General features: G+C 38.2%; 2 protein-coding genes across 2 annotated transcripts; one reads left to right on the top strand and one right to left on the bottom strand.

Moving 5' to 3' along the window:
- Positions 1-22,449: 22,449 nt before the first annotated feature.
- LOC139948756 (unconventional myosin-Id-like) lies at positions 22,450-66,399 on the bottom strand. The gene is made up of 20 exons (XM_071947069.1): positions 66,199-66,399; positions 56,313-56,521; positions 55,116-55,209; positions 53,371-53,536; positions 46,651-46,797; positions 46,106-46,225; positions 44,975-45,181; positions 42,285-42,427; positions 40,460-40,685; positions 39,260-39,390; positions 37,896-38,025; positions 36,699-36,776; positions 35,541-35,707; positions 34,690-34,897; positions 33,941-34,164; positions 32,941-33,085; positions 31,456-31,557; positions 29,949-30,065; positions 28,663-28,811; positions 22,450-27,326 (listed from the first exon to the last, which is right to left on the bottom strand). Exons 1-20 carry the CDS (start codon positions 66,294-66,296, stop codon positions 27,167-27,169), a joined length of 3,021 nt encoding a protein of 1,006 aa, XP_071803170.1. The 5' UTR covers positions 66,297-66,399; the 3' UTR covers positions 22,450-27,166.
- Positions 66,400-67,945: 1,546 nt separating this feature from the next.
- LOC139949077 (ATP-binding cassette sub-family B member 6-like) lies at positions 67,946-91,024 on the top strand. Its single transcript, XM_071947481.1, has 21 exons — positions 67,946-68,117; positions 70,240-70,565; positions 71,521-71,906; positions 72,397-72,592; positions 73,542-73,643; positions 74,403-74,505; positions 75,122-75,211; positions 76,076-76,197; positions 76,977-77,086; positions 78,135-78,200; positions 78,333-78,458; positions 79,048-79,124; positions 79,830-79,893; positions 82,357-82,442; positions 84,484-84,541; positions 84,863-84,967; positions 85,482-85,555; positions 86,143-86,243; positions 87,934-88,046; positions 88,616-88,779; positions 89,279-91,024. The coding sequence occupies exons 2-21, from the start codon at positions 70,289-70,291 to the stop codon at positions 89,403-89,405; spliced, it is 2,547 nt and encodes an 848-aa protein (XP_071803582.1). The 5' UTR covers positions 67,946-68,117; positions 70,240-70,288; the 3' UTR covers positions 89,406-91,024.
- The last annotated feature ends 19,341 nt before the right edge of the window (positions 91,025-110,365 follow it).

Consider the following 110,365-nt stretch of genomic DNA (forward strand, 5'->3'; position numbering starts at 1 on the left):
ATTTGAAAACTAACACCCAATCATGTTTATTAGCACTGTATGGTTACTGGGCAACAGTACTTTCCTGAACTCTGTGAACAAATCAAATGCATATTACTCGGTTTGGATGCGAACCCACGTCATTTGTAATCTAGAGCAGTGTCTCACAACGGCGTAAACCAACATTAATATATTTTATCCCCGATGCAAATTTCATTCTGTTCATAACATCCAATCACTGTAGGAATAAATGCCTTATTTGTAATTTGTTTCATTCTTACACCGATGATTGTGTAAGCGCTGCAAGTCATACCTTTCCCGAGTTATGTGGGGAAAACAAATCCACAGACACAAGGGTGGCATTGGAATCCACGACATTTGCATTGCCAGAGCAGATGTCTTACCACTAGTGTAACAATATATATATTTAAATAGTTGTGGTAATCTTACATGAAAAACCAGTTTGAGACAAGATACTACAATATTATTACAACCAAACATGACATGTTTATTGATATCAGTCTGATTTTCACTATTTTGTTGATATTTATCCTGATTTTGCCAAAAACATTTTTACGAGTTAATGAGAATTTAATAAAGTGTAAGTTCTCTTTAAAGGTTAATTGTTTAGACGGCTGTGTTCTATATCAGGAATTTTGTGAGCCTTCTTTCGAATTCAACAATAATGTATTATTGTTTGGCAAACTGTAGTTGTACCAAACAAACCAAACATCTAGACTGTTCAATTCTGTTCGATTCCTTCATGCGCGATCTTTCCATATATTTTCCACAATTTAATTTAAAAAAAAGGTGAGTTTATGAGATTTTAAATCAAGGTGTATGTTCTCTTTAAAGGCAAATTGCTCATCAGACGGCGACCTGCGAAGTGCCCGAGCGGGGTGCCGTTACACACTCCTACCGAGATAATTAAATTTGAGGTCGGCGTTTATTTTTTGCTTGTCCGCTAGAGTGCCTTGGAGTAGTGTAGATTCAGTCTTTGATTAAAGCTGTAATGTATTTCAACCAAGGTCTCTTTTCCATTTGGATCCTTGTACGGCGGCAGTTATGTTAGACTTGTGGACAAGTCGTTTATGGTCACACGTGGTGAGATAGTCGAGTTGCAGCGGTGCTCTCCGCGCGAACTGCTTGTTGCGCGACTACAGCATTTAGGTTTTACAAGTCGTTAATGGGGAGTAGAAGTCGGCAACCTGCAGTTCGCGCGATCCGAGAACAGTGACAACTCAACTGTCTCACCGCGTGGGACCATTAACGACTTGTCCACAAGTCTATAGTTATGTAGGCTAATGTATATATGCAGGCTAGCTACGTGCCTAGACTCGGGCTTGGAAACGTATAGAGCAATAAACAGGTGTTTTATGTGTGGTGTTTTTTTCACATCTGTCATCGTCTCTATAGATGAAGACAACATGATACGCGGATTGAAACGTCGCGTAAAGGCACAATCCCTGACAAACATGTTATAGCTTAAATGTTTCTGCATTATGCACAATATACAATTATTAATACTATTATTATATTATTATTATTGTTATTTGATTGGCTATGATTTCCCTACTTTTCCTGGATCCATTTGCTCCTCTTTTTCTATAAAATGAATATGTATTTGTTTGTACAATTGTTTATGCCTCTGAAGAAGGTCCGGTTTGGATCGAAAGCTAAGGCCATCTATTCTACTCGTCAATGGATCAATATGTTTCCAGACTTCATCAGGATTATGCGTTAATGGTAAAAAATGTACCAGCCAGTGCAAACTCTTTGTATTTACAGCGCCCAGTAAGGCCCTGTATCACAAGGTACTTGTTATTTCTGCTCCATTCAACCCGGTGTAAGGAAAATGATTAAGGCTGTGTCCAACTTTTAGGACGCTTGGTGGCAGCAGACCTACCAGGTAAAATCCATTGTTCTCGATAATGTGCGCACGCTCAGAACTACGTAAACAATGGACTTTTACTTGGTAAGTCTGCTGCCACCAAGCGCCTCAAAGTCTCCCATTGGACAATGACTTTACAATATTAGAATATGTTTCATATTCATGGGTACAGCCAGCTGCCGATAACCAACAATGTACAAACAAGCTATTTAAAATCTGGTACCGTACTACAAGAATATGACGAAGATGTGAATTTCGAAAAGTAGCCAGAAAAGTAGCCATTTGCATCAAAATTTGTTGGATATGCAAATGATCCAATACCAAATTGAGAGAACGGTCAACCTTATAACCGCTCGACCCCTTGGGACGAGGTTGTCGCTAGGGGAGTTAATAAGGACTTCATTATGGGTGCGTTCGATAAGCTTCCCTGGGTCGACCCCGCATGTGCTCACTCGGGTGAGCCCTAAAAAGAACTGATCTAACGACCACACTCGCCCTCTCGTGGTGACGGCATGCACATTAGGTCACCCCAAGTGACTCACTCCACAAGCAGGGCACTGGGGGCTGACCTGGGCGAGCCCCGTCAAAGCTATTCGAACAAACCGGGGCAGACCAGGGTCGACCCAGGAAAGCTAAACGAACGCACCCAATAATACTTCACCACATTATGACGCGGCAATGCAGCCGTAGTCATGTAACCAGCCGCCAATTCGGACACGTCCGAAGGCGGGAAAGACAAAAATAGTCTGGTTCCGTTTTAAAAATATTCAAGTATAGTCTTTATTATTATAATGTACACAGAGGACCTGACCAAAAAAAGTCGATGCTATGAATATCTAATCCTATCTCTCGTTTATAATCTTGTGCTTAGGGATTTACAGAAAGCCGAAGTACAGCTCAGATGATGTGTCTTGGGAAATTTATCACGTTCTTATACTGCTTAATTTTAAGACACCACAGAACCATGGTCGAGCATACATGCATATCGTAATAAGCTACATTGAATGTATGCGCATTCATGATAACGGGGCACGAACATTAACATGCATATATAATTGTGATGATATACTTGTTTGGTTTTGTAGCTATTTTTGATATATTTATTTATTTATTTATTTATTTTTATTTATTTTAAATCTTTAGACATACACAATAGTTGCAAGTTGTACAGGGGCTGTCAAGGCTAAAACAAAAGTATAAAACTGTCATCAAAAGATGTGTAAAACCAGACCAATATATATATATTTGTATATATATATATTTGTTATGCAAGTTCGCATAGTTTTTTGTAGCTATTTTTGATATATATATATTTTTTTTTGCAAGTTCGCATAGTTTTTTGTAGCTATTTTTGATATATTTGTTATGCAAGTTCGCATAGTTTTTTGTAGCTATTTTTGATATACTTGTTATGCAAGTTCGCATAGTTTTTTGTAGCTATTTTTGATATATTTGTTATGCAAGTTCGCATAGTTTTTTGTAGCTATTTTTGATATATTTGTTATGCAAGTTCGCATAGTTTTTTGTAGCTATTTTTGATAATATATTTGTTATGCAAGTCCGTAGTTTTTTGTAGCTATGTTTGATAATATATTTGTTATGCAAGTTCGCATAGTTTTTTGTAGCTATATTTGATATATTTGTTATGCAAGTTCGCATAGTTTTTTGTAGCTATTTTTGATATATTTGTTATGCAAGTTCCACTAGTTTTTTGTAGCTATTTTTGATATATTTATTATGCAAGTTTCCAACACATGTTGTTTTCTAACAAGGCTAAAAGCGACTCTTTGTATGGGGCTACAAGAATATTTTTAGTAGTATACTAAATAGTATATTTTCAATTTGTCTTTTATTTTATTTTATAAGCCAGCAACAAAGGAAACAAAGGCCCCCAGGCCACAGTAATTAGGTTAACTTTTGTATTTCATGTAATGTGTTGCTGGCTTTATTGAATGTTTCCGTGGTTTTTTTTTTTCATTATTGTCTTGCTCTGTATTGTTTGATTGTATTGTTTTCTGAATAACGGAAAAAAATCATAATAAAAGTAATAATAACAAAAATAATAATAATAGAAGACAAATTATTTACAGTAACAAGAACTCAGGGAGCAGAAGGTAGGAATTGATATTCCTCTTGAAAACAGTCTAAATTATGATGGAGGGAAACATGCCCTTAGATATTGTAAATAAGAGTAATTTTTGCGTTTATTTATGCAAACCCATCCATGTAAAAATATTGGGGTCGGGCTGGCGTAGTGGTTTCTTTCCTCACCGTCCACCTCCAGGACCCCGGTTCGAGTCACACCGTGGTACTGTATGTGTATTGGGATGAATGCGTGGGTTTTTCCTGGAATAATTCTCCCGCATCTAAAAATGGAAACTTCATTCCTTGTCTTCTCTCCATTGGTTTCATGTCTAGTACACTGATTGAGTTCGCTTTTCTGAGAGTCCTTGGCTTCACAACCAGATTAAATGAAATGGGGGAGCATGTGTAGTTTAAACATGGAGCGAGCAGTCTCGATTATGTTTGATCAATTTAACGAACATTGCTTGGGAGACATTAAGATGTGGACTGTGAGTTTAGAATTTTTGATTTGCATACTTTCCAAGAATGAGGTACTTGTTAAAAAAGAATGATGGTAATTACGGCTTCTTGCTTTTAGTTCTTTAGTTCTCTATTTTTCGTTTGGACAGAACATTTGTGGCTTGATATGTGGTATGGTGTCAACCCCCCCCCCGCCCCCATTGGTCATACGCTCCTCATGTTTTCATTCTGAGTTTAACATCAGCACATTCATCAACAGAACACAACTATCAATATATCAATATGCACAGAGGCATGCAGGTATCTACGTAGATCACACCATGCTGGGGACTACATATATAAAAGCACCAGTCAAGGGCAAGGTCTGTTTACTTAGCAACTCATATCAAAATATAATGCTGTGATATCACCAATTTTATTTTGTAATTAAAACCCGTTTCGTATGACTGCCTAAATGACGCCAATAGGCCTACTGCCCTAAATGCAGCAAATCACGCTTAAAACATACATCAATGTCCCAGATATTTCGCTTCAAGGCAAAGAATCCTTTTGACTTTTTGGAACCATTTCATTACTTTAATTCTATAATGTGGATGTTAACAATCAAAATAATAGCTAAAATGTTAACTTTTAATGTTGGTCGCGTTTTTTTTTTAGATATCGCCGAAAATCCGGAGCGACTATGTCAATACAGTGAATAATTCTGAAAATGAGAGACTTTCCAACGCTAGGTGGCAGCAGACTTAACAGGTAAATTTCTTTTGTGTACGTAGTTCTGAACTTGCGCATAAGTCCGAAGAGAATGAATTTACCCGGTAAGTCTGCTGCCACCTATCGTCCCAGAAAGTCTCCTACTATATCACACGTTAATGGGAAACACAATCTGAGAAGCTTTACTGCACTAATAGTTTGCTACAGTTGTTCCCTTTTTCTCATTTAAGTGTGCTTGGTTAACCGTGCAATTATTTTCTTAAATTAAATTCGTTGGTCCAAGCCAATGTTTATTTTATTTTTAGTAATATTTTATTTTGTATTCCTTTATTTTCTTTAACTCTGTATTTTAAACACAATTCAGCCTTTGGCTGCGAAGTTTAAATGTTTTAAATAAACCAACAACAATAGTCATTAATAAAAATGACAACTGTCGACTTGAAGTATCAACCCCAACACAAATTTCCAGTAAGACTAGTCTCCTAATAAATAAAAAAAGCATCATTGGCTTCGACCAACATGCCAATCAAGAAATTTCCAAGGAAGTGTGACATCACCTTGAAAGTAAGGCAAGGACAACATCAACAAGGTCGCCGAACATCAGGGGAGGGGCGTGGCTATACCAGAGGGGGAACTCTGCAAGAAAACGGGTTAGATCTTCTCTTACACTTCGCAGTCTTCATCTTGTCTTGATCTTGAAATGTCAACTTGCGTTATCCGACCTCCACTATTATTCGCTGTCAATAATCTAACTTTATGTGTTATTTTTTGGTCAGAGTCAATGATAAACTCTTTGTTTAAATTTTGTTTTTAGCAAATGTTCCATTAACTACAAATTATTCATGTAGCTATTATTACAACTCGTAAGAGTGAGAATTGTGGAACTTAAAATTAACTAATTTTATGTATTCATCATGTAAAAACACATGAAATTTGTTTGCAACATCACACAGTACAAATTGCATATTAAGTTTAATCGCAGCCTGTAGTGGATTTCACAAAGAGTTAAGACAGTCTTCTCGATGACTAGCCTTAAGTTTTTGATAACTCCTTAAGAGTCCTGGGAAATAGTCCTAAGTTACGACTATCTTTGAGAAGTTGAACCCAGATCAGATTATATTAGCTACCAGTTGATCGAAAATAAAAGAAAAGAATCTTTTAAAAAAATCAACCTTTCATTGTCAAGAAGCTGAATCACATAAAATAGTGGAGGTCGGATGTTGCCAAGCTTTCCTTACCTGAATCCGGCGATGACTCAAATAATATTCGTCCACAAACCACATATCAATAGATCTCAAACTTCCATCTTGTCACGGTCTCTTGGGAGCTCTAAGCACAAAGATGTTCCGTCTTCCTTTAATATAGTGAAACAGTCCCATTATTGTCTCTTTAATATTTATTTATATATTTTAAATCTTCGGACATTGTCTAGGGTAAGGCACAACAAGTTTAACAAAGCAATGAGCCCTCCCAGGCCCCAGCATCACATGGCATTAAGGTTCAATGTATATACAAATAGAGAAACACAAGCAGGGGAAAAAGGGGAAAAGTTACCGTATTCTGCCACAATTTTTTTCAATCAGTATGAACTAAAATAGTATGTAATTTACTCAAATGATATACGTATTTTGGTAAATATTAATGAAACGGTGGTGGCAGGTTACGGAAAGTTTTCCATCTTCTGTTCTAAGCACACAGTGTCCCAAATCCTATTTAGTTTTGTAGCTTAAATTAATTCATTTGTATGAATGAACCTGTATTCATCATTGATTGATTGATTAATTGATTGATTGATTGACTGACAGATTGTTATGTAATGCTCCCAAGACTCACCTCAACAAGATTTCGATCACTGTAATGGTCTGTTTTGCTTCGGTCATGACACTTTCATGAGTCCAAGGCGACTTGATGGGTTTCTGTACCATGTTGGGAGTGTACACAAATATGTGACACTGACTGGTGCCAACAGATCGTATAACGAGGGTCACATAGGCTACCAGTGGGCCTGCATACATTTTGTAAAGGGTCATTTGAATGTACATTTTCCCCATAGGGATTCGAACCCGTGGCAAGCCAGTTCAGTTACGTAATTGGAGTGCTCTGTGCTCCAGTCATTGTGAGCTCAACACAGGATTAAACATTCTTGCCAGGGTGCAATGAATGCCAAGCGGTATTCAACACAATTAAATAAATCCTTCGAATTCAGCGCAAAACACTTTATTTGCATAAACAGTCCAGAGCATGCTCTGCTGAATTTGTTGACACATCTTAATCCCGGACGACTTAAATTAATGTATCCAGGGCGGGACAAAAAAGGTAGAAGAAGGCATGAAATTAAAAATATGAGTTAGGAATCAAAATGCAGCTCAGAAATGCTTTTTATGTGGACGGGTTTGTGTATTTACCCGCTGTTTAATTGTTGTTTGTTGGGGCGGTTGTTCCAGCAAATAATGGCTGCTGCGCCGGACAAGGTCTATCATAAACACAAATTAAATTTAAACAATAAGGATTGACAAAATCTGATTAATTTTTCTTCAGATCTTTTTCCTACACTTTTTCCTATTACAAAGGCAAGTTTTTCAACAAACACATACTCCCAAGGTAACCCCACGCAAATTATTCTTTAAAGGCAGTGGACACTATTGGTAATTACTCAAAATAATTGCTTGCATAAAACCTCTCTTGGTAACGAGTAATAGGGAGAGGTTGGTAGTATAAAACATTGTGAGAAACGGCTCCCTCTGAAGTGGAGTAGTTTTCGAAAAAGTAATTTTCCACGAATTTGATTTCGAGAACTCAAGTTTAGAATTTGAGGTCTCGAAATCAAGCATCTGAAAGCACACAACTTCGTGTGACAAGGGTATTTTTCTTTCAGTATTATCTCGCAACTTCGATGACCAATTGAGCTCAAATTTTCACAGGCTTGTTATTTTATGCATATGTTGAGATACAGCGAGTGAGAAGACTGGTCTTTGACAAATTACTAATAGTGTCCAGGGGTCGATTTCACAAAGTGTTAGGACTCGTCTTATCTCGAGTTAGGACGAGTAACTCGTCTTAACTTAGGATTAATCTTAAGGTCTGCATGCTACAGTGCAGGGTTGGGACTCGTCCCAAGTCCTAAGATTAGTCTTAAGTTAGGAAGAGTTTAGCCCCAAACTCTAGGGACCAGCGATTCACTCAACTTTTTACACTTTCCCACAGTTGTTTCCGCTTTATAATTTCCTGTCACATGTTTCCTCATACGATCGATCCATAGAATATTAACAAATAAATGATATTCAACACCCACTGACTGCCTAAGATTCCCTCCAGTTGCTCTAGAGGTCTTTAGAGTCTCATACTTAAAGACACTGGACACGTTTGGTATTTGTCAAAGACAAGTCTTCTCACTTGGTGTGTCTCAACATATGCGTAACAAAACAAACCTGGTAATGTTTGAGCTCAATCGGTCGTCGAAGTTGCGAGATAATAATGAAAGAAAAAACAACCTTTTCACACGAAGTTGTTTGCTTTCAGATGCTTGGTTTGGAAACCTCAAATTCTTAATAAGGTCTCGAAATCAAATTCATGGTAAATTACTTTTCCCTCGAAAAGTACGTTACTTTAGAGGGAGCCGTTTCTCGCAATGTTTTATACACTATCAACAGCTCTCCGTTGCTCGTTACCAAGTACGTTTTTATGCTAACAATTAGATTGAGTAATTAGTACTAATGTCCAGTGCCTTTATAACGCCCTAGGGAGTTGTCGACGTCCTGTTGAAAATTGATCTGTATGAATAAACTATTCAATTCATATGAGACAGGAGTGTCAACATCGCAGCTTGACGGTGACTTTCGATTTCATATTCACTACCTTATGGAGACTGAAAACAAAATATCCAATAGGGGATTTCTAAAGGCTGAGGGACCCCATAAGGAAATTAGTAGAAACTGCTAATTAAGTGTATAGGGACAAAGGAAAGAACACGAAATTGCTATAATTAGTGCGTTTTAAGAATGTTCGTCATCTTCCGTGCTTTCGTATTATATAACCATGCTTTCTTGCGTTTTTACAACCATACATAGAATTTGAGTGATTTCTTGGAAACGGACGTACTCGTGCTGTCCTGCATATAATTTAGAAGATGATGTCATAAATTGTCTATGAACCACAGTAATTATTTTGCTTTTGTTTCTCCTAGCCCATCTGAAAGTATTTTTGTATTGTCATGCATTGTTGAAATGGCTGAATAAGTAATGATAAAAATAATACAAATTGTCCCGTGTTATCACTCACATAAGCTTGTGGATATCATATTTATTGTGACGAGTGAGCTCTGTTTTTTCTCAAGACATGCCAAAATTCATAGCGCTGCTTAAGCACCAGTCGCATTGTACATGTAAAATGCTATTTGGCTGGTAACTTTATTCTGGTAAGCTTAATTTGATTTTGGTTAGCAACTTTGTGTGCTTAAAAGCAGCTTCATGAAATTGGGCCCTGGTATTTAAGTAAAAATTAAAATAGACTCTACTTTCAGACAGCCAATAATAAAGTTGTGGAGTGTAATATTAAAGTGACACTATTTGGTGGAAACCTTGGAAACCTTGACTTGGACATTGTTTTGGTTTAATATTCGTAAGATTCGACTCAACTTATCGTATTCCATCACCCACTGTACAAACTGAAGAGCACATTTGTTGTGAGTGTTGTTCTTCTTAAGACCTAGTTATTTAAATTAAAATTAAAATGGACATTATATATAGGGCTACTGTCAGAGCAGCGTTATATTAAACTGACACATATTTGGTGTGAGTAGCCGAGCCTTCGCCATTGAACGCTACACATATAACAAATCTGGTCGTTGATGAAGGAGTTATCAACATTTCAATGGTTGGGAACCTTGACTTGGACATTGTTTTGGTTTAATATTCGTAAGATTCGACTCAACTTATCGCATTTTATCACCCACTGTACACATTGAAGAGCACATTGATTGTGAGTGTTTTTTTTATCTAAAGACCTAGTAAATTAAAAAAAGGGAAAATAGGCCCTACTTTCAGACAGCTAGTAATAGAGCTGTGCAGCGTTATATTAAACTGACACATATTTGGTGTGAGTAGCCGAGCCTTCGCCATTGAACGCTCCACATATTAAAATCTGGTCGTTGATGAAGGAGTTATCAACATTTGAATGGTTGGAAACCTTGACTTGGACATTATCTTGTCTGCGAGAAAAAGACCTAACGATAATCACATCGGCGTCTGGATGTCTGATGCCACAGAATGTCAAGGGAGCCGCCAATGTAACACGTGACATTACACACGCAATCTTACCTGGCCTTCTATCCTTTTCAATTTTCCACAAAAGTGGTTTCTAAATTTGCCCGGGAGTTGCCTTAGCAACGAGCCTTTATTGCCGTTGTAAATTAGAGGACATTATGTCCGACGAGTGTTGCCTCCATTGCGCGGGTAAACAAGCCTTTGACATTGACTTTTCAAAAAATAAATGCTTCAGTTTGCTACTACAATTGCTTTTATTACGGTGGTAATTTCTGTGGAAACTGCACACAAGAGAGACGTAGTTTTTCGATTATTATTAAACGGGCTGATAAAGATGATGTATTTTTAGGCACTGCGTGATTTTTCCTTAATTATTAGAGCATCGGTGTATACTTACATTTTTTTTATCGGAATGATATGTTGAGAAAAAACAAATCTAAGTCTATTCAGCAGAAGGGAAATATGTTTTAAAAGGGAAAGTTTTCTCCCCCAAACCAGTCACTTGCCCTATATAGCCCTAACACTGGCTGCCAATCCATATGCTAAGCCGCTGGACTACCAATACGCGTACAAAGCCACTTTGAAACATCCTTTTTTGTGCAAAAATGCTTTAACGTGTGATGAACAAAAGTTGTCAAAAAATAGAGAAATAAACCATATTCTTATATTCTTTTACATGACACTGTTCTACCGTTAGCCATCTAGACTGGGACATATTTTAAACATTAACTACACCGTTGTTCATTGAAAACCATTATTCATGATAAGTTAATGCAGGGAACGTGACCAAAGTGACTGGAGTTAAATGTCAAATTCATTTTACGTGTCCACAGCATCATCTGCTCGTTCACACCTATCTCTTACCTTTTTAGAGAAACCTTAATGGTGCCGCTTAATAATGCATTATGGCACGGCACACAATGCAAATGGAGTTCGTCTGACGCCTTCGACAAAAGATGAGTGGGTTTTGCCTTTCATATCAATCATAGGTCTAATCAAATTATTGTGGAAAGATAGAGAGGATGACGTCAAAGCTCAAAGAAATGATGGTTTGAAGAAATATTAGGCGGACTCAGTACCTTTTCGAAACCACGGCTTCGGCCGAGGATTTGGCTTCAGGCCACGTCCTCTCGTCTGAAGCCCTGGGGTCGATTTCACAAAGAGTTACGACTAGTCCTAACTTAGGACTAGTCCTAGGAGATATACAAATTGCATGGATAGTCCTAAGTTAGGACGAGTAACTGGTCCTAACTTGAGATAAGACTAGTCCTAACTCTTTGTGAAATCCACCCTTGAGGCGCATATATACGCAAAGCATCAAACCATGGAGGAAGCATGGTCAAACCAAAAGCGGGGTCAAGCATGGAAGATTCTGAGCCTGAGCCAAGCTGAAACCGTGGTTTCAAAAAGGGCCAAAGTGTTGCCAGATTTGAATTTGGTAACTCAAACTCCCGTCATCACAACATGTAACAGCAAAAGACTCAAACTCAGACTAGGACTCGACAATAATAACTCCCCCTCAACTTTGAGGACTCGTTACGCGGACACTTATCTTCTATTTTAGATTCAAATTGATTCAAAATACGTTCCTCTAAACCATGCAACTTACTTCAAATACATTCTTAATGATTACTTTTGCCACTGTATTCCTAATTCGTATACAAATCGAATAAGTCAGTTAACTGGGGGAATAAGTGTCCGGTTTAGTCTTTGGTGACATACATAGAAATGGTAACGTCCAAGACTGCCATCTAGCGACAAAAATATGCCATACATTTTCTTCATTCCACAAATATATTTCCATACACGTTTTTAATAGATCGTCTTCAAATTTCTTGAAGCCAGTTTGCAAACAAAACCTTAGGAGTAGTCCCCATACCAATAAAGTTTAAAACGCCTATATAGGTTTTGCGTGTCAACCTGCCATAAAAGTTCACAAGGGTCTTAGCTTAGTATTAAAAGGGCAAAAACATTCGAAGATTTAGAAAAGGAATACCTCTAATTCCTTCTTGTGTTCCCTTACTCCTCTTCCGATTACAATCCCCACTTAATGGAGTCAAATGAACATACAAAGTACAGAATTTATCAAATCTCACGTCTTGTTGACAGACAGACTACGTATTAAATCTCTAGTGTAGAGTTCTTTGGCTGGGATGTTGTTTGTTGAGACGCTGCAGCGCGGGATTAAGCAAATAGCTTGGATTTGCAGTTGAATTGCTAGACTGTATATTTGATTCTTTCAGGCGTGCTAAGTATAGCCCACTACACGGCAAACACAAATAGTAACTTGACGGTGATTTCACATAAGTTAACGTAAACATTGCAGGGCCCAATTGCATAGCTTTGCTTAACGGTATATAAGCACATTTTCTTGTTTATTGTAGCAGACAAATTTGCAAGGTGTAAGCGTGTTTCAAAGGTTAGCAAGAAACTTAGGCAGCCATCTTGCATGTCCACTATGGATTTGCATTTATGTGACGTCACTCATTTTCGTGCAGTAAACACCGGAAGTTTATAGCATGCTTTTTCGTGTGCTTACGGTTTTAGCAGCGCTAAGAAATGGAAATTGCACATTACAGTAAGCACAAAATCGGCCGTTAAGCAGCTCCATGAAATTGGGCCAAAGTGTCGTTATATTTTGAGAGAGACTCTGCTATGGGTCGAAAGGTCTGGCTATTATAACGATTTTGTGTGTGTGCATATACCAAAGGGCCCTTTTGTTGGTAAGGAGTTTGCAATAGGCCTAGCTAATATTATTATTTCCACACAGGTATATTCCCTGACATTAATCAAGTTTAGTCTGCCATATCACTGCTTATTTCTTGGTTGTAAAAATTACTGTACCCGTAAATTTCACGATAGCACACACAATGCTCTAAAGTGGTTTTGTTCTAATAACATTTGGCTAAGTGTGGCAGCAGTCTTAGGGTTCAACCTTTCCATATTCCTTATTTTCTGCAAAGACAAAACCACTTGTTATCGTCGACAATCGCATGATTTAGCCCTGCATTAAATTTGACAGTTAAAAGTATATCAATGGATATTCTTGCCATTACAAATCAGATTAAAACCCTTTCCTAGAATCTGTCCTAATCCCCTATCTTTCCTCTGGTTGACCAAGGGAGTGTTTCTGGGAAAGGTACGGGTACACCTCGAGAGTATCTCCAACCCTGAATTGTACCCCCTTCTTCGTCTTCGTCCCCGTCGCTCTCCTCCCCAAGACCCACGACGGCCTCCCGTCCACCTTCCATGTCCCCCTCATCCCCTTCTCCTCAAGTCCTCTATCTGAATTCGTAAAGAGTAGATCCTCTCCAGCTTTACAAGCTCCCATGTCTCTTTCCAACCTCACCAAGTCAACCCCTTGGCAGTCCTCCTCCTTACGAACAACAAACGAATTTCTATTCTGCTTCAAGAAGCATCGTCCACTTACAAACCCCTTTAAGTACATGACTTGTGTTTTGAGTCGGCTGAAGCCACGGTCAGATCTCTGAATTCAACGCGTCCTGCATTTTAATTGCACCTGTAACCTTTCGAATATACATCCCTTCGCCCCTGAGTGCCCTGTACACTGCCCCACTCAAGGAACCTTATTCATGAATTGTTTTTAACTGCCGTTGCGCTAGCTGCCGGTATCAAAAGTCCATTTTGTTGTCGCTCTCTTTTTTCAGTTTGGACCTGTCCTCCCCTTTCCCCCTCCCGAACCCGGCCCCTTAAAGGCACTGGACACCTCTGTTTGTCCAACGGGGTTTTTGTGCACAGAGAACTGTCAAAGAGACCAGCACAAATTATAGGTAAATTTAACCCTAGACTAATGCCCAACCTGAACAAGTTTACTACCATCTGATAGCCATTTTTGAGGGCTTCCATCTCGTACACATTTTAATGCTATGGCGATTTTCGAGGCAGGGCCAGTGAACAGAAAGTAACCTACTCCCAACCAAAAATTAATACACTTGGCGTATGTATGGGGGCAATACTGAAGTACTAGAAATAATACAAAAGCCCGCGAAAAATAATTATAATGGTTTGAAAATAAATCTGAGCCGAACTCTTCAATAACTTCTAGACCTAAGCATGCTAGAGAGACGCAGTTCGTGCGATTTTCTAAGCGGGCCAGTGGCCATCTTTCTTCTTTCATTTGCCCCTGTCCCCTCTTTTTCTTTCACGAACCCCCACCCCATTAGGAGGTGCTGATCACCTGTTCCATCTACCCAACTCACTTGCAATGTGTTGCATTTTAAATATTTTTATGTGTACAGTGTGTAATTTTATATGTTATAATTTGTTTCATTTTATTACCTTGTGTTCCTTCTGCCAGTGAAAAGAATACTTAAAATTAATAAATAATTCAATTGATTGTTAGTTTTTGGTGACTTGTTTCACGATGCTTGATTTTATTTGATATCATGAATTAAATAGCAGCATTCCAAACCCAAGTGCACCATGGCCTGTTTTTCACAAAATGTGTTTGTTTAGGCCTTTTATAAACTGCGTCTCTGTCTTGGATTCTTGCTTCAGCCTCCGTTCGTTTGTTTCGAGCACCGTACCGAAAGCGCACGTTTAGAAAATACTGGCAGAGCCTGTAGCTCGAGGCCCAAGCAAGACCGTGGTTTCGACAAGGGTTGGTGAAGCGATGACTCATCTCGATGACGATTCTGTGCTACGGTGTCCCGAAAACGCTATCAAAAAGATTCCATTTCCGCTTAGGGGATGTATACTACCTTTCGCCACTCTATCCAATTATATTCCGAGTTTGCGCCAATCTTTTAAATTTATAGTCAAGAAATTGTTTCTTATGGTTCGCAAAGCAAACTAAAGGTTGTTAAATCTGGACTGATGGAAAAGGCCTTATTTTTTTTATAGAGGTACATGTACATGAAAACATGCACTGCAAAATAGTTGTGCTTAAAATAGTCTGCAGTTGCGTAAGCGTTCTCTGTCACTTATGTAACTACACAAGCTTGCCCTAACCCATGAAACAGCCACTGTTTCAACAGCAGGGAATTCAAATTGAAGCAGTAAGTTGTACTTATAACTGGACATTTTTCAACTTGCTAAACTCACATGTGCAGGAACACACAAGATGGCCGACCATGATATGACGGTAATGCATGTGCGTTAATATACTTCGCGTTGGTAGACCAGAGTTACCGAATCAAACATTATACAGACCTGTCCTTGTAGAGAAAACAATTAGATGTCAATTAGGCCCCGGTAATCTTTTTTTGGACCAGTCCACTCAGCAAATCGCATGGATCTCCATGCAAAATGAAATGCATTATGAAATAATATGACAATCAAATCTGCAGGAAGGTATGAAATAATTTCAAGATAATATGCCAAAGGCATGGATTTTCGCTATATGCAGCAGGCTGAGGGATTGTCTACTAAGTAATGAAGCACGGTCATTTTCTACGTATAGAGAGTCATGTTAGTAAAAATGTGTATACGAAAGTTCTGCTCACGACACTCAGGATAATCATGGATAGGTTTAAAGGCAGTGGACACCTTAGGTATATGTCAAAGACCAGTATTCTCACGTGGTGTATCCCAACATTATGCGTAAAATAACAAATCTGTGAACATTTGGACTCCATTTTGGTCGTCGAATTTGTGAGAGAATAATGGAAGGAAAACACTCTTGTCGCACAACTTGTGTGCTTTAAGATGGCTTGACTTCGATACCTCAGCAGAGGTTTCTTATATTCAATTCAAATATTTCAGTGAAGAATTACCTCTTTCTCAAAGACTACGTTACTTCAGAGGGAGCCGTTTCTCAAAATGTTGTATACTATCAACAGTTAGCCATTGCTCGTTATGGAGTAAGTTTTTATGCTAACAATTTTTTCGAGTATTTAGTAAAAGTGTCCAGTGCCTTTCCTTCCAATTTTAATATATATACACAAAAATCGATGTGGAAAATGTTGTTCTGAGCCGTCAACTGAAATTAAAGAAACCTTATTCTTATGATACTGGTAGGCTATGCCACCACGGTCGGTGTTGACGTGCATCTTTTCTTTTAACAAGTGAAGTAATAATAATAATAATAACAATAGTAGGTATTTGTAATGCGCCAAATCAATCTTTACAGATGTTCAAGGCGCAAACAGAGACAATGTAAACACAAAATACATGTACATATCCAGTGAATGCTAAACAAACAATAATAATAACACCATTTAAAACAACAACAATGGGAAGAAATCAGAGGAGGGAAACCACAACCAGACCTGCAGCATTGAAGTGCAATTAAATGCACCCGGACACTATTGGTAATTACTCAAACAAATTGCGAACATAAAAACTTACTTGGTATGAGCAATGGAGAACTGTTGATAATAATGTAAAACAAAAACAATGCGAGAAACGGCTCCCTCTGAAGTAACGTAGTTTTTGAGAAGGGGGTTTCCTCACTCGAATATAATAAGACTTCAGCTGAAGCCTTTTATGATGCATCTGAGACACACAAAGTTATGCAACAAGGATGTATTTTACTTTCAATATTCTCCTTCAAATAATTCGATGACAAATTGAGCCCAAGTTTTCACAGGTTTGTTGATATGCATATGTTGGGATACACCAAGTGAGAAGACTGGTCCTTGACAATTTACCAATTGTGTCCAGTGCCTTTAAAGAGACTAGCAAGATTCTGTTTCCTAAACCTGGTTGCCCCGGGCGGTATTTTGTTTTGCCCAAACGACATTGCAATGATTTGGTAAAAGAGCAGGCCAATTTCATGATGACGTAATCTGACGGAAAGAGCCAATCACAGCGGCAGGGGAAAAAACAAATCTTGCAATGTCGTTTGAAAAAAAAAAAATCGCGCCCGGGGCAGTCTAAAACCTAAATAGTGACTGAATACTTATGCCACATTGGTGGAGGTTGCCTCAAGCTCGGGCCAGACGTGTGTTCTGTCTGTCTCGTCTGCTTTGCATATTGTCTGCTTGCCGCTTCAAATGCTTAAACCGTTCAAGTGCCATGAAAACACGTCCCATGCACAAGGCCCAGGAAGACATTCTAAATATTTCCGGGTCACAATTGACCCGAGAGTCCGGGTCCCGTGGGGCATGTACATATTTCTGGGTCAGGATAATCCGGAATCTGTGTCAAAATAACACAGAAATTGATCAAAATTACCCAAAGAATCCCGTGGCTTTAAAGGGAAAATCCCGTGGCTTTATAATGGCCGAAGCCTTCTAGTGCGACAGCCCGACCCGGAAGTTGGTCAGGCCCCGGAATAAAGAGTGACAGCAAAGTCAGCTGAAGAAGGGGTGTCATTGCGCAGGGTTTTAAGATGTCTGTCTGGGGACTAGACCATATACAAGGACGCCATCTGGAGTTGATGTAGCTGCATTATCGTTTGCATTATGATCGTAAAAGTACAACACTTCAGAAAGATGTCTCTTTCTGGTTTTGGCACAGGAAAAGTCACACTAATTACACAAGTTTTATGTTTTTATTTTAACTTGAAAAACTTGACTGAATGGTGGAGCTTCCATTTGTTTGGGTTACTCATTAATGCCGAGAGTGCTATACGCTTCGGTCACCTGTTGTATTTTGGTCAGTAAACCTTTACAGGCTTAAGTAGTCTAAATAAATTACTAATGTACGGCACCCGAACATTGTATTACCATTTGGTTGATCTTGCAAGCAATATTTTTGTTCGACCCACGAACCTAATTCAAAGAAAAACTCACAGTTTGTAATTGTTTCATTCCTAGAGTTTCCCTGATGTTTGTCATTTAGAGCAGCAGAGCAAGAATGAACCAGAGATGATGTTGCAGCATGGCATAAATGGTAGAAGCAACAGCAACACGGTACACATATAGAGCGCCCGCTAGCGTCAAAAGTCCACACGAGGCCCACTCCCAATTAATTTGTTCTTTTGGAGCCGGTGTCAGATGCAATTGTGTCCGCCATGCAATACTGTCCGCTCCGGACACTTTTGCATATGCAATTGTGTCCGGGTGTATGCATAAACCGTCTGGCGGACATATACATGACTGTACGTGTATGTGCGCGCGTAAGCGCGACGTGCATGCACTTGAAGCTGTGTATATGCAGCATGAATATTCACGCAAATTATGATTGCAGCGAATACCCAACGGGCGACCATTTCCCATGTCATTCATGACATGCACTCAGCTTGTAACAAAAACGGCGAACGTTTTCCGTCGACCAAGGGCGTTTAATTCACGGCAAGGACGGTTTTGCACAGGGGCAGACACAACTGCATATGAAAATGTGTCCGGTCGGACACAATTGCATCATGCAGCAGCGTCCGCGCGGACACGATTGCATAATATGCAAAACCGTCCGGCGGACATAATTGCATACGCAATATGTTATCCGGATAGTATTGCATAGAGGACATCATTGCATGCGACACCGGAACCGATTTAATACCCCTTCATCATTTCTCATGCGTTCTGCGTCCCCATTCCTACATACACCCTGACCCCTGCTGAATGGGTGGGTGTCTGGTGAATAGACCTTATGCACATGACGTCATTTCAGTAGGGCGCCCTCACCTAGAGGTCAAAAGGAGGTTGTTCATTGGCCAATCCTGTGCGCCGCGCATACAAATCTGTGCGTTTCGATTGTTTCGTCACTGTTTTTCCACTAAGATGGCCGCTGGATGACGTCCATGCATAAGGTCTATTAGTATAGGCCTATAGACGATGTGACCAGTGACATCACTTGTTTACAAAAGAGACACAGAGCCTGGACTTCCTACAGGCATGATTTGTACACAGCTCAATGGAAGAAAACATAAAATCTTATATTTGATGGAGATTGCACTGTCTAATAATTCTTATCAACTTTTGATATGATGAAAGGGGGCACATCTCAAAACTTGTCCAGCTTTTACTTTCATAACTCTTGGTTTTAGGAGGTAATTATGACACAAAATTTCAACTTTCCCATAGGACCAGTGTAGTATCTTGCCTGCCAGAATACTCAAAGAATATACAAGGTCACACTTATTGTAAACAAGGTTCACATGGTCTATACATTATTTTGTTTGTCAAACAACAACTTTATCCCCCCCCCCCCGCCGTTCTAGTTTTACCATTGGACGCTTTCGTAATAACAGATTTTCACAGTTCACAGATTTACAAATAACTTACAGGGTTTACAGAAGGTAATGGTTAAAGACTTCTCTTGAAATATTATTCCATGAGATGCTTTACTCTTTGAGAAAACATTAAAACAATATCAATTTTCTTTTATTATTTTAAACTCATGTCATGGCACGGGGAAACGTGCGGAAACAAGGATAGGTTTTTCCGTTATTTTCTCCTGACTCCGATAACCAATTGAGCCTAAATGTTCACAGGTTTTTTATTTTATATATAAGTTGTGTTACACGAAGTGTGGGCCTTGGACAATACTGTTTACCGAAAGTGTCCAATGGCTTTATTTGTGGCTGAGAAGCCAAAGATTCTCAAAAAGTGAAATCAATCACAAGCTAGAAGAACTCCATGGAGAGAGGAAAGGGAAGGAAATAACAGGTTTAGACGTGGGAGGATAAAACCCCAGAGATCATGGGGAAACCACGCAACCAGGAAGAGGCTGAAACCACAATCCACACAGTGTCTCAGGTGGGATTCGGACCGCTTACTATCGAAGTGAAAGGCGTTTGTTTTGTTGTTACAAATGTTGAAGAAAAAAAAAACCGTCTAAACTCAAGGCGAGGAAAGATGCCACTTCACCAACCCGACGTCACGAAATAAAACTTACAAGCTCAAATCATTAACTCAATTAGTTTACTTCACTGAGAGTAGATACAAAAAATGTATTATACCCTTTCGCAACTGTTACATTCCACGTAAACACGTCAAGAGAGTAACACTACTGGTAATTGTCAAAGACCAGTCTTCTCACTTGGTGCATATCACATTATGCACAAAATAATACACCTGTGAAAATTTGATCTCGATTGGTCGTCGGAGTTGCGAGATAACTATGAAAGAAAAAATAAAATAAACTTGAGGTCTCGTAATCAAATTCTCGTAATACACAATGACACAAGACAACTAAAAGTTGCCTTGGATCGGACGAGTTGGTCTATTAAAAGCGTTTGAAACCGTTTGTTATAAATATGCATATGGTTAGAAAGATGTTTTAAAAGTCGAATATAATGATCCACACAAGTATCACTCGAAACTGCACGGTTTTCCTTTTACGTCGCGAACTATCACGGTCGGCCATTTATGGGAGTCAAAATTTTGACTCCCATAAATGGCCGACCGTGTTAGTCGACAGAGTAAAAAGAAAACCACGCAATTTCGAGGCATATATGTGTAGATCATTGTATTCTACTTTTACAATATCTTTCTAACCATATAAATTTTACAACAAACGGTTACAGAACGATTTTCAAAGACCAACTCGACCGATCCAAGGCAGCGTGTTCCTTTAATTATTATTACATTTTTAAATAAATGCATTCGGACTCCGTACACGTACATTTTAGGCACTTATGTCAGATTTATTGTTTTAGAAACTATTTTGACGAAAACTAACCTCTCTTTTTTTCACTTAAATTATATATAAAGAATATTATTAGTATAGTTGTACCTCACATGAGTACTATTATTATTACATATCAAGTTATCTTATAGTAAAATATACCAAATATTTGGCGGTTTAAAAAATACTTTTGGATTTTAAATTATACGAACAAGATAAATACTGCCTTTAATCATCATAGCATAAATTAAATAGAAAAACAAATTAATTGTAATCATAATTATTATGGTTGATTATAATCAGTCCTAGATGATATATTTAGAGCAAACAAAAATAATAATAATATCAATTTATTTTAAAGCCACAACCATTTATTGCGTCATCCTTTTTCAACAGAAATGTAAGAGATAGAAAATCGGGAAAAACTACTTTTTACTCTAAAGAACCATAACCATGAAAAATAGAGACATATTACGCAGTAAGTACGTCACATTAAAGTCTGGTGCCCAGGCAACAAAATGTAACATCCAGTAAGGTCATGCATTACATCAAAGGTACCAGCCAAAACCATACATGCACATGTTATACTGATAAAGGACGCAACAATTTCATACCAATGTTTCTTTCAACGAAGGTTTTAAAGTTTAAATTGCATCATTAAGGTTTTAAAGACACTGAACACTATTTGTCAAAGACTGAGTATTCTCGCTCGGTGTATCTCAACATATGCATAAAGAAACAAACCTGTGAAAAAAAATTGAGCTTTAATTGGTCGTCGAAGTTGCGAGATAATAATGAAAGAAAAAACACCCTTGTCACACGAAGTTGTGTGCTCTCGATCAGATTGCTTGATTTCGAGACCTCAAATTATAATTCTAGGGTCTCGAATTCAAATTCGTGGACAATTACTTCTTTCTCGAAAACTAGAGCCTTTCCTCACAATGTTTTATACTATCAACCTCTCTCCACTATTCGTTAACAAGTGAGGCTTTATGCTAATAATTATTTTTGAGTAATTACCAATAGTGTCCACTGCCTTAAAGGTTTAAAGAAAGACGCCCTTTCTAGTGTACGCTATAAGTTCAGCATACAACTCTCTCAAACAAAATACGCTGTGCATAATTTATCAAGGAAAAGGCTACATGTTGCTTAACAGCCCCGGTCTTAAATATCTACATATTGGGAGGGAAAAAGCGCTATAGGCCTATATAAGAAAGGGAAAATAATAATAATAATAATAATAATAATAATAATAATAATAATAATAATAATAATAATAATAATAATAATAATAATAATAATAATAATAATAATAATAATAATAATAATAATAATAATAATAATAATAATAATAATAATAATAATAATAATAATAATAATAATAATAATAATAATAATAATAATAATAATAATAATAATAATAATAATAATAATAATAATAATAATATTATTAATAATAATAATAATAATAATAATAATAATAATAATAATAATAATAATAATAATAATAATAATAATAATAATAATAATAATAATAATAATAATAATAATAATAATAATAATAATAATAATAATAATAATAATAATAATAATAATAATAATAATAACTAGATTATTACATATTATTACATATCCTAATTTCAGTAGAAGAGTAAATTCTGGCATAAAGAAAAAAAACACAAACAAAAACACAAACAGAAAACATGATTTTTTTACAAAGTACATCGTATCTGTTTGCTAAAAATGAGATCTTACCACGAGTAGATGCTTATTCAAATGCAAATGAAAATTGAAATAAACGATAACAGAGAAAAGAGAACTAGCTGTTGCAAACTGCTTAACAGCCCAAAGGTCCTATGGTATAGATGCGTAAAAAACAGTTAGAGGCCTGCCGTTTCGTTCCTATGGCAGAGTATTTTTCGAACGCTTAAAGACACAAACAGGTATTAGTGTTTAGGCAGTTTTTTTTTGCAAAATGATAGAAGAAAGTGTCTGAAAATTGGTGTTGACAAAAGGTCAGAAATTGCCATAACGAAATGTAGCAACTTTTTAAAGTTAGATTGCTTATAATTTATTGCTTGAAATACATAAATAGCGGTAGTTGTGGGTTAACAAAATTCGGATCAAGATGTGTATTGTATGATACTGGGAAAAAGAAAATAATTTATCAGTTACATTTGGTAATTTATTAGTTTATCTGACATGTATTCTGGCCTCCAAATGGCAAGTTAAGATCAACAATTTAGTATAATCATATAAATATCATCACAAAAAATTGTAAGACTTTGATGAGAATAATTACTCTATGACATTACTGGTAATTAAAAGTTTCATTTAAAGTGAAATATGCTAATTTTCAATGTCCACATAAATATTCATAGCTTATCAAATAGTCTGGCTACCAGGCCTCACTGATTGATAAGCATCGTGCAAACTGACATCGACCAATCAAAATCACTAATAAGTAAGCCAGCACACAAATAACCTCATAATGACAAGAAAGACTGTCTGTGGTTGGTTAGCTTTAGTTTAAAACCCAGGCTAAACCAATCGAAGCTATAAATTGCAAGAAATATGACATTTTCACAAAATGTTCAGGAAAAAAAAGAAGACAAATTCCACAAACAAATTATGAAATTAAAATGTTCAGTGTAAAACAGTACTTTGCAAAATTGTTTTGGGGTAACTTCGCTCAAAAAAACACACACATGGATCCTTCCACTTTTTCATTTTAAATAATACAGGTTTCCTGACTTCAAATACACAAACAAATTAAAACAAAACACACACTGTCAAAATACTTACAAGGCACCAGCCTTTTGCAACCAAAAGCTTAGAGATTGAATATTTTCAAAATCCACTCAAAACATTTATACAGAAGTTTCAGGAAAGAATCTTTCAGAAGTACTGCTTGGGAATGATAAAGGGAAATGATGGTATGCAAATTCATACAGTAAGCAAAATACAAAACCTGAAGACTTTGACAGAAGCAAGGTTGTATGAAGAAGTTTAAACAATGATACCTTTTAGTGAAATTTATACAACCATTATTGTATACTACCTCCAGCCAATAAAGATATCCGTGTTTGCATATACCTGATTTGTAAATATCATCTTTATAATAATAATAATGGGTTTTTATACAGCACTTTATACACCAGGTCTCAAAGCGTTTCCAATATTATTCCCCCTGATCACTTGGACTTTTCCTCAAACCGTCTCAGCTTCCTGGGGAGTATACAGCCCGTGCCGCCAAATATGTAGCGCACTAAGCTATTCAATCACAAGAACTATATCTACCCCCACAGGTACCCATTTACCCCTGGGTGGAGAGAAGCAATTATAGTTAAGTGACTTGCTCAAGGACACAAGTGTCACGACTGGGATTCAAACTCACACTCTGCTGAACAGAAACAGCAGAACATGAGTTGGGTGCTCTCAACCGCTCGGCCCGACACCACATCTTTAATTAGTCTTCATTCACTTCAAAGATTTTTCAAGATTGTTCAAGATAACTAAAGCAATAATAGAATCTAAAAAATATCTAAATATACTCGATAAGAAGCACACAAAGAAACTAGACCAGCTATCGATTGCAAATTTAGGTAAAGTCAAAGTTAGTCAAAATCAAATGCATGTTAAACCTCCATGACTATTTACAAGTACTTAGTTTGTGCATGATTTCAGAACCTACTTAATGTTCTGCAAGATATTTCAAAAGCTTTTAGTACTAATTTATTTTATTTATCTCTATACTAGGCCTACTGTAAGCTAAACAGTAAAGTCCGTAGAGCAAGATACAGCAATTCAACGGATAGTTGATGTGTAACCACAGTTATAACACACCTCTTGCTTGTTCTGTATTCTGGTTGGCTAAAACCAGTCACGTGGGATGAACTAATGAAGGCTAGTGATCGCGCACGCATGTTTTGCGGGAATAGTACCAGAGCGGGCACTAGTCTTTGCAAATAGTGCCCGCGGGTAACAGCGCCCTATCTTGACTTGAACAGGGAACAAACTACAAAATTCCTTTTTCTGTTCTTATTTGACATTTTAAGACCGAGCTGTGTAATAAAACACATACTGACTGGCATAATTTGGTAACTAGTGTATGTCTATTCCCCCTCGGGCCTGTGAGTGACCGGAAGAGGGGCCTTTTTCCCCCGGCCTTCGTCCCTCGTGGGAATAGACGTATACTACGTGTAGATACCTCGTTGCCAGTCAATATTTGTATACTATGTTTGGCAAAATTTAGCATGATTTTCAATGTCTTGGCTTAATGTGATACATGGACAATTTCTTAGTCAGTAGAATTTCTTAGTCAGTAGAGTACTACACAGTATTGAAAATGTGATGGTTTTCACAACGTTTGGCAGTTTCTATCTTTACATTCAGTTTGCATAGAACATTACAACACAGACACTAGTATACACACTAATAAAATCTAAAACATTCTTTCATTCGAACAATTAAGTAGTCTAGTATGAATATGCAGTCAAACTCCTAATTAGGTAGATTTCTAATCGGGAGTAATTCCAAATTGGTAAACTTGGTTTACCAATTGCGACACAAGATCCACACTTGGACAGTATGGTAAACAAATCATCATTAAGCCTCATCAGTTGACACCAAATAGAAAATTAATACAAATCAAATAATTTCTAAACCTTATTTATAGCCTCATAAAATTATCCCATTTTCTTTATTACAGTTATTATATTGCAAGGTAGTCCTTTTAGTATAAAATTAATGTTATTTTTACTTTTACCTTATTAGCACAAGTACTTCATTATTGGACAGTTAACTCTTTATTAGAAAAAAAAGTACATCCTTAGACATTTTAATTCCACAAAGTGGACATACTGGACAAAATAAAAGTTTTGTCTATAGGCAGTTTGATTTTCCAGATTTTTGTGGGGAACAAAGAGTCAACTATTAGTTCCTTTAAATAGACTAGTTTAGGTTTTTTTTAAGCAAAAGCTGCATCAGGCAAGAGTTTTCCTTTTTTGAAAAGAGGACGGTGAAGATAACAAATCATCATAAAAAATATATTGGCGCAGCTGGCACATATCATAGAGTACTATAAGTACTATTATAAGTTATCACACAAGCGCGAGTGGAGGCCGAAGGCCGAGTTGGGTATGGGATGCAGACGCGCTATGTCGTATGTTACGAGCGCGCGTGTGATAACGAATTTATCTTCCAGTCCCACTTGCAACCTGCAAAATTTGAAATTTCAGAGCGTTATTTAACGCGCACAAAGTTTAGAATGTAATTTTTGCACCGTCCGTATACGGAGCGTGACAAAATGACATTTCACAATTCGCACTGTGTAATAAAAACAGAGGAAGTACATGTAGGACATAAAACAGAGCTCGTACTAGTAGTTCGAGCTTCTGATTGTTGGATTAGCGCGTAGTGGAAGATAAAATTATTTAACCTTTGCTTGGGAAACTGAAAGGTTGAGCTGGTTTTAAAAAGATACAAACTTTATGAAAAGTGGCCAATCAGTAGGCGGGAAAATTGTTACCAAGTACAATTCAGCACTAATATTTTGAAACCTGTGCCCAATTCCCATAAAGCTGCTTAAGCACAAATCAGTAGCTAAGCACAACAAAATTGTGGTTAACAGCCAAAATACCTTGTCACGTGTTGAAAATGTGAATGGTTTCCTGCTTAGTTTTGCTAAGCAGAATTTCTTTTAAGCAGCTCTATTAAATCGGGCAAATAAAGCTGCTAAAGCAGAACAAATCACTTTAAAATGTTCTAAACAGAAGAAAGCAGGAAATGTTAAGGAGTTGCTAAGTCAGTCTTCGAGCTTGTCTTAAAAAATCACCTCCCTTCGGGAAATAGTTCCTCCCTGGCTCATACAATGGAACAGTCCATCTCATTGGTAGACCTAGAGCAAGTTCATGCATTAACCACTGACAAGCAACAGACATGCGGATTGGCGCACTCCAAAGTCTAGTCAACCGTCGGTACCACCGTTTCAACACTTCCATTGCCTTCGGCATTAGTTTCACTGTTTCCCTTCTGCGCTTTACACATATTGGCAAATAACAGGCTTTCAGGACCACGGAAGAAACACTGGTCATGAGGCCGGTTCCAAATGTTGACCACAGTAGTCCACCAATGGTCGACCACCCTGGGTTTAAGTCAAAATAGTCAACCACGGAGCGTACTCGAACATGCTCATTGCGCTCCCTTAAAACAAACTCTCATGCCTACCAAGAATTATTTCTTGCCCCCCCCCCCCCAACACAAAAACCTCTTTCTGTATCTATCCAGTTTAACCATGGATTGGTTATGCCTCCATTGGCCATAGAAGAACTAAATTCTGACCTTCTTTCTTGAAGAGGGGTCGATCAGCCGATACTTTCTGAACGCTGACTGTCTTTTTGTGTTTTCCGAGCTGGCAGTGGATGGTTGGCATGACAATTATACGCAAATCTCGTTTCTTGGCCCTTTACATAAACAAAAAAGACAACACACATTATTTTGTGTTTATTTCATTTATTCATAGCTTAAAGACACTGGACACCTTCGGTAATTGTCGTAGACCAGTCTTCTCACTTGGTATATCTCAACATATGCAAAAAATAACAAACCTGTGAAAATTTGAACTCAATTGGACATCAAAGTTGCGAGAGAATAATGGATTGAAAACACAAAATCTAATTCTGAGGTCTCAAAATCAAATTCAAATATTTTAAGTGAGAAATATCTTCTTTCTTGAAAAACATCTCACAATGTTTTATACTACCAACAGCTCGCCATTGCTTGTTACCAAGCAAGTATTTATGCTAAGAATTATTCTAAAATCAACAACCAAGATGTGAACCCCAGACCTACAACCCTCAAGCCCTGTTCTCAAGCTGAACTTTCCTGGTTCAAATCTTGAGTACCAAAAGTATTACTACATTATTGTTATGTTGTTTTTACCCTTTAAAGCCATTGGACCCTTTCGGTAAACAGTGTTGTCCAAGGCCCACACTTTGTGTACCACAACTTCTATATCAAATAACAAACCTGTGAAAATTTAGGCTCAATCGGTCATCGGAGTCGGGAGAAAACAACGGAAAAACCCACCCTTGTTTCCGTGCGTTTCGCCGTGTCATGACATGTGTTTAAAATAAATCCGTAATTCTCGTTAACGAGAATTTATATTGTTTTGCTGTTTTCTCAAAAAGTAAAGCATTTCATGGAATAATATTTCAAGAGAAGTCTTTCACCATTGCCTTCTGTAAACCCTGTAAGTTATTTGTAAATCTGTTTTCTGAACCGAAAGGGTCCAATGGCTTTAAAGGTAGGGTCATAGGGTATATTCTCCAAAAAAAATTAATGAACATAAAAGCTTACTTGGTGAGAAGCACTGTAGCTAACTATATTTTGTGTGCGGTAACACCAAGTGTATATCTACTTTCCAGGTAGAGTTTATTCTTAGAGAACTGTCTTTCTTTATTTGGGTGTTCGGGTGTTCAGGAGACTTCTCAGTTCTGAAAAGAACTGTCCTGCTTATTAACTATTGCCCTGTAGCTGTTGATAGTATTATCTTTTTTTGAAAAGGATTCCCTTTTTAGTAATATGGCTTGAATATTTTTCACCCAACATCATTTGAATCTGAGAATGTGCAGTTACACATGTACTGTTTAATTAAATTCAATTCAATTCAAATACACATTTATTTCCATAATTTCATTAAAAACATTGACAAGTACATACAACTACTCATTTATATGAACTAACTCATTTGTGACAATCGCAGAGAACAAGAAGTTTCAAATAGCTTTGTATACTTACACCTTCCATTGCCTACACAGCACACCAATCAACTCAGCTACTCTGTTCTCTCCCCTGGTATTGGTCAAACCAACTACGATGTCATTGTCACCTGACAGGTGCAAGATTGCCAATTGGTCAGAGCCAGGTGTGATGCTGATGCCGGTCACCTGTAAAAGGAAATGATTGATTGATAAAAACAAGTGCTTAAGACAAACAAATAAACAAGACTGGCTCGCCAAACCTGTAGTATAAAATTCATCTTTGCAGGAAATGGCTGTGACCAATCGTAGTGATAACAATAAGAAATCATAAGAAAGCATGTATACTTTCTAATGATTTCTTATTGTTCTATAGAACAAAACATTTATACACTTAAAGGCAGTGGACACTATTGGTAATTACTCAAAATAATTATTAGCATAAAACCTTTCTTGGTGACGAGTAATAGGGAGAGGTTGATGGTATAAAACATTGTGAAAAACGGCTCCCTGTGAAGTGCACGAGAAAGAGGTAATTGTCCACAAATTTGATTTCGAGACCTCAGATTTAGAACTTGAGGTCTCGTAATCAACCATCTAAACGCACACAACTTCGTGTGACAAGGGTGTTTTTTTCTTTCATTATTATCTCGCAAGTTCATTGACCGATTGAGCTCAAATTTTCACAGGTTAGTTATTTTATGCATATGTTGAGATACACCAACTGTGAAGGCTAGTCTTTGACAATTACCAATAGTGTCCACTACCTTTAAAGCCTTTGGACCCTTTCGGTTCAGAAAGAAAAAAAAGTTCACAGATTTACAAACAACTTAAAGGGTTTACAGAAGGCAATGGTGAAAGACTTCTCTTGAAATATTATTCCATGAAATGCTTCACTTTTTGAGAAAACAGCAAAACAATATAAATTCTCGTTAACGAGAATGTCAGATTTATTTCAAACACATGTTATGACACGGTGAAACGCGCGGAAACAAGGGTGGGGTTTTCTGTTGTTTTCTCCCGACTCCGATGACCGATTGAGCCTAAATTTTCACAGGTTTGTTATTTGATATAGAAGTTGTGATACACAAAGTGTGGGCCTTAGACAACACTGTTTACCGAAAGGGTCCAATGGCTTTAAGAGACCATGTAAGTTGCTCCTCTTAATCAGTACCTACATTGATACAACCCTATGTGATGATTCATGTATGAGCTTGAGAGACAATAACTTGAGAGGCATTATTTGGCATATCCTAGGTGCACATACTCCAAAGAGAGACACAGGATTCACAGGTTGGTCCATCTTATTTTACAATTTCCTTTTACCTCTGATAAATGCGTGCCGATCCTCATAGGTTTGAAAGCTTTCTTGGGGTCTAGCTTATAGATGAACTTGTCAGTAACCAAGATCGCTCGTTCTGCACACTTATTGTGCTTATTGATCTGGAATGAAAAAACAGTTACCAAATTTAAAAGACCATTTTAGTAAGCACGCAATTTGATGTTAGAATTGTCAATATGGTAAGAACTACAAATACTAGTCTGGCACTACACAAATTTAAATACATATAAAGGGGATTTGTCATAGGTCATAAGGGAACTAGACCATAATAACATTACCTTATGGCTCTGGTTAATTTGTAAACCTCTCTTTCCAAATAGACCATGGCTCAATTTCTTAAAGCCTGTAAGCACAAAAATTTGCTTAGCACAGAAAAATCCTGCCCTAAGTGTACATTTAATAGATGTTAAATTTGCATCGGGGATAAAGAATATTAATTTTGGTTTTTACCCATACACCGATGTGTGTTAGCACTGTATACTCAGTGACCCACTCACTTTTTCCTTTGCATTTTTTTCTGTTTCACAGCTTTACATAAATGGGCACAAATCTCATTTGGATGTAGCAGTTATCTACGTTTTCATGTACGCTTGTCCATGTGCCTCAAAGTGAGGCTAGTGTCTCAAGTAGCCTGGCGCCCTCTAAGTGATAGCTGACTAGACTGGGCCCCTGTCGTTAGAAAGGTTCCTTCTTGCAGATACAGTGATTCCATTGGATACAACGATATCATATAAACGTGCAGTGACAAGACTTTTCCATATGCCCAAACAGTACACTGCTGTCACGTCCGCAATAGAATTTGACTGCGTGTGTGAAATGACTGAGGTCAAAATTGAAAACACACGCCTGTCTGGAGGCAGGTCTCTGGCGTCATTCCGTGCCTTGAAGTGTGACGTCAGATGTTCAGGCTAATTGGTGACTAGCAGTCGAGGATCTAGGCTGAACATCTGACTTCACACGTTGAGGCTTGTGAATAACGCTAGATACCAGCCTGATGACCGGATGTTTGGATCCTTACCTTTGACCTTCCATTTAATTCACATGGAGATTCACAGTTAATTCACACGTAAAAGTACACACACATGTATTACATAGTGTATAAAACAACACTACATGATGTACAACATTATGCACACATACGCTGCATGCAGACAGTCGTAGGTGCAAGCTGACACTACATCCCTCGGACCAATCATAACACAGATATGGAAAGTTTACGTTCTATGGGCCTCAAATGCCCGTGGACGAGCGGTTAAGAGCACCGAATTCAAACTCTGGTGTTTCTGATCAGCAGAGTGTGGATTCGAATCCCCAGCTGTGACACTTGCATCCTTTAGCAAGACACTTAACCATTGCTTCACCCTTTGGATGGGACGTAAATCCGTTAGTCCCATGTGTTGTGTAACGCATGTAAAAGAACAGTGCATGTCTTTATATTGGCGGATAAAGACAGGGGACCAGCCATGGAGGATCCATTTTACCTGAACGTACCTTTACTACAGAAGAGGAGAACAAGATACTTTCAAAGTGATCTTTGTTCTTGAGTTGGCCGCACATTGCAACGAAGGGTGCGGTTTGGTTGTTCTCAGACATCTGATGAAGGAAAAAAAAAAAAAAAATTATCTTTCAAAAAAAATTGATTGTCTCACCTGGTTTTTTTTCTTTTTCTAATGGTAGGCCTAATTATCTTGACAGAGAAAATTTTTGATGAATTGTTATCATAGTAATTATTATACTACATTTATATTTCACCTAATCTGTTTTTGTTAGGGCCTGGGCCGTTACTAAAAGCTACATTAAAGTTCACAGATATATTAAAACTCACAGGTATATTAAGATGATTTACATAAGCATAGAAATGTACACAAGAATAAAAACATCAAACATTTACAATTAATTGACGAATAACTAAATACAGACAATAACATAAACATGTACAACAATCAAAATTGAAAGGTATTTAGCCTAAAGCTAAGAAGAAATTCAGAAATACAGTAATGTAGAAACAGCAAAAGGAAAAAACAAACTATAAACTCAAATATTTGATTGAAAAGATGACTTCTTAAGGTTTTCTTCATTTTGGGTTAAAGAAACAGATGATTTTACTTGTGCTTATGCTGGCAATTTGTTCGGGGTGCAATTTGTCCTGGGTGCAATTTGTTCTGGGAGCGTTCTTATGGGCATACGCCCATACAGGAGTGTCTTATGGGCGTACGCCCATACAGGAGTGTCTTATGGGCGTACGCCCATACAGGAGTGTCTTATGGGTGTACCCAATAAGAACGTTCCTATATGCACCCAGAACATGCCGGACGTTTGAGACTCTCCTGAGACCAATGACATTGAATCATTCATTCATTCATTTATGGTTCATTCTTTAACAACAAATTTCCCATAGCGTCCAAGGGTCATATTAAAGGAAAATATACGGAGAGTACACAATATAAAAAGAAGACAAAATTTCACAATTACAAAATAGAGACATCAAAATTGGAATGAGAGAAAAGATTTACATTAAATACAACAAAATCCTTTAAAACATTAGTCTGAATAGGTAAGCGTTGTAGGCACAACCCAGTGAAACCTCAAGGCCATCATTCATTCATTTCATTTAAAATGTTTTCAATCAATAATGAAATCGAGTCATATGACTATAAACGGATTTTAATTGTGTAAAAAAAAACAATCAGTTTTAATACCCTTATCCAGCGCTTTTCTGAAAGATTCACAAAAAGCTCTGTTACGTAATCACTCATGTTACGTCATATTTGGGAGCTCTCAAATTTGTCCAATTCAAGTCCCTACATTATGTGGACTTTTTTGTTCTCGAGTCCACACTTCCAAAATCTACTCCACAACAGTAGAATATTTAGCAAGACAAGTTCTAAAAGAACAAAATCTACACAACAAAGCATATGCACATCATGTTACTGCAAACTATAATATGTACATGTGTATATTACATGTGTAGCTTACCGAAGCCAAATAGTTGCCCTGCCATTTTCTTTTGTAACCCCAGTCTTGGCAGCGCCCATTCAGGGCTTCCATGGCAGAGATCTTGATCTTCATTTCTGGCCATTCCTCTTTGGGTAGTTTCTTCAACATGAGGCGACACATCCACCTGTGGAAATAAAAATAAAAACAAATTCAAATAGTTGGACTGCTTGGCTCTAAATTTCAATATTGGTTCTGTTCATTTAGCTTCCCGGGTTACCCCGATCTGCCCCCGGTACGTTCGCATAGCTTTGACTTCATTCCAGGGGCTCACCTGAGTAAGCCCCAAGTGCCTTGCATGTGGTACAGGTCACTTGGGGCTGGCCTAAGGTGCATGATGTCACCACGCCAGGGCGAGTGTAATCCTTCGACTAGCTCCTGTCAGGGCTCACCCCAAGGAGCACACGGAATCGAACGCACTCATGGAAGGTTTGAAGCCAAGACTGTCTTGTCAACAACTGGGCCAGCCTAGTGAAATCGACCGCACGTGGCGCGAGGCTATAGGACGTGGACCCTTGCTGTCTCTGCGGATGATTGATTGATTGATTGACTGTCTTCTGTGTCATGGTCAAGCAAATAGGAGCACCAAACTCAAGCTCTGGTTTTACTGATCCAAAGAGTGTGGGTTCAAGTCCCAGTCGTGCCACTTGTGTCCAATTCACTAACAACTATCATTGTCCGTTTGATGGGCTGTTAAGTGCCCGTGCTGTGAAGGCACGTAACAGAACCCAGCGCACTTATCTTTAAGCGAAGGGTTCACCCGGTTTGATTGGCTGCATGTTGCGCCACACTTTGTAAACCACTACATGGTGATATGAAAAAGTATGAGTCTCATGCTTCAAGACATTTACATTGCAGGAAAATACTGACAGTGATATGCTCTTTATTAGAATGGTTTATAGTATTTATCGTCACTCTGACTCAACCCGAATACTCCCCAAGTAAAGAGAAATTAGTGGGAAAACAAAACATCACACTGTACCGTCTATGACACTTCTGCATCATCTTGTGAAATCTTTTCAGCACTTTGGGGGGTTCTGGCCACTCAAGGCTCTTCCCATAATCATTCAAACTCGCAACATCTCGGAATGTGTCCTGTAGTTTGTCTAGGTAGCGATGGATCTTAAACCGTCGGTAGAAGGCCATGATGAAGTAGATGGCTCGCATCTTGTGGGCTCGCTGTCTGGCGAGAGTCCCTCTCCAGATCTGGAAAGGAAAGGCGACAGGATGCACAACTTGATAATAATTCAACAATTATAAAGACTGTTTTGTTGGCTTAAGATTGAGTGCAGTTTATATAGAGTTCATGTAATTGCTTTGGCATACTTTGGAGCTCCTGGAAAATGGGAGGTATGGATCAAGAGTGGTCTCCAAAGAAATTGTTGCCAAACAGAAACATTCAGTTTCTATTAAAAACATTTTCTTGTGGATTTTGCTTAAATTTTTCTACCCATTTTTCACAACCTTTTGATTATTGCGAGTATTTGGAGTTGCAATCTTCGACCTTTCCATTTGGACCAAATTTCTAAAGCTGTTAAGCCCAAATACTTCCGCAAAAAAGTGACTGGGGCACCAGCTGCAACAATTAGTTGCGTTTTAGATGGTAGTCAGTTTCTTTATGCCAAATTTTCTGTGCTTAAATTTTTTTTGTGCTTACAGGCTTTAAGAAATTGGGCCCAGTTTGGGAGAGAATATGAAAAATATAAAAAGTAAAATTGCATCTTCTCCTACCTTCTGTAAAAATACGGCAATAGCTGGCAATAGCCGCAATCTGGCCTCCTCCAGGATGTAGACAGACCTTGGTGTTCGGATGAACAACTTGGTTTTACCATACGCTACATCGTCCTCAAGTCCTTGCTCACGGAGGAGGATCTGAACTCCTTGTTTGTCGACGCCTCCACGGAAGTTGGGCCATGTGAACTGTGATAGCATCTTATACCTACATATAAAAGGTAAACGAGTGGATGGTGAATTTATTTCTTGCTTTGCACAACAGCTTTTTTGTGGAGTCTACTAGTTTGTGGATTACACTAATTTGTTTGTACATGTAGATTCAGCTACTTTGACTGTGGAGTCAAAATGTTGTTTGTTGAGCTCAATTGTTTTTTTTTTGAGTCCAACAGTTTTTGTGTGGTCTAACAGCCCGGTGTTGCAGACCAACAATTTATCTGTGGATTCCACCAGTATATGTGTCGAGTCTACCAGTTTGTGAGAGGTCCAACCGTTCAGTTGTTGATTCCAGTGGTTTGTGGAGTTACCAGACGGTGTTAGATTTGTTTAGAATGAAGAAGGATCTTAACATGGCCCAGTTGCTCAACGTGAGCAAAGAATCAGCGCTCAGGGAAGCAGTGAATTCCACGCTTTCATCAAGTGTATTTCACAGGTATAAAGCAGGGAAGTTGCGCTTGTTCACATGCGTTCTCATTGTTACTAGGCATTCTTCAATTACCCAGCCAGCGCATAAATTCAGCACTTGTACAGTGAGTCGACAATGGTGATTGTAAGCCCATAATTTGATGGTAAGGAGAGCCATACAAAATTGCCCTGATCCCACAGGGGAGTCAGAGTCTTCAAGAGCTTACCTCTGTAGAAATCTTGTGTAGTGTTGACGAGAAGCGAAGCCTGCCCTCCTTACTCTGACATTCTCTATTAATCCAAGATATCGCACTTGATGAAGGCAGCGTTCGACATCAAATAAGATCGGAGATTTGGTCTCATTCGGTTTGACACAACGGATATAGTACGGCTCCTGTGAAAGAAACATTGAGAAATGTAGATAATAATACAGGCTTCTTGTATAGCGCTCATATCCATCACTCAGCCATGCTCAAGGTGCTTCAACATTCAGTATTTTTCTTAAAACACCCAAGCAGATCCTTGCCATTTAATTGGAGGATTGTCCGTCACGTGATAGCAAATATAAGTACCTGTGCACGCTGAGTCACTCACCGTGCTATTTCGTTCCATCCGAAATGTACCATTGCACGCTGGCAGCGTGCAATGGTACTTTCTGGTATTTGTAGGCCTACGCTTTGTTTTTTTGAAAGTTGTATCTTTCAATCAAAATGACAAAGATCTACTTGGATGTTATATAAAACACTTAATGAATGTTTTTCATTCGTGCAATGGTGCAAATATGTTTATTCGTTGAAAGCTGGAATGTTCCATGCGCCTCGTTGAATAGAACATTCCATCTTTCAACTCATGAACATATTTGCACCATTGCACTCATAAACATTCATTATGTGTATAATATAAGGTATTGTGGAGCTTGAAGTTTTAGAGCAGTTCCTTTCCATAACGCCACAAGATGCAATGGAACAATATGCAGTCAGTGAAACGAGGAACACCGAGGTGAACCCCTTCTCTTTTCGATAAGTGCACTGTTTTTTTAAAACCTGCATTACACAACACAGGGGACCAACTGCTTCATGTCGCATCCTAAGGACGCAGCAATAATGGTTAGGTGTTTTGCTAATGGACACAAGTGTCTCAACCGGGACTCGAACCCACACTGTGCTGAACAGAAACATCAGAGCTTGAACCCGGTGCTCTTAACTGCTCAACCATGGCAGGAGCCACAGTTGGGTTCACTTAAGACTTTTGTGTCAGTATTACAGACACACCAGACAGTCATGGCACCTAGAAAAGAATAAATTGGGCTGTCTGTGAATTGAACATCTTTTGACATTTTTTAAGATCTTGACCAGCAGTTTCAGAGAGCAGAAGCAGTTACATACCTTTGAAGCTAGATTCTTCACAAGCTCAACCATTGAGTTCTTGAATATTGTTCCTGCTGTCAATGGTCGCTTGGTGACCTTAAAGAACAATGATATTGAATGGTCAGACAGTAGGAGGGTTAACTATCATGACTGTGTACTGTGTAATGCATTCACTGTGTTATCATACTGCAGGCTGACATAGTTCAATAAATAAGTTTATAATTAAAGGGAAGGTACACGTTTGGTAATTACTCAAAACAAATATTAACTTAAAAACTGACTTGGTAATGAGTATTGGAGAGCTGTTGATAGTATAAAACATTGTGGGAAACGACTCCCTCTGAAGTAATGTAGTTTTTGAGAAAGAGGTAATTTCTCATTAAAATAACAAAAGACTTCTAACTAGAAGTCTTTTATTCCTATCCGAAAGCACACAAATTCGTCCAACAAGGATGTTTTTCTTTCATCATTTTTTTTAACTTTCATGATCAATTTAGCCCAATTTTTCACAGGCTTGTTATTTTATGGTTATGATGGATACACCAAGTGAGAGGACTGGTCTTTGACAATTTACCAAACGTGTACAGTGCCTTTAATCAATTATGCTCATAAAGGACCTTACATCAATGACTGGACCCCAAGGCCCTGTACACATTAAAATAGCACCATTCAAGAGGAGGAAATATTCAAAGAGCATAACAAGATTTGAAAACTATAAACCACAAAACTGGAACAGCCAATAATTAAAGCTACACGCTACAAAAGCAGAAAAGTGACCCACAAATAAAACATTTTTTTAAAGTTACAATTACCCAGTGTCTATCCAGAGAATAATTTTTTACAAAATATCAGAAGTACAATGCCAACTAAAACAACACACATCAAAAGTTAAAAAGATATGAAAAACCAGTGGTTGATATTAAATGATCAGACAGTAGGAGGGTTGACTGTGAAATGTCTAGTATGCAGTCACCACATTGCTGGTTGGCATAGATTTTCTGTCATCCAAAACCACAGCGAATGATATAAAATGGCCAGACAGTAGGAGGGTTGACAGTGAACTGTAGAGATGCATTCACCACATGCAATACTATCGGCTGGCATAGTTTCTGTCATCCAAAACCACGGTGAGAAATATTAAATGGTCACACAGTAGGAGGGTTAATATTGTGGGAAAAGGTTGGAAAAGAACACACTATTGTGTTTTGAACTGACCTCTGTCAATTTCATACCGCCCTCTGGCCACATCTCTGAGAGGACGGGATTAGCGCTAAGGAAGAGTAGCCTCTTGAAGTCTTGGAAGAGAGTGTCTTTATTCTTATACATGAATCCATTCACGTCATACCTGAGGTCAGGAAGAAGAAATCAGAGGTTGAAATGCAGGGGTCAGGGGTTAGTTCTATAAATATAGTCCTGTGAAAGCAACTTCGTTCCCAGGGGTAATCAATCTCATAGCGCCACCTTTATCCCAGCACAAGCTACTCACTGATAACTCCTGGAATTGTTAAATAATTAGTAACAGCATATGGCACATTTTAATCAGGCATGAGACTGATCCACTCTATCCCGCAAAAGAGGCACCAAGTCATAGAGCAACTGGTCCCCTCTCATTTTACTTTGATCTTGTGGAATGTCTAGATAGCACATGATTCATTTAGAATGGAATCATGTCATTACATGTTTATCTCCATTTTTAAAACGTGCATGCTAAAATGACCTTCAAGTGAGCTATACAAGAAGAGTTAAACTTCTGTTTGTGTAAGATTATCTCAGGCCTGATTCTACATTCTTGTACGGGCAATGCAGTTTTTCAATGATGAAGGGCAACTCTCTATGAGAAGAACGTATGCTGACAAGGGGCACCATGGCAGTGACCAGGGGCATGAAGACAGTTCTGCTCAGGAAAATGGCAACAGAAACTACGTTGCATTTTTCGTTTACCTGTTACTTTGCCAAGAACAATTCAAAAGCAACTGCAGTGTGTACATTAGACAAGACACATGTGTTGATAGCAAAAATGATCAACCATTAAAGCCATTGGACACTTTCGGTAAACAGTATTTTTCCAAAGGCCCACACTTCGTGTATCACATTTTATATATAAAATAACAAACCTGTGAAAATTTAGGCTCAAGTGGTCATCGGAGTCGGGAGAAAATAACGGGAAAACCCACCTTTGTTTCCGCACGTTTCGCTGTGTCATGACATGTGTTTACTATAATCCGTAATTCTCGATGTCGAGAATTGATAATTGTTTTAATGTTTTCTCGAAAAGTAATGCATTTCATGGAATAATATTTCAAGAGAAGTCTTTCACCATTACCTTCTGTAAACCCTGTAAGTTATTTGTAAATCTGTAAAAAAATTTTTTTTTTTTCTCTGTTCCGAAGTGTATAATGGCTTTAAACAAACCTCAACCTGTCATATTTTAGGAGATTTCACTGGGGACCTTGGACAGTTCAAACAGCTGTCCTCTAACACAAAAGAAAACATTTGTAAACTAAGAACCATGCTATAATAAAGCAAGGGACACCTGTTACATTGCCTCCGTGTGAAACGGGCTACATGTATGTACTCACAAGACATCACCAGCGTAGTGTTTGATACGGAAGTCTCGATCGTGCTCGAGGGTCTTGTCCCCAGGCTGCAATGCACGGCTCATGTAATGTGCATGGTTCACCAGCTTCTGGTTCATAGCCTCTAAAAACATCTGTCAGGATTTAACAGAAACAGAGTCAGGACCTTTCCCAAAATGGCACCAGACTATTCTGCACACAAGCCTCACTATCAATCTCAGACTTGTGATTACACAAAAGTCAACATGATGTTCATTGAATCATTCTGGTTGTGAAGCCAATAACTCTCAGAAAAGCAAACTCAATCACTGTACTAGCCAATAACCCCATGGAGAGAAGACAAGGAAGGAAGTTTCAGTTTAAGATAAGGGAGGAAAACCCCAGAGAACGATTCAAGGGATAACCCACGCAATCCAAATTGGGACTAAATACCCAATCCACATAGAGCCGCGTGAGGGATGTGAACCAGTGCCCTAAAGGTGGAAGATACAAGACACCCTTGGAGAAAAGAAAGTTTCAGTCTTAGAAGTTGAAGGAAAACCCAAGTAAGGAATGTGTATAGCATAAGCGTACCCGACCTTGCTCATCTAGAGGTTGCTATACAAAAGCTTGCCCAGAACCTTTTGACAAAGCAACTGGGGTGTCATGGCCGAGCGGTTAAGAGCATTCAAGCTCTGGTGTATGATTAGCAGAGTGTGGGTTCGAGTTCCCATCGTGACACTTGCTACGTAAAATTTGGGAGGAAGTGCTTTCTGCTCTACCAGTCAGGCTTCGGATTGATGATACCCAAGCCTACATCCATATGAACTGTAAAGGGGGCAACCCGTTTCAGCAAAGGAGTAGGCCTAGATGGCGGCGGCCTCTGGATTAAAATAATTGTAGCCCACACCTTTGAGTGGCCTTCAGGCCTTGTGTGTCTGGTGACTTGCATAAAAAATGAAATAAAAAAAACTGTCTTTATATAGTCACACGCGGCGACTGATGCCACGCTCACCATGTTGGTGGGCAGTTAGGTTTACGTGTAGTAACCCCGCGTCGCCTAAAATGCACACTTCACTGCATAACGCACGACATAGAGTTATATATGAAAGCGCACAGTGAAATTGCCCACCAGTATGGCACATTCAAGATTTTTCTGATGATGACGTCAATTGAAATGGGTCAATAGTACATGTATGTAAATAAAACAAAATGGTCGCTTACCTTATCTGTCACCTTGCCTACATTAAGGCACGCTTCATCCAGTATAGAAATGATCCCCTTATGGGATTCCTCAACCAAGTCACAAATGATGCGATTATTGAAGTACTCCACTGTGACCCACTCGATGCCCTCTCTCTCATACTCTTCCTGTTCTTGCTTCAGGACTAACATTATAAAGAGCTGTTGCAGTTTCTCATTGCAGTAGTTGATGCAGAATTGCTCAAAGCTGTACCAAATCAAAACAGAGATGAGAGTCAATGCTAGTAAAAAGGCTCTGGAAACTCTGATCTAAATATTATTCGCGTTTTACCCATACACTGATGTGTGTAAGCATTGTATACTCAGTACTTTCCCCGGGTTCTGTGAAGAAAATCTCAGGTATATCACTCAGTAGTGCTGGGCGAATAGTGAAATTTTGTTATTCGGATACCGCTGGCCAACTATCCGAAATTAACCGGATACTCGAATAATTTTTGTCGCCACGAGAGGGCGCTATTTAAAAAAAAAATATAAAAAAAAAATATTTTTTTGCCAATAGAGGGCGCTGTTCATTTGTGAATGAGATCTTATGGGCGGATTGATATCAGTTTTAGACAGTGTCACTCGGTTCATTCATAAAAATGACCGGATCTAATTTAAAGATGGGGATTTGCTTTTTCTTTTGATCGTAATTGACTCTACGTGAAGGAAAACTTGTGTAATCTTTGGACAAATTACGTCAGAAATGTCATTGTTTTAACTCTTCACGGAGGTGAGCATAGTTAAATACTTAATTTATACTGTTTTATGCTGTCTTAACAGAAGTTTCATAAGGATTCATACGAAACATTTATATCCGCTGTCGCCCGACGTCCGTGGATATTCGGATAGTTAAAGAATATCCGGTTACTCGGTTGTTATTACAGAATTATCCGGTTTGTGCAGAGGTATTTGCGCCCTATGCGGATATCCGGTTAAGAAAAAAAAGGCATTCGCGGTTACGGATAGGAAAACCTATTCGCCATTAACCGGATATTCGAATAATTCGCCCAGGCCTATCACTCAGGTGGTATTCGAAACCAAGACCTTTGCCAATCTAGAGCAGATGTCTTACTAACTAGACAACCAAGATTGTCCGGTAGCTAGAGGCAGTTCAAATCCTATATCTTACCAGCGCGGGTACTGCAATGGTTTAATAGATGTTTAACTTGCACCAGGGGTAAAAAATATTCTTTGGTTTACCCCCCCCCCCCCTCACAACGATGTGAAACTAGGATCTTAAAGGGAAGGTACACTATTGGTAATTGTCAAAGACCAGTGTTCTCACTTGGTGTAACTCAACATAATGCATAAATAAAAAACCTGTAAAAATTTGAGCTCAATCGGTATTTGAAGTTGGGGAGAAAATGATGAAATAAAAAAACACCATTGTTGGACGAATTTGTGTGCTTTCAGATAGGAACAAAAGACTTCTAGACTAGAAGTCTTTTATTATTTTAGTGAGAAATTACCTCTATTTCAAAGTCTATGCTACTTCAGAGGGAGCCATTTTTCACAATGTTTTATACTACCAACAGCTCTCCAATGCTCGTTACCAAGTCAGTTTTTAAGTTAATATTTGTTTTGAGGAATTACCAAACGTGTACCTTCCCTTTAAAGTCAGGTTAGACATGCTAACATTTCCACCTTTTGATGACCTCCACACATGTCGTGACCAGGATTCGAACCCATATCCAATGACTTAACCACAAAGTTCGATACTCTCAGCCGCCCAGCCATAACACCCAATATTGGACCAATTAAGACCCTACCCTTAACCTAAGCGAAACCTTTTACTTATAGTTACCTGTTGTCATCGAATATTTCGAACCCATAGATATCCAATACACCAATGACGGTATTCTTGCCGTGTTCGAGAGTGGTACCCCGTACTTCAATAGCAGTGTTGATCATTCCTACAATCCAGGTGAACAGTCTCTCATAAATTGCCTGCCAAAAAGAATATTCAGCTCATGAAAGTTATTTTGATAGTGGTTCCTACATTGTCTATCCATTCAAACTTGTATTTTTAACTCATAGAGCTATATATATTGACTAGAGCGCTAACACCCGTTATACACACACTAATGTTTTGAAGCCGTGAGGGCGCATCCATGTTTATGTACAAACCAATACAAAAGCTTGAAATTTTGTACGGCAATCTCTACGGCTATTTGCATGACAGTGCGTTTGTTCTTTTTTATGTGTCATCGAACCAAAAAATGCAGCAAATGTGAACGCACAATCTGCTGATGAGCGTACAAAACTGCGAGCGTCATGTGCGTCATGTTTAAAAGGTGTGTATACTTTTTTTAGTACGTCAATCTAGTCGAACTTACGGTTTCCGTAGCGCGGACGTGCGCGAATGGGCAGTCGTGTACGAAAGCGCACAAGCCGAATTAAAAAATATCGCGGCATTGGTGTTCTCTTAATATTAAAATCGTTCCATAGTCACGCAACACATCAAACAATAATGTCTGCGCTCAGGGTGGCTTCAAAACGCAGAGCAAGTTAGTCTAGTCAATATACATACAAGTATATAGCTCTATGGTTGAACTGAACTTGCCCTAATTAGGTGAGGTTTGCAGTAGCACTAAGTGTACATCTCATATAGGTAGTAAGAGTAACTATAAATATATAATATAGAAAGGTTTGCAGTAACACCATGTAATGACTATCTCTAATGAGTTAGAGTGGTTCTGAAAAGAACCGTTGGTTTCAACTCGACGTTTCGATCAGTATGCTCTCCAGAAGACGATCAGTAGAGCATAATGATCGAAACGTCGTGTTGCTTTCTCCAGAAGACGATCAGAGCATACTGACCGAAACGTCGAGTTGAAACCGACGGTTCTTTTCAGAACCACTCCAACTCGTTAGAGATAGTCATTACATGGTGTTATCGCAAACGTTTCTATATCGTATTTCCACCATGCAAAGTTTCAATTCCTACTTAAAAATATATATATATGAATAGTAAACTTGCGGGTACAACCATAAGTAAAATCTCTTTTGAAGGAGAGGTGGCTCTGATATGGGTAGTGTTATAATAGATGTTAAATTTGCATCGGGGATAAAGAATATTAATTTTGGTTTTTACCCATACACCGATGTGTGTTAGCACTGTATACTCAGTACTTTCCCCGAGTCCTGTGACACTGCTCTAGAATTGCAAGGGTCGTGGGTTCGAATCCCACCCGAGTAACATGCCTGTGATATTTTTTTTCACAGGACTCGGGAAAGTACTGAGTATACAGTGCTAACACACATCGGTGTATGGGTAAAAACCAAAATTAATATGGGTAGTGTTGGTTCTGAAAAGAATCATTGGTTGGCCACACATTATTTGATCAGTATCCTCTGATCGTCTTCAGGAGAAAGCATACAGATTGAAATGCTGAGTATTCAGAACCGACACTGCTCAAAAGAGATTTACTCACGGTGATACCGAAAGTCTCACCTAATTATTCTCCCACCATGCAAAGTTTAAAATTCAACTTAGACTTGGCCTCTCGACACTGGGCTAGCTTTGTTGAGTGATGACGGCGATTTTCAACAAGTGAATACTAAATACTTCAAGGCAGTGGACACTATTGGTAATTGTCAAAGTTTATCCTTCACAGTTGGTGTATCTCAACATATGCATAAAAAAACAAACCTGTGGAAATTTGAGCTCAATCGGTCATCGAACTTGCAAGATAATAATGAAAGGAAAAAACACCCTTGTCGTGTGCGTTTAGATGGTTGATTTCAAGACCTCATGTTCTAAATCTGAGGTCTCGAAATCAAATTTGTGGAAAATTACTTCTTTCTCGAAAACTATGGCACTTCAGAGAGAGCCGTTTCTCACAATGTTTTATACCATCAACCTCTCCCCATTGCTCGTCACCAAGAAAGGTTTTATGCTAATAAATATTGCCTTTAATTCATTCCTTCCACTGCCTTTAATTCATTCTCAAAGAAATTGAAACAGCACCTCTTGAATATTTTTTTTTTAAATGTAGTACATACACTAATTATACAAAGACTGTGGTGTTGATAATTATTTTTATTGCTTAGTCTGGTCTGTGTCATTGTTTGTTTTTTGTTTCTTTGTTCTGTATTTGGCTGCTTTTGTTTTTTTGTCCTTGTCGTCCAAGTCCTTGTCTGTCTCAGGGAAATATAAAAAAGCATTATGCTTAAACCTTTTCCCTGCATGTTGACTATTACGTAAATTTTTGTAGTTATTATCTTCAAATTCTACACATTGCATCCGCCCTTCATTATTATATTCATCGATATTTGTTTTCTAGTATATGCTTAAATTGTTATTGTCGACATGAAAATAAATGTTCATTGAATTGAATTGAATTGAATTGAATAAATGACTGAATCTGTCTATCGTTAAAATTATTTGTAACTCATTTCTTGTCAAGTATTTTTTTTAAACAAAACCATTTCAAAAGTCCCTTCTCAAATTCCTGCATTCTTACATCTGTAATCTACTCCTGCATGACTTACTTTAGCAAAGGCATCTCTGCCGTAGTACGCCTGCTCATTTGTATGACTCTTCTCCATGACTTCACCTTTAGCTGCGACAACCCGGTAACACAACGCCTTCTTTAGGTCCTCTTTACTTACGTCGAGTAGCGTCGCGATTGTTGATAACTCCTCAGGATTACTGATGGAGCAGGTTTCTTTATCCTCACTCGCAAAATTGATATTTCCCTGACGGACAAAAATTGTGCACAAAATGATAAATACATGTAGCCCGAAACCAGCATGTTGTAGTCAAAATGGTTTAGAGCACAGGTATGACAGGACTCAAGCTCTGGTAGTTCTGACAGGCCTGGAACTTAACAGAGAACACGGAGAACAAAGCTTCTGTTGCCCTGCTCTTGGCCTTGGTGCCCCTTCAGATGTTTCCCATAGAATTAAAGATTTTCCAATGAAAATGGCCTTGCCCTCGCAAAGATGAAATTCCAGGCCTGTTCTCATCAGCAGATCGTGGGTTCAATTCCCAGCTGTATCACTTGTGCCCTTGAGCAAATACGATAACTGCTCTGCCATTTTGATGGGACATTAAACCATAGGTCCTGCACACTAGGATTGGTAGTGCACGTAAAAGAACCCAGAACACTCATCGTTGAAGAGAAGATTAAAGACCCGGACAAACAGAAACGAAAACGAGAACGATAAAAATGCCACCCTCGATTGGTTAAATTGCTCCATGCAGAATACGCCCACGCTAATTCAACCAATCGAGGGCGTGCATTTTTAGCATTGCTGGTTTTGTTCTCGTTATCATGGCCTGTGTGACCCTTCCTTAAATGACCGGGCCTTAACCCCCGGTGTTTCTGGTTCACATAGCAAGCACTCTTTCTCTGGTATCCACATGCTTGCGAGCTACATGTACAGTGATTAAGTTCACTTATGATGCATCATTGGTTTCATTTCCATAAATTTATAATAACATTCACACAGGCATTTTTGTAGCACTCCACCAAGATCGGAGTGCTTAACAATAATTCAAATTTTGTAAAGTTTTGTGACTCGTTCTTTAGTTATACTCGTGCGAACAAGAATAGAAAACTCCACTAGTCCACTCTTTATGCTCTTTGTGGATAATTAGTGGATGTTGTTGATACGTACCAGATGCAAGATGACAGCAAGTAGTTTCCACATCGTCGTTTGTTGATCCGCTGAAAATCCAGCATCTCTGAGTGCCTCCAGGGTGGCTTTGTGGTTCTTTTTATCGTTGAAAGAGACAGGCTGTAAAGAAATGTATACAGAAAATCTTGTTTTCAACCGAAATTAAAATAAACCTAACATAAAACTCTCCAAAATCCTTTCTCTGAAGTTTGTCCGAGTTTGATTGATTTAGTGTAGTAAAGCCAAACTTGTGTGCTTGCAGATGCCTAAAAAAGGCTTCAGGCCTGAACTCTTTTATAATTGAGTGAGAAATTACCTCTTTCTCAAAAACTACGTTACTTCAGAGGAAGCCGTTTCTCCTAATGTTTATACTATCAACGGCTCTCCATTGCTCGTGTTAAAATAAGTTTTTATGCTAACAATTATTTCAAATAATTACCAATAGTTTCCATGGCATTTAAACTTAAATTAAATAAAGTCTTTAAAGTCTTTATGAAAAATCTTTCATCAGCATGGCTTCAGTAAGTGTAAGTCTTGTACCCTACCTCCCCACTGCGTTGATTAACAAAGTTGTAGAGTGTGGGATCCCTCTTGAGTTGCAAGTCACCAAGCTGTTGCTCAGTAGCACCAGTTAGTAACTGGTAGAAGGAATGGAAGCTTCTTTCACCTTTCTGCTGTCTGACGACTCTTGACTGTAACAAAAAAATAAAAGCGGCAATTAGTGGTTGTATGGCTTCTGACTGGCACCCCGAACAAAGACATTGACAAAATAGGGACACCGCCAATATAGGGCTAGATAGCTCAGTTGGTAGAGCGCCGGCACGTTAATCCGGAGGTCGTTGGTTCGAATCCCACTCTAGTCAATTCTTTGTTCAACCCAAAAAATAAAGAAAATAAAAAATTACGTTCTGATAAGTTCTGTATATATAAGCCACAAGAAAACTGACTGGGTATGTTTTAAATAGTTTGGGTTTGAACAGTGAAAAATTGACCGATGTTTTAAAGTTCAGTACAAAATTTGAGCTTTTAATAATGGGGCATGTGGTGTTTTTCCTGGCTGGAGCAGATTTTTAACCTTTGTCTCTAATGTATACTTTGCTTGTTGAAAAAGTTTTTATGCTGTTGTTGTACACTATATCCGTAGTCTTTAAACTCAAATTTGGCTATTTTTCTATTTTTAATATTAATCAAATTGTTATTAAAAATATATTATTTATACAATTTTAAAATTTTCATGTGTATGTAGTTGCTGGGAACCTCTGGAAAAAACAGTGTTTTACTGAGAGGTTTCCCAAGGGTAAAAATAAATAAATAAAAATAATAATGTATCATCACTCTACCAAGAGAGCTATCTAGCCATTTTGTTGGAGGTCTCCCCGTTTAATAGTGAAGTGACTAAAGGGAGACTGCCAACATATAGGGCTGGACAGTTGTTAGAGCCCTGACACATTAACTGGTCGATGTTTCAAGTCCCGCTCAAACCAAAACTATTTATAATTTCACAAATTTGACAGAAGTGTAAGGTGAATACAAATTTGTGTACAAATCATTCATCACATACTGATGCTGTCTTCAAGTTTAAGACCGAAACTTTGGCGCAGTCCTTTATCACATGGCAACCACCCGGCAAATTTATAATCAGACTCGACACATACATGTAGATTATTGGTTATGATAAGCAACCTGTGTGCACATTTGGCTGTTTGTGCTGCATACTCTTAAGGAGTTAGCGGTTTTTTTTTTTTTAAGTTTGCTTACGACGACCAAATGAACAGGGCTACTGATAATGCAAGGGACTTTGAGAAGCATCAACCGAAGCATACTAAATAAACACTACTACTATTATCATTATAAATATTGGGACGATACCCAGACTAGCATCTAACCATTGAGGAAGTTATTTATCCTTAAAAAACAGTTCTAATTTCATGTCTGATTTCCTTGAGTCACGTCAAGCAATGCAAAGTCCGATTCCCAAAAAGTCCCTTACATGGAACAAGGAAGAACAGTAGAGCCTACAACCCATACATTCATCAGAGATGTTAAAGCAGACAATTTTTCTCAACACAGCAAATATTGCTCAGCAGAATTTGGTTACCAGCCAAAGAACCATCACATCACTTAACATAACTGGTTATCTGCTTGTATGCTTAAACAAGTACAATTGTTAAAGGCAGTGGACACTATTGGTAATTACTAAAAATAATTATCATCATAAAACCTTTCTTGATTACGCGTATTGGGGAGAGGTTGATGGTATAAAACATTGTGAGAAACAGCTCCCTCTCAAGTGACGTAGTTTTCGAGAAATAAGTAATTTTCCACGAATTTGATCTCGAGACCTCAAGTTTAGAATTTGAGGTCTCGAAATCAAGCATCAGAAAGCACACAACTTCGTGTAACAATAGTGTTTTTTCTTTCATTATTATCTCGCAAATTCGACGACCGATTGAGCTCAAATTTTCACAGGCTTGTTATTGTATGCATATGTTGAGATACACCAAGTGAGAAGACTGGTCTTTGACAATTACCAATAGTGTCCACTGTCTTTAAAGGCAGAAAAGGTGCATACTGTATATATAAGAAATTAATAACCTACAAGCAAGAAAGAAGTCACAAGCAGCCCAGTGAAATGAAAATGGCCAGGTTTTAAAGTCTGTTTCTAGCAATATTAGAACCATGCTTTTTTTTGTAACAGGGGAACGGCACATAGTGCCCCCTCCCCTGTTTTCAAACCTTGTTGAACAAATCATATCAATTGTATAAAACAAATGGATGCCTTGGTATCAGCAGACCTCAATAATAACTACCTTTTTAACAATTATGATTCTTTAGTAATATTAGGGAAAGTCAGAAAATTTGGTGGTGATCGGATGCAGCGTTAAAAGATTACCGGCAAAAATATGGTGGTTAACAAATTTTTGTCAACAGCAGAGCTTCATAAAATTAGTGTATGGTCCTACTACCACATTACCAGTGCAGTGTATTTGTTCTGATCCAAAATAATTTCACTGAAATGAATGTGACCTTTAAATTGGCACAATCGCTTTCTGGCAACAAAATATGTTTTGATTTCAGACAGATTCGTATCAGCTCTCAGGAGAAAAAAAATCAATTTCTTCCCTCTCGGAACAAGAGACTACAAAATGTCATCATCAGAACAACCACTCCAAATATGTCCTTCATTCGGAGAGTCCTCGACAGACCCTACTTAACACTCGCAATGTATTGTATTTAAACACTACAATAATATTCCACTACGACCCTCTGTTAGGAGTTTCCTGCTCGTCCAGGGGCTCAAGGAAACGCATTGTGATTATTCCATGGCATGGTGTTCCACTTCCGATTGAACCTTGTTTTGTTAGTGGTTGGGGCAAAAGGAAACGTGTTTGCATAATGAAGGGACCTTGATGGTTGAATTGGTAGGAACAATGTCCAAAAGAACAACATGTACTGAGATCAGTGAGTTTATTGCAACCCAAAGATATACTAAGCAAAAAGAGTCTTTAGCTGGTATAGGTTACCCGGTAAGCAGAACTCTTTACAAACTTAGCAAAAGACTGACTTGGTTGTAAACAATGTCCAAAGGAACAACACGTTTTGAGCTTAGCAAAAGACTGACTTGGTTGGAACAATGTCTAAAGGAACAACACGTTTTGAGATCAGTGAGTTTATGGCAACCCAAAGATATACTAAGCAAAGAGTCTTTAGCTAGAAAGGGTTACCCGGTAAGCAGAACTCTTTACCAACTTAGCAAAAGACTGACTTGGAACAATGTCCAAAGGAACAACATGTACTGAGATCAGTGAGTTTATGGCAACCCAAAGATATACTAAGCAAATGAGTGTTTAGCTAGAATAGCTAACCCGGTAAGCAGAACTCTTAACCAACTTAGCAAAAGACTGACTTGGTAGGAACAATGTCCAATTTATGGGGACCCCAAAAATATTCTAAGCAAAAAGGGAAATGTTACTAAGCTGGAATACATCCCGGTAAGGGTAAGCAGGATTCTTTACCAACATAGCAAGTGGCAAACTTGTTGGTTGAATTGGTTGGAACAATGTCCAAAAGAACAGTTATGTTATGTACTATCCACTGAATACGTTTAACACGGGGACTCCAATATATACTAAGCAAAAAGAGGAATATTGTTTAGCGGGAATAGGTTGCCCGGTAAGCAGGAATATTTGCCAACTTAGCAAAAGACTGACAAATTTCACAAGTGGCTACCTTGATGGTTGAAATGGTAGGAACAATGTCCAAAAGAACAACATGCATTGAGATCAGTGAATTTATTTAACATGGGGACCCCAAAGTATACTTAAGCCAAAAAAGCTTGTTACATGTATGGCAGGAAACTTTGCCTCAAAATGCAAACCTGTTCCAAGTCACCTCTTTTATTCTGTGTGTTTAATATCGTTTGACTGTGAGGCCCTGTTTTCTTTGATAGAGTGCCACATAAATGCCCATTGTTGTTAAATATTGTTTATTATTATTATTTTTTTTATTTGTTCATTCTTTATATGATTAAAAACAGTTGATCAATAAAGAATGTACACAAACCTGATCACAAAGGACAAAACAATATAAAAAGTACAGAACATACTATGTACACCACTTAAAGCCATTGGACACTTTCGGTAAACAGTATTGTCCAAGTCCCACACTTTGTGTATCACAACTTATATATAAAATAACAATCCTCTGGAAATTTAGGCTCAATCAGACATCGGAGTCAGGAGAAAATAACAGGAAAACCCACTCCTGTTTTGGCGCATTTCGCCATGTCATGAAATGTGTTTATAACAAATCCGTAACTCTCGCTAACGAGAATTTATATTGTTTCACCGTTTTCTCAAAAAGTAAAGCATTTCATGAACTAATATTTCAAGAGAAGTCTTTCACCATTACCTTCTGTAAACCCTGTAAATTATTTGTAAATCTGTGAACTTTTTTTTTTGGTGTACCGAAAGGGTCCAATGGCTTTAAAAAGTATTATAGTTAAAATTTATACCAGCATAACTTGTTTAAAAAAATGCTAGTATGCTAATAATCTGAATGTGACAGCAATTTAACGTATTAATTTATGACAATGTACTTCTACATTTCAAGGTTATTTGAGCCACCTGATATTAATATTTAGTTTTTACAGCTTGCATTTTACAATAATGTGTCAATGCACTTTCCATTAACAATGCCCTGCCGTCGATTTCACAAAACTTTTCCTGCATACTCCACCAGGGAGCTGAGATGGTTTAAGGAGTGATTTGAGGCCCAGTGACCAGGGGTAATAATGTGTAAGCGCTTTGCGACGCCCTCTGGGTGTGAAAAGCGCTGTATTATGCATTATCATTATGTATTATCATTATGTATTATCATTATGTATTATCATTATGTATTATCATTATGTATTATCATTATCATTATCATTATCATTATCATTATCATTATCATTATCATTATCATTATCATTATCATTATCATTATCATTATCATTATCATTATCATTATCATTATCATTATCATTATCATTATCATTATCATTATCATTATCATTATCATTATCATTATCATTATCATTATCATTATCATTATCATTATCATTATCATTATCATTATCATTATCATTATCATTATCATTATCATTATCATTATCATTATCATTATCATTATCATTATCATTATCATTATCATTATCATTATCATTATCATTATCATTATCATTATTATTATTATTATTATTATATTATTATTATTATTATTATTATTATTATTATTATTATTCCTACATGTAACTTAGGATTAATCTTAGAACTGAAGGACGGGTTCTCTGTATCCAAATACGTGGGTAGGACGCATTAAACCCATCCTAAGTAAGGACGGGTTACTCGTTCTAACTTGAGTTAGGATTAATCCTAGCGTTTCGTGAAATCGGCTGCTGGTCATTTGGCAAATAATGTTCCTTTCTCAGCTTTAAGTAATATAGGATTAAATCAATCAAACAGTTCCAATAGCCAATATTTCTCATACTGACTCCAAATGCTATTTGATCCAAAACTGGATCTATCCGAACTTGATTTGACCTGTATAACGTACATGTATAGAGAAGTGGTTTATAAACACCAACTGAACACGCGCCTTTGTCATTGTGTGGGAAAAACCCAACCTAAGCCGTTATTGTTTGAGTAAACTGATAAGGTATCTATTTGTTTTCATTCTACACAACTTCATGGTTTCAACAAGTGTGTAGGGAATGTCAAGTTTGTTATTACTGTAGGGGATATGTTTTTGTTTAGCTTTCTGTAGTGTAAACTTTGACACCACAAGGTGGGAATGTTATGAAAGCTGTTTGTGGTGTGTCATGACCTAGCAGTTAAGAGCATCAAGCTTCAAGTTCTAGAGTTTGATCAGCAGAGTGTGGGTTCGAGTCCTGACCGTGACACTTGTGTCCTTAAGCAAGACACGTGAACATGTCTGCTTTGTAAAGTTGGGGAGGTAGTGCTTTCTGCTCTACCAGCCAGGCTTCTGATGGATGATACCCAAGCCTACATCCGTGTATGGACTGAAAATCACTTTGAAAATACTGTTTTACACGAAAATAAGCAATTAATAACATTTTATTCTTTCATATTTTAATCCAAATATCATTGAGATCAGCCAGCATTATGTTATGGTTCTTTGTCTTTCTTTGTGTGATCTGTAATAGTTCACAATTTTGTGTATTTAACCAAATGGTGCTGTGTAGGTCACTATCAAGTGTTTGGCATTTCGGATTTTTCAACTCCAATTTAAAAAAAATCTGATATTTTCCTTTTCTGTACTGAGCATGAACATGGATAAAACTACAGCTTTGTAGCAACCCAAGTCGCAAATGCCAAAGAAAAGGGGTATCAGTGATGGTGTGGTGTGGGGGGGGGGGGGTTCAGTTAAAAGCAATTCTCTTTGTATGTAACTGCCCGACAACCAAATCTTACACAACTCAAATTTTAAAAAGTTTTTCTTATAATAAAACCAGGGCCAAATTTTATGGCAAAGATTCGGCGCTTACAGAAGCAGGGACTTCTGCGCTTACATCAAGCGTATTTCACAGGTTAGTGAGGAATTTTGGCTTGTGCGTACTCCATATTACCAGCCATTCTACGCTTACACAGCCAGCGCAGAAATATGGTGCTTGCACGTACGTAAGGGGAGAATAAGCACATAATTCGACGGTAAGCAGAGCCATAAAATTGGGCCCTTTTTGCTTGAACCTCTTTCAATCTTACCTTTTCCAACAGGTAATTGTTGATATGGCCGCCAATAGGGTCCCCTTTGAAATCAAAGTTGATGTCCATGTATTTGCCGAAGCGGCTGGAGTTGTCATTACGGTTTGTCTTTGCATTCCCAAATGCCTCCAAGATTGTGTTGGACTGAATCAGAATATTCTTCACTCTGAAGAATTGTAAAAGAACGAACAATATTTTAAACTTTGAAGGGTGGCAAAATTTGCAATATTACCGTAGAAATATTCTCTTTAATGATTTAAAGGCAGTGGACACTATTAGTAATTATTCAAAATAGTTATTAGCATAAAACCTTACTTGGTAACAAGTAATGGGGAGAGGTTGATAGTATAAAACATTGTGAGAAACGGCTCCCTCTCAAGTAACGTAGTTTTCGAGACAGAAGTAAATTTCCACGAATTTGATTTCGAGACCTTATATTTTGAGTTTGAGGTCTCGAAAATCAAGCATCTGAAAGCACAAAACTTCGTGTGAACAGGGTATTTTTTCTTTTATTATCTCGCCACTTGGACAACCGATTGAGCTCAAATTTTCACAGGTTTGTTATTTTATGCATACGTTGAGATTCACAAAGTGAGAAGACTGGTTTATTACTAATAGTGTCCAGTGTATTTAAGAGTCTTCTATAAACATTGAGGAAGAAATCTCGGTGGAAAACCCCAAACAGGGGTTGACTTTTGTTGCCCTTTTGAACTACAATCACCAACCAGAGATCGGTCTGTAATATAGGCCTACTGTAAATTGAAACCTCAATAGAAACTGAAAGATAACATGTGTATCGTGTTAGTCTGTTTTGCAAAATACTTTCTGGTGTTGTTTGTTAGACTCTTGTGTAAATGATTTTCTGAAAAAAAAGTAATAAACATGATGCATGATAGTTTCTTTCCTGGTAATAAGTCAAGTAGTAAACTGACAGAGGTCTCCAATTTAGGACTCAGATGTCTGTTAATTGAAACTAGTTCGCTTGTATTCAGAAGGAACTGTTTGTGTGAAATTTATACCATGTATTGCAGGCCTGATACTGATGTACTTCACATGGGCAACAATGTCTTGCTTTAAAAGGACACAAGTGTCACGGCTGGGGATTCGAACCCACACTCTGATGATCAGAAACACCAGAGTTTGAATTCGGTGCTCTTAACCGCTCAGTCATGACACCTCCACAGGCCTGGTATTGTATATGTTGTGAGGTGGGCCCTGGAGGACTAGTGAAACAAAGGTTGTGGATTGCCCCAGGAACAAGATGGTAGAATCCTATTTTCTCAAATGTGCAATGACCTGGTGGAGCTAAAGTCATAGATAGTCTAGACTGGACCATTCCACATGATCAAAGAGGGGGGGTATCAGGTCCCAGAGTTGTGTGTCCAGGTGGAAAACGTTTTGCAAAACGACTTAGTGCAAATACAGCCTACCCAGATCAAACTCTCTGATAAGTCGAGCCATCTGTTCTTCTCCCAAATTAAAACACAATTAATTACATAAACAAACAAAAATAAAGCTTAAACCATCTCGTTGTTAAGAAGTTGGTAAATGTCATTGGGAAAATAACGATGGATTTCCAGTACAAATGGAACTTTCAAGCATTGGAATATAAAGACTGGGGCTGACACGTGGAATATAAAGACTGGGGCTGACACGCCTACATATACAAGGGTTAAATTTTAGGTGTTTTATAGGGGGAGGGGCGTGGATGGAATTGGGGGAGTTTTGGAAACCTTGCTTTTTACCTTTCTACCTCCTGCTGTTTACTGACGTTGGTGACCGCTGCTATGTATCTCATGATGATCTTAGATGCTTCTGTTTTTCCAGAGCCACTTTCACCTGAAATTTAATTTGAATTCAAATTGTTTAAAAGAAATATCAAATCATTTTGATGTGTGTCATGGTCGAGCAGTCTATTGCATTCCGACCGGACTCAAGTTCTGATGGTTGAATCATCAGAGTGCGGGTTCGATTCCTGGTCATGACACTTGTGGCCCATAGCAAGGCACTAAAGCCCAGTTCATACTGCATGCGAATGCGAAGCGAATTTGACGTCACAACCCTCCTTCCGCAGTGGTATTCGCAAGTGAGTTGAGCAAAGTTTAACTGCTGCGAATTTTTTGTTGCGAATTTGTGACGTCAACAATCGTATTGCATTCGCATTCGCAGGAAGTATGAACCGGGCTTTAGTCATAACTACTTCTCCTAACCCATAGGTGTATAGATGGGAGCATGAGAGGGCCGAGACAGTATTGTGTTGAATTAACCCCTAATTTGTGCATCGGACACAAGTTCTGAAGGTTGAATCATCAGGGTTTCGATTCCAGGTTATGAAACTTGTGTCCTTGAGCAAGGCAAATAGTCATAACTGCTTCTCTTTACCCAAGTATATAAATGGTAACTTGACAGCATTATGTTGGATTCACCCCTTGGCAATAATTTACGCAGTTTGGGGCTGTACGCTCCCCAAGGGAGTTGAGAAAGTTTGAGGAATGGTCTAAGAGTACATGTATGCTGCATAAGCTCTAGGGAAAACGCCTTGGTCTAGCTACTAGGATGTGTGCGCTATAAAATAGTATTTAAACTTTTATAAATAGGTGCGTTCGATTAGCTTCCCTGTGTCGACCCTGTGGTGCTCATTTTGGTGACGAACGATCACTCGCCCTATTATGGTGACGTCATGCACCACCGGCCAGCCCATAGTAATCTGTTCCACATGCAGGGCACTTGGTGCTGACCCGCTGAGCCCCTGGAATGACGAAAAAGCTGTTCGAACGTACCGGAGGCAGATCAGGGTTTACCCGGGGAAGCTAATCGAACGCACCCATTATTAAGGGCTTTGACACAAGTTGACATCTTCAAAGAAATTTGAAAGTAAGACAGCAGACGAACTATGAAATGGCTTCTGTCCGAACTTTTGGACGAAATATATAATCTCTTACCAGATATAACAATACAGGTGTCCCTTGCTCTGCGTTTCATGCTTTTATATGCTGCGTCGGCGATGGCAAATATATGAGGAGGGCGCTCATAGATTTCTCTTCCCTTGTAACTCTCAACAACGTCTGGCCCAAAGATGTCCACCGTTCTGTAGGGGTTGATGGAAACACAGACCTCTCCGATGTACGTATAGATTTTACCATTTTCAAATCTGGAAAAAGGTCAGAAAAATTACCTTTTAGTTTGCTGATATTTTATGTCAATTACCAGACAAGTGATTCACGGATTTTTATTCTGTGCCCAATTTCATGGCTCTGCTAACAGTAAGCAAAGAATCAGCTCTTGTGAAAGCAGGGAATCGTAATTCATTGGTTAGCGGGGAATTTGGGCTTGTGCGAGTGCGTAATTCACATTACCACGCATTCTACACTTATTTAACGCTAGCCCAGAAATTTGGCGTAGCTCCTAAACAGAGAATGGTGATCATAAGGGCAGAATTTGGCAGAGCGGAGCCAAGAAATTGGGCCCAGAACACTTGGAACAGACTTCCAGTATCAGTAGACTTAAGAAGTTCAGAACTTCCGAACTACAAAGGAGAAAAGAAACAAACAAGCATAAAGACAACTATGACTGCAAAATTTACAACTTTTAAAAAAGCGTTCCATTAATGTATTTATGAACTGTTTTTGTTTGGTTTTTTTTTTTTTTTTTTGAGAAGGTTTTTGCTCTTTTAATTTACATGTAATCTAATCCATATTTTTGTAAGAACAAAAGTCATTACACTTTGGACTAAAAGCAAATTGGAATGCCCAACCCTTATTTACATAGACTGTCTGGGGCATTTCCTTTCAGATCCTGCAACAAATTTTCCAGGGTTGGAGTTTTCGGGTTGGTTTTTTTTTAAAACAAAGGAGGGTAGATTTTAGTCATCAATTTCATTGTCATGACATGAATTATTCTAATAGGGAAGGTATGAGAGTTTTACTACTGATCACAGTTATTTTTGTCATTCAAGGTAAATGCTGCATGGCTCTATTTAACGTCATTGTTTGCTTAAAAAATGTACGCTTTGGTTTCACATTATTGACAATTACCAACTGTGTATACAGAGGATGCTGACAGATTTTTGCCCTACCCATTCCTACCAATTTACTGCCCCCTATTGATAATAATAATAATTGTGGCTTCTTATATAGCGCACATGTCCGTCACTCAGTGACGCTCCTGGCGCTGTAACATACAGTATTTCCTGCCAGATGTGGGACTACGTTTGAATTATGAGACCTAAATCTGAGAGCATCGTGTAATGCTTTACAAGGTGCTGTGGCGCAGTTTGCGATGCAAGAAGCAATGGTTACGTGTCTTGATTAAGGACACAAGTGTCACGGCTGGGGATTCGAACCCACACTCTGCTGGAATCAGAAACACCAGAGTTTGAATTTGGTGCTCTTAACCGCTCGGCCACGACACTACCTTGATGAGGACAAGTTGTATGGTCCAACTTAGGATATCCTTGCTTATGAGCAGACCAACTCTGTATGAGGTTTATTTTTAAAAATTACACACCGTGGCAGCATAGACCTTTTCGCAAATACCATTGCGCAAGCGCAAACTGTCGAATGAGGTGCATGCTGGTCTAGCTAGTACCCAAATTTGATAGTTAGCTAGACCAGCATGCACTTCATTCCACGTCTGTTGTGCGCGTACCGAGTATTTGCGATAAGGTCTATGTGCTGAAAGTTACGCCCTCACTGCAGGGTTTTACCCACAGATCCGATACTTCACAGAGGCCATTGCTGCTTCCATGCCCCTTGGTCATTGCCTTGGTGCCCTTGAAATGCTCTTCAGTAGAGATTTACAATTTCCTCATTGGCTGGCCTTCACCAGGGACAAAATGCCTTGGTGACATTGCCCTTTCAAAAGAAAAGCATACAGGCCTGTACCCACTACATATTTTCTGAACGCATTCAAGAACTTCCATTTTTCTTGTGTTTTCGCTGTTTTTGCAAATCACTACAAAAATGGATTTTCTAGGTTGTAAGGCATTGCATGGCGAGGATATCAATGTATTCATGTTCCGCAAACTGAATATTACCTAAATCTTTAAATCATGTTTTACTATGGGAACTTTTGTTTTCCTTTTTGAAAATAAAAATAAAGATTTTTGAATTTTGACGTTAAGGTTACCATCCTCATATAAACTCTAATTGACATCTTCAGCTTAGAGCGTTAATAACATCCGACCTTAAGTGACAAACGGATGATAGAGGACGAAGAATTAATCAATTATCTTCAAAGAGCTTTACGTGATGGAGACCTGGAACTTGTTACCTGCATGAATGATTAAACCATTCACTGCAGATGAATAAAAAATCACAACTGAATGAAACCGAGACCTTGGGATTGAAATTGTGGCAAATAACTGAATTGTACGTATGCTTTGGTAGCCACAGCCTTCAATTGAAAAAGCTAAGTGCCCTCCACACTAACACATGGTGAGGCAATTGTTTAGTGACAATGAATAATACATAGTCTCATTGAATCTTGATGCACTTTTTATGCAATTCATAACGCTGCGGCCATCTTCTTTTTTTTGCAGTAACAACAAATTGGCAAGAATTTTATTTTTTTTCAATTTCAAACAATTTCTTTTATACCATATTTCAAATTCCTAAAAATCAATTTTACCCCCAAGTTTTAATCTCTAAAATACATTTTAAGAATTTGAAGTCGATCACGATAAAGTTAACAAGATCGGGATTTCGAGCAAATACCTCAAGAGTGTTGGCGCTCTTCTAATAATATTTCACATGGTCTCCCTATTTTAGAGTATAATAAAATTCAATTCATAGGCAAGTTACTAAATAGAAGGGGTGTCTGTTGAAGGAACACAGTGCCTTGCATCGGTCGAGTTGGTCTTTGAAAAGCGTTTGAAATCGTTTGTTATAAAATGCATGGTTAGTTAGATAATTTAAAAGTAAAACATAATGATCCACACAAACATGCCTCGGAATTTCACGGTTTTCCTTTTACGTCGCAAAGATACATGGTCGGCCATATGGCCAACCATGTTAGTTGACAATGTAAAAGGAAAACCACGCAATTTCGATGGATATTTTCGTATATCATTGTTTTCTACTTTTACAACATCTTTCTTACCATTTTAAATGCATTTTATAACAAACGGTTACAAACGCTTTTTATAGACCAACTCTTCCGATCCAAGGCACAGTTCCTTTTCAGGGAAGGTACACGTTTGGTAATTACTCAAAACAAATATTAACTTAAAAACTGACTTGGTAACTAAGCATTGTAGAGATGTTGATGGTATAAAACTTTGTGGGAAACGACTCCCTCTGAAGAGGTAATTTCTCACTAAAATAATAAAAGACTCTAGTTCTAGCTATGTAGAAGTCTTTTATTCTTATCTGAAAGCACACAATTTCATCACGCAAGGGTGTTTTTTCTTTGCAACTTCGATGACCAATTGAGCCCAAATTTTCACAGGCTTGTTATTTTATGGTTATGATGGGATACACCGAAGACTGGTCTTTGACAAAACCAAACGTGTACCATGCCTTTAAGTGTAAATAGTGATGCAGCACAAACACATTAAAAACAGGGTGTGTACAGATTTATGGCGTAGTAGTGTACCTACAATGTTGTTTAGCTGAACACAGTTCATCACAGGTACAGTATCTATCTCTCGTAGTTCAGGACAAAACACCTGCCATGAACTACATGGTGTAAAAATCAATTTGACCGAAGAACAATGATCTTTAAAATTAGGACACAGTTATGACATGTGCTCTAGATATTAAATAGGCTACATCGAAATATGATGCCGAACGAGGATACATTGTCCAACTTTGAGCAGTGTGTATTTCATATCATAATTCATTACTTAAAAGGAAGGTACACGTTTGGTAATTAGTCAAAAATATTAACTTTAAAACTGACTTGGTAATGAGCATTGGAGATCTGTTGATAGTATAAAACATTGTGAAAAATGGCTCCCTCTGAAGTAGCATGGATTTTGAAATAGAGGTAATTTCTCACGAAAATAATAAAAGACTTCTAGCTAGAAGTCTTTTATTCCTATCTGAAAGCACACAAATTCGTCCAACAAGGGTGTTTTTTTTTTTATCATTTTCTCCCAACTCCGATGACCAATTAACCACAAATTTTCACAGGTTTGTTATTTTATACATGTTGAGATACACCAAGTGTACCTTCCCTTTAAAAAATGTATTATACATTCCATTTTAGAAAAAGGTTGGTCAACTCATATTGAAAACTACAGTTTTACACTAGACCAGACCACTTGGATGAAACAAGTCCAGTGTCTTCTGTTTTAAATTCAATCGTTTTAAAGCCATTATACACTTTCGGTAAACAGTATTGTCCAAGGCCCACACTTTGTGTATCACAACTTCTATATCAAATAACAAACCTGTGAAAATTTGGGCTTAATCGGTCATTGGAGTCGGGAGAAAATAACGGGAAAACCCACCCTTGTATCCGCACGTTTCGCCGTGTCATGACATGTGTTTAAAATAAATCCGTAATTCTCGTTAACGAGAATTGATATTGTTTTACTGTTTTCTCAAAAAGTAAAGCATTTCATGGAATAATATTTCAAGAGAAGTATTTCACCACTACCTTCTGTAAACCCTGTAAGTTATTTGTAAATCTGTGAACTTTTTTTGTTTTTTCTGTACCGAAAGGGTCCAATGGCTTTAAAAAAAAGAAATGCTAAAATGTTGAGATAAACCTTCTACTTTGCTCCAATAAAAAACGATAGTTTGTGAGAAAACTGTGAATTCTGGTCTCTTCTCATTTTTATTAGATGATTTTTGTAAAAAAATCCTCTGGTTTGCCAGTTAAGATTCTTAGCTACATACATGTACATACAAATCCTGCGGTCTTGTTGAATTTTTGGCCAAAATTCAAGCCCAGTACAGATTGTTTTTGATGTTCTACATTTAAAACTTCGTCATGACAGTTTTTCAGAGTTTCAAAATGCATCTATCTATAATTATGTTTGATAAATTTGTTGTTGCTACGAAAGGTTAAATGCAGTGTAATCAGAAGGCCTATAAGTGCTACCACCCACCATCTTCCAGATAAAATGACATGCTTGTACACCGCTTTAACGTGATATATAGGGGCTTTTAATCATGAATTGATAGATCTTTAATGAAGAACTATTATCATACAAAAATTGTCCACCGGTTGTTCATCGGTTGTTGACTCACTTCCATTATATCGATAACCCCTCATCAAATAAAAATGTCATGAATTAAAGGCCAAACACATCACCCTCAAGTTCACCCTCCCACAACTTGACACCAAACTAGACCTCAGCCCCTCCCAACGTTCTCCTGCTAAACACTACACCCATTGAAAGTAACGGCATGGTTTCACTGTGACAACATTCCTATGTCTTGATTCACTATGGGTTTCGGTTACTTCAGCAGACAAGTTCACCAGACTGCATATAAGTTGGTGTTCAGTAGAACCATGCTGGAGCTCCATGGTTAAAGGGTCTATGTAACTTTTGTAGGACAAAAAAACACAATGTCCACAGATTTACACTAAACTTACACAGTTTGAAGATATAATGATAGTAGAAAGCTTCCCTGAAAATATTAAGTGCTGAGGTGCTGTAGTTCTTGGGAAATGAGTAAAACACATGTATTTTCATGACATTGTTTTACGTATTTTTTCAAAAACTACAGCACCTCAGTAAGTAATATTTGAAGGGAAGCTTTCCACTATCATTATCTTCAAACCCTGTAAGTTGAATGTAAATCTATGGACATTTTGAAAAGGTACCCAAATCCTTTAAAGCACTGTGCACAGCTGATTTCACAAAATGCTAGGATTAACTCTCGAGTTACGACTATATAAACTAAGTCCTAACTGAGGATCAATCTTAAAGGTTTACATGTTACAGTGCAAAGCTGGGACTTGTCCTTAGTTCTAAGATTAATGCTAAGTTAGGAAGAGTTTGGTGAAATGGAGGGCTGGACACACTGCGTATTAATCAAAATAATTGTAGCATAAAAACTTGGTACTTGGTAGCACGCAATGGAGAGCTGTTATTAATTAATAAAACATTGTGAGAAACAGCTCCCTCTGAAGTAACGTAGGTCTTGAGTTAAATTCTCACTCAAATAATAAAATACTTCAGGCCTGAAGCCTTTTATTATGCATCTGAAAGCACACAAATTTGTGCAACAAGGGTGTTGTTTCTTTCATTATCTTCTTGCAACTTCGATGACCAATTGAGCCCAAGCTTTGACAGGTTTGTCATTTTACACTATGTTGGGTTACAAAGTGAGAAACCGCCGAATTCTGCGCTTAAGATATTGTTCCCCCGCTTACGTGCAAGCGCCTAATTTCTGTGCTAGCCTTGTAAGCATAGAATGCCTAGTATCATGGAGTACGCACACACATAGCCAAAGTCGCCGATAACTCGTGAAATATGCTTGCACAGAATTCCCTGCTACCATAAGCACCGATTCTGTGCTTACATGTATGTACGTTAATCAGAGCCATGAAATTGGGCCCTGGTCTTTGACAATTGCCAAACAAGTCCAGTGCCTTTAAAACGAGCATCAAGTGTGACTCAGTGAGCGGGGATATTGTGTTGGGAACGGAGAATCAAATGCATCAGATAGTTAGGATGATATGAACATGAGGTGAGGGGATTTGCCATGTGGGTGAAATTCTTTTGTAAGTCCAAGTCTGTAGGAATTGGCCAACAGCCAAACTCACATTACACTGTGATTAATGTACTATCTAGCATTTGGGGAGAAATCCCCAAGCCAGCAGGTCGTACATGAAGCTCATTCGTAAACTGGGCAATAATTTTGTGTGACCAGAATTTTATGAATATTAGAAAAATTCTATAGTTTAACAACTGAGCTGTTTTAATTTGAAGTTCCGGAAGATATTATGGGTAGATAGGACATACAAAGATTGACTGCTTTGAGTGCTATGGTTAAACATCTACGACTCCTGAGGTGATCAAAGGAGTGTTCTATTTTCCTGAGGCGCAGTCGCGTGGAAATGGAACGGTCCGGGGATCACCGAGGAAGTCGGAATTTTAACCATAAGCACGAGTAAAAGTAGTCAATATTTGTTTTAAATAACACCCCAACAGACTATTTGTCATCCTCGTACGTAACATTTGTCTGAGCAATTCAGATACACAGATGCACAACTGATTGGGTTCAAGATGGGTAAAAAGACATCTGGGTACTGCACGCCGTGTGATAGTCGTCGGACTATCACACGGCAAACGATGCACTAGGCCTTTCACAGGGCGTCGTTTCTAGTGAAACTAAGACATATGTGACGCGCTCTAACAAATGAAAAGGCAGAATATTTGTAAGGGGTGTTATAATCTTCAATAATCAACAAAATTATCCTTAGATAATATCAGAGTGAAGTCAACATATGGAACGAACTCCCCCCTAAACTCCGACAAATCACTACATATTCCAGCTTCAAAACCCATTTGAAAACTTAATTTTTTGCAAGTATACTCTTTGCAATCTGGCTTCGGCATCTCTCCTGCGCCAGGAGTGTCTTTTAGACAGACATGGCGCATTATAGATTGCCACTTTTATTATTATTATTAACATTTATTTGAACAACATTGACTAATATCTGCTCATTGAGCTAACTGGCCCAAATTACTGCCAGTGTAAAATTTGAACCTCGAGACGGAAATGTACGGATTAATAACAATGCAGGAAGATTTAGCAGCCACTATTGGCAACCTCCCCGTACACTATGCATGGTACTTTCTTACAATCTGATTTTGTAACATAACACTAACTGCAGTAATAATAGTGGTAGGCCTACCTAATTGGTGGGCAAAATATTTCCTTGTGTTTTGGGATGAAACATTTCCTGCTCAAAGTTAAAACATTTTCACTCATGAAGGGGATAAATTATGATCATAATTATTTCCTCAAACACATTAAAAGTATAAAGAGATATCCAGAATGTTTTTTTATGATAACAGTTTTTTTTTAAAGGGGGGTCGGAGGGTTTTGAACGGTCGGGCGGAGACGATCAACAATTTGTTTTTCATGTGGCCTAACAAGGTAAAATTGTTAAGTTTACAGGATGAAGTTTCACAGGATGAAGTTTCACAGGATGAAGTTTCACAGGATGAAATTTCACCAAAAAAGGTCTGCACTTGGCCTACAGCTCGTCAAGCATTTAAAGGAAAGTGCCAGTCACTAAAGACAATTTGTCTTGTTTTCACTTTTCAATCTACCTCTGTAGCCGTATAGTTGTATGTCGCCAATTCGGACTAATAACAAAAAGGGAACCTAAACAGGGACTAGGGACCAGTAAAAAAAAGGAAAATATTTCTGTATTCTGTCACCACTTTTTCCATTCGTTACGAAATAAAATAGTACTGATAATACCAGTGAAACGACAAAATAACTGGTGCCCCCCCCCCCCCCCATCAATGGAAAAGTAATGGGTAATCCCTGCATACTTTTAGAAACAAATAAAGGCTCCCCTGTGACGGAGAGCATTCTAGTTTCTAGAAGTAGTCCTTACATACAGTCATTCCTGTACCAAGACTGAGCATAGCCGAGAGACTTGACTTTCGATTCAACCACAGGAGTAGTTTCAAGTCGACAAAATCCCTATGGGATTTCCTGCTGAATTAAATCTATTGTGTGGTGTAATTTCAAGGCAGAGCAAAGTCAACATTCCAGAGCACTGACTGTGCAGTGTGTAGGGGGAGCATGAATTGAAGTCACAGATGAATAGTTTTGAGCACAACAAAATGAATTAAACGGTAAACAAATTTATTTAAAATAATATATTTTGGGTAGCTGTCCTTTAGTAACACTTCCTGGTCAATTGAGTGTTAAGATAGTCACAACTGCAATGTATACAATACATAGCATGCCTCCTATAGGCTAGAGGATAACTTTCCGTATGGCGCCACCACTTTTTCACTAATTTTTACAAAAAGATATCTCATTGAGGTAAATTAGATACTAATACTATATTATTTCATATCGAATGAAAAGGTGGTGGCACAATATGTAACCTTTTCCAGGCTAGATTTTAGTATTTATTTTATAGATTTTAAAATAATTTTAATGATTTAAATGCTTTCACTTCAGTCATATGATATGTACGAAGACTGGCACAATTTTGTCTCAACAGAGTTTTTATAAATATTTTGTTTTTCATTTTATACTAAATAGCTTAACAGTTGTGTGTATTTTTTGTATTTAGTACTTAATTCAATGTGATTTTCATTTATTGTAAAACTTATTTGGCTAGATTCAATTTAAACATTTTTTATCAAAAACATAATTTGTTTTCTTAGTTTACATTTACAATAGGCAAACTATAATCGTGATTTGTTTTTATATTCAATCATAGACTGGTCTAGTTGCGATAACGTAACCCTCCTTCCGACTACTTCTAGAAACTATAGTTTCTAGAAGTACATGTACCTCCCGACAGCATAGTAAAATAGTAGAGGAAGGTTTTATACTTATAGTAATAATACGTAATATCGCAACTTAGTTAGACTTTAGTTTAGATTTACAAACAATTAAAACGAAACATAAAATAAAATATTTATTAAATATCATGTTCATGGTAAAGCCTTATTTTGAAATGTTCACACTGGCCGTGGAGGTAGAATTCTTCCTCCCCATGCACTGACTAAATCAACATGATCAACTAGTGTCAGCCAGTGTCACTGTCAGTGTGTCGATGACATCATGAATGATGACATTAATTAGTGTAAAAGAAAATCTCAATTCATCATAAATTAACGACGATCAACACAGAATTACATGACACATCAAAATCAATCTTCTCACTCACCTTAATCTCAAGTTTGCCATAAATGCATCCTCGGTGACTTCGTCCAAAAGGACAAAATCTCCTTTCCCAAATTCCGCTCCTTCGTCATGCTCGGCCATTTTAGAGAACCCGCCAGCATAAAAAATGTAGACAAATCTACCCTAAAAAAAATACAGTGCATACACAGCACGCCGTTCACACGTCCAACCCTAGTAGACTAGACCGTTGGTATGTTATGATGTTAAAAAATGGGTCAAAAATTTGCCGCATTGATCGAGTGACATTGAAGCTTAGTCTGGCACTGTGTTAAATTCCTATTGGTGTAATTACAAAGCACGTCTAGGATGTGGACGGCTTCTGTCTATTTTTATACCGCGTAGTTGGCGTTTTTGTTAAAGGGGCTCGCAGTTTTCAGATTGTGTTTTTAGTGGATGTTGATTTTGTACCTCCTTTTCTAGGTACTATACATTTTAGTTTACCTATGTTGCTTCACTGTTTTGTTATTTTAGATCCAGTAAAGCTTTTCTGCATAAAAGATAAGTATTTTACAAAAAATAGGCAAGTATAACAACAAACATTCCGTTAATTTAGACTGTCCATAGACAACAGGCAGAGGGCAGTCTTCAATTTTGATGGGCCTTGTTTTTGTCGTCTGCAAACGTTAACTTTTTTTCTTTGCCTTTTCCTGATCTTGTGCAGGCCTTTTAGTCAACAAAAACAATAAAAGTAATTCTTTTTAAACTAAAGACATGGGAAAGTACCGACACAAATTAGAAGAGGGATTTTTTGGTGAAGAAAGACGTTCATACTATTAATTACCACTATTAAAATTAACTGGTCACTACAAAACAGTAGAGGGCGGACTTCACATTTAACGGTGGTGATTAATTCTCTCTGGTCGTCGACACTCGTCGTCTGCTAGTTTTTAAACCCTTGCAAATCAGACAGTGCACCAGTTAAAATCAACGTGGATATAAGTGTCTACATTATTATGGGGGCGGGGCGGGGTGCTTGTGTTAAAATGGTGGAGGTCTACGGAATTGAAAGTTTTTGTATAAATTAATTGCAAGCATGGGCCATAAACACTTTCGGTCCAAAAAAAAAAAAAAAAAAAGTTCACAGATTTACAAATAATTTGCAGGTTTTACAGAAGGTAATAGTGAAAGACTTCTCTTAAAATAATTATTATTTCATGAAATGCTTTACTTCTTGAAAACAAACCCATTAAAACAATCAATTATCGATATCGAGAATTACGGATTTATTGTAAACACGTGCCATGACACGGCGAAACGTCAGAAACAAAAACAAGGGTGGGTTTCAGATAATGGAGATCAATGGGTGCACCCCACAGACTCGCAAAATTGCCCTGGAAAAATAAATCTGGCAGCAAAACCCTTTAATAATTCTAATGCTATAGAGACGCAGTTTGTACCTGAGTCATCCTGGCTCGTCCTTGCATTAGAATTTCAAAGTTTTATGGCGGCTTCCAGACTTCGCTCGGCCCCAGCGGCCAATCTTTAAAGCAAGGCGCTGGGGACGAGCGAACTTCCAGACTTCTTCGCCACCAGTAAACTGTTACAGCGCCCTCTCTTGGTCACAAAGACTGGCACCAGAACAAAATTAGGCCGTGTCCGAATTGGCGACTTCGGCTACAGCTACGGCTAGGGCGCGCGCGTCTGCTATTCTTCAACACTGACAGACGCGCTGATCTAGCCGTAGCTGTAGCCAAAGTGCTTGCAATTCTTGGTCAATCATGCATAAACTGAGCACATGATCAGTCCGGATACCAGACTTACATTACAAAATAAAAAGCTTTTCGGTCTTTTTATGTAACCGGATTGTTTTCTCTCTGTCGCGGCGGGTCGATGTTGTTTTGACAATTATTTCTTGTTCGTTGCAAGCGTCGAGTTGAGTCAGATCGGAGAACGCAATAATATGTAAGTCTGATGTATTTTGTTGTCGAGCATTATTGCTATTTTCATGTTGGCGTTGTTTTGGGTTTCCTGGGCTGGGCTGTCGACCGCTTGTTGTTGTTGTTGTTGGACCCCCAGGCCCAGGGGAAGGAGGGGGGGGGGCAGTGTGGGTCGTTCCAGTCCGGAATTTTCTTTTACGAAAGAGAAGTACTTCAAATCCACATTGTCAAGTCTTTTTCGGTTTACACATAAAGCAATAAACATAAAGAAGAATACAAAATCCAAGTAGATAAGACTGATGTTTGGCTGTGAGTGTGACCGCATGCCATTTACTTATCAATTGCTGAGTCACCCCATTATTATTTATAATATAGGTTGTCTCAGATCAGAGTGGTTTAGGAAGAAATTCCTTCTTCCATTGTTTCTGTCAATCAATGCTTTTAAACTACTTCTAGAAACTAGGAAAGAGGTTACTTTGGACCTAGACCAGGTTTACTTCTAGAAACGGGAGCCTTATTAGTTTCTAGAAGTAGCCAAGGTTGGACTCCAGTGCATGCACAACCCAACAGAGTCAAGGGTATACAAAAATACAGGTCTTGTTTTGCAAAAAAAAATACAACATTTAAACAAATATTTTTACCTGATTTGGAAGCTGAGCTTTTACTCACATGTTCCTTGTTGTAGCAGGAATGGCATGGACTTCCATGCGTATTAAGTATTCATTTAATTAATCTTATCAAACAACTATTTATTTCTTTATTTTAAATTATTCCTAATTAAATTGACAGTGCCTTTGATTTGATTGTGATTTTTGATACTGTGTGTGTGGAAATAAACAGATTGATTGGAGATGTTTTTTTAAATATTATTTATTAATTTTCTCTTTTGAAATTGAAGTTAATGTTGTCTTAAAAGAATATTGAAATTGGCGTTTCGCATAGAGGCACGTCGTGAACAGACGTGCTTGTAAACACTTTCTTGCATTAATCACTAGCCTAGTGCCCGTTTTAGTGGCAGATGTAGATCTGTGATCGACAGCCTTTTTTAATTTGCTCAGGCTGTAATTTTTACGGCGCAAACTTTGTTTACCTCTCCTTTTTTTGTACGCACGACTGTCTTGAGAAATAAGTAAAGGGTCATATTCAAAGATTGAACTTGACTTGCCAATTGGGACACTATAAATATTCAAAGCCATGCGCTCTTGAGTTCAAACTATTAATTGGTACATGATGATCACATCGAAGAGATAATTTCTTCCATGGATATATTTTCTAAGCTGTGAACTCATTAAAAGTGACTTGGAGGACACTAAGAATGTATGCACGGAATATCAACTTCTCAAATCAGATACAAAATAAAGAAAATTGTAGTAAAATTCTGGTTTGCATTGTAAAAAAGCTTTATACCCAGGACATCAGTGCAGTGGCACTGACTGACATCCTACCCGGCATAGCGTTATTGCTGAGTCATCCCATTCAGGTTGGCTCATTGGTTTCTTTCAACGCCTTTGGACTACTTCTAGAAACTAGGAAAGAAGTAACTTTGTACCCTGGGGCTCGGCCCAATTTCATAGAGCTGCTAAGCACACAAATTTTCTTATTAGCGTGAAATTTCTTTCTTGATAAAAACAGGATTACCAAACAAATTTACATGTAATTTTCAGGATAAGCAAACAACAGCTGAATACATGTATCAATCTATATGCAACAGATTTAAATTTCATGGTAAGTGTGGTTTTATAAAAAAAGAACTTTCATGCTAAGCAAATTGTTGTGCTTAGCAGCTCATAGCGCTTCTTAACGGTAAGCAAATTTGCCTGGTTACTGTAGCAGAAAAATTTGCTTTAAAGCCTTAGCGTATTTCACAGGTTAGCAGAAAAATTGGGCGGCCATATTGTGTGTTTACCGCGGATTTGCATTGTGACGTCATTAAGGTAAGCACCAGAAGGTTAGCATGCCTTTTTGTGTGCTTACGGTTAGCAGCGCTATGAAATATAAATTGCAAAGTAAGCACAAAATCGGCCGTTCAGCAGCGCTATGAAACTGGGGCCTGGTTCCAACAAGAGGGGTAAGGTGATTACAAAACAAAATGAGTAAAAGAGGAAGTTTAAGAATCAGATTTGCATTCTGTTTTTCTTTTCTTGCAGAGAATTTGATCTTCATCAGAACCTTGAGTTTTTGTACTTGCACACAAATATGAGTAGTCCGCAATACTGCCCTGGCAACACCAGCCTGACCCCAGTATGGGTCGACGACGGCATCAGTCGCTGTTTCCTAGCAACGGTTTTCTCCTCGACTCTCCTCTTTCTACTACTCATCCCAGGAGGAGTCCAGATTCTTCTGTATTTGAGACGAGCCGAGAAGGTGGAAGAAAGATTTATAGTTCGGCCGTTATGGTTTCGTCTTCAGATCGTGCTATCCATCATGATGGTCCTGCAATATTGCACTTGGATGGTTACCTTAGAAGTGCTTGGTATGATTTTTCATTTTTTTCTTTTTCATTAGGCAAAATAATAAACAATACCAGTTGATTACCGGATTTTCCAAAAAGAGGAGGATGAGTGCCTTTTTAATTTTTATATTTGTTTCTAAGATGGCCGCTAAGTTTTTCAAATCAAACAGGCCAACAATTCTTCAGTTTTAACTGCGGCAAACTTATTTTATATCTGTGTAATGCATTAGGACCCAGTTTAACAGAGTGGGATTACTACACCCAAAGATTTGCTGGTGTAGGCATTCACTATTTTTGTTATATGAAACAGACAGTTACACATCTTCGAGAGAACATTAGATTCGGGAAAAGCTCCTAGGCAAGTCCTATTGAAAGGAAGCATGTGAAGAAAAAAATACAGAATAAAACAAAAAATAGTTTAAAAAAAGGATGCAGCCCCCTAAAAGGTGCGGGTCGAGACGATCAACTGGTATTTTTATTTATTTGGCCGTTAGGCTCTGGAAATACTTGCCCATTGATTGTCTTTTGATGGTCTATCTATAGTCTTGTTTGTAGGAGGTTCATTCCATGTCAACTCACCATGGCCCTATGTCATAAAACACATAAGCACAGAAAACTCTTGCTTAGCAAATAGTAGGTAACTAGCCAAAATACCATACAGGAACCATTGATGTGACTGGTAACCCACCTCATATCTTGCTTTTTAAGTAAGGAATTTACTCAGCAGAATCTTTTGCTCAAAATGTTTTTCCATCCACCCTATGGGTGTGCCATGACCACACGCATGATTCTAAATTGATTCAGTGTGTTCATGACACCCATGTTGGCTTGTTTTTTTGTTGTTGGTTTTTTCTAATTAGCAAAATCTATGAGGGTGCCTGCCCAACTTTTCTGAATTTGAGATGATTTTTATTAGGAAAGACCCAGCAATCTTTGAAGATTGCCTTAAATGATCAGAATTCATTTCGTCTTATAGGAACTGACGACAAGAAGGTGGATCTGTACGGTTACATGGAGTTAAGTTCCTGCTTCAACATGGCATGCTATCTCGTCTCAATCGTCATTCTCGCCATGGAGCGGTCGCGCACAATGAGGAGACGTCACCGACCCGGCCACGGTTTTATCTTACTCCTCTTCTGGGCTCTAGCGTTCGTCTACGAGAACATCGCCTTCGTCTCGTGGTCCAGCCCCCATTGGTGGTGGGGATTTGATAGCGATATTAAGCAGGCGGAGCTTGGGTTGTGGGTCATGCGGTATGTTTGTACCCTACTGTTGTTTGCGATTGGGTTGAGAGCCCCGGGCTTGCCGAGGAAAAGCTACAATCTAATGATCAATGAGGACAGAAGTGAAAGGATGGAAGTTGTAAGTATCCGATTTCTGAAATTGGCCCCCCCCCCACCTCTTTTTTATAAAAGCAAAATATTTATTTTTTATATATTTTTTTTATGAAAGTCACCCAAAACAAGGTTAAAAGCCACTGTAGGTTAAGGGCTACAAGGTAGAAAACATAGACATGCAGAAATTTGGTGGAGCTGAAGGTAGGAATCTCCCGAAATGTGAATTTGAGAAACAGTACTGTAGAATGTCAGTAACTCTGATTCTGTATTCCTTTTTGCATGGACTCTGCTCTGAATTTTTAACGATGTCTCAAAAAAAAACGCAACCTTTTGAACTGAAACTTTTTCATGATAGTTTTATTGTAGAGGCCTACATCAACATTTATTGATCACAGGTTTCTATTTTGGCTCTTGTCAATTATTACAGGTTCAACCCAAAGTTTATAACAGTTTACCCAGTCAGCCCTTAAAATATAAATTAATTGTGGCGTTTGTTTTTTTGTTGACTATAACAGCCAGGGATCGACAGCGAGAATGATCCAGCACCTAAATCCACGTGGGCGGATGCCTGGACTAAATCCAAGATGGTATTTCCCTATGTTTGGCCAAAGGGTCGCTACATTCTCCAACTGCGCATCATCATCTGTATTCTTATCCTTATTGGTGCGCGTGTCATCAACGTCTATGTGCCAGTTTTGAGCGGCGAAATAGGTGAGACCAATGGATTCGAGTCCAGGGGTCGATTTCACAAAGAGTTAGGAATCGTCTTATCTCGAGTTAGGACGAGTAACTCATCTTAACTTAGGATTAATATTAAAGTCTGCATGCTACAGTGCAGGGTTGGGATTGGTCCTAAGTCCTAAGATTAGTCTTAAGTTAGGAAGAGTTTTGTGAAATCAACGGCTGGACTTGTATCTTTGAATGAGCAAGATTATTACCAAAATCGTCCCAGGAATAGGACATTAAGCCGTAGGTCTAGTGTTTAAAGGGTCTCTGTACTCTTTTTAGGACAAAAAAACACAATGTGTACAGATTTACACTTAACTTACACTTTACTTGATTATAGATACACGTTGCCATGGCTCGGTTGAGTTGGTCTTTGAAAAGCGTTTGTAACCGTTTGTTACAAAATGCATATGGTTATAAAGATGATTTAAAAGTAGAATACAATGATCCACACAAATTTGCCTCGAAATTGCGTGGTTTTCCTTTTACTTTGCAAACTAACACGGTTAGCCATTTATGGGAGTCAAAAATTTGACTCCCTTTGACTCCCATAAATGGCCGACCGTGTTAGCCGACGAGGTAAAAGGAAAACCACGCAATTTCGAGTGATACTTGTGTGGATCATTATATTCTACTTTTAAAACATCTTTCTAATCATATGCATTTTATAACAAACGGTTACAAACGCTTTTCAAAAGACCAACTCGACCGATCCAAGGCAACGTGTTCCTTTAAGTTCACTCACATGTCATCGTTGGTTTCATCATTGGTACTTTGCTCCTTGTTCTCGTTCTCTAGAAACTCTCTCTAAGGATCCTGTAGAAAACTCCAGCCTTGGTTTTCATTTATCTCCGCTACCACAAAAAACTTTGTTTCAAATTCAATGTGCAAATAAATAAAAAACTCTTCCTGTTTGTTTATTTTTCAACTTAAGTGAATGCGCTGACGCCTGTCGAAAAAGGAGAAAAAGTGGTGTTCCCATGGCAACTTATCGCTATATATGTTACCCTCAAGTTTCTTCAGGGTAGTGGATCCGGTAAGTGTGAATTATTCAACGCTTCAAAAAAATCAGGCCTAGATTTTCACCTTTGATGGGTATGTGCCTGTGATTTTTCTTCATCAAGCTGGGGGGAAAAGTACTGAGTAGACATTGCTGACACTCATCGGTGTAAGGATGAAACAAAAATTGCTAAATACCTTAGACAGTTTCGCTATTCCTATTGGTGAAGAGCGCGTCACGTGGGTGTGTATGTGTATAAACCTTTGTTTATGACCAGTAAAAAGTGGTGTGACACGCGAGCTTGCACCTGTGTATCTACATTTCTATTGGTCCAGAACCTCGGCCGGGACAGTTGTGCCACTTCACGCATTAGGCACGACGCACACAGCATTCCCTTATAAGGAGTTGTTTACCTGAGAGCAGCGGAGGGGGTTTACCATTTCATAGCGTGAGGGTGTTGTGTTGAAAGAGTCATTGAACCATTAAAAATTTTGGATTTATTTTACTTTTTGACCAAAAGTGTTGATGTTTGTTGATCGAAAAAGTATTTATGAATGGGAATCAAAGAGTGTTGAATCGGTTTTCAACTAGTGGTTTAAACCTGCCGAGGCCTGGTTCTTGATAGTTTACCATGACTTCGTCTCGGTAAAATTATCAAGAACCAGGCCTCGTTGGGGTTTAAAACCACCAGTTGAAAACCTCTTAACTACACATTGATTCCCTTATTAATATTCTTTACATATCCGGCGCAAAGTTTACATCTATTTTATTGTTATAATTATGTTTTGTTTGTAGCTGGTATCGGTCTTGTAAGTAATGCTCGCACGTTCATTTGGATCAGAGTCCAGCAGTACACAACAAAGAGTATTATGGTTCGTCTGTTTGGTCACTTACATAGGTAGGTACAACTATAACCAGTCAGGTTATTTTAATGGTATCTTTCCTCACCTTCCCCCTCTTGCACCAGCCCCCGATTTCACGAAGCGCTGCGACGCGTCGCAAGTGCAAGTTGTGACCGGTTACACGTTGTAAGTTGCGAACTCGTCGCAGCCGCAACGTGTTTTATAGGTCTGCGACGCATCGCAAACCCTACGATGCTTGCGATGAGTTTCGTGAAATCGGGGGCTGGAGTGCGTTTGGGCGACCCCACCAGAAACACTGGTTATCGGTTGAGCGTTTTCGCGTGTTCGGTTGAGCGCAGAGCAATGCCGTTCAGACCAACCAGTAACCGACTTGTTGAATCGGTTTGGCTTTGGTTGGGGTCGCCAACATGCACTCCAAGGGTTGAATCCCAAAAGCGGCTACTTTGTGGATTAGTGGATTGGGTTTTCAGTCCCTACTGCCTGCTGCGTGGGTTTTCCCTAAAATAGTTCTCTTGGGTTTTCCTCCTACATCTAAAACTGAAGCTCACTTCTTTGTACTCTATGGGGGTTCTCGCCTTATACAATGATTAACTGTTCCTGAGAGTCCTCGGCTTCACAATGATTTGTGTGGGTTTTGTTTTCTGTGTGTAGTTTATCTCTGCGTTGGCATCTGAACAGAAAGACTGGTGAGGTTCTTAGAATGATGGATCGAGGTACAACAAGCATCAACAGTTTACTGAGGTGAGACAAGTAACAATAAGGGGTTTTTATCTTCCATTATTATCTCGCTACTTTGACAGCTAATTGAGTTCAAATTTTGTCAGGTTTGTTATTTTAAGCATAATGTTGAGATACACCAAGCGAGAAGTCGACTGGTCTTTGACAATTACGAATAGTGTCCGCTTTCTTTAAAGGTGGCCAGTTGGGCCCAATTTCATAACGGTAAGCAAATTTGCGTGCTTACTGTAGCAGAAAAAATTGCTTAAGCCTTAGCGTATTTCACTAATTAGCAGAAAAATTAGGCAGCCATATTGCGTGTTTACCGTGGATTTGCATTGTGACGTCATTTATTTTCGTGCGGTTAGCACCGGAAGGTTAGCGTGCCTTTTGGAGTGCTTGCAGTTATGAAATTGGGCCCTGATCTCCTCACAACAAGTCAGAACGGATAAACGGGCCTAAGTATTTACAATAGATGATTAGTGATTTAATTTGTTGGTACACCTCTTCTGTCCGCAAAAGCAGCAGTGACTTTCTCAACATTTGGAACCAATTTCTCATTGGAAATGTTTTCTGAGTAGGATTTGAAACTTTGCATGGTGGAAATTTGATATAGAAAGGTTTGCAGTAACACCATGTAATGACTATCTCTAATGAGTTGGGGTGGTTCTGAAAAGAACCGTTGGTTTCAACACGACGTTTCGATCAGTATGCTCTGATAGTCTACTGGAGGCAGATGTCTCCAGAAGACGTTCAGAGCATACTGATCGAAACGTCGAGTTGAAACCAACGGTTCTTTTCAGAACCACCCCAACTCTTTAGAGATAGTCATTACATGGTGTTACCGCAAACCTTTCTATAAATATTTTCTGGTTTGTTTTATTTCAGTTATGTGCTCTTCCAGATTGTGCCTACAATTATTGATATCATAATCGCTATTGTTTACTTTGTGACGTCCTTCAACGCCTGGTTTGGTGTCATTGTTTTTGTAGCGATGGTTTTCTACATCGGTAAGTACACTATTGACGCATTTCACCTGAAGTCATCATCAGAAAAATCTTGAATGAGCCATACTGGTGGGCAATTTCACTGTGCGTTTTAATATATAACTCTATGCCTAGAGTATGCTTTGCGTTATGTAGTGAAGTGTGCATTTTAGGCGACGCGGCGTTAATACACGTAAACCTAACTTGTCCACCAACATGGTGAGCGTGGCACCAGTCGTCGCGTGTGACGCGCATGCAAGGGGTCAATAATTAGAAATATCAGCATTCTGCCTTTGTTTTGATACCTTTTGAAAATCAAGTTTGTTGCCATTACGTACCTGTAGAAGATTCAGCTTCATTAGTCGACAAGTTTTTGAGAAAAAAGGTGAAAATCACAGACGATGTTTTCAGGAGAGTCGCGCAAATTTGTTGTATGCCAGAAGGAAAACAAGTTTTCATGAAACCGTTTTTCTAATTTTTCAAAAGCTACAGCACCTCGGTGAGTTATCTTTATCCTCAATGCAAATTTAACTTCTATTAAATCGTTGCGATACCGGCCTCTAAAGTATTGGATTCAAACTGCCTCTAGCCACCGGACAATCTCTGTAGTCTAGTTGGTAAGACACTGCTCTAGAATTGCAAAGGTCATGGGTTTGAATCCCATCCGAGTAATATACCTGTGATTTTTTTCACAGATATCTCGGAAAGTGAAGTTTACAGTGCTAACACACATCGATGTACGGGTAAAACCTTTAATATTGACAAGGTTTGTTGAACTTTGAACTCTGACCTCTGCTTTACAGGTGCAACTGTAGCCGTGACCGAATGGAGGACAAAGTTCCGTCGTGAGATGAATCTCAGCGATAATAAGATGAAGCAGAAAGCAGTGGATTCAATGCTCAACTTTGAAACGGTAATTTTTTGTCACTTTCTCAGTGGACACTTTCAGTATAACAGTGTTGTCCAAGGCCCACACTTCGTGTATCACAACTCATATAAAATAACAAACCTGTGAAAATTTAGGCTCAATCATCGGTCATCGGAGTCGGGAGAAAATAACCGGAAAACCAACCCTTGTTTCCGCACATTTCGCCGTGTCATGACATGTGTTTACTATAAATCCTTAATTCTCGTTGTCGAGAATTGATAATTGTTTTAATGTTTTCTCAAAAAGTAAAGCATTTCATGGAATTGTATTTCAAGAGAAGTCTTTCACTATTACCTTCTGTAAACCATGTAAACTATTTGTAAATCTGTGAACTTTTTTTTCTGTTCCGAAAGTGTATAATGGCTTTAACACAACCTTTTCACTGCTGTCTTCTTGCTTTGACCAACAGTTTTATCTATCCGTCTCACTGGTGTTTGCGCAGCTAGCACTGAATCACTGTTGCATTTGTTGATTACCAATCATATTGCGCACATGTGTGGTGCATTCACACAGCATTCATAGACAATCGTTGTGAGTTTGTTATTGTCGCTGGTCTCCATCGTAGACAGACAAAAGACCAGGGACCTGTGCTTATTTCCCTTGTGTGAACAAACCAAACATGGCTATCATTGTTTGCTTTGAACAGAAAACCATAGTTTTAGGTCGGTGTACATTCACTCTGCATGCACAGACAATCGTTGTGAGTTTGTTATTGTCGCTTGTCTCTATCGTAGACAGAAAAAGACCAGGGACCTGTGCTTATTTCCCTTGTGTGAACAAACCAAACACGACTATCATTGCTTGCTTTGGACAGAAAACCATAGTTCTAGGTCGGTGTACATTCACACAACATGCATAGACAATCGTGGTGAATTTTTTTTCTTTTTTCGCTGGTCTCCATCGTAGACAGAAAAAGACCAGGGACCTGTGCTTATTTCCTGTGTGTGAACAAACCAAACACTGCTATCATTGTTTGCTTTGGACAGAAATGGCAGACACAATGGTAATAATTATCATGAATTCTCTACTTCAGGTGAAGTACTATGGAAACGAGGAATTTGAAGTTGGTGTGTATGACGAAGCTATTACATCATATCAGGTAAGAAGTCTTGATCCTTGACTACCTACCACGCTATAGACCACTTAGCACCAGACTCAGTTTGACGCCATGCTCGATATGTTCCCGATGTCCCCATACATTCACACAATACTTTTCTCTTCTTTTTCGCAGTATAGCGAATGGAAGTCCATAGCTTCTCTGGTTATCCTGAACTGTTCGCAGAACATAGTCATCACCAGCGGTCTGCTTGTTGGCTCGCTGCTATGCGCTTACTATGTCAGCATTGGAAAACTCACTGTAAGTACATAATGAGCATCAATCTTCACCCTTCATTTACAGTTGAGTTTTCATTGACCATTGAGTAATTAACGAGACGAGTATTGAGTATTTATTGACAATTGAATGTAAAATGAGTTTGATTTTAATAAGTTTTAAAGACAGTGGACACTATTGGTAAATGTCAAGGACCAGTATTCTCACTTGGTGTATATCAACATATGCATAAAATAACAAACCTGTGAACATTTGAGCTCAATCGGTCATAGAAGTTGCGAGATAATAATGAAAGAAAAAGCACCCTTGTGACACAAAGTTGTGTGCTTTCTGATGCTTGATTTCGAGACCTCAATTTCTAAACTTGAGGTCTCGAAATCAAATTCGTGGAAAATTACTTCTTTCTTAAAAACTATGGCACTTCAGAGGGAGCCGTTTCTCACAATGTTTTATACTATCAACCTCTCCCCCATTACTCGTCACCAAGAAAGGTTTTATTTAAATAATTATTTTGAGTAATTATCAATAGTGTCCACTGCCTTTAATAAGTTGTAAGGTTTTTGTAATACTAAGTATCTGTTGAGTATTGAGTATTTTGAATTGTTGTTGACAGGTTGGAGATTACGTGCTGTTTGCTTCCTACATTATTCAGCTCTACGGCCCACTCAATTATTTTGGAACCTACTACAGGTATGTCTGAATCTGAATTATATAATTGGCATCCTACAATGGAAACATCACACCAACCTTTATAGAGAAGAACATTTTTAAATGCCAGAGGAAAACCCCTATAATAATAATAGTAATAATAATAACTGATACAAAGTGACAGGTATTAATACTGCAAGGAGTGGGGCGAATTTTGAGATATAAGACCTAATCCTTAAGCACCACGTAATGGTTTACAAGGTGCTTTGGCGCAATATGCTGCCAATCCAGCCAGGAACACCGGGGCGAACCCCTTCTCTTTTTGATAAGTGCACTGGGTTCTTTTACATGCGTTTACACAACATATGGGACCAACGGCTTTACGTCCCATCCGAAGGACGAAGCAATATTTATGTGTCTTGCTTAAGGACACAGTGTCACGGCTGGGGATTCAAACAGAAACACCAGAGTTTGAATTCGGTTCTGAACCGCTCGGCCACGACACTCCCACTCCATTACATGCTAGAGGGAAAACCCATACAGTTGGGTACACTTGTATGGACGGAAAAAACCCAATCCACATGCAAGGCTTCGGTCCGGGCTCGAACCGGGGTCCACAGAGGTGAAAGGCAGGGAAAGACACAACTGAGACATCATGACTGCCCCATCAACCTTTTGGAACAAAAGCCTATGTTCCAATTCATACCATTTATATTAAGGGATATTTTTGTTTTTGTTTTATACCAGAATGATCCAACAAGCTTTTATTGATATGGAAAATATGATTGATCTACTGAAAGAAAAGCAAGACGTAAGTTTCCTTTTACTCTGGTTTGTTTAGGACACGGTGTCTGATTTGACTCTGCCTAAATTTAAAGGAATGCGTTGCCTTGGATCGGTCGAGTTGGTCTTTGATAAGCCTTTGCAACCCTTTGTTAAAAAATGCACATGGGTAGAACGATGTTGTAAAAGTAGAATACATTGATCCATACAAAATGTTGAAATTGCGTGGTTTTCTTTTTACCTCGTCGACTAACACACTCGGCCATTTATGGGAGTCAAATTTTTTACTTTCATAAATGGCCGACTGTGTTAGTTCGCACAGTAGAAGGAAAACCACGCAATTTCGAGGCAAATTTGTGCGGATCGTTGTATTCTACTTTTAAAACATAGTTCCAACCATTTGCATTTTAGTAAAAAAACGGTTACAAGCGCTTTTTGTATACCAAATCATCCGATCCAAGGCAACATGTTCCTTTAACGTTGTTGGATGATGATTTGTTGTAAATATTAATGTTGTGCATTTTTCATGACATTGTGTTTGTTGATTCTTTCTGTCATTGCATATGATATTTTGCTGTGAATTTTGATTGTGTGCAATTTGACTGAATTCTATCATTGCTTTCTATCATTTTGATTTTTATATTGATGTTTTGCTGTAAATATTGATATTGTGCATTTGTCACAACATTGTGTTGATTGATGCTTTCTTTCATTGCATAGTATGCTGATGTTTTGCTGTGAATGTATATTTGTGCATTTTGACTAAATTGTGTGCATACATGCTTTCTTTCCCTTTGATTTTTTGAAAGATGTTTTGGTTTGAATATTGTTTTGTGCATTTTTTATGACACTGTGTTCATTGATGTTTCCTTCCGTGCATTTCAATATTTCATATTGTTCCATTTGTATCTATATCGATGTATCTTCCGTGTACATTTTCTATGACCTTTTATATATTACATGTGTGCACTTGCTATGTTGTGTAGTAGTGATCCTTTTTGCTGCTGCATCTGTACATTTAAACAGCTGCATTTAGAAATAAGATTCTTTGAAACTTTAAAGTCAAAACTGATTGAAACAGTTGTATTGATAGCTCATCATTGGCACCTTTTGACTACGATCTTTGTCTGTTGACTTTTCGTTTGTACACCAAAACGGGTTTTCTTGAGAAATTGTGCTATATGAATGGTTTAAATTTATTATATGTATCTTTAGATGTATTTTTGTGTCCATTTTTCATTGCCATTTATATATCCCAGTTATGCAGTTGCCATTTTGTATAGTAGGACTATTGCATCTGTACATTTGAACAGCTGCATTTGGAAATTAGAAACTTTGAAACTTTAAAGTCAAAACTGATTGAGACAATCCTTAATGGGCATTTAATCATACGCACCTTTTGGCTATGATCTCTTTGATATCTTTGCTCTTTGTCTGTTGATGTTTCTTATGTGCCCAAGAACGGATTTTCTTTAGAAGTGGTGCTATATGAATGGTTTAAATTTCTATTCCATTGTCTTTTCCTTTATCAAGTAGGCTTATCTAATTGTTTACGTTTCCTCACTGGTATTTATATATTCTGTATTAAAAATATATATTTTATATAAATAAATAGTCTTAAGTATACACTATAAACAATTTAATTTTGTATATTGTTTTGCCCTTATGTTAATATGTATTAATTATGGTATACTCTGTACATTCCCAAACTCTGTTAGACAAATCCACAAGCTAGATCACTCGGGTGGGATTCAAACCCACAAACCTTGCTTTGCTAAAGTAGATCTCTCATAACTTGGTAGATAATAACTTAAAGGCAGTGGACACTTGGTAATAGTCAAAGACTACATGTAGCCTTCACAGTTGGTGTATCTCAACATATGCATAAAATAACAAACCTGTGAAAATTTGAGCTGAATCGGTCATCAAACTTGCGAGATATGAATGAAAGAAAAAAACACCCTTGTCGCACGAAGGTGTGAGTGTTTAGATGGTTGATTTCGAGACCTCAAGTTCCAAATCCGAGGTCTCGAAATCAAATTCATGGAAAATTACTGCTTTCTCTAAAACTATGGCACTTCAGATGGTGCCGTTTCTCACAATGTTTTATACCATCAACCTCTACCTATTACTCGTCACCAAGAAAGGTTTTATGCTAATAATTATTTTGAGTAAATACCATTAGTGTCCACTGCCTTTAACATCAGGCCTATAGATTAGAAGATTATATGTTTTTGCCACTCTAGTTTTACAAGATTAAACCCACAAACTTTGCTTTGCTAAAGAAGATTTCTTATAACTTGATAGATAATAATTTAACATCAGGCCTATAGATGAGAAGATTGTATTTTTGCCACTCTAGTTTTATAATAATAATAATAATTTAAATAATTATTTATAAGATTAATCGCTCTCAAGGGACACAAAGATTGTGTTGAAAATCTTCTTTACGTAATGTAACTGAACTCTGTACTTGATTCCATCACCATAGGTCGCTGACATTCCACTTGCTAAGAGCCTTGAGGTCAAAAGAGGAATTGTTGAATTTGACAACGTCAGTTTCTATTACAACGAAGCGTAAGTAAAAAAAAAAAAAAACAGAAAATACAATCAATCATTGGAGATATATCAGAGTTGCATCCCCCCTTTCGACCCATAACTAATTTGAAGTTAAAGCAAAAACTTTAATATTACTTAATATTTATATATTTTGTTAAAACCCTAAGAAAGTAAATGCGTTTTGTCCTTTCCATTGAGTTATTATTTCTCAATCTTTCCTGGTAAATAACATTTTCTTGAAGATTCTCATAAATGCATATTGTCTTTACAACTGACTCTTGTTACAACAAGATTTCTGGGACTTTCAAATTACCTCTTATAATAAATTATAATAATAATGTCGAAGTCTTATATAGCGCAAGTATCTACCAAACAAGGTACTCAAGGCGCTGAGTAGGCCTGGGCGAATAATTCGAATATCCGGTTAATGGCGAATAGGTTTTCCTATCCGTAACCGCGAATGCCTTTTTTTTCTTAACCGGATATCCGCATAGGGCGCGAATAGCTATTTATAAACCGGATAGTTCTGTAATTACAACCAAGTAACCGGATATTCTTTAATATCCGAATATCCGCGGACGTCGGGCGACAACTGACATGAATGTTTTGTCTGAATCCTAATGAAACTTCTATTAAGACAGCATAAAACAGCATAAATTAAGTATTTAACTATGCTCACCTCCGTGAAGAGTCAAAACAATGACATTTCTGACGTAATTTGTTCAAAGATTACAAAAGTTTTCCTTCACAAAGAGTCATCCACGATCAAAAGAAAAAGCAAATCGCCATCTTTAAATTAGATCCGGTCTTTTTTATGAATGAACCGAGTGACACTGTCTAAAACTAATATCAATCCGCCCAGAAGATCTCATTCACGAATGAACAGCGCCCTCTAGCGACAAAAAAAATATTTTTCTAAATATTTTTTTATTTTTATTTTTTTTATAGCGCCCTCTAGCGGCGAAAAAAACTATTCGAATATCCGGTTAATTTCGGATAGTTGGCCAGCGGTATCCGAATAACAAAATTTCACTATTCGCCCAGCACTAGCGCTGAGTATATACAAACTTTCAGAAAGATAGGTTATTGCAGTGATGGATTCTGAGACCCATTTGTGTAGCACTAATAAGCCACAGCCAGGAACACCGGGGTGAACCCCTTCTCTTTTTGATAAGTGCACTGGGTTCTTTTACATGCGTTACACAACACATGGTACCAACAGCTTTAGGTCCCATCCGAAGGACAAAGCAATGGTAAAGTGTCTTGCTTAAGGACACAAGTGTCACGGCTGGGGAAACCTCTTTAAAGGAACACGTTGCCTTGGATCGGTCGAGTTGGTCTTTGAAAACTATTCTGTAACCGTTTGTTATAAAATGGATATGGGTAGAAAGATGTTGTAAAAGTAGAATACAATGATCCACACAAATATGCCTCGAAATTGCTTGGTTTTCTTTTAACCTCGTCGACTAACACGGTCGGCCATTTTTTTACTCCCATAAATGGCCGACCGTGTTAGTTCGCGACGTTAAAGGAAAACCGTGCATTTTTTTCGTGATACTTGTGTGGATCATTATATTCTACTTTTAAAACCTCTTTCTAACCACATGCATTTAATAACAAACGGTTTTAAACGCTTTTTATAGACCAACTCGTCCGATCCAAGGCAACGTGTTCCTTTAATTACAGGAACGCTGTTATAAGAGGACAGCAAAGCAAAGAAACTTCAGAATGTGCTCCTTATAAGCACCACTTCTTTTTAACATTGCTCTTTGTAACAAGGGTTGACAATACGTATCTTTTTGTTGATCTGTCATGAATCATCTTACTCCATCCATACATGTTATTGTATCAGTTTTGTATTATAACTGTGTTTATAACAACAATAATTTATTGAACTTATTATTGCGCTCTCTCCAGGACCAGCCTGCTGTTCGAGAGTGCATAACAATTCAACACAATACCAGTAAAAAAATAAAAATATGAAAATTAATTAAACCAAACGAAAACAATCAAATGCGGATGTACATCAAAAAACCATTTTATGTTTCTTTTGTTACAGAAAACCTATCCTCAAAGGAGTTTCATTCAGCGTTATGCCCGGTCAGACCCTCGCACTGGTAGGTACAGTAGCAAGTATATAATTTGCAGTCATGAATGATCTGTACTCTGGCTTAGTATATTTTTCTTAGCTATATTATGGCACTTTGGCTTAAGGCCCGGTCACACAGGCCCCGATAACGATAACGAAAACGAGAACGATAAAAATGCACGCTCGCGAGTGATTGAATTGCTCCACGCAGAATACGCCCACGCTCATTCTACCAATCGAGGGCGTGCATTTGTATCGTTTTCGTTCTCGTTATCGGGGCCTGTGTGACCGGGCCTTCATACCCTTTTTTTCTACTAAGCTTGATTTTTCTTGTTTTTTTTTCCTTCAGGTTGGACCGTCTGGTGCTGGAAAGAGCACAATTATTCGTCTCTTGTTTCGTTTCTATGACATCCAAGATGGGCAGATAAGAATTGACGGACAAGACATTAAAAAGGTAAGTGAAAAAGACTATCCTGAAATACATTTCCAACCTACTTGTATATTTTGTCAATCAAACCCAAGTCAGTAGGAGTCTTAAAGCCATTGGACCCTTTCGGTACAGGAAGAAGAAAAAAAAAGTTCACATATATACAAATAACTTACAGGGTTTACAGAAGGTAGTGGTGAAAGACTTCTCTTGAAATGTTATTTCATGAAATGCTTTACTTTTTGAGAAAACAGTAAAACAGTATCAATTCTCGTTAACGAGAATGACGGATTTATTTTAAACACATGTCATGACACGGTGAAATGCGCGGATACAAGGGTGGGTTTTCCCGTTGTTTTCTCCCGACTCCGATGACCGATTAAGCCCAAATTTTCACAGGTTTGTTATTTGATATAGAAGTTGTGATACACGAAGTGTGTGCCTTGGACAATACTGTTTACCGAAAGGGTCCAATGGCTTTAAGTAAAAAAAATCCTTCTCTTCGACTGATTAATGACATGCCCCTTTATTTCGAAACTAGGTGACACAAGGGTCTTTACGGAAGGTGATTGGCGTTGTACCACAAGACACAGTACTCTTCAACAACGACATCAGGTAAATAAGTTTGCCTTTTCAGAGTGCTTTCTGCCGCTCTCTCTCTGTTCATTCCACTTGACTGCTTTTGTTGCACCAGCAAACTTTATGTGTGGTGAGTTGTCATTTAGCCTTTGAGAAAAACGCTGCTAGGGTGAAAATGCTTGATTTTGAGACCTCACAACCAAATTCTGAAGTCTCAAAATAAAATTCAAATATTTTATTGAGAAATCACTTCTTTCTCAAAAACTACGTTACTTTAGAGGGAGCCGTTCTCGCAAGGTTTATGCTATCAACAGCTCTCCTTTGATCGTTAACAAATGCTAGCGCTTATTTCGAGTTAAAACTGATGGTGTTCAGTGTTGTTAAGCTATTATTATCCCTGATTTTTATTTTCTGTGTTATTGACCCCTTGCACGCGTGTCACACACGATGACTGATGCCACGCTCACTATATTGGTGGGCAGTTAGGTTTACCTGTACTAACGGCGCGCCGCCTAAAATGTGCACTTATCTACTAGTATGGCGCATTCAAGATTTTTCTGATGGAGGCGTCAGGTGAAATGGGTCAATTGATCGAGTTCTATTACTTTTGTTTTCCTGCTTAGGTATAACATTTCTTATGGTAAGATAGGAAGCAGTGAGGAGGAGGTGAGCACTGCAGCAGAAGCTGCAGATATACACCAAAGGATTCTTACATTCCCTAGCCGTAAGTTAGATATTCATTTTTTTCTTCTTACGTTCCCAAACTGTAAGTAGCAATTCAGATTTTTCTCAACCTTCGGGAGTTGTGAACCTCTCAGGTTAAAAAAGAAAAAGAGCTTATTCACAGAAACAATGAATCCATCCCTGTTAAGCAGGGTTACAGCACCAGCCCTCAGAAGCGTTATAAATTATTCTTTCGTGAATCATTTCTCAAATGTTGTAGGGTAACAAATAAATTCAAACCATATTACTTAAAAGCAATCCTTTTTAATATTAGTCTATACTAATGAGGTGCTGTGTTCGTGGTAGAGCGCCATGGAAATGTTAACTATTAATATCAACAACTGCAGTATTTCTTAACAAGTATGTTTTTATATTCCTTTTTGTTTCACAATTAATAAACCTACCAGTAACCTTTAACATCCATTTTTCTAAAGAAAATTTGTCAGAGTATCCTCTCCCTTGAACATAAATAATCCCAAGTCAACTATTCCCACAAATGACATTCCAGTAACATTCTAAAGTCTTGTGAAGTGACATAGTGTGCCAAATGTCACCACTACTCCTGTCGTTCAACTCAAGAGTGTTTACAAACATTGCCAGACTATTCCAGTCTGTATGAGAAACTGTCCCAGTTATTAAACATGTATCTAGAGTGACAAGTAAACTAAGTGCCGAATTTTTAAAGGGTCTATGTACTTTTTCCTAACAAAAAACACAATGTCCACAGATTTACATTAAACTTACACAGTTTGAAGATTATGATAGTAGAAAGCTTTCCTTGAAACTTTACTTACTGAGGTGTCATAACTGAATAATGGGATTCTACATGTTAAAATAATTTGCGTCTCATGTGACTTGTTTTACTAATTTCTCAAAAACTACACAACCCCAGCTAGTAAAGGGAAGCTTTCCACTATCATTATCTTTAATTCCTGTACGTTTAATGTAAATCTGTGGACATTTTGAAAAAGTACCCGAGTCCTTTAAAGGTCAATGCTCTATTTGAAACTACAAATTATTACTGTATGAGACGAAAATTATTTTGTGACTTGTTTTACTCATTTCTCAAAAACTACACAACCTCAGTTAGTTTTGAAGGGAAGCTTTCAACTATCATTATCTTTAGTTCCTGTACGTTTAATGTAAATCTGTGGACATTTTGAAAAAGTACCCGAGTCCTTTAAAGGTCAATGCTCTATTTGAAACTACAAATTATTACTGTATGAGACGAAAACTATTTTGTGAATTGTTCTACTCATTTCTCAAAAATACACAACCTCAGTTAGTTATACATGTACTTGAAGGGAAGCTTTCCACTATCATTATCTTCAAACCCTGTACGTTTAATGTAAATCTGTGGACATTTTGAAAAAGTAGTGAGTCCTTTAAAGGTCAATGCTCTATTTGAAACTACAAATTAAAAGTGTATGTTCACGAATGGTGTGGCTGGGGTGGGATAGAGATACCCACTTCCATCTTGCTATTATGTAATCACATGTGGAGTTGACCTTTTTGTGAAAACCAATGAACCTACCTTAAAGTGTTAAAAAGCTAATGACCAGAAAAAGGTTAAAGTAGTGGACTTGCAATGCATGTATTGAAAGTGAACCATTTTGACACCAGCATTTAGAAAGTTGAACCCTATTTGGATCATTATTTAAAAAAAATCTTCTCATTGATTATTTTCACAGAGTACAAGACGGTTGTTGGTGAGAGGGGGTTGAAGCTGAGTGGAGGCGAGAAACAACGAGTCGCTATCGCTAGAACAATTCTTAAAGCTCCTGAATTTGTACTTTTGGATGAGGTTAGTGTTTAATGACAAAGGGACTTAGTGTTGCTCAATTTCATAAAGAGCTCATAATATTCTGAACTATATACCAATCTTAAAGCCATTGGACACTTTCGATAAACAGTATTGTCCAAGGCCCACACTTCATGTAACACAACTTATATAAAAAATAACAAACCTGTGAAAATTTAGGCTCAATCGGTCAGCGGAGTCGGGAGAAAATAACAAGGAAAACCCAGCTTTATTTCCGCAAGTTTCGCCGTGTCTGACATTGTGTTTAAAATAAATCCGTAATTCTCATTAACGAGAATTGATATTGTTTTAATGTTTTCTCTAAAAGTAAAGCATTTCATGGAAAAGTATTTCATGAGAAGTCTTTCACCACTACCTTCTGTAAACCCTGTTAGTTATTTGTAAATCTGTGAACCTTTTCTTTTTTTCCTCTACCGAAAGGGTCCAATGACTTTAATGAGAATACACAATCTGAGAGTTGTTACAATAGTACATAATGCTTCTCTTATTCAAAAACTGACACGTCTCACTAATCAAAATTTACATTTGTGATTTTGTTTTTCTCTCCACAGGCTACCTCAGCCCTTGACACAAAGACAGAACGGAACATCCAGTCATCTCTCGCCAATGTGTGTGTGAATCGAACAACGATCGTTGTCGCTCATAGATTATCAACGATCATTGGCGCTGACCAAATCCTCGTCCTACAGGATGGGCATATCGTCGAAAGAGGAAGGTGGGTAACGGTCGATAGGTTGGACTCCTCTTTCAGTCCACAGCAATAGAAATATTAATAAGGGAATCAATGTGTGGTGAAGACCCCTCCAGCTATTAAATGGTAAGGCCCTGGGGTAAACAACTCCTTATAAGGAGATGCTGTGCGCTTCAGCGTATCGCGTGATGTGGCACAACTGTTCCAGTTGTTGCTCTCGACCAATAGGAATAGAGAAACTGTCTTGTAAGCATAGGTGCAAGCGCGCGTGTCACCCCCATGTTTCAACACTCTTTACTGGTACTAGTTCATCCGTTCAAACAACCCCTTTACTCGTTTCCCCATTACTCGTCACTGAGATAGGTTTTGTGCTAATAATTATTTTGAGTAATTACCAATAGTGTCCACTGCCTTTAAAGTAAAAAATATCATGTCTTGATACATAGATGTATTTTTTTGTACTATGAATATTGGAACAGCCTCTGAATGTGTTTCTCTTGGATTTTTATTTTTTTTATTTCAGGCATGAAGAGCTTCTGATGCATGATGGTGTGTATGCCGAGATGTGGCAACAGCAACTACAGGCTGAGGAGGAAGTTCAGAATAACGACGAGGAATCGACAGGATCTGGCCCTGAAAAACTGGACTGATGAATGACACATACAGGTATCAAAATTTTAGTACCCAGGTGCTAAATATTATTACCCAGGTACTAAACTCGTTAGTACAAAGGTACTATATTCTATTCCTCGGTAGTAGAATAAAGAAAGACAGTTCTCTAAGAACAAATTCTTCAAATATATACATTGATACTTCACCATGCGATGTCTCAAATCCTATGTAATAAATGTAAGTACTCATTTACAAAAATGTTAAAACCCAGGTACCAAAATGTTAGTACCATGATGTCAAAATGTTAGTACCCAGGTACCAAAAGGTCGGTACCAATTGCAAAAATGGTAGTGCTTGGAAGTGCCAAATTATTACCACCCGTGTATCAAAATAGACTTTCAGTACCAACTAACCACTTATTTTAGTTGTGAGCTTCTTAAAGTGTTGGTTCACATGTACCATGATGAAAGTACTTAGGTGTACTCACAAGATTAAGTGACTTGTGTCCCATACAGGTCATAACACTGTACAACTTGAGCGCTTAAGGGCAGAGGACACTATTGGTAATTACTCACAAAATTTTATCATAAAACCTTTCTTGATTACGAGTAATGGGGAGAGGTTGATAGTATAAAACATTGTGAGAAACAGCTCCCTCTGTAGTGACGTAATTTTCGAGAAAGAAGTAATTTTCAACGAATTTGATTTTGAGAAATCAAGCTTTAAGCACTCAACTTTGTGTGATTATAGTGCGACAAGGGTGTTTTTTTTTTTCTTTCATTAATATCTCGCAACTTAGATGAACGATTGAGCTCAAATTTTCAGATTTTTTTTTTTTTGTATGCATATGCTGAGATACACCAACTGTGAAGACTGGTCTTTGACAATTACCATAGTGTCCACTGCCTTTACATTACAGTATCTGTATTCCATTTATGCTCCTGTAAAGTAGTGTTCAACATGAGACAAGGTATTTGACATGTATTTATTTTGAAGATAAATAATAATTTACTCTGGTCCTCATTTTGTAAAACCTCAAAACTCAAAAGCAAAGTCGAGCGTTTTATGAATTAATTTTGAATATTATTGCTTGTACAATCATATTTGCTTCTGATTCGTGAATGGAAGTAGATTTTCCGTTCAAGATAAAAAAGTTTCAAACATATTCTTATAAAACAAACGATATTATAAAATTTGATAATACAAACATATATTTAGATGCTATTTTGAAAGTGATTGTCAGTTCAAGATATAACAATGTGATTGTGCTTTTACTGTAACAATCGTTTATTTTGCTGAGATAATAACTTATGCGCAATTTTTTGCTGTCAGATGAATATGCAAACAGGTGGTGCCTTTTTACTTTTTGTTTGTTTTTAGCCGTAACTTTGATATTATTTTGAAAAATATTTAACTTTCATTTATGAGTGTCCTGCAAATTGAACCTCTCATGAACGATATCCTTCTCCAATTTCTTCAGGTTCTGTAGTTACAAAAGTTATTTATCACTTTTTGAGGATTTCTTTTGGTGTATGACATAAAGTATGGAAAGTCTTGAAAATATTTAATGCGAAAACAGAATTACAGGAGCACCTTGGATCGGTCGAGTTGGTATTTGAAAAGCGTTCTGTAACTGTTTGCTATAAAATGCATATGGGTACAAAGATGTTGTAAAAGTAGAATACAATGATCTATACAAATGTGCCTCGAAATTGCAGAGTTTTCCTTTTACCTCGTCGACTAACACGGTCAGCCATTTATGGAAATGATTGACTCTTGTAAATGGCCGACCGTGTTAGTTCGCAACGTAAAAGGAAAACTGTGCAATTTTGAATGATACTTGTGTGGATCATTATATTCTACTTTTAAAACATCTTTCTAACCATATACATTTCATAACAAACGGTTGCAGAACGCATTTTATAGACCAACTCGTCCGACTCCTTTAAGTTTAATCTATAATGTTGTTATTTAAAATGCCCAAACCGGGCACCAAAGTGAAATAAGCAGCTGCTGTGGATCCAATAACCTAGCCTATAAAGTACCTTTAAACGTCGAACTTTTTATATGTGTATGTGCAAATAAATAAAATCATTGGTAGGGGGAATTTCCTTGGATCTTAAAAGATATTGCCGTTTGATTTTTTTGTTTACTTAAAAGCAGTGGACACTATTGGTAATCACTCAAAATAATTATTAGCATAAAATGATCGAGTAATGGGGAGGATGGTATAAAACATTGTGAGAAAACGGCTCCCTCTGAAGAAATGTAGTTATCGAGAAAGAAGTGATTTTCCACGAGTTTGATTTCGAGTCCTCAGATTTAGAATTTGAGGTCTCGAAATCAAGCATCTTAAAAAAAAAAAATAAGACTCTGTGCACAAAACAAAATCACCGAACCCCTTAGTGCTGTCAAAAAACAAGACATTTGAATTGACTAGTCTTTGTCCAAGACGTCACTATCTCAAACTCGTAACATAAACACATTGACCCGACAGAGGGCGCGCTTTCTTTTTGATTTCATTTCGGTTGTGTAGTTGGAAGCTGGAAACCGAACCACGAATAGACTTGCACAAAGCTAGCAGGCGATACGTCGCGCTGCCCATGGTAGCGAGAATTTGCGCAAAGCTACGCTAGCGGGCGATGCGGAGTGCTTCCCATGGTAGCGAGAAAATACTTGCAAAGCTAGCGGGATAAGGGTGCGCTGCCTAGTGCCCATACATGACAGCTACAGAGAGGCTGGGAAATAATCCATGCAAAAGGGCTTGGTGGTACCAAGACTATGAAATGACCGGCACCTCAAAGCAAAGTTCACCCGTAAATTGAGAGCGAAATGCGGGCAATGCCTTCCAGGCCACTTCGCTGTTTTTTCTTCTTCCCAAAGGTGTGTGACAAGGTGTGGAAACACTAAACCGCCAATAATAACATCCGATTTGCTGGTAGTGTTGTTTGGGGGCCAGGTGTGGTGAAGAAATGTCCCCTCCTAGGTCGCCACAAGGAGTGCCAGTTATGAGAGGTTCTGTTTAGCCCTCACCCCTTGGGGTTGAACCAAAACATATGTCTGCTCTTTCGCAACTTTTTACTCTCCTTTTTCAATAAGGATTTTGTTTGGTTTTGCTGTGAATGTGAGGCAATGAGGCTATTTGTGTGACTATCCTCACCCACTGTAAGTGTTGTTGAAGTTATAGTGTATGGAACTTAAAGACCAGGGGTCAATTTCACAAAGAGTTAGGACTGGTCCTAATTTAGGACCAGTCCTAAGAGATATCAAAAACGTACAGCTAGTCCTAAGTTAGGACTAGGAACTCGTCCTAACTCGAGATAAGACTAGTCCTAACTCTTTGTGTAATCCACCCCTGGACACGTTTAGTAATTTTAAAAGACTAGTATTCTCTTAGTTGATGTATCCCAACAAAAACATAGGCATACAATAACAAACCTGTGAAAATTTGGGCTCAATTGGTGATCGAAGTTGCCAGAGAATAAGTAAGGGAAAAACAACCTTGTTTGAAAAATAATGTTTTGTGTGTTTTCAATCGTTCTTAGATTCAAATGTTTTAGTGAGAAGTTACTTCTTTCTCAAAAACTCTGTTACTTTAGTGGGAGCCGTTTCTCACAATGTTTTATACTAATCATCAGCTCTCCAACAACTTAAAGACAGTGGACACTATTGGTAATTGTCAAAGACCAGTCTTCTCACTTGGTGTATATCAACATATGCATAAAATAGCAAACCTGTGGAAATTTGAGCTCGATTGGTCGTCGGAGTTGCAAGATAACTATGAAAGAAAAGAAATTGTGTGCTTTGAGATGCTTGATTTCGAGACCTCAACTTCTAAACTTGAGGTCTCGAAATTAAGTTCTTTCTCGAAAACTATGTCACTTCAGAGGGAGCCGTTTCTCACAATGTTTTATACTATCAATCTCTCCCCATTACTCATTACCAAGTGAGGTTTATGCTGATAATTATTTTGAGTAATTACCAATAGTGTCCACTGCCTTTAACAAGCAAGTTTGCATGCTAATATTTTGAGTATTACCGAACATGTTTCTGACTTTACTGGTATTTTGGGGCGAGGTTTGCTTGGGTCATAATTTGTTAAATATTTATATTTTTCGACCTTTCGAAAGGGTGATAGTGCCCTTGCCTTTTGTCTGTGTAAATATAGATTTCTATCATGGAAAATGTTGATACATCATCAAGTGTTGTTTTGTTTTACTTATCCATAATATTTATTTCTCACCAAACCATTGGAAAGTAGTTAATATCAATATCTTGATTCAGAAATTCAGACAAAATTCAGACTGTTCCATGTTGCATTCAACTGCACCATTAAAGCCATTGGACCCTTTCGGTACAGAAAAAAAAAAAAAAGTTCACAGATTTACAAATAATTTACAGGGTTTACAGAAGGTAATGGTGAAAGACTTCTCTTGAAATATTAGTCCATGAAATGCTTTACTTTTTGAGAAAACGGTAAAACAATATAAATTCTCGTTAACGAGAATTACGGAGTTGTTATAAACACATGTCATGACACGGCGAAACGCGCGAAAACAGGAGTGGGTTTTCCCGTTATTTTCTCCCGACTCCGATGTCCGATTGAGCCTAAATTTCCACAGGATTGTTATTTTATATATAAGTTGTGATACACGAAGTGTGGGACTTGGACAATACTGTTTACCGAAAGTGTATAATGGCTTTAAAACAAATGTTTGCAGTAAAGTACTATATAATTATTTATAATAATTTGTGTCATTAGCGCCGCCAGGGTAATTTTTTAGGGAGTAAAGGGGGGGGTGCACCGTTTTGTCTCTTTTCTAGGGGACCACTTCTGGCAAAGTTTCCTTTTACCTTTTTCTGTCAGATTTCACGGACATCAACTGAGGGGACACGCCCCTTTTCCCTGGGTTACACGTCTTAGTGTCAAGATAGTGTTATACGATTGTATCGGAAATTGTGGATACAGCTACGGCCATGTGATGTTAGTCCAATCAGTTGTGTAATTTCAGACTTGGCATATAAAAATCTGTTCATCAGCCGAGTGGTTGCCATACCAGTGACATGTATTCAACGTTGTGATTATGCATTGCAAGAAAATTTGTTTAAAGGCAGTGGACACTATTGGTAATTACTCAAAATAATGATTAGCATAAAACCTTACTTGGTGACTAGTAATGGGGAGAGGTTGGTGGTATAAAACATTGTGAGAAACGGCTCCCTCTGAAGTGACATAGTTTTCGAAAAAGAAGTAATTTTCCACCAATTTGATTTCGAGACCTCGGATTTAGAACTTGAGGTCTCGAAATCAACCTTCTAAACGCACACAACTTCGTGTGACAGGGGTGTTTTGTTTTCCTTTCATTATTATCTCGTAAGTGCGATGACCGATTGAGCTCAAATTTTCACAGGTTTGTTATTTTATGCATATGTTGTGATACACCAAGTGAGAAGACTGGTCTTTGACAATTACCAATAGTGTCCACTGCCTTTAAGCGAAGGAGTTGTGACATCTGGCCCCGCTGTGCATCAAACTCATTAGACAGTAACGCTACAAGACAACAAAACTACCAATCTAGTTTTGATTGTACAAACAGGCGGGTCATTCAAAGTTTACTGGAGTCTTGTCTTTTTAAAGGGCTATGGTCGTTGGTAATTATTGTCATAATTAGAGATTTTTTGTTGTGATATTTGTTTGAGTGAAAGATGTGAATCAAAGTTATGTGATTATATACGTGGTGTCTCTCATGAGATTGTTCCGATGGGAAGTTTTGAGAACTTAGGCCAAAGTAATGCATATCTGAATAGGGATTCTTTCAGCTATGAAGTAAGAGACTAATTGGTGCATTTACCATGGTATCAACTCAAAATGATATTGACCTACATTAATTTGAATTCTTAACCAATAAAGTTGACTTTTGGGGTAAACTAATATAAAGCCAATTGAATGTGAGTTAAGCAGAGCGTGTAAACTTTTCCTGACTTTGCCGAAAATTCCCTGAAATTAAATCAAACTTTCATTGCCCTGGTGAACAAGTTCGAACATCTCCTTGATTATGGAAACATTTTCCCTTTTGATTGTAAGTTTAGACATTTCTCTGATTGTTGAATGAAATATCCCTGAATGCAATATGCAAATCTTGGCATGCTCTGGCTTTATAGCTGTATACATTATCAATTACATTAGGTGACCCTTACATAATTTAAAACGTTAGTCAAGTATTTTTTTTTTTAACAATCTCCTGGAGAAGCTGTTTGCTCGAAAGTTTGTCCTGTAATTAATTTTTTTTTTCACATCTTGCTAGGCCTAAATTTACATGCAACCAGTTCCGGACTGAGAATAGAAGAGAATTATGTCACATTTGAATGTAGTTATCATTGGGGATAGTAAGCCATGGTGGAACAGTTATTCATGTGATATAGTTCATACCAAAGTGATCCTGTTGCATGCACTGCAGTTAGTTGCCTCCAAGTTATCTGAAACTTTGTTGCCTCGTGTGACAAGGCCATATCAAACACTACTAATCCATCACTTAAAGGCAGTGGACACTATTGGTAATTACTCAAAATAATTTTTTTAGCATAAAACCTTTCTTGGTGACGAGTAATGGGGAGAGGTTGATGGTATAAAACATTGTGAGAAACGGCTCCCTCTGAAGTGCCATAGTTTTCGAGAAAGAAGTAATTTTCCACGAATTTGGTTTCGAGACCTCAGATTTAGAACTTGAGGTCTCGAAATCAACCATCTAAACGCACACAAGTTCGATGACCGATTGAGCTCAAGTTTTCACAGGTTTGTTATTTTATGCATTTGTGGAGATACACCAACTGTGAAAGCTACCAATAGTGTCCACTGCCTTTAAATGTAAAAATCTTACCATCTTACAACTTAAAGAATAGTATGTTTGTGGCTGAAAATCAACGGTGTGCATTTCCTTTAATCGACGGCTAGCCGACATACATCCCGGTCCATATTGTCGTGATTACGGTACCATTTGGGGCGCGTCTTCCCTTCCCCCGCCTATCGGCCCGGTCGGGGACTAACTCGACCTGACATAACGAGCCGCCAGTAGCAGCAATTGCACCGTGGGGCGCTAACCATCACAGGCCCCGCCGGTCCAGCGGGATAGGCGCGGTGCGGAGCACCAGTCCGAACCAATCAGTCCAAAGTCCCGTATTCATTTTCTTGCAAACTCCGTAATAGGCAAGTTATACCGTCTTTTGCTTGTAATGAGGCTTAATTTAACTGGCGACAACAGTAAGACCAAAATTTGTTTTGAGTGATAGTTGCCCCCTGTGCAACATGTTTTTGGTAATTTTGAGAAGGTTTTTTTGGTTTTGTAGTTCACGAAATTGGATCAGATTTTACTGTATAAATACTGTTATTTTGTAATTTTAAAGAAGGATTTAAAGAGCTGACAGTCATTTCTTCGTATCCGGTCCATAAATTACATCACAAATCCAAACAGAGTTGGTTAACCACTTTGGGGAAAGGAAGTGTTTCTGCTAATTACACCTTTATGTGGTTTGGGTAAAATAAAAATAAAATATCATAAATTTATCACTTGCTTTTTCTCAGAAATGTTGTTGGTATTAGATATAAATTGGATATTAATAGTATGTTATGGATTTGATGTTTAGGGGCCTAGTATCTTAAAAGCTTTTTTATTTATTTTTTCAATTGCGTCTTTATTGGCAGCCGATTTCACGAAACTCTAGGATTAATCCTAACTCGAGTTAGGACGAGTAACCCGTCCTAACTTAGGATGGGTTCAATGCTTCCTACGTATTTGGATGCGGGACTCAACTCGTCCTAAGTCCTAAGATTAATCTTAAAGGAACACGTTGCCTTGGATCGGACGAGTTGGTCTATAAAAAGCGTTTGAAACCGTTTGTTATGAAATGTATATGGTTAGAAAGATGTTTTAAAAGTAGAATATAATGATCCACACAAGTACCACTCAAAATTGCACGGTTTTCTTTTTACGTCGCGAACTATCACCGTCGGCCATTTATGGGGGTCAAAATTTTGACCCCCATAAATGGCCGACCGTGTTGTTGGACGAGGTAAAAAGAAAACCACGCAATTTCGAGGCATATTTGTGTAGATCATTGTATTCTACTTTTACATCATCTTTCTAACCGTATGCATTCTATAACAAACGGTCACAAAACGCTTTTCAAAGACCAACTCGACCGATCCAAGGCAACGTGTTCCTTTAAGTTAGAAAGAGTTTGGTGAAATCGACGGCAGGAGTAAAGGAAATGTTTATCTAATTCTTCCAAGTTCCTTTGAAGTTTTAGAAGTGATTACGTATGTCGTAGGTTCAAAATAGAAACATAGATTATTTATCTCGTTAATTTTGTATGACTGCTTTGCACTAATCGATGTGAAAAGAAAAATTGCAAAATTTATTTTAAAACTTTGGGGAAATAAATTTACTTATAAGTATTCTATACATGTTGCTAACTAGACTTGCCTCAAACATTCAATTGTATTTTTAGTGAACAAACACAAGGAAAGTGAAGGTAGCCTCAAATTGCAGTGTCAATCGGTGGCGCAAAAAATTAGCTTGCGCGACAGGGGGCTAGTCTATTAAACAAACAAGACGTCAGTACCACTTACCGGGGCCTCTCAAAAATATTTACGCCGTGCCCTCGACGCTTTGAGCGGGTCAAAATCTACTCCACTGCGCGGTGCTTTTGTAGAAAGTGTAATCGCTCGAAGACATTCCTCCTGAGGACGTCTTGTGACAATACAAAGATAGCTGAGGGAATTGGGCTAAAATATGGGCTTTTCAGTGGCAGGATTAAGTGGTGGAAAAGGCTTTTGAACTTAATTGCTGATCGTTTTTGGAGTTTGTTTACGTGTATTGTTTTATAAAGAGGTGGGGTTTAGAGATAAAGGTCAAAATGTAACAGAAATGGAAAGTGGCGTTTTAAAAAGTTGTCTCGGTGGGAAATTGTGAACAAAGGTTTATTTTCAGTCTCGAACGATTCTTGAAAGGAATTTATAAGTACGGTATCTAAGAAAGGTCATTGGTTACACCGGCAAACATCTCATGTATTTTACGCAATACTGATGGGGCACCGGCAGTATGCAGGTTGTTTTAGGTGGTTTTTCATGATTTTGCCTTACATTCAGTTCATGTTTAGGGGAAGTTTTCTTACATACGCAACTGAGAAAAACGATTATTCCACGCAATGTAGGGACTTGAAACTTGGTGGCTTTACACACGTCCACACAGTGTTTTTTTTGTTAAAGACACTGGATAGACACTATTGGTAATTGTCAACGACTAGTCTTTTCACAGTTGGTGTATCTCAACATATGCATAAAATAAACCTGTGAAAATTTGAGCTCAATCGGGTGACGAATTTGCGAGAACCATGACAGAAAAAAACTTGTCACACGGGGTTGTGTGCTTTCTGATGCTTGATTTTGATACCTCAAATTCTAAACTTGAGGTCTCGAAATCAAATTCGTGGAAAATTACTTCTTTCTCGAAAACTACGTCACTTCAGAGGGAGCCGTTTCTCACAATGTTTTATACCATCCATCTTTTCCCATTACTCGTAATCAAGAAAGGTTTTATGATGATAAATGTTGAGTAATTACCAATAGTGTTCACTGCCTTTAATGTACAGTGTTGAAGACTGTGTTTCGTAAGTGCCAGAACTTGAGAAGCTGAACACAAAAGTAGTCAACGTAATGTACACTTATTGGAACTTAAAACACTTTGTGGACCTTCACACGTCCACACATTGTTTTGTTTTTTGTTTTTAGAGTTGAGAGAATGATTTTGCTATGAAGTGCATAGAATATTGGGATATCCACAGAGTTTATGCCCACACTGTTACTTGTTAAATATATATTTTTCCCCCTGAGGTAGGGTAGGGGGTTGTGATTCTTTTCGATTCTGAGTGAAGGATATTTTTTACTGCCACAGACAGAAAAAAAAAATGAAATGTGAGCTCTCTCTTGTTTACATGAGTTCCACATTACCAAGTCGTCATCAAATCCAGCCGCCTGAGTCCATGGCATACATCAAATTATATTACGTGCCATAAACCACATGTGCATTGTATATAAACAACCAAGGAGAATAATGCAATTTGCATTACAAGTCGATATTAAATAGAATATCGGTTATAGTATTATTGAAAACTCGCCGCCAAAAAATAAAAAAGCCAGGATAATTTTCTTCTCATTTATACCGCTCGAAAGTCGGTGTCATTTCAAAAAGACTTGCGCGGTATGAGCTCACGTGTACCGCTGCGCTTTTAATTACGTCCTTTTTCGGTGTACCGGTTAGTGAAAACCGGCGCCCGTGTAATTCCGGTGGAAGGGACCGTCAAATGAGGCGACCGGTCGGTAGGGGGGTGAGTGCCTCAGTGGCATAACCGAGGTTAAAGGCTACCCCATAACCAGGATCACACGACACCGGGCTGGCTTTAAAGGAAGCCGTATTTGGTTAAATTCACATTATGATTATCCCTGGACTTAATGAAATACTTGGAAAATTGCGGAATTTCAAAATTCGCTCTCTCCTGGAGCGGCGTGTTTGATGTTTTTTTTTTTAATGATATCTCTACGGCATTGACAAATTAGTGTGTTGGAATTGTTTAGCGTTTTTCCTTTTGAAGTCAATCCGTGGGAGCAAGTTGTTCACTGTACGTTAGTCTTAGTTTTGGTTACGTTAAAGGAACACGTTGCCTTGGATCGGACGAGTTGGTCTATTAAAAGCGTTTGAAACTGTTTGTTATGAAATGCATATGGTTAGAAAGATGTTTTAAAAGTAGAATATAATGCTCCACACAAGTATCACTCGAAATTGCACGGTTTTCCTTTTACGTCGCGAACTATCACGGTCTGCCATTTATGGGAGTCAAAATTTTGACTCCCATAAATGGCCGACCGTGTTAGTCGACAGGGTACAAAGAAAACCACGCAACTTCGAGGCATATTTGTGTAGATCATTGTATCCTACTTTTACAATATCTTTCTAACCATATACATTTTACAACAAACAGTTTCAGAACGCTTTTCAAAGACCAACTCGACCGATCCAAGGCAACGTGTTCCTTTAACTTGGAGAAAGGTCCCCAGTCAGCCATGCATGATGCACACTTTGAATTGGACATGAATTAGTTTTCAATACTGATTCTAAGAGATGTTAAATTTGCATCGGGGATTGATACTGATTTTGTTATTAATACATTCAGTTTGTTCTTGTATTGTGGAGCTTGAAGTATGTTTTGTCCATCAAGAAACAAAATCACATTATCAGTTTAAAGGAACACGTTGCCTTGGATCGGTCGAGTTGGTCTTTGAAAATCGTTCTGTAACCGTTTGTTGTAAAATGTATATGGTTAGAAAGATATTATAAAAGTAGAATACAATGATCTACACAAATATGCCTCGAAATTGCGTGGTTTACTTTTTACCCTGTCGACTAACACGGTCGGCCATGTATGGGAGTCAAAATTTTGACTCCCATAAATGGCCGACCGTGATAGTTAGCGACGTAAACGGAAAACCGTGCAGTTTCGAGTGATACTTGTGTGGATCATTATATTCTACTTTTAAAACATCTTTCTAACCATATGCATTTCATAACAAACGGTTTCAAACGCTTTTAATAGACCAATTCGTCCGATCCAAGGCAACGTGTTCCTTTAAGTGAAATTGCCAATGAATGTTACTTATTGTTAAAGTGTGGTAGAACAATTTCGCTTTACACAAATGAGATTATAGCATTGGACGTTGTACTTGATTTGAAGTAACATTCTTCATCTTGGAACACATGCAAAACATGTTTTGAGGGTTTGAAGTTTTAATATAATTTGTGGCCTAACTGATTCAAATTAAATGACTACACTGCAAAAACCGGGGTGTTAAAATAATTTGACACATGATAGAACCCAAGAGACAATCAAACTTCACATCATTATGCTATAATGGAATGGTGTTTAATATGTTGTTTAAAGGGTCTATGTACTTTTTGGGGACAAAAAACACACAATGTCTACAGATTTACATTAAAGTTACACAGTTCAAACGGTGTAAGTTTAATGTAAATCTGTGGACATTGTGTGTTGCGTTACAAAAAGTACCCAAACTCTTTAATGTGACTCGGTGTATGCCTAATGAAACGTTCCAGCCAGCTGGCGTTGCACACACATTCTTCCTTGATTGTATGGTCTTACATTATTGGTATTAAGAGCATGTTTCTTTGCTAGTGTTGTTAGGGCAGCTGGGCACCTCTGTTTTTCGTCTAGTGCCCAATTTTCTACCCGTGGTCTTTGAAAGTCATTATTCGTTATCATAAAGAACATTGCCCATGTGTGAATCGGATCACCGGCTTATTTGAACATTCTAGAAGTTTGAAGAAAAAAACTCCCCGGCTTTTGTTGATGAAACTGCGATCCCACTTTTAGTATCACAGTAAGGAGAGATTCAAATGGTTAAGGCTAAAATGTTCCTTATTTTTCGGCCATCCTTCTTATTTACATTAAACCCCTTCCTTTATTGAGACTTCACTTCATCATGAAAATCTCACATGTTACCGTACAAATGAGAGTTATGCCCTCCGTCTTCGGAGTTGACCATAAAGAAGAGCCGAGTAAATATAAGATGTCCAAATAGCACGTCTGGGACCTGCCGTAAAATGTGCCGCAAGGACCCATCAATCAAGCAGCTCGTTAGGCCTGTCACAACACCTCATACGCCCACCACACTGCCACGGGCCACAACCACATCAAACCGTACTTTTTATCCCAAACTTCAGACCAGAAACTTGCTACCCCAACGTGTACCAAAAACCTTCCCAACATTGTTTAAGAAAGTACTGTTCAGATTTTCAAGACCCCACCCTTTTCCTAAGCAAGAAAAAAAGACATTTTCAGTAGGCTATTCAAGTTGACCATCAGGGCCCAGTTTCATGACTCTGCTTACCGTAAGCACAGAATCGGCGCTTACGGAAGCAGGGAAATCTGTGCTCAACGGCAAGCGACCAAACTCTTGCCACATTGACACTCCCGATTACCACAGACCAGACCACGAGGGCGATTTGCAACGAAACGCGGACCCCGCCGTCGCCTGTGGGGTATATAGAATAATGGTTGATCAATGGGCACATAAGTGTACCCCAGGGCCAGAGGAGTGCATTTTCCAAATAGTTATAAGATAATCGGAATGTATTAATTGATTCTTTTAACTTTCGCAATAATGTAGAGACCCATTTTTCACAGAATGATGTCATGTTTTGGATGTTGAAATTTTGTACTAATATAGGGTATGTCGAATAAAATGGCAATTTACACCATTTTCACGTGAGGTTGGAGACTTGTAATTTTCCCCCATACTCAAATGATGACTCTATCTCTATTAGAAAATGAGTGCATCATGAAATTTAATTTAATTGGTAAATTTCCTCCCTCTTTAAAGACATTGGACACTGTTGGTAATTGTCTAAGACCAGTCTCACTTGGTGTATCTCAACATGCATAAAAAAACAAACCTGTGAAAATTTGAGCTCAACCGGTCGTCAAAGTTGCGAAATAATATTGAAAGAAAAACACCCTTGTCACACGAATTTGTGTGCTTTCAGATGCTTGATTTAGAGACTTCGAATTCTAAATCTGAGGTCTCGAAATCAAATTCGGGGAAAATTACTTCTTTCTCGGTAACTACGTTACTTCAGAGGGAGCCGTTTCTCACAATACTTTATACTGTATATCAACCTCCTTTCCCATTACTCGTTACCAACTAAGGTTTTATGCTAACAACTATTTTGAGTAGTTACCAATAGTGTCCACTGCCTTTAATATCTGTCTTTGGACTCAGATATATGTGTTGTTGTTTTTCTGTTGGTGAGTTTTGTTCCTCTGTATACAGACTGTTTTCTTTACAAGAACTGAAGGACAGCTCTGCTGTTTGGGTCTCTCAGTTTTATGTGATGTACCGCATGATTTATAGGAATTGGTCTATACAGCCAACAACCAATCGTCGAATGGTCATTTTATTGGTCATTTTATTGGGGTGTGGTAATTGCTTAATCGGCCGTAACGACCCGGGCCCTTAAACTCGCGTCAAATAATATCAGGTCTACACTGGTCCTGCGAGTTGAATAGCGCGCACTTGACTTTAGAAAAGAAGGGGAAACCCCTGAGGATTTGAATACTTGGGGTCGTGGGAAACACCGATTGGGAAACTATAGCAACGCCACGTGGTTTGTTTGAGATTTTCAAATCCACGCTCAACGACATTCTAACCACCAAAGGAGTTTAATAAGTACGGTTTAAAAAACATCTTCATGAACGGCAACAGGCTTCTGATCGTCCACCTGTTGGACAAAGACGTTCTAATAAAACTTCCTATTGCCCCCCCCCCCCCTCCCAGCCCCCCCTCTCTCTCTCATTCTACCCATAACATTCTGGACCTTTTGAGTACTATTTAACTGTCACAAGGAATACAGATGATGTCAACCTAATTGTAAAACTTCAAGAACTTCGGCGGCAAGCGGGGAGAAAGATGTATACAGGCCTACGTGCAACTCTCCCATCTAAAAAGTAAACGGCGCTCTCGCGGCACTTTCGAGTTGGTTTTTGCTCTGTGATTTTTCGATGGTCTAATATTTTGTCATCACGTTGTCTGAAAAAAAACACATCTCCGTGTTAACAAAATGTGTAGTGTGAACACAACTTGCGCCGCTCCATGTGTGGAACTGGATTTTATTATTCTCTGGGTTAGATATTGTAATTTAGTGTGAATTGAATCTCCGGGTCAGTTTTAATCCGTGTAGAAAACTTATACACGGGTCACAACTTTACACAGATCAAAGTTGAGTAGTGTGAAAATGGCTGTAGTGTGTTCTGGAGTGTTTTTATATATCTCCATTGTTTCGTTTGCTGCACTCACTTTATCCAGTGGCCTGTTCTAATGGGAAACTTTTGGGACGCTTGGTGGCAGCAGACTTACCAGGTAAAATCCATTGTTCTCGGTAAAGTGCGCCTGCTCAGAACTACGTAAACAATGGAAATTTACCTGGTAAGTCTGCTGCCACCTAGCGTTCCAAAGTCTCCCATTCCAAAGGCTGCCATTGGACCTTTGACACATGGCCTGCCCATTTCCGTTCGATCTCCTTTTGCTTTTTCAATGATGTCATGAACTTGAGTTTTCTCTCGTGACCCTAAAATTGTTCGACTGCGCGGTACTAAACTAACTTGTGTCATAGAAATATTGAATTCGTGTGGAACGGATCCATAAATCCGGTTTTGTTTAAACTTAGTATCCGAATTTCAAAATGTCACTACAGCGTATTCCACTTGAAGTCGGATCCGAATCAAGAATGTTCGAATGGATATCTAACGTGAATGAAATCACGTTCACACACAAGTCTATAGTAAATCTTTAACAGTGCATTCGCTGCACGGCCCAGAACAAGTCATCAAGGTTTTGGGCCGCCGTCACCCACCACCGAGGTCGTTTAAGGTCCCCTTTTCCAAATAAACCACGGTAGCTTTTGAGAGTAGGAACTTGCCGCCACAAAGTTCCTCCCTGGAGTGTATATACTTCCCAGTCACCGTTTGCACCCTGTAGGCGTTTTTAAAATGACCCTTTTGTTCGTCTTCGCTTAAGGATCGGAAATATCGCCGGCGTAAATAAAGATACCGTAAATCAAGAATTTGTTTGAAAAGTTGGGTCATTTGCGATAGTCGGATTGCATGTTTTCACAACTTCACGTTTGAACACTATCAAAGCACTCCGGTTGCAACATGTGTTTCTGACTGGTGCAAAGAAACGTCAAAGTTTGCTATAGCTGTTGACAAGACAGGTTTGGTAGTCAACAAACAATGGCATTTTCACTTTTTTTACATGAAAATTGTTTCCCAGAAATGGTTTGATTAATTTCCAAATCTTTGATAAAAATAACAAAATAGCAAGGTTTCTGCAATGTGTTTGTACATTTTCAACTGCTCAAATGCAACACCCATATAGCTGACAAAATTTAAGATCTAGTACTGCACGGAAATTAACGGGGAAAATATTCTTTTGGGAACTATATTTGTCTTGCTTTGTATTCAATTTTGATTCAGATCGAAATGATGTCCTTTTGTTATTTCGCGCCATTGGCAGGCTCCCAAGCCCAAAATGTGACCGACAATAATACCTCAGCCTTTTTTTTAAGCTTCCGACATCTGCTGGGAATAAAAAGTTTGAACTTCGTGTTTTTATTTTGAGCCGCCGCTCTTTAACAATGTAAACCGACGCAGCGGAGCGCCAGGCTCGCGGTCCGCCGGGACCACGGGAGTTTTTACCCGTGCCGAAATCATCTGCGGTCTGGTGATCGGAGGGAGGTAGGTTTAAGTCCTGAGCGAGATGTCGAAATGTAACAGTATCGTCGGATAGTTGCGCCGCTAGTCGCATTTGATTAAGGGTTTCTATGGGAAGAAACGAAACAGGACAAGGGTTGATAGTGAAAGAGACCAATTCCCAGTCGAGACGTAACTTTGCTGGGAACGAAGCTGACGTTTTAATTTCCAAAATGGCCAAGTCGAAACTACTTTCTTTCTTTTGTTCAAACAGAAAACTACGGATCTCCATGGATGCCATCCAGTTTTTAAAAGTTTATATAACACGAGTTTGTTTGTTTCTTTGTTTGTTGAGATGATCTTCCCGTCAAGGGAACTCGGCAAACTTCCACAAGGGGGTGTATCTCCAAGCTGGCAACAGCCAATCTCTCTCATGCACACAAATTGGTATTTAATTGACCAAATTCAAATTGTTATTCAGTAACTAGACGGCAATAGACCTACTTATTCTTTAGTTATTGTTAAAACAGCGTTTAGCTTTGGTAATGTTCGAACTTACAACCTTGTGACCATTGTGCAAGTCTTGTAGTCTAACCACTAGATCACGGTGAAGTTGGATGGCACTCACGAAGCACCGTAGAAACTAGATGTCCTGAAGGATATCCGGTTCGTGCGTTGTTTCCGGATACTGGGGGCATCTTTCAGCACAAGCTACGCAATATACTCCTCGTAAAATGGGAACTACAAGACTTTTAGGGCTTCAACGCATCGTCTAAAGAGGTACTTAAAAAGCCTCTATTGGCGCAACTTCGGGCAGATGCCGCCTTTCGTTCACGCATCTCCTTTGTTGGTTGCGACAATTGACGATTGCTACTTGTTTTTATTCTCTTCTCAACCGAACATTGGCTTACCCGTGGTAATACCACTTTGTTAGACTTAACATCCGAAAATTATTCACTCAAACGGGAACAGAGCAAACTTTTCATAATTATTATGGCTTCGGGAATGTTTCTTCCCCATCAAATGTTTCTTTATATATCACAAGACAATAGTTTTTATAGCTTTGTTTTTGGCGGTCTTTTTGAGGTGCTGGTTATGTTCGTCAAAATGGAAGACAATAGGCAAAGGGTTTCTGTCTGAGTGTTATAGACAGAAACTGTGTGCTTTGACAGTAGTAGTAGCGGCGCCGCAGGGCGGCACAGTCCTTCCTACAGCTTCCTTTCAAATGTGGACCGACCGTCTGCCTTGAAGCCTGGGACCTACTTTGGCTTCCCCCATGGGTGGCATAGAGGAACCAAGAACCCCCCCCCCCCCTTAATTTTAGCCTTCAAGGTAGACTCTGCTTGGGTCGTGACGTCAGGTCATTTACTATTTTTTTCATGTTATACTTTTGGTTGTTAAAGACAGTGGACACTATTGGTATGTGAAAGACAAGTCTTCTCACTTAACGTATCTCAACATATGCATAAAATAACAAACCTGTGTTTGTGAAAATTTGAGCTCAATTGGTCACCGAAATTGCGAGAAAGTAATGAAAGAAAAAACACCCTTGTCACACGAAGTTGTGTGCTTTCAGATGCTCGATTTCTCAAATTCTAAACCTGAGGTCTCGAAATCAAATTCGTGGAAAATGACTTCTTTCTCAAAAACTACGTCACTTCAGAGGGAGCTGTTTCTCACAATGTTTTATACCAAGGTTTTATGACGATAATTATTTTGAGTAATTACCAATAGTGTCCACTGCCTTTAAGCAGTTTGCAACAGCAGTTCTATTTTCTCATTTTTAATTTAAAAAATTATTGTATTGGCTTTATACTTTAGGTTGACTCTCTGTATCGACATGTCCATAAACTGTGTCGACTTGTCCATAATTATATGTGTACATTGTATAGTTTTACAGGGACCGACTGAGAACGTTCCGTATTCATTGATGCAGGTCGAAGACTATTTCTTGAGGAGGGGTAGGGTGGGGGTGTACTTCCTTAAAGGTGTAACAGGTGGATGGCTGTTGCGAGTTTCGTATGCATTAATACAGCACTACGAAGTCATAACCACTAGACAGCGGAAGTTTAATGTGCTATTTTAGTTCTGTCCATTTTGCTAGAGTAACTGCACTAATTCTGGAAATTCGATTTCCTTTTCCCCGTTGTCGTTTGCATTTTGATAAATGCCGCAACCGTATACGTTGCAAAAGGGGGAAATCTTTTGGTGGGACCAAAAGTATTAAATGTCCATCCATAAAATTGGACCACAAAGCACGTTGCTTCTATGGCCCCAGCAACATCCCAAGAGACCAATTCAGTCAAATTTGTTCCCTTGTTCAAAACACAATGAGTACGGCCGCCATTTCACTTTCAGACACGTTTTTCTGAAAAGACACTCTCCCACGCCGCTGCACCAAGAACCCCCCGTGTGGCGACAAGCAATGCCGGCAGACACCTACCCCACCACGCCCGGACAATTAAGAACCGTTTAAGTTGTAACCGATGCTGTTGTGACTCCAGGCAAGATAAAGGCTTCGATTTAACCAACAAAACTTTTCCAAAGCCTTTTGCTGAGTTGCTTTGGAATTTATTACTAAAGCACTTTGAAGACTGGTGTCTGAATAAGACTGAGTCTTTAAGTGGTTCTGGAAGTGGCATCCATATAAAGGCAATAGGCTGACAAAAAAAAGCTCAGTGCCTACCGGCCAACCATTATACATTGTATGTCTTATACCACGATTGGGAGTTCCCCTATGTAGTAGCGTTTACAGAAATCCCCTTCACTTCCCCTTTAAAGGAACACGTTGCCTTGGATCGGTCGAGTTGGTCTTTGAAAAGCGTTTGTAACCGTTTTTTATAAAATGCATATGGGTAGAAAGATGTTGTAAAAGTAGAATACAATGATCCACACAAACATGCCTCGAAATTGCGTGGTTTTCCTTTTACCTCGTCGACTAATACGTCGGCCATTTATGGAAATGGCCGACCATGTTAGTTCGCACAGTAGAAGGAAAACCACGCAATTTGGAGGCAAACTTGTGTGGATCATTGTATTCTACTTTTAAAACATCTTTCCAACCATGTGCATTTTATACAAAACGGTTACAAACGCTTTTGTTTTGACCAACTCGTCCGATCGAAGGCAACGTGTTCCTTTAAGGGGTATAATATACCTTCGTTATTTACTCTACAAAAAAATAAAACCATATTGTACTTACCTGGTTATACAGAGTACCGTAAAGCTGACGATATTATAAAACATTGTGAGAACGGCTTCCTCTGAAGTAGTTTTCAAGAAAGGGAGTTATTTTTCAATAAAAAAATTTGAGTCTGAGAGTGAGAAAGACTTCGGGCAAGAAGCCTCTCTCATGCATATGACAGCACAAACATCTATGCAACAGGGTGTGGGTTTTTTCTTGTATTCTTTTCTTGCAACTTCGATTACCAATCGAGCCCAAATTTTCACAGGTTTGTTTTTGTGTGCGTATATGTTGCGATACACCAAGTGAGAACACTGGTTCTTAGACAATTACCAAAAGTACCCTCCTGTCACCAAACATGAATTGATTAGCTGGCAATTTTCAATTTCAAGTCTCGCTGCTGTTTCACTTTCTTTCTGTTCTCTTTGATAAAACACTAAAGAGCGCCGTACAAATTAAATTAAAGGCAGGGTTCAAAACGCTAAACCACGTGATCTCCCGGTTATTGGTAAAAAAATATCTCAGGACAGAAACCAAATTAAGCCTTCCAAACTTCAAAGAAAGCGCTAATCGTGAATTTCACCGGCTTACCCTGGACACAAAGCTCTTGGGATTAGTCTGATCTTTTCTAGAATTGAAAAACATTAAAAAATAAATCTTTATCAGGGAGCTTCCGGCGGGGTAATGATTTTAGAAACTCCTGTTTTCTTTCAGGATTTTGTTTTTGTTCAACAACCTTGCCATATGTTGAACACTTCATTTGTCAAAATGCTTTATCAACCGTTTCACCACAAAATGAATTCGCTGTATGTTTCAAAGACGGCAACATTTTGATTTGCCTTTTTGCAGTAATGTTCCTTTTCCCGTTTTGTTGATAACTAGTCATTTGAAACAACCATTTCCTGTGACATTGAACCTTTCTTTTAAGTTAATGTGAAAGTGTGGTTATGTGTTTTCATGCTTGGTATTTCTTATTAAAGGCAAGGTATACCCGACTCTTAAAAAAAATGACAACATATACTTTATTGGTTAGAGGTATGGCGGCTTTCGATAGTATACAGCAATTTAAAACTCATTTTGAAGTAATGGTGTTAAAGCCATTGGACCCTTTCGGTACAGAAGAAGAAAACAAAAGTTCACAGATTTACAAATAATTTACAGGGTTTACAGAAGGTAACGGTGAAAGACTTCTCTTGAAATATTAGTCCATGAAATGCTTTACTTTTGAGAAAACGGTAAAACAAAATAAATTCTCGTTAGCGAGAATTACAGATTTATTTTAAACACACGTCATGACACGGCGAAACGCGCGGAAACAAGAGTGGGTTTTCCCGTTATTTTCTCCCGACTCCGATGACCGATTGAGCCTAAATTTTCACAGGTTTGTTGTTTTATATATAAGTTGTGATACACGAAGTGTGGGACTTGGACAATACTGATTACCGAAAGTGTATAATGGCTTTAAGGACAAATATGTATCTGAAGCGATACTGTCAG

This window comes from Asterias amurensis, chromosome 16, assembly GCF_032118995.1.
Source record: "Asterias amurensis chromosome 16, ASM3211899v1".
In the NCBI taxonomy this organism is placed as follows: domain Eukaryota; kingdom Metazoa; phylum Echinodermata; class Asteroidea; order Forcipulatida; family Asteriidae; genus Asterias; species Asterias amurensis.

Excerpts from the sequence above, each read along its gene's own strand:
- LOC139948756 (XM_071947069.1), bottom strand. The coding sequence starts at position 66,296 with ATGGCCGAGCATGACGAAGGAGCGGAATTTGGGAAAGGAGATTTTGTC. Across the intron at positions 56,522-66,198 it reads ATGGCAAACTTGAGATTAAG|ATTTGAAAATGGTAAAATCT; the intron begins GTGAGTGAGAAG and ends ACCTTTTTCCAG. Across the intron at positions 28,812-29,948 it reads TCGGCACGCATTTATCAGAG|GTGACCGGCATCAGCATCAC; the intron begins GTAAAAGGAAAT and ends TTCCTTTTACAG.
- LOC139949077 (XM_071947481.1), top strand. The coding sequence starts at position 70,289 with ATGAGTAGTCCGCAATACTGCCCTGGCAACACCAGCCTGACCCCAGTA. Across the intron at positions 84,968-85,481 it reads ACGGACAAGACATTAAAAAG|GTGACACAAGGGTCTTTACG; the intron begins GTAAGTGAAAAA and ends TTTCGAAACTAG. Across the intron at positions 85,556-86,142 it reads CTCTTCAACAACGACATCAG|GTATAACATTTCTTATGGTA; the intron begins GTAAATAAGTTT and ends TTTCCTGCTTAG.